Genomic DNA, 135924 nt, shown 5'->3' with positions numbered 1-135924 from the left:
CATGGCAATCAACTAAGTATATCAGTTAACATAGTTCATATTCTTCAAATGAAAAGATTTTCTTTGACTATGAAGACATTAATGGGTAATCCTAACTCTGTTTCTCTCTTTTTGGAGTCTTTTTACTCCCTAATCGTAAAATATTCCTTAATTTTAGTCTCACGAATCCAAGTCGCTCGTCCCATGTTGCTGTAATATGATTAGAAGCCTTATTTGTGTGAAATAAGATGGGGTGTCCTGGATATGGAAAGAAAATTTGATGTTATGGATATTAAATATCTTACTATACGAAAATCATCTCCAAGTACTAAATTACAGATTCGACAAAGAAAGGTTTGTATTCGACTCTGAAGAAATTAATGGTTAATCCCAAATCTTGTTCTCTCTTTTCCATACTCTTTTATACTACTTAGTCGTCAAATGTAGTTCATCTTTGTCAAACGAATCACATTTTCTCATCCTATTTTACAGTAGTTAGCTTAAAATCCTTATTTGTTTTGGGTGGGATATACTGATGGATATGGAAAGAAATCTCGATCTTATGTATATAAAATATGTTATTGGGTGACAATCAACTAAATGTATTAGTTAACGTAGTTAATATTCCTAAAACGAAAATATTTTCTTTGACTACTAGAAATTAATGCCTAATCCCAACTCTGCTTCTCTCTGTTTAGAGTCTTTTTTATAACATAGTCGATAATTGTTCCTTAATTATAGTCTCACGAATCCAAGTCTCTCGTTCCATGTTGTTGTAATATGCTTTAAAGCCTCATTTCTGTTGAATGAGATATGCTCCTGGATATGGATATGGAGGAACGTGATCTTATGGATATTAATTATACTACTGTTAGACAATTATCTCAATGTACTAAATTACAGATCGTAATAAAAAAGATTGTCTTCTATTCTGTATAAACTAATGGCGAATCCTAAATCTGGTTCTCTCTTTTTCAAACTCTTTTATACTCGTTAGTAGTCAAATGTTCGTTAATGTTAGTAAAACAAATCACAATCTCTTGTGCTATTTTATAGTAATTAGTCTGGAAGCCAGAAAATATAAAGAGAAATCTCGAACTTATGGATATTAAATATGTTATCGGGTGGCAATCAACTAAATGTAATAGTTAACGTAGTTCACATTCTTAAAATGGAAAGATTTCCTTGAATAAGAAGAAATTAATGCCTAATCCAACTCTACTTCTTTCTTTTTCGAGTCTTTTCTTCTCCTTTGTCGTTAAATGTTTCTTAATTTTCGTCTCACAATCCAATTGTCTCTTCCTATGTTGTTGTATTATGCTTGGAAGTTTTATTTGTGATGGATGAGATCTGCTCCTGGATATGGAATGAAAACTTGATCTTATAGATTAAATATTTTACTGTACTACAATCTTCTCCACACACAAACTTACATAACATAAAAAGAAAGGATTGTGTTCGATTCTGAATAAATTAATAGCTCATCCAAATCTGGTTTTCTCTTTTTTAAACTCTTTTATACTCCTTAGTTGTCAAATGTTCGTTTATTTTAGTAAAAGATATCACTATCTCTCGTCATATTTTATAATAATACTGCTGGATATGGAGAAAAATCTCGATATTATGGATAATAAATATGTTATTGGGTGACAATCAACTTTATGTATTAGTTAACGTAGTTCATATTCTTAAAATGAAAGAATGATGCAAGCGAGTACCTTATCACCAATGTTACCAGTGATGACTCAGATAAATCCTGTTAATTTTTTTTTTTTCCTCCTATTCATTGTGATGCATCTTCTGAGATATAGCCCAGAATCATTATTGTTAACATAGATGACTACTTTCTTGCTATTATGTCTACGTCCTACAGAATTGGGGGTCAAGTCACCACCCAGGGCCGACACGCGACGTACATAATCCGTGACAAGGATTTTAAATACCTTATTTCATTCAATATTGGAGATATGGTTGCTATTCTTCCTCAAAATGACGATTTTGTTTACTTCAGTGGGAAGTTTAACTTAAATGAATAGCATTTTCAGCTTAACCTCTGTTATGTATTTATAGGTTATATATGTATATTGTATTATTATGATGTAGAGGTTTTGTAGAATCTCTTATGATGAATATTCAGGTATTTATAGTGTATATATATAATGGTATCGGGAAAATTCCAATTTTTACAATTCCCCCCCTCCGGTGAATTCCCATATTATACCTAGATTGATAATCAATTTCAAATAGAAAGACAAAGAATAATTATTAAATACCTCAACGTCATGACACAAAGAAGCTAGCAAAAGTGATAGCCCATAACATACTTGATTGGTTAAAGGAGCTGAACACATTTTCTTTCAACTGTAAAACAGTTAAACGACGGAAGAGTAGAAGTATCATTACCAATAAAACGCAATGATTTACTCTTTGGAAGAGGGAGTAGGGAGCTCTGCATTGATTTAATTATACTGAAATAAAGTTTGGCAAAAAACCAATTTTTGCAGGAAAGTACAAAAATGTTTTTGTAAAAAAATTATGCTCTTGGATTTATTGAAGAAGTACCTGTTGAAGTCAAAAATGAATAATAATTTTATCTACCACACCATGGAGTACAAAAAGAGTTACTACGGAGTTTTTTATTGTTCAACAAAACAAGTACTGGAAGATCTTGGACTGCGTAATATTATAAACAAAAATATCATCTTGCATTAAAAACTATATAGAATATTTGAATGTAGATACTCTTCTTTGAGGAGTTATATCAATAGAAAGTGCAAAGTTAACAGTAGATAACATAATCAGGGTTAGCCCATAAAGTTGAACTCAGGAAGATAACATTTTGCATGGGTGCCTCTTTCAAATGTGGTCCATTTTTTTTTTTTTTTGAGAGTTTGAAAAAGGGGGGCTTAAGGTATATCCTATACACAAAAATCTTTTTTTGAAGCTCAATGGACAACCACACCACACCAGAATGGTTTGGCTGAAGAGGTGGCAAACCGTAAATAACTTTTTGAACAAAAACCGAGATGTAGAAGACGCGTTACTGGCGTACCGGTCGTCTCCATTGCAAAAAGGAACATCCCCTGCTCAGCTCTTCTTCAACAGAGAGGTCAGAACAAAGGTTCCAAGGATTATAAGGAAGCCGGATGATGAGCAACTGAGAAAAATTGAGGAACAGCAACGAAAGGCTAGTGGAAATTATTATAATGAACATCATCAAGTGGTTCGAAAAATAAACTTGAAGAGAGGGGACATCGTAAAGGTACCCTACCTAAGCAATTATAATCATATTTAATGATTATAATTTAAAAAAATGAATACTTATGGTTAGATGGTATAAAATTCAGAGTTTTATTTCGGAATTTTGTGTGGAAAACTATAAACATGCTGAAAACTATTTTAACATCCCACTTTACAATGGGGGTATTTCTATAAATGAAATCACCAACATGCTCTATTAATTAATGATGGTTCCTCGGGAAGGAAATAATTTACCCGTGTATTCCTCCATAATTTTTTTTGAACGTAGGATGATTAGCAATGGATAAGGTTATATTACTTGCAATAAGCATCTTTGTGAGATCGAAATTAAAGCCTGACTTGATGTATTTATCATTAACTTGATTTTATAGATAAATATCTATATATTCCTTGTATTTTTTTTGCCACGTAATCGATTTCAACAACTGATAAGTTTTCTTCACCTAAACAGTAATGACAATATAAAGCATAGAGAAAATAACCAGTAACATAATTTTCCATGGACTCTTCTAACAATCACTTTTTGTAAAATTGAACCGGAAGAACGTAATTTGGTGGACGAAAAGATGATACCCTTCAAGGAATGTAACTAATTGAAGCAAAACATGAGAAATACAGAGATAATTATAATAACGAGATACTTTGGTATTTGGCTCTAATTTGTATGTATATTATATTAATAACTTTTATAAATATTTGTAAATAGATATATAATAAAGAGACTTTGAAGTTTTTTCATGATTTTCACCATGGAAATCAGGTATTACGGAATTTGAAAATTTCAACTAATTTTTATATCAACTCTTCATGTATTATTTGAAATATAGAAGATCCCCATTTCTTACTAGAATTATGTGATATTCTATCCTCCAAAACCATAGCATCATAGGCTGTTGATTTTTAAAATAAACTTTAATCAATACTGTCACGTGTCCCACTCCGACCCTTTCCTTGCACTCGCTCTTATGCCCAGCCCTAAACATTGGCAATATTAGTAGGGTGGCTAAACACTTTTTGAGGGGGCTGGAGTCCTCTTCGCCCTAACAATGAAAGCTAGCATACAACTATCTGGCATTCTGACAAAAATTGTTGGTGTGTTTGTTATCAAGTGAGGAATTTTTCTGACCAATTCTAAACTTCGGAGGACTTGCCGAACGATTTTTTTTTTTTTGAAATTGGTTCTCTAACAACCTATTTAAAAATTTCTTCATAAAAAGGTAAAGTGGATATTATTGTTTACTCAGAAAGCGTGTATTTTAAAGATGACCGGGATCCCGTCAGTTAGACCACCAGGGGATTAAAAAACAAAGGCTTCATCTGACTCATCTCCTCGTATACTATATCCAGACAGAAGATGACGTTATTATAGGCATTTCAATCAGTTCTCTATCGACTATCAGCATCTAATATTATATTAATATTGAATAATAAAGGCGGGAATGATAACTTTCTTGATAGAAGAAGATGTATAATATTTAATCAATGATGCCATAAGTATTTCTTCTCTTCTCCTCGCACACTTTTGTATTCTTACCAAAATTATCAAATTTACGGGTAACTACTATAAAGCCACTGTATGCAAGATAGAACAATTACAACTTAGTAGTTCATCTGATGTCCATAACGGAGTATTTAAATAATAGTACAAATTTTAGTAGGGAAATCTATGTTTTAGGGAAACCTCACATTGTTCACCCCTATTAAGATCTTGCCTCCTACGGTTAAGTTAATGGGTTAATACTTAAGTTTAGTTATGGGAATATTTTTTAAACTAGTTATCAATCTTCATAAATTTTGTTTCATTACTGATTCCTTGTATTTTTTGCCATGTAATCGATTTCAACAACTGATAAGTTTTCTTCACCTAAACAGTAATGACAATATAAAACCCAGAGAAAATAACTAGTAAGATAAACTTTCCATTGACACTTCTAAAAATGACCTTTGTAAAATTGAACCAGAAGAACGTAATTTGGGGGACAAAATTATTATAATCTTCAAGGTTTGTAACTATTGGAAGCAAAACATGAGAAATAAAGAGATAATTTGGTATATGGCTGTAATTTGTATGTATATTATATTAGTAACTTTTATAAATATTTGTAAATAGATATATAATAAAGAAATTTTGAAGTTTTTTCATGATTTTCACCATGTAAATCAGGTATTACGGAATTTGAAAATTTCAACTACTTTTTATATCAACTCTTCATGTATTATTTGAAATATAGAAAATTCCCATTTCTTTACTAGAATCACGTGGTATTTTATCTGCCGAAACCATAACATCAAAGGCTGTTGATTTTTAAAATAAACTTTAATCAAAAGTACCATGTGTCTTGCTCCCACCCTTTCCTTGCACTCGCTCGTATGCCCAGCCCTAAACATTGGCAATATAATTCGCGGCGCTAAAACCTTTTTGAGGGTGATGAAATGCTCCTCCCCGTAACTATGAAAGCTAGCATCGCCTCTGGGTAATATGACAATTTGAAATTTGTAAAACTATTTGTGATTCGTCCACCATTTGCCATTCACTCTATTCTCTCGTCAAAACAAATCATATTGATTGCACTTTTCAATTTTAATGCATGTTGTACCGTCCATAAGGAATACAGAGTTCCATCGTGTCTCCACCCACGAAACTAATTTGTAGTGATCCAATTGTTCTACTTCCAATAATTTTTTCTAATTCAATAGATTTTGATGTACCACTTTTAATGGCAATTACTATTTTCTTTAGTTTTTCCATTGTAAGCTTAATTCAAACCCTGACTCACCACTAAATGAATTAAATGGGTAATGTGCAGTTTATTCATTAATTTGATGGTAAGTTTAAAATAGACTGTATTATCCGAAGCAATAACTTTATCAAAAATTTGATGTTTTCAAAGACCTTCAGAAAACACTAAAATGTAGAAGAATGTATTTCTTTTAAAGAGTGGTCGTCATTTTCTTCGGTGTGATAAAAAAAATTGTTTTTGAGTGAACTAAGTGCTGTTTCTAGGATTTTTTTATATCGGTGTGTTCGTTATCAAGTGAGTAATTTATTTGAAAATTCTAAACTTCGGAGAACTTGACGAAAGTATTTTTTTTTGTTGAAATTGGTTTTCTAACAACCTATTTAAAAATTTCTTCATAAAAAGGTAAAGGGCGTGTCATTGTTTACTCAGAAAGCGTGTATTTTAAAGATAGTCAGTATCCCTGCCAGGCAATGAACGAACAAAGGATTCCTCTGACTCATCTCCTTGAGGGCGGTGAAAGAAGGAAAGGGTATAAGTGTCAATGAAGGGAAGTTTATTGACTGGGATAAGATATATAAATGGGAAACATTTGCTATTTTATAAGAAGACAGTAATGGTAAACCCTTTGTATCGAAGGTCTGAGGCATATTGACGTATATGATACTGCTTGATTTTATGGTGTTAAGGAGCATGAATTAGCAGCAGCAAATCCACACTTTGGTATTAACCAAGCGGTTTTTTCCTCCAAATTTTCAATTGACAACAGCGGACCATTAGAGGACCTCAAAAGGGTACACCCATTTAGGGCTAAAAATGTATATGGAAGTTGTATCAATGTGAACTAAAATTAAAATGCATTGATAAAATTAATCTTAATAAAGAGAAAAAAATTACTGTCACAATGGTTAACACATTCAAACAAATTGATGAGTTCAGCGCTGTTAATTGGTTGAAACAACTTGGGCAAGTAGTATATCATTACCCAAAAAAAAACAAAAAACAATCAATGAATTGGCTGGAAAAAAAAATACCAGAATTACAAAGATGGGTGGAGAGATGAAGATTACATTGTAGAAATATTTGAAGATCCAGCCAAAATTCCACAGAAAAATTGTTTCAGGGATAAGCTCCAATTTAGAGAATGCAGACTGCAATGTCAGCATTTTTTTGAGCTTCGTCACACGAAACATGATTGTAATAATAGTAGAGTTAAGTTTTATGTATGTATATGAAAATGTTTTTAAGCAAGTAATTGCAAGATATTAGTCTACTAAGGCCCATGGATGCATCCAAGATGTCGAAGATATATCTATTGGTCTGGTTATGGCAGGTGAAAAGGTAACGGAAATTACACATGAAGGAGTGGAAGTTCAGAGGAGTTCAGAGGCGAAAGATGAAAGGAAAGAAAAAGATAAAATTGAAAGTGCAACGATGAATTTTTTAACGGTGGAAGAAGTGGATCCGGTCAGGGTCAATTCCAATGAAAGAAATGGTGAAAATGATATAAGTACCTCTGGAATGGTAACTTGTGAAGAGAATACTGAGAAAACTAATACTCAATATGACGTCTATCTGGAATTTATAGTTAGAAGTACAGAAGAAACGCTTGAGGTTGAAAGAGTTCAGATTAGCCTAAGAACGAATATTGAATTTTATCTCAACTCCATGAGAAAAAGATCAGGTGAAGATATTACTGTGGAGACATCAGTATGTAGCAACATTCCTGTTAATGCTATCGGGAAAAGAAAAGGTCATACAAGAGTTGCACTAAAACTACATAAACCTCACGTCACGCCTTAATGAAAAGTTTCGTTCATAATAAACTTGAAATTATATGTCTTCAAGATATAAAGGCTCCTACCTCAGCATCTTGTACATTGAAATGCCTTATTTGTATTCCCCATAATTATCATTACTTTTTTACGAGATTTTTTGAGTTGTCGCCAGGGTTGTCCTTCAGCTTTGCTACTTTTTGCAGCAGGGATTAAAGATCTTGAGGATACTTGGAAAGTTTACTGGGATTACGGTAAAAGTTACGGATCAATTTTGACCCAACTTGGTACAAAGATTATATATGGCCACAGTAAGAGGCCATTAATTTTTGCAAGTTCAAGGATTAGGTAAAAATGTATAAACGGCCATCACTTTGGAACCGCTGTGATGTCCCACATTAATGGAGACTATACCCTTTAAAGGTTTACTCTTGACGAATTAAACAAAGTATCTAAGAGGGTTCTAAGTATAAAGCTTTCGATTTATTATAAGAATTGATAGTTTTGAACTAATTGAGGGATATGTCGAAGTAAACAAGTGCATTAAATACATACACAATGTAAACTAAGAATAAAAGCCCGTCTACCCAACCCGCAAATTTTTTTTTTTTTTTTTGTCTTAACTAAGAAAAAATTATTGATTTGAAAGAAAAAGTTTTATGGGAAAACAGTACGCTCTCAGGATCTATTTTCTAAAAATAAAGATTCTGATCAAATCCTTGGGCAGAGGTAAAATTTTTAAACTATTAAATCATTCCCAAAAAAAAAAAAAAAAAAAAAAATCCAATATATATAAGGATGCCCCAGAGATACATAACTCAATTTGATTTTAGGCAGAGATTTTACGCTCCACCGATTGCCCATTCTATTTGGCAAATGTTATGCAATGGAATTTTGTTTTCAACCAGGACACTTTATGACAAAAGGATATATTGTTAACTTTTTTGAAAATCCTATTATTCTGCCATGAACCATTTTTTTCCCGCAGAGATAACATGTCTATTACTCGTAATAAATAATTAACTTAAATAGATCAAAATCAAATGATAGCATCAATTAATAGTTGATAATTAAAATGACTAATGTTATTATTGAATAAAACGCTATGAGGCGTAAAAAATGTAAATAGGAACAATTTGGACACAACATATTATGAGCTTATTTATTTCATTCTTATAAATAAATCAGCCTACGTTTAGAACAGTCGTTAAAATATATTTGAGTCAAGGACTTAAATATAGTCTTAAGTCCTTTACTGCAATTCAGAACCTTTCAACACCACGAATAACAGACAACAATAGCCCGATCATGTTACAATCAATACCACATCTGATCTAGAATTAATACATACCTTATTCGTGATTTATAATTGCCATCAATTCAGGTCCAATATGCCCACTCTGTAGGACTGAATGAGGAATGTGGAATTTTGAAAATGAAGGATTTATTTATAATTTTTTATCTCCACAAATTACATGGCAAAAAATTCCATTAAGGAACAACAAGGCTTTTTGTGTTCATGTTTTGTTTTCCAAGCTCCAGTAGATCAATTTGTCATGCCTCCAAAACTGGAACTCCAATATTTGGATATAATGATTGTATTGAATAAACGAGTTCAATCTCATATTATTTTTTCACATTTTTTAAAAATAAATTACAAATTGTTAAAATCTACATAGTATTTTATTCGATACTGTATTATGATATTGCTTAGTAATATTTTATTAAAAGAGTAGTTCCTATATTATTTCTATGTAGAAATACCCAAAATTTATCCATAGAAATAATAAAATGGCTAAAATATATATATTATATAAACGACGAGGGATCAACAAGTAATTGTATTCATGTTCTTTTTGAAGCGGAGTATAAGTATAGAATAAATTATTTATTTATGAAAAATAATAAATTATGGAATAACCATGACGTATAAAGGGAGAAGAAAAATTTGGAAAATTAACCTTAATCTTTGCTGAATGCTATTTTTCAACATATTATATGTAAATATATCAAACTGGGTACTGACACTTAGTTTTAAATTTCCTTAGTTTATTTCTTGATTTTAAAGTTGACAAAGTATATTTGTGTCTTTAGTTATATCCGTAAACCTTTTGGTAAGGTTGCTCTTATCATCAAAACCAATTAATTTGATTCTTCTTTTGAAGATTTGGCATGAATTTTCCTGATAAGGACTGATTATAATAATTTTGGTCCATTAGCCGTTTCTTTTCGTTATTTTCATGCTCAATTTGACATGCTCTCCTGCTGGCAGTATCCAAATTCTTTCTGGTAGGAACACAATCAATAGGTCCTAACATCCCCACCCTATTTTTTTTATCGATATATGCCTGCCACTCTTGAAGGGGGGTCTTTCTTTGACATTTGCATGTATCTCTTGGAATTTTATTATCATAGCATTGACGTAAAGCGATATCAAACATTTTCTCACATTCATTAACGAACTTTTTGACCAAAAGATTATCAGTTTTCAACCCATTTTTAGAAATTCTGTCAACTTTTTCTTCTATTTTTTGAATTTTATCAAAAACCAAGTATTTGTTCATTGCATGAATGCTGAATTGCTCCCATATTGACAAATCTAAATCAGCAGTTGTTAAATAAGCCTCTTTTTAAGCCATTTACCAGGACAAGTTTGATTTAAGTCTTGCTTTACAATTAATAGGGATTTATAGACATCCTCTATTCTTAGAATTTCTGGATTTAGATTACTGGGCTGACCAAAAAGGAAATGCAGAATTAAACTTCTTGTAGAAATTGTTGTTTCTGTTTGAATACTGCTTTGTGAAAAATCACTTGCATCGTATTTTTTAATTAATTACTCTTGAACAATTGTTTGATTTGAAGTTGTTTTATAAAAGAAACATGTTAATAAGTCTATTTTTCAAAATACAAAGAGGTAATTTTAATTTTTTTTATACAGAAAAAATATACTAATTATGAACAGAAATAAAATCTGTCTTTTTCCTATCATACGTCAAATTCAATGTGGAATCCTCATTTTTTGTCATCTAATTCATTTGTAAAACTAAGAAAAGAAAAGTAAATTTATATGTTCTGTATTTAAAACAACTTATACTTATTTGAAATAAATTGTACTTCACCAATTTGGAATCCATAGAGCATTACACATTTTTAACCTAAAGAAACTGATGTTAGACAAACTATATGTACGCCATTTAAAGCTAAGACCCCCTTTAACACCATTCATACTGTTATTCTTGACCATATTTTTGTAGTTCTCTAACACCTTATCTCGGAGATCATGAACATTTAGCTATATGCTAATCCTAAATTTGAAAAAGTATTTTTTGAATATTTAAATATATCAATAATAACTTACCCAAGCCTTTACATGAAGAAATTGGTGTTCGACAAACTATTTGTACGCCATTTGAAGCTAAGACCCCCTTTGAGACTATTCATGCTGTTATTCTTGAACATATTACTCTATTTAGAAATAAATGTAATTTATTCTTAAAAAAAGCTATTTGATAAATACTTACTCTTACAAATCTAATATTTCAATATTCAATTTTATAATTAGCTTGTTCATGACACTTTTTACTAAAAAACAGGATCTTATTTTTGTATGAATGGCTCTCAATATGCTGAAATACCTCTCTAAGTCAAAATTTACAATAGGTGTGTTCCTGTAAATTGTCTTCTCAAAATTGACTAGGTCTCGCAAATCGATGTACTCTAGATTTTCATCTAAAAATGTATTTAATTTTGTTTTGAATGGCTCTAGCTTGATATCGACGCGCCAATGTTTGACAATAGTCAAGCTAACATGTGAAGGGAATATTCCTTCTAACACGGTAATGGCCTCAGTAATTTGGTTGAGATTATGATTAATTCTTGACAATTCTTCATAAATAAACTCATCATTTATAATCTCCTTTGCTTTAACGACCGCTTGGTGTTTTTTCATTAAGGTTGTTTAAATATTCACTGATTACTTTTAAGTTATTGAAATAGTAATCAACTGCTTTCAACAAAATTCCCTTGCGTGTGGCAATAGATGCTGGAAGTAAGGGAATTTACCCATGAACTACACAAATAATGTGTTTAAAGTAGTGGTAGCTTCTTTTGAGGTCTTTGCCCGCTTTTTTATAGTAGGACACTCCATCCGTGAGGAAAAGGTTAACCTTATTTTCATTAAAGTCTAAACCATGAGTTAGTTGAATACTCAGAACGAAACAATTTGCAAGATTAACGGCATTAGCAACTTTTAGTTCAATCATGTTGATTAGATAAGGACGACCCAAGAAAAGGATCCAAAGGACCCATCAATATAGCTGTCATTTATCGTTCCGGGATGTCTTTAGTCTCATCAACAGCTATGAAAATATCCTTATCTCCAATTTTTCCTTTAATTTTGGGGATTACATCCTTTAATTTTTTTTAATTACAGGATCAGCTTATTTCTATTTTTGAAAAGGGGGTTCTCCCAGGAAATGTCTAATACAGGAAATTAGCATCTTTAAGAGGTCGGTGTTAAAGTTGTTAGAATCATTATGAGTCAAATGTTGTTCGTATGTATTCATATTCTTGATGTGGGACGACGACATTAAGTATCGTTTTAATCTGGATGGAGGGCTGTAAGAGTACTTAAATCGGCATATTCGACAAAATATTTTGTTGCCGTCCGGTAGGTAACTCCAAATTTCATGGCCATTAATTTCAATCCAAGTGTAGGTTTTGAATTTTTTTCCGCCATTTAACTAATTTTATTGTACAAACTCAAAGGTACTCAGCAAGCAATACATCATTTTTTAGAGGAGATGTGAGCACAATAATTATTCCAAAAAATGGATAAATAAAAAAAAAAGGAAAATCTACCAACTGTTTTCCTTTTCTAACTTGCAAACAGTAATTTATTTGACAAAAACGGCCAGCTTTATCTATAAAACACATGCATTAATTGCAGGTCAATCTTTCACCTTTATTGAGATTGAATGGAAAAAAGAACAATGATCATGTCCTTCCTTTTACCTATAGACTTTCTTGCAACATATATGCATCTAAAAAATTGCCTAGATGAGAAGTCCATTTTTTATTTACTTCAAAAAATTCCCAAATCGAATTCGCCAAGAAAATTGAAAAAAATAATTTTAAAATAGTTTTGCAAAAAATAAAAATAGCATTTATTGGAATTGTAAAAAAACACAAGCCTCCAATATTTTTTCCATACTTGAAAAAAAAAAAGTAATGAAGAATAATGTTGTCGAAAAATAATACTCGATAACTGGTTCATTTTGGTAAATATTGCAAAAATTATGTGATAAAATGTTCCAAAAATTGAAAATACTCCCAGTGAGGTATTGCATTCGCATTTTTTTGTGCAAAAAGCATCGTTTTCTGACATTTTTGCTTAAAAAACTGACAATTGACGTTTGATGAAGAAATGGGGAAATAAAGAAAGAAAAATGAAAAAAATTGAACAATTATTCAGAAAATGGCAGATATTTCAGTTAAAGATCAATTTTTATTTGGCAAATTTATATGCAAACCAATTTCCAGACAATTTTCAACAAACTTTATTCTATTTACTAATCCCATATTCCATTGAGAGTTCATTTTTTTGCACCTGAAATAAACGAAACTTTTTTACCTAGTTCTTTTTTTGCCTATAAATTTTTTGATTTTGAATAAATTTAGAAAACGTAGTCCTTCATATAGTTGTTTTTTTAATCTCTTTTTAACCCTTTCCCCAATTAATTTATAATTGATAAAAAAATAACGAAATCATATAGGAATGGCATCATATGTACACATTTCAAAGTTAAACTTTGAGTTTAAATTACAAAACGAGAATGATTCCATATGCCATCATTGGGAACATATCAAAGGAAACGGTAATTATTCCATATGGCATCATTGGGAAGATGATATGGCATAATTGAAAGCAAAAAAAAAAAAAATAATTTTTTTAGTTCCAAATAATATAGTTCAAATAATTGTTTAGATTCGAATATCACAGCTTCCTCTAGCATCATTATTTAGTATAGCATCACTTTTCAAACTACAGTCGGGTAATCTATTACTTCTTACTGTACCATAAATTTCAATCTCCTTGAGAGCACAGAGTAGAATGTGAAATTGGAACCAATTATCAATTATTAAAGCTTGAAGTTTTGATTCGTTGGAAACAGTTCATAAATATATCAAAAGGTAATCAGTTGTTTCCTTTATACATAGACAGAAGAAGTGAATTCCCGTTCGTTATTAAATTACTTTGCAGCAATCTCGAGTTTCAGTCCAAAAAGGACGGAAGCATGCTCTACTGAACGGATTGTTCCACAAATAGTCGAGTAAAGGACAAAAGCCATTTATTCAAAAGACAATCGGCCAAGTTAATATATCTGAGTTTAGTCTACAAACAACTATTTCAGTAGCACCATCATAAAAAATTTTAATGGGCTTGTAGCACTATAAATACATTTTAAATTTATAAAACTGGATTGCTGAAATTCCACTTGGTATTGCTTGGTAACTTTTTTATTCAATAAAATTCAGAGATTTCCAATCATAAACAAAATTCAAGAACCTGAAGCCCCCGAAATTATGGATATTTTTTTTTCGTAACTAGTTTCAAGTAAGAATTTTCTATAAAAGATATTTCTTTAGCAATACTTTTGTTGAAAGCTGTAACACAGAAGAAGTGCACTACTTTAACAAATAATTTAAATATTCCATGTCCGGATCCTATCTCATTTTTATAAATTGTAAGAAGAGAAGTAAAAAAATGATCTCCTAATAATCTTACAAATCTCTTTCCCATTAATTTCACAACTTCTATTGCTTATCCAGGATCTGAAAAGTTATAACTTTGATTTAAATTTAAAAGGAGGCCAAGCCTTTGCATTTAACCCGTTATATGGACTGATAATTTCAGTTTTCTCTTCATTCAACAAAAGACTAGATAATTTAGAGAAACTTATTTTTTATTGATTTTATTGTCTTTTTCGTACTCCTGCAAAACATCATTGTTTAGTCTGAAAGTATAAAGTTCCATCTTGCTCTTGAGAATGTTCAGAAACTGTTTATTAAGATAGTATGCGGCGATATATCCTATGAGGGGGATTCCACGTCAAGTGTACACACCCTTACGGCATGACAATCACTGATTTAGATGTTTTTTGGTGAGCTGGTTTTTCTATATAAAAAAAGAAAATATGTGAAGTATTAGGATTTTGTGACTCACCGGGGCCGTTCTAGGCCCGCTCAAAGTTGGACCTGTCTCGTTTAAAAGGTCATAATTCCACTTATAGTGGCTCGATTTTAACACAAATTACGTCAAAAGATGCACAAGCACACAAACTTTAACTTATTTTGTCGTAATCTTATTTTAATCCAAAATAAAAGTTCGGCTCTGGTGCAGTCTTCAAAATGACGGCACTGCCAAGCAGCAACCCCGATTTTGTTTTAATTTTCGTAGAACATGTATCAATATATGTTTTTAAACATATCCACAACTCAGAGTGGGATCATAATAGGATTACTTCCAACAAGAGCATTATTTACAGTATATACAGCCGCTTTTATAGCATATTGCAATGATTGTGCTATATTTAAACTCGTATTATATATAATATAGATATTTTCTGTTGATTAATAAAATAAAATTGGATTCTTATTTAAGTGTCATATAATTGAAAATTTATATATTTTATAAAATAACAATATGATGGAGTCAATCATTTTCATTTTAAACTTAAATTATATAACAGATTCAACTTTTGACTCCTCTGATTCACTATACAAGCGAACTGTTAGTGATCGGTCTAATTCGGGAATACATTAATAAAGTTTTTGTGTACCATAAATGGTTTTTGCAAAACCAAACCTTTCTTTTAATATAGTTTTTTTATTTTTCATAATCTTCTTCTGCGGAAAAATATATATTCATATTTTTCATATTGTGCGGTACATATTCAAATAAATCATTCGGTTTAGTAATTTGATTTTAATAAGGATGACAGACGCTCTCTTTCGTAGCTTGTCTTTTAATAATGCCACTTACACCATCTGAAAGTCCCTTGCCGTTACTTGTGGCAAAGAAATGCCACTCAACAAACAATTGAAAGTCATATTGGTGGAACTTGAGGTTCAAGAAAAGCCTTTTATGAAAGTTTTTTGCTAGATGTAGTACAAATGGCATCTATATGACTATGATATGATATGTAGGAAAAGGAATCACCGTGTCTCTTAGTACACAGTTGGGGATAAGTGGAGATATTGTCATAAGGCTGAGTAGTAAACTTCCAACGAATCAAAACTTCAAGCTTTAATAATTGATAATTGGTTCAAATTTCACATTCTACTCTGTGCTCTCAAGGAGATTGAAATTTATGGTACAGTAAGAAGTAATAGATTACCCGACTGTAGTTTGAAAAGTGATGCTATACTAAATAATGATGCTAGAGGAAGCTGTGATATTCGAATCTAAACAAAAAACAACAAAACGACGTCAAATAGTATGACAATAAGCCTGTAAATGTTGCATATTCCCTTTCTACTTTGTAGAAACGGAATTAAAAGGAGTTTACTGTTTATATTTGTATTATTTGAACTATATTATTTGGAACTAAAAAAATTATTGTTTTTTTTTTTGCTTTCAATTATGCAATAGTATCTTCCCAATGATATGGAATAATTACCATATCCTTTGACATGTTCCCAATGATGCCATGTGGAATCATTCCCGTTTTGTACTTTGAGCTCAAAATTTAACTTTGAAATGTGTTTATATGATGCCATTCCATTAAGAGTTCATTGAAGTTTTTATCAATCACTAATTAATTTGGGAAAGAAAGGGTTAAATTGTAAATTGTTGAAAATTGCAATTTCGTTTATTTCAAGTGCAAAAAATGAACTCTCAATGGAATATAAGATAAGTAAATAAAAGAAAGTTTGTTGAAAATTATGTGGAAATTGGTTTGCACATAAATTTGCCAAATAAAAATTGATCTATAACTGAAATATCTTTCATTCTCTGAATATTTGTTCAATTTTTTTCATTCTTCTTTATTTATTACCCCATTTCTTCATCAAACGTCAATTGTCAGTTTTTTAAGCAACAAGGCAAGAAAACGATGCTTTTTGCACAAAACTTGCAAACTCAATATCTAACTGGGAGTATATTCAATTTTTGGAGCAGTTTATAACATCATTTTTGCAATATTTACAAAAAAGAACCAGTAACCGAGTATCATTTTTCGTCAACATTATTCTTCATCACTTTTTTTGTTTTTGCAAGTACGAAAAAAATATTCTAGTGTGTATATGTTAGTGTGTTTTTTTACAATCCAATAAATGTTGTTTCTGTTTTTTACAATTTTCTTGGCGAATTTCGATTTGGGAATTTTTTGAAGTAAATAAAAATGGACTTCTCATCTAGACAATTTTTTAGATGCATATACGTTGCAAGAAAGTTTATAGCTAAGAGGAAGGGGCATGCTCATTTTTCTTTTTTCCATTCAATCTCAATAATGGTGAAAGATTGACCTACTATTAATGCATGTATTTTATATCAAAAATTACTGTTTGGAAATTAGAAAAGGAAAATAATTGGTTGGTTTTCATTTTTTTCTTATTTATACATTCTTTCTTGAATTATTGTTGTGCTCTCATCACCTCTAACAAATGATCTATTGTTCGCCGAGTACCTTTGAGTTTGTACAATAAAATTAGTGAAATGGGGGGAAAAAAATTCAAAACCTACACTTGGATTGAAACTAATAGAAGCATTAAATTTGGTGTTAGCTACCCGACGGCAACAAAATATTTTGTCGAATATACCGATGCAAGTACTTTTACAGCCCCCATCCAGAGTCAAACGACACTTAATATCCTCGTCCTACATAAAGAATAGGAATGCATACGGACAACATTTGACTCATAATGATTCTGATAACTTTAACACCGACCTCTTAAAGATGCTAGTTTCCTGTATTAGACATTTTTTCACCTGGGAGAACCCCATTTTCAAAAGTTTATGTAGAAATAGGCTGATAAGCCGTACTTATTAGAACACTCTACAAAGATTAATGTAGGTTGTCAGCAGGGATGTAATCCCCAAAATTAAAGGGAAAATTAGAGATAAGGATATTTTCATAGCTGTTGATGAGACTAAAGACAACTGGGAACGATAAATGACAGATATATTGATTTGGGTGACCTTTTCTTGGGTAGTCCTTATCTAATCAACATGATATACAATAAAAGTTGCAAATGCTGTTAATGTTGCAAGTTTTGTCGCTCCGAGTATTCAACTAACTCATTGTTTAGACTTTGATGAAAATAAGGTAAACCTTTTCATCTCGGATGGAGTGTCCTACTATAAAAAAGCGGGCAAAGACCTCAAAAGAAGCTACCCCTAATTTAAAATTATTATTTGTGTAGTTCATAGGTAAATTCCCTTACCTCCAGCATCTATTGTCTCACGCAAGGGAATTTTGTTGAAAGCAGTTGAAAATATTTCAATAAGTTCAAAGTAAACAGTGAATATTTAAACAACCTTCATGAAGAAACACCAAACAGTCGTTAAAGCAAAGGAGATTATTAAATGATGAGTGTATGTATGAAAAATTGTCAATAGTTAATCATAATCTCAACCCAATTACCAAGGCCATTACCGTGTAAGAATGAATACTCCCTTCATATGTTAGCTCAACTATTGTCAAATATTTACGCGTCCACATCAAGCTAGAGCCATTCAAGACAAAATTAAATGCATTTTTATATAAAAATCAACCATACACCGACTTGCGAGACCTATTAAATTTTGAGGAGACAATTTCAAGAAACACACCTATTGTAAATTGTGACTTAGAGAGGATTTTCAGCATATTGAGAGGCATTCATACAAAAGCAAGATCCTTTTTTCAAATATCAAATACCTTTTTTAAGAATAATTTACATTTATTCCTAAATACAGTAATAAGTTCAAGAACACCAGCATGAATGGTATCAAATCTCAAATGGCCTACAAATAGTTTGTCTAACATCAGTTTGTTCATGTAAAGGCTTGGGTAAGTTACTATTGATATATTTAAATATTCAAAAATAATTAAAGAAATACTTCTTCAAATTTAGGATTAGTATATAGCTAAATGTTCATAATCTCCGAGATAAGGTGATAGATAACTACAGAAATATTGGCAAGAACAACAGTATGAATGGTGTCAAAGGGGGTTTACCCTTCAAATGGAGTAAATATAATTTGTCTAACATAAGTTTCTTTGGGTTAAGAATGTGGTATGCTCTATGGATTCCAACATGGTGAAGTAAAATTTATTTAAAATAAGTATTAGTCGTTTTAAATACTGAACATATTAATTTACCTTTTCTTTTCTTAGCTTTACTAATGACTTAAATGACGAAAAATGAGGATTCTACATGGAATTTGACGTATGATAAAAAAAAGTAGCAAAGCTGAAGGACAACCCTGGCGACAACTCAAAAAAGCTCGTAAAAAAGTAATGATAATTATGAGGAATACAAATAAGGCATTTCAATGTACAAGATGCTGAGGTAGGAGCCTTTATATCTTGAAGACATATAATTTCAAGTTTATTATGAACTAAACTTTTCATTAAGGCGTGACGTGAGGTTTATGTAGTTTTAGTGCAACTCTTGTATGACCTTTTCTTTTCCCGATAGCATTAACAGGAATGTTGCTACATACTGATATCTCCATAGTAATATCTTCACCTGATCTTTTTTCTCATGGAGTTGAGATTAAATTCAATATTCGTTCTTAGGCTAATCTGAACTCTTTCAACCTCAAGCGTTTCTTCTGTACTTCTAACTATAAATTCCAGATAGACGTCATATTGAGTATTAGTTTTCTCAGTATTCCTTTCACAAGTTACCATTCCAGAGGTACTTATATCATTTTCACCATTTATTTCATTGGAATTGACCCTGACCGGATCCACTTCTTCCACCGTTAAAAAATTCATCGTTGCACTTTCAATTTTATCTTTTTCTTTCCTTTCATCTTTCGCCTCTGAACTCCTCTGAACTTCCACTCCTTCATGTGTAATTTCCGTTACCTTTTCACCTGCCATAACCAGACCAATAGATATATCTTCGACATCTTGGATGCATCCATGGGCCTTAGTAGACTAATATCTTGCAATTACTTGCTTAAAAACATTTTCATATACATACATAAAACTTAACTCTACTATTATTACAATCATGTTTCGTGTGACGAAGCTCAAAAAAATGCTGACATTGCAGTCTGCATTCTCTAAATTGGAGCTTATCCCTGAAACAATTTTTCTGTGGAATTTTGGCTGGATCTTCAAATATTTCTACAATGTAATCTTCATCTCTCCACCCATCTTTGTAATTCTGGTATTTTTTTTTCCAGCCAATTCATTGATTGTTTTTTGTTTTTTTTTGGGTAATGATATACTACTTGCCCAAGTTGTTTCAACCAATTAACAGCGCTGAACTCATCAATTTGTTTGAATGTGTTAACCATTGTAACAGTAATTTTTTTCTCTTTATTAAGATTAATTTTATCAATGCATTTTAATTTTAGTTCACATTGATACAACTTCCATATACATTTTTAGCCCTAAATGGGTGTACCCTTTTGAGGTCCTCTAATGGTCCGCTGTTGTCAATTGAAAATTTGGAGGAAAAAACCGCTTGGTTAATACCAAAGTGTGGATTTGCTGCTGCTAATTCATGCTCCTTAACACCATAAAATCAAGCAGTATCATATACGTCAATATGCCTCAGACCTTCGATACAAAGGGTTTACCATTACTGTCTTCTTATAAAATAGCAAATGTTTCCCATTTATATATCTTATCCCAGTCAATAAACTTCCCTTCATTGACACTTATACCCTTTCCTTCTTTCACCGCCCTCAAGGAGATGAGTCAGAGGAATCCTTTGTTCGTTCATTGCCTGGCAGGGATACTGACTATCTTTAAAATACACGCTTTCTGAGTAAACAATGACACGCCCTTTACCTTTTTATGAAGAAATTTTTAAATAGGTTGTTAGAAAACCAATTTCAACAAAAAAAAAATACTTTCGTCAAGTTCTCCGAAGTTTAGAATTTTCAAATAAATTACTCACTTGATAACGAACACACCGATATAAAAAAATCCTAGAAACAGCACTTAGTTCACTCAGAAACAATTTTTTTTATTTATCACACCGAAGAAAATGACGACCACTCTTTAAAAGAAATACATTCTTCTACATTTTAGTGTTTTCTGAAGGTCTTTGAAAACATCAAATTTTTGATAAAGTTATTGCATCGGATAATACAGTCTATTTTAAACTTACCATCAAATTAATGAATAAACTGCACATTACCCATTTAATTCATTTAGTGGTGAGTCAGGGTTTGAATTAAGCTTACAATGGAAAAACTAAAGAAAATAGTAATTGCCATTAAAAGTGGTACATCAAAATCTATTGAATTAGAAAAAATTATTGGAAGTAGAACAATTGGATCACTACAAATTAGTTTCGTGGGTGGAGACACGATGGAACTCTGTATTCCTTATGGACGGTACAACATGCATTAAAATTGAAAAGTGCAATCAATATAATTTGTTTTGACGAGAGAATAGAGTGAATGGCAAATGGTGGACGAATCACAAATAGTTTTACGAATTTCAAATTGTCATATTACCCAGAGGCGATGCTAGCTTTCATAGTTACGGGGAGGAGCATTTCATCACCCTCAAAAAAGGTTTTAGCGCCGCGACTAATATTGCCAATGTTTAGGGCTGGGCATACGAGCGAGTGCAAGGAAAGGGTGGGAGCAAGACACATGGTACTTTTGATTAAAGTTTATTTTAAAAAATCAACAGCCTTTGATGTTATGGTTTCGGCAGATAAAATACCACGTGATTCTAGTAAAGAAATGGGAATTTTCTATATTTCAAATAATACATGAAGAGTTGATATAAAAAGTAGTTGAAATTTTCAAATTCCGTAATACCTGATTTACATGGTGAAAATCATGAAAAAACTTCAAAATTTCTTTATTATATATCTATTTACAAATATTTATAAAAGTTACTAATATAATATACATACAAATTACAGCCATATACCAAATTATCTCTTTATTTCTCATGTTTTGCTTCCATTAGTTACAAACCTTGAAGATTATAATAATTTTGTCCCCCAAATTACGTTCTTCTGGTTCAATTTTACAAAGGTCATTTTTAGAAGTGTCAATGGAAAGTTTATCTTACTAGTTATTTTCTCTGGGTTTTATATTGTCATTACTGTTTAGGTGAAGAAAACTTATCAGTTGTTGAAATCGATTACATGGTAAAAAATACAAGGAATCAGTAATGAAACAAAATTTATGAAGATTGATAACTAGTTTAAAAAATATTCCCATAACTAAACTTGAGTATTAACCCATTAACTTAACCGTAGGAGGCAAGATCTTAATAGGGGTGAACAATGTGAGGTTTCCCTAAAACATAGATTTCCCTACTAAAATTTGTACTATTATTTAAATACTCCGTTATGGACATCAGATGAACTACTAAGTTGTAATTGTTCTATCTTGCATACAGTGGCTTTATAGTAGTTACACGTAAATTTGATAATTTTGGTAAGAATACAAAAGCGTGCGAGGAGAAGAGAAGAAATACTTATAAATAATATACATCTTCTTCTATCAAGAACGTTATCATTCCCGCCTTTATTATTCAATATTAATATAATATTAGATGCTGATAGTCGATAGAGAACTGATTGAAATGCCTATAATAACGTCACCTTCTGTCTGGATATAGTATACGAGGAGATGAGTCAGATGAAGCCTTTGTTTTTTAATCCCCTGGTGGTCTAACTGACGGGATCCCGGTCATCTTTAAAATACACGCTTTCTGAGTAAACAATAATATCCACTTTACCTTTTTATGAAGAAATTTTTAAATAGGTTGTTAGAGAACCAATTTCAAAAAAAAAAATCGTTCGGCAAGTCCTCCGAAGTTTAGAATTGGTCAGAAAAATTCCTCACTTGATAACAAACACACCAACAATTTTTGTCAGAATGCCAGATAGTTGTATGCTAGCTTTCATTGTTAGGGCGAAGAGGACTCCAGCCCCCTCAAAAAGTGTTTAGCCACCCTACTAATATTGCCAATGTTTAGGGCTGGGCATAAGAGCGAGTGCAAGGAAAGGGTCGGAGCGGGACACGTGACAGTATTGATTAAAGTTTATTTTAAAAATCAACAGCCTATGATGCTATGGTTTTGGAGGATAGAATATCACATAATTCTAGTAAGAAATGGGGATCTTCTATATTTCAAATAATACATGAAGAGTTGATATAAAAATTAGTTGAAATTTTCAAATTCCGTAATACCTGATTTCCATGGTGAAAATCATGAAAAAACTTCAAAGTTTCTTTATTATATATCTATTTACAAATATTTATAAAAGTTATTAATATAATATACATACAAATTAGAGCCAAATACCAAAGTATCTCGTTATTATAATTATCTCTGTATTTCTCATGTTTTGCTTCAATTAGTTACATTCCTTGAAGGGTATCATATTTTCGTCCACCAAATTACGTTCTTCCGGTTCAATTTTACAAAAAGTGATTGTTAGAAGAGTCCATGGAAAATTATGTTACTGGTTATTTTCTCTATGCTTTATATTGTCATTGCTGTTTAGGTGAAGAAAACTTATCAGTTGTTGAAATCGATTACGTGGCAAAAAAAATACAAGGAATCAGTATGAAACAAAATTTATGAAGATTGATAACTTGTTCAAAAAAAAATCTCACAACTAAACTTGAGTATTAACCCATCAACTTAACCGTAGGATGCAAAACTTTAATATGAGTGAACAATGTGAAGTTTCCTTAAAACATATATTTGCGTTCTAAAATTTGTAGTATTATACAAATACTCCCTTATGAACGTCAGATGAACCACCAAGTTGTAGTTGTTCTATATTGCATTCAGTGGCTTTATAGTAGTTATACGTAAGGTTGATATTTTGGTAAGAATACAAAAGCGTGCGAGGAGAAGAGAAGAAATACTTATGGCATCATTGATTAAATAATATACATCTTCTTCTATCAAGAACGTTATCATTCCCGCATTTATTCTTTAATATTAATATAATATAAGATGCTGATAGTCGATAGGGAAGTGAATGAAATTCCTACAAAACGTCGCCTTTTGTTTGGATTTCTGAAAATGGAGGCCTAAGAATTTGGAAAATACTTACTGGATGTGAAAGAGATGGCTTATCGGATTTATCGATATAAATGTGCCTTTAGTCCCCTGTCTAGAATTACACGCCCCTCATTATCCTCATATCATAACACGAGTATAGATATTTATCTATAAAATCAAGTTAATGATAAATACATCAAGTCAGGCTTTAATTTCGATCTCACAAAGATGCTTATTGCAAGTCATATAACCTTATCCATTGCTAATCATCCTACGTTCAAAAAAAATTATTTCCTTCCCGAGGAACCGTCATTAATTAATAGAGCATGTTGGTGATTTCATTTATAGAAATACCCCCATTGTAAAGTGGGATGTTAAGATAGTTTTCAGCATGTATATAGTTTTCCACACAAAATTCCGAAATAAAACTCTGAATTTTATACCATCTAACCGTAAGTATTCATTTTTTTAAATTATAATCATTAAATATGATTATAATTGCTTAGGTAGGGTACCTTTACGATGTCCCCTCTCTCCAAGTTTATTTTTCGAACCACTTGATGATGTTCATTATAATAATTTCCACTAGCCTTTCGTTGCTGTTCCTCAATTTTTCTCAGTTGCTCATCATCCGGCTTCCTTATAATCCTTGGAACCTTTGTTCTGACCTCTCTTTTGAAGAGGAGCTGAGCAGGGGATGTTCCATTTTGCAATGGAGACGACCGGTACGCCAGTAACGCGTCTTCTACATCTCGATTTTTGTTCAAAAAGTTCTTTACGGTTTGCCACCTCTTCAGCCAAACCATTCTGGTGTGGTTGTTTTGGATATGACAACGTCTGATTAAACCCCCACTCCTTTGCAAAATGAGAAAACTCCCAACTCGTAAAACATGGCCCATTGTCTGAAACCAACGTCTCAAGAATACCAGGTCTAGCAAATACTGACTTTAGCACTCCTACTATTGATGTGGACCTTTGACTCTTAATCTCTTCCATTTCCATGTATCTATTCAATAGTCCACTACTATAAGATAGTCTTTGAAACATAAATAAATCACAAGCAACAAGTTTCAACGGTCCTGATGGCCACTCACTACGTACCAAAGGTAGCTTCCTCTTGCTTTGAAACTCCACGCACTTTCCACAAGAATATATCGTCTGTTCTATTTGTTGATTCAACCTCGGCCAGAATCCAGGCTCCTTCACCCTTAACTTTGTTTTACTTATGCCCAAATGTCCTTAATGCAACCAATGTAGTATATCACACCGTAATTCCAAAGGTATAACTATTCTGTCTCCGTAAACTGCTAAATTACCCCAACGAAAAATGATATCACGATTTTGATAAAACGGTCTAATTTCCTCTGGAGTTTGGCTAATCTTTTCAGGCCACCGTTTCTCTACGTATTCAAAAACTTTTCGCAGTACCGTATCCATAGTCAACCTTGCTATTTCCACTATACGCTTGTTAGATGCTGCTGTGCCATTGATTATTCCTATAGTAATATAATTAATATCAGCTTCAATCCTTTTGTCTGACGACGGAAGATTATCCTTTGAAGCATCCCTCCCTCTGTTACTCAAAAAATCCAGTATATGTTGCGTTTCTCCCGCGATATACCTAATATCATAATCGTACCTCTGCATACGTAGCTTAAATCTCTGCATTCTTAGAGGCAAATCAAGTAATGATCTACTTCCCACCAGACCCTCTAATGGCTTATGATCCGTCTCAATTTGGAATTTCTTCCCCCAAATAAATTGGGCAAAATATTTACAGGCCCAAACCCCTACCAGAGCTTCCTTTTCTATAGGAACATACATTTTCTCAGTTTCTATCCTTCTCCTTTCTTTTGGTACAGCACAGCACATAAACCATGTGCAAAGGCATCTGTACTCACACAATGCTCTTCCTTTCTGTCATATCTTCCCAATGTGTCTATTTTCGAAAGTTCTAAGTGAATTTTCTTTAAACATTCTTCATGCAGCTTGTCCCATACATCATGAACATTTTTTTTTAATAAAGTGCGAAGTTGTGTAGTGAATTCTGTTATATTAAGAACAAATTTTGCAATTTGATTTACCATTCCTAAATATGATAGCAACTTTCCCACTTTTGTCGGTGCTCTTGCCTTTTGAATTGCTCTTATTCTTGTAGGATCAACCTTGATTCCCTCTGCTGATATCACATAGCCCAAATCTTTTATTTCAGTAAATCATCGGATACAGTTATCCTCATTCAGCTGGACTCTATTTCTCTTTAGAATATCTTCTACTTTCCTTAGCCTGGTATCGTGGGGCTCCTTATTAATCCCAGTGATCAAAATATCGTCGATATGTAGAGGCACGCCTTGGACAGTATTTAATACCTGGCACAGTTTTGCCTGGAATACCTCTGGCCTACTTGAAATTATGAAGGGCAGACTTCAAATAAAAAATATTAACTACGTTAACTAATCCATTTCGTTGATTTTCACACAATAACATATTTAATGTCCATAAGATCGAGATTTCTTTCCATATCCAGCACTAGAACCTATTCTAAATAAATTAGGCTTCCTGGCAAATAACTATAAAAGAGGACGAGAGATTGTTATTCGTTTTACTAAAATGAACGAACGTTTGATGATTAAGGAGTATAAACGAGTTTTAATAGAGAGAGAACCCGATTTGGGATTAGCCATTAATTTATTTAGATTCTAACACAATTCTTTCTTTTTAGGATTTGTAGTTTAGTAAATGAAGATGATTGCCACCCAATAACATTTTAAATATCCATAGGATCGAGATTTTTTTCAATATCCGATGCACTTGAAAGAGGTTACGAGTCCGTACTATATGTACCACTTTCCCTGCGTAAGATGGTTAATTAAAATCTTCTGGACATGGTACCTATAGGAACATTAAGTTGTGCAGAATCAGCTGCATGGGCATCTCTTATTGTGGCAATACTGAAGTCAGAAGGAAAGGTCAGAATTTGGGGCGACTTTACCCATACAATTTCTTCCGTAATTAATAATAAACTGTAGACCGCTACCGTACCACGAGGAGGTGTTTGCAGATCTTGTAGGAGCAAAGTTCTTCACTAAGTAGGATTCTACGAGTTGCTATGGCACTCAATGTTAGAAAAGAAGATGATTGACTGTGCAGATTTTTTAAATAAAAGGATCATAACATTCTCAACAAAAACAAGGAAAAATAAAATAGCGACATTAACACAGGACATGTGCCTTATTAGGAGCAATGGGGGATGCAAATCATCGATTTTCTTCCAAACTTCCTCTTTGGTCATAGATCAATTCTTATAGAATTTACAACTATAAATGAGAGGAGACTAAATAAAAGATGGATTCTAAATAGTACCATTCTGAAAGACAGTGTATGCCAAAAATACAATATGATGTAATTGTCAACATCAAGATTCGGATTATGGAAGGAATGGAGATTTCAAAGGAGTTAGAAAATCGGAAAATATTTGCCAAGTCCTTTACATGTGACAAAACCACCCAAAAGAAAAACGCAAGAAAAAGTCTACTTGCCACACAAGAATTAAACTCCTGAAATCGGATCTCTGAAATTATTAATAAAAATTATAGAGGCAACATATAAGAGCTAAAATTCAAGGAAATTGACCAAAGTAGGAAGAAGAAATACCCTTTACTCAATACTGTGGCAAGCCCAAAATCCAAGTGGGGGCGCTTAGTTGATAACATTAATGAATTAAAAAAAGTCACAACAGATGTTAAAACTATTATTTCCGACTACTACAACAAATTGGTAACAATATTAGGATAGACTAATTTTAACCTTACCTATGGATCAGGAGAAGTGGAAGATTAAATCAAGGTTGTTACTGAAAATGTTAGAATTTTACTCTTGTGGAACATTTGTAAAAAATTGAAAATATTAACTCAGGCTTACCCTGCAGAATTACATAAACTAGATGTGTATTAATAAGACCTATTCTTGGAGATCAGATAGATAGTAAACAAAATAAGAGACAGGAGATTAGAAAAATTGAAAGAGTATGATAACGATGAATAATGTTATCAAAAACTAGTAGAATATGTTATGATTGGTTTTGGGGAAAATCTTAGAAAGCACCAGAAGAAATGAAGATTTATTGGAATTTAGGAAATGAATTATCTATAATAAAAGAATAGTATTTCCAATGAAGCAAGGAAGAACATTTTATACGTATTCTCATCAAGGAATAGTTAAAAAAAGCAAGGAGGAAGGAGTACCATTCATTAGCCTTATAATTAAATCTTTTTGTATTTATCAAAAAGAATAAATTATTATATACATAGTCATGACGTAACAAAGGAGTAGAGGGAATAATATATTTATAAATATTACGTAGGTTTCGAGGCCTTGGGAAGGAAACACGGAATGCTACTGTTACGTTCCGTTGCAAAGAATCATTAGTATTCATATTCAGTCCATTTCTTTATCAAAATGCCATGAAAAGATATTGAGTCCAATAGAGTTATAGATCAAGATCAATATGGGGACCTGTCCATGAAAGTCTACATGTATTTGTGATTATGATATATTTATATTATATATCAACATACTTCATTAATCTATCAGTTATCAATCATAGATTTTACTGCGCTCGCTTCGACCCTTCACTTGTGTTTCCCCTCCCTGCACCTTAGGAGTAAATTATCTTGCAATCATGTAGCTAAACCTTAGCTGATTCAAATACATAAATATATTTCTAAAACCCCAGTTTAAAAGAATAGAAGTAATTGCTTATTAATAAGAATAATTTTTCTTTGTGAAAAGGACTGCTTGTGCTGCTTTTGAATGTCGAAATAAGCATTTTCCTGGGGCACGGATATATCGGGTTTTTTTTTGTTTTCCAAAAGATTTGAACAAAAATAAGGCATTGTAACGTGTTCTGAGGCGGAAAAACTAGGAACCGAAAGTTACTTCATAGAGTAAGATATTTTATATTCAATAAATCGAAAACGTAGGCATTATAGACCTGGTGCAATCCCCATTCTAAAGAAAAAAAAACAAGAAAACACTTAGTTCCATAAAGTCCCATGATCAATTGCTGTTTAGCTCAGATAAAGCCTCAATATCCATCTAAAATATTTCTCAAGCCGGAGAAGTTGGAGATACTTCATCTGAAAATGACACAGAACCGTGACGTTGTATACTCCTTCAAAACTCCTATGCCATTTCAGTAGGTACTGTATTGACATCATATGATCTTCTAAAATGGATGAATTGCTTATATAATTAATTTGTATACATGTATTACTAACAATGAATTTTATTTTTAATAGTTGAACCAGTCTCTAAAATGACGGCAACTCAAACTATTGAATTCAAGCTTGATGTACGAGAGTGTTCCACAAAAAACGGACGAACTGAAGCCTAATTCAGGGGAGTATGTCACATTGACTGTTCATTCTTAAGTAGAATTAACTTTTTTTTGTAGATAATTATACATATATATTACAGTTAATGATGACTAGCTACGTTGTCTCTGAAATAATACAAAAATGTCGTCGCCTGGTCTCCTTGCACTATAAAAAAAGCTTTGCAGCTACGTGGTACATAGGATACGAGACGCTACTTCGACAAGGATTTCCTCTCCCATCTCTAAGGACATCGAGAAGACAGTTGAAAGTTTTGGACTTCAATCCTGGTACTTTAGAAGACGTAATTACTTTGTTGAAGGTGGTTTTAAATTTAATGTCTAATATATATTTTTATAGTCTTTTTATATTTTAAGGTGAAAGTTCCTTACTGATTTGGAGGATATATCTCAACAGCTTCCTAGAAAAGCGGAAGTTAACTTTAACCAAAAAAAAAGTTTATTTGTTTGACTGTACTCGAATACCTCGAAAAATTGTCTTTTACTCACTTGGGAGCTTATTGTATTCGCAGAACTTTCAAATCGTCATGTCTCCAATGTTTTAAGTATAATACTAAGGACTATAATGATTACTCTTCTTTAAAATTACTTTCTAAAGAAAAGTCTTTTTCGCGTAACTCTTTAATTTATAGTAGCGATTCTTCAATTTCATTGTTTGTTTTCTATGAATATATTTAATTTTGAACCTCAGTTTTACACTATTCATTTTTATTAGCTTATGGGTTTACGTTATCAGTTCATATTTTTATCATTAGATGGCGTGTATGAAGACCAAACTCTCTTTTTCTAAGGCACTAGGTTTCGTGAACTTCTTTTTGGTTTATATATCTGTAGTGAATTTTATAAATTACTTTTTTTTCAAATTATAATAATAAATTCGTAAATGTTATTCTCTGTGGACCATTTATCTGAAACAGTCTGTATATGTACACACCTGCAATATTATCTAATACGACTAAATTGTTACTTCTTATATCTAAAAATGTTAAAGATATAAAAAAATATAAGTGCACTCGGTGACTTGTCGTCATATATTCATTAAGATAGACATAAACACAATCTTTGCATTATTAATATAGAATATTTTCTAACTTCCTACAAAATGTAAAATTTATTTAAACAAATCAAAAAAAAAAAAAAAAATCGACACTCTGTCTTAGCTCTCTCAAGTTGCAAAGTTTTTTTAACTGCCTTATCCGTGCAAAATTAAGTATCATTTACTTTACTCGTAGTTTTCTTATTTAAGAATTCCTTAAGCTTTATTTGATAAGTTTGAATTTGAGGTTTGTTCGCGAAAAAAACAGTTTCCATAACTTTTTTATTACGAAGCTCTTTTTCACTTAGTTTCACAAGTTTACTTCTCTTTGCCACAGAGGAAGCACGAGTGCAACTGTCCAGAATTATATGGACGTCTAAATGAGGCTTCGGTTAGTTTTTTAGGCTTTCTATCTTCTCCATCATTCGTATTGTCTCTTTTGAAAAGAGAAAGTTCGTTTCCTTATCCGAATACTTGGTGCGTACTTGTTCTACATTTTCATTTCCCTGTTCATTGTTTAACCCGGAAGACTTAACTTCATCTTCTTCTTTTTTTGACCATCACTTTTTTTATTCTGCAAAATATTTAGAAAACTATGTTTTTGAGACGCCAATCACTTTTTTAGGTATAACTCAACCCCTATCTAGTCCATTGAGCGCCAAAAACGGTTTGTGTGTTTTGGATATAGCTTAAGCCCCCATATTCAACCTCTTAAAAAAAAAAAAAAAAAACGGACCAACTTTGAAAGAGGCACCCATACAAAATGTTAGCTTCCTGGCTTCAACTTTATGGGCTAACCCTGATTATGTTATCTACTGTTAACTTTGTACTTTCTATTGATTTAACTCCTCAAAGAAGAGTATCTACATGGATATATTCTATCATAGTTTGTTTTACTGAAAGATGATATTTTTGTTTATAATATTCAGCATTCCACGATCTTCCAGTACTTGTCTTTGACGAACAATAAAAAACTCCGTATTAACTCTTTTTGTACTCCATGGTGTGGTAGATAAAATGATTCTTCATTTTTGACTTCAACAGGTACTTCTTCAATAAATCCAAGATCAAATTTTTTTTACAAAAACATTTTTGTACTTTTGCAAAAATTGGATTTTTTCTAAACTTTACTTCAGTATAATTAAATCTATGCAGAGCTTGCTCCCTACTCCCTCTTTCAAAAAGTAAATCATTTCGTTTTATTGGTAATGATACTTCTACTCTTCCGTCGTTTAACCTTTTACAGTTGAAAGAAAATGTCTTTAGCTCCTTTAACCAATCAAATATGTTATGGGCTATCACTTTTGCTAGCTTCTTTGTGCCATGACGTTGAGGTATTTACTAATTATTCTTTTATTTGAAATTGGTTTATCAATATAGATATAATATTGGAATATGGGAATAATATGGGAATTCACCGGAGGGGAATTGTACAGGTGGAATTTTCCCCATACCGGTATATATATACACTATAAATAATTGAATATTTATCATATGAGATTCTACACAACCTCTACATCATATTAGTACAACATATATTTATAATACTAAATATATAACAGAGGTTAAGCTGAAAATGCAATTCATATAAGTTAAAATTGCCAAAGAAGCAAACAAAATCGTCATTGTGAGGAAGAATAGCAACCATATCTCCAATATTGAATGAAATAAGGTATTTAAAATCCTTGTCACGGATTATGTACGTCGCTTGTCGGCCCTGGGTGGTGACCTGACCCCAAATTCTGTAGGACGTAGATATAATAGCAAGAAAGTAGTCATCTATGTTAACGATAATGATTCTGGGCTATGTCTCAGAAGATGCATCACAATGAACAGAAGGAAAACAAAAATTAACAGGATTTATCGGAGTCATCACTGGTAACATTGGTGATAAGGTACTTGCTTGCATCATTCTTTCATTTTAGGAATATGAACTACGTTAACTAATACATTTAGTTGATTGTCACCCAATAACATATTTATTATCCATAAGATCGAGATTTATCTCCATATCCAGCAGTATTATTATAAAATATGACGAGAGATAGTGATATCTTTTTACTAAAATAAACGAACATTTGACAACTAAGGAGTATAAAAGAGTTTAAATGAGAGAAAATCCAGATTTGGGATTACCCATTAATTTATTCAGAGTCGAACACAATCCTTTCTTTTTATGATCTTAAATTTGTTACATAAAGATTGTACGTACATTAACATATTTTATATCAATAAGACCTAGTTTTCCTTCCATATCCAGGAGCAGATCTCATCCAAAAAATAAAACTTCTCAACCATATTACAACAACATAGGAAGAGATAAATGCATTCGTGAGACTAAAATTAAGGAACATCGAACTAGTAAAGGAGTAGAAAAGCCTTCAAAAAAGAAAGAAGCAGAGTTAGGATTAGGCATTAATTTCTTGATAGTCAAAAAATCTTTTCATTTAAAAGTATGAACTACATTAACATATACATTTAGTTTATTTTCACCCGATAACATATTTAATATCCATATGATCAAGATTTTGTTCCATATAGCATAGATCCTATCCAAAACAAGTAAGGCTTTTAGGCTAATTACTATGGAATAGGCGGAAGATTAGATTTGTTTTACTAAAATGAACGAACATTTGACGACTAAGGAGTATAAAAGAGTTTGAAAAAGATAAAACAAGATTTGGGATTACCCATTAATTTATTCAGAATCGAACACAATCTTTTTTCATTACGATATGTAATTTAGTAAATTGAGATATTGTCGTACAGTATATATTTAATATTCATGAGATCAAGTTTTCTTTATCCTATCCAGGAGCAGATCTCATTCCAACATAAATGAGGCTTTCAAGCATATTACAAAACCTGGAACGATTGAATTGGATTCGTGAGACTAAAATTAAGGAACATTTAACGACTATGGAGTTGAAAAGACTCCAAAACAGAGACAATTAGAGTATGTATTAGCATTAATTTCTACATAGTCAAAGAAAATATTTGCATTTTAAGAATATGGACTACGTTAACTAATACATATAGTTGATTGTCCCCAATAACATAATTAATATCTATAAGATCGAGATTTCTTTCCATTTCCAGCAGAAGATGCTATGCAAAACAAAGAGAGCTTTTAGGCTAATTACTATAAAATACGAGAGAAAATGTGATTCGTTTTACTAAAATGAAAGAACATTTGACAACTAAGGAGTATAAAAGAGTTGGAAAAGAGAGAACCAGATTTTTTATTTGCCACTAACATATTCAGAGTTGAATACAAACTTTTCTTTTAAAGATCTGTAATTTAGTACATGGAGATATTTGTAGTGCAGTAAAATATTTAATATCACTAAGATCAAGTTTTCTTTCTCATATCCAGGAGCAGATCTCATCTAACAAAATAAGGCTTCCAATCATATTACAACAGCATGGGACTAGATAATTGTATTCGTGAGGCTAAAATTAAGGAACATTTACCGACTAAGAAGTAAAAAGACTCCAAAAAGAAAGAAGCAGAGTTTTGATTAGGCATTAATTTCTTCATAGTCAAAGAAAATCTTTTCATTTTAGGAATATGAACTACGTTAACTAATACATTTAGTTGATTGTCACCCAATAACATATTTAATATCCATAAGATCGAGATTTCTCTCCATATCCAGCAGTAGATCCTATCCAAAACAAATAAGGCTTCCAGGCAAATTATTATAAAATAGGAGAGATTGTGATTCGTTTAAAATGAACGAACATTTGACAACTAAGGAGTATAAAAGAGTTTGAAAATAGAAAACCAGATTTGGGATTACCCATTAATTTATTCAGAGTCGAACACAATCCTATCTTTTTAGGATCTGTAATTTAGTATATGGAGCTGATTGTCGTACTTGTTGTATATATATGTATATTAGCCCTAGCGAAGTACTTTAGTATTAGAGTACCGAAGATATATATTTATGGATGGGGGAGTGAAGGATAGAACAGGGACATGGGAAGAAGTCCCAAAATAAAGAACTATAAGAATATATTACATGGTGTTAGAAGTATCCTGGATAATGGAGGAGGAAGCAGTGACGTATACCTTGACTCTAAATGGGGCTATGAACCCATTGAACCGTCTCCAGCTCCTCTGATTGTGAGAGGGGATACGGCCTATAATTGGGAACAGTTCAAAATGAAGTTTGATATCTATATGAACTGTTTTCAAGATATTAGAGATTCTGTGAAGGCATTGATATTCCTTTCAACAGTAGGACAGGAGGTGTTGGAGATATACAAAGATTTTGAACTATCAGACGCCGAGAGATTTAAGTACAAGGTGGTCAGGGGAAAGTTCGAGGAATATTTTAGTCCAAAAAAGAATGTGATATTTGAGTCCTATATGTTCTGGTCTCTAGGAAAAGGAGAAGCAGAAACTTGGGAGGATTTCTATTTGCGGATTAGACGAATGTCTGCCAATTGTGAATTTGCGTCTCAGTGGGGGAGAAACTTGAGAGACAAATTGGTGTTCTCTTATACCAGACTCGCAAGAAGATTTAAAAAAACTGCTGTCGAGGGCAGAACTGATCTTAGATCTATGCCTAAAGGAAATGAGACTTTATGAGTAAACAAAAAAACAATTAAGGTCAATGAGGTGCGTGTCCCAGGAGATGGACAGAAAAAAACAGAAAAAAACAGAAGAGTAGAGGAGGTGGTGGATGAAACACCAGATATTCAAGAGATAAACACTTCTCCGCAGTTTTTCTAGATACCATTGAGGAGGAAGAGTGTGGTACAGCATGGTACATTATCATGTTGGTCAATGGGATACCTGTCAAAGTAAAGGTGGATACAGGAGCTAATGTTACGGTGTTTCCGAAATTATATATATATAGACTGAAAGTAAAAACAATGGAAAAGGTGGGACCAGAAGAGGTCCAGATGAGAATCTAATAGAAATGGAAGGCAAATCGTGGATTGAGTTTGAATGTGGAAAAGAAAACTAAAGGGAAGAGTAATTTTTGGAAATGTAAAGAGACCACTACTGGGATATAGCGAAATTATGGGTTTAAAATTAATTAAAAAACTATTTATAATTTGGAATTTCCGAGTATTCCGTGGGGAATATAAAATAGAACTAAGGAAAGAAGCAATCCCATGGGCCGAATCGGTAGCAAGGAAAGGTTCCAATACTTGTGTATGATTTAGTAAAAGAGGAAATAAAAAAATTAGAAAATTATGGTATCATTGAAAAAGTTATTGACCCAATGCATTGGTGTTCACTTATTGTAGTTGTAAAGAAGGCTGTGGGAATACCTTTATGTGTGGATTATCAAAAACTGAATAAATATATTCAGATTCCTAGGTATCCAATAGGTTCGTGTCACAGCATAATAGCTCCAATAAAAGGAGGTTATTTTTCAAAGTTGGATGCAGTCATGGGATTCCATCATATTCGTTTAGAGGAAGAGAGTAGTCTCCTCACTACATTTATCACCCCCATAGGGAGGTATAAATTCAATCGTCTGCCGTTCATAATTTCAAGTGGACCAGAGGTTTCCAGGCAAAACTGTGCCAGTTATTAGATACTGTTGAAGGCGTGCATGTACATATCGATGATATTTTGATCACTGGGATTGATAAGGAGTCCCACGATACCAGGCTAAAGAATGTACAAGATATTCTAAAGAGAAATAGAGTCCAGCTGAATGAGGATAATTGTATCCGATGATTTACTGAAGTAAAATTTTTGGGCTATGTGATATCAGTAGAGGGAATCAAGGTTGATCCTGGAAGAATAAGAGCAATTCAAGAGGCAAGAGCACCGACAAAAGTGGGAGAGTTGAGATCATATTTGGGAATGGTAAATCAAATTGCAAAAATTTCGCGCTTTATTGAAAAAAAAAAAATGTTCATTATGTATGGGACAAGCTGCATGAAGAATGTTTCAAGAAAATTCAAGGTGAACTTTCGAAAATAGACTCGTTGGGAAGATATGACAGAAAGGAAGAGCATCGTGTGAATACAGATGCGTCTGCACATGGTTTAAGTGCTGGGCTGTACCAGAAGAAAGGAGAAGGATAGAAACTGAGAAAAGGTATGCTCCTATAGAAAAGAAAGTCCTCTCACCTTTGGGCTAAAAAGGAAATTTTGCCCAAATTTGGACTCGAGAAGATTCCCCACTAGAGGATCATAAATATGGATTAAAGTGTCTGTTGGTCTAGACCATCACCTGATTTGCCTCTAAGAATGCAGAGATATAAGCTACCTATGCAGACAGTTCTGAAAAATACATATGTCAACAAAATATAATCTCCACATATAGTGGATTTTTGAGTAAAAGAGGGAGAAAGAACTATCAGGAGAGGCTTTATCCATTCTTGATACAAAAGTCTGAAGCTGATATTAATTATATTAAAAAGGAATAATCGGATGGCATAAAGGGAAGTCCAGCATCTAACAAGCATTTAGTTGAAATAGCAAGGTTGACCATGGATACTGGTACTGCGGAAAGTTTTAAACTAAGTAGAGAAACGGTACCTGAAAACATTAGCTGGTATTCCAGAGTGAAATTAGAAATCTTCCTTTTATCAAAATCGAAGGCCAGTAAAGCTCTCGAATCGAAAGAAGAAATTCTCGTCAATTTGACATTAGACGAAATGTCAATTTTTTAAAAAATACAATGGAATGGAAATAGTATTGGAAATATGTATAGAAACTGAAAAATGTCTCTTGAGACTCATAATTCAAGTAGTTCTCAAGACCAAAGCTACTGTGATACAAAACACTATTACCAGTTGTATCCTACAAATATGCAATTATAAATCCTAGATATTTAAGGAACTTGAATCTCATAGTCTTGACAGCTCATCATTAAATAACCATATCCTTAAATTACAAAAACGTATTATCTTGACATATTCCTAAAATTAGGCTTCATCATGAAGCCAGCCTCATTTCTGAGCATTTAAAAAAGATTATTTATACGAAAGTCTCTATCGAAACAGATTTTTTATTATTATAAAAGGAGGTTGTAGCATTCGAATCTGGAGCCAGCTCACCCCCAAATCATAGATTTCTCGCCTTTATATTACAAAAAACAATCGTTAGGAAAAATAAAAGGGAAAAAATTGAAGAGCCGTTTGAGAGCAGGTTTTTTTTAGCAAGCCAAGCTGAAAGAGCCGTTTCTCTAAAATAGAGCCAGAATTCCTATCACTAATTATTTCCACATAGAGATTTTATAGTGTGAGGCGCCCTTCATCTATCTTTAATCTCTTTATTATATCGCAGTCAACGTCAGTAAGAATAATAACAGAGTGACCTCATATCAAAAGCGACGTATTTCTGAGAAATGGTAAAACGCTGCACCATTATATCTCCTCAAGGTAATGTTGCCTTTCGTTATGTTATTTTTGAGATTTAATTCCACTCAGTTGCTGAGTTACTGGGCGAGAAAAAGGAGGAGAAAAAGAAGAAATAAAATAAAATTAATATCTTCTTCTTAACTGGTTCTGAAAAAAGTATTGGTGAATAGCACTCCAGGCTGCCACGAACACCACAGTTAAAAGAAATGATAGACTTATTTTTTCTGAAATCAAAATGTAGCTTAAACTCTTATTCTTATGTTAGACTCTTCCAAAAGCGGGGGAGAAAACTTAGTGGTATGTTAACTGAAAAGCAATCTTGAACACAATTCTAAAAAAAAAGAAAATCCTAATTTGTTTTTATACTTCATATATACATACAACCTAATATTTTTTAAACATATGTGTGTCAATTATGATTAATCACATTTTTGTATTGCAACTTGTACAATACTTTTAATAAATAAATATTCAGGGGGTCTGGGGTCTGACTAAGTTGGAGAAAGTATCTAATTCATCTAAATGGAGTATTTCTCGTTGTTTTTTAGTTTCTGTAAGAGGTCTTCATCAGTTTTTTTCTAAACAAAATTCATTAAAATATCTGGATTTATCTTTTTGTCGACAAATTTTTATGGACTATAATTCATCAGATTCTCTTTATAATATTACATGTTTATATGCTTTAATATCCATCTTTTATCAGGTAACTCAATCCATAATAAAGGTTTTCCTCTTAATATGAAAAATTTAAAATGCGTCAAAACGTTAATTTTACATAAAGTCCATGATATTTAACTCCATAACACAGATTTTAAACAAATTTGTTCAACTTGAACTCAAAATGTGAAATAACTTAGAAATATATAAGCTTAATTTCAAGTATATTCAAGTTGAAAATTCTTAAATTAAGTGTATATCAGATCAAATTGTGTATATTCAAAGTTGTGTGAAAATAATTTTTTTTTACAGTTTAGAAGATTTGTATCTAGATTTTAAGTCAATAGAATCTGTCAAAGTATTGAATTATCTTTGTAGATTTTTAACATGGAAGATTTTGTGCTTAGGAAATGGCAAGTTCTTTTCTGGAATTACTCTAAACTTGTTAATATTTTGTTAACTTCAACAAATAATATGATAAATATCTTAATTCATCTACCAAAATTATTAACTCATATTTTCCAAAACATGCCTCAAATAAATAATGAAGTAATTCAAAGCATTATTATCTCAATAAATATTTAAAGTAAATTCATTTATCCGATTGGAAAATATTGATGGGCATTGTTTAAATCATGTTTTAAAAGGAAATTGCAAAAGATTGAGAATTTTAAACAGAATAAAATCGTTGAAAATATGATGTTATATGAATAAAATCACAAAACTCATATGCTTATTTTTTTAAATGATAAAAATTAATGATTGGACGATTCCAAAAAAATCCCGATACCGATTCTTAAAAAAATTAAATTATAGGTAGAAAATACTATTTGCTATAAGGGGCGTCCACAATATTATATATATATATAAATTTTCCTTTTTGTCTATTGGATTTTTTTTGGCAAAAGTTCAAATACTTAATTTTTGATAAAAAGTTTAACATACAATTTGATTTTTAATTTTTGAGAAAAAGTTTAAATATACAATTTTATATTTAATTTTTTGATAAAAAATTTTAATATCTAATTTGATATTTTAATTTTTGGAAAAAATCCGTTGGTATTTTCAAAAAATTAAATTTTTTGGAATGAAAATCCCAAAACATTAATTTTTGGGGGAAAAAATACACAAAAATAAAAAATTAAATTTCTTATGTATAATTTTAGGAAACAAAATAAATTATTACATTTATTGGAGAAAAATTTGAAAAAATAAATTTTTTAATGAAGAATTTTTATACTACATAGTTTTTCACATAAAATTAAATTTTTTTGGTAAAAAATTTTGAAATTTTAAATTTTCTCTTAAAAAAAAAAAATTCCTTTTTTTTTTGGGGCTAATTTTTTTTTTTATATAACTTAAATAAGTAATAAATATTTAAATACCAGTAATACGTTAATTTGAATCGGAATTCCAAATTAAATTTTATTTTCCCAATGCCGATTCCAGAAAAAAACACCTGATTCTCCGATTCCGATTAATCATCCTATCACTAATAAAAACTTACATATTTTATGTTCAGTTGAAGAATCACCTTAATTAGAGTTTTGATGATATAAAAGTATACTAATTTTAATTGAAAATTATAATTTTAAATAGTATTCATGAGTTATGTTTCCTTTTCAAACAGAATGGAGATATTAGAGAAAGTAAAATGCGAATCGGGAATGAAATATAGAGAACGATTGCTGTCAAGAATATCTACCATTCCATTGTTTAAGAGATGTCCATATTTAGATTATCAAAATAAACATAAGAAGGAACGAATTATGATTGCTATCCGTGGAAGTGGAAATGCAAGGATACTACTTCTTCGACAAATAATAGCAGACTCCCAAAAATGAAGATAATTTTGAAATATTGGTTATGATTAACTCTAAAATGTTAATTCCCTTTCTGTTACCCTCTTCAGATGGTACCCTTTTGATTATTCCAATTAATGACAAACATCGTTACTATCGTATAAGTGGTTTAAAGGATCTTTTGGTATCTTGTTGTAGAATAAAATGCATAATTATCGAGGGACTCGGGGGAAATAAATCCAGAAATAAGGGTATTTACGCCGTCAAAATCAATTCCATCATAGCTAATTCTGTATTCACATCCATTCCAATTATCTATACCACTGAAGAATATGATGACAATTCTCGTAACACAATTCGTATCAATTCTTATTTCTCTGGCAGGGATAATTTAATTTATTTGAAACACCAACAAGAAACTGTGGCTTGAAGGCCAAGATTACATTGATATTATAAAACTATTGACAGTATACAGTTTGCATTGATTAATAATATTATTTTCAATGTTTTCTTTGACAAAAGAATTTTCTTCAGCTGCGCTGCTCATTGAATTTTTTTTCTCAAAATTGTTATAGAAGCTAATATTAATATTAATTTAAGTGTAACACTTTGTCTCCACTTTTATGTATTCATATGATTAATTACTGATTATTATGAATATTTTTTTTGAAATAAACATGAAAATAAATTATAAGCTTTCGTTTATTGATATTGTAACATTATGATATAAAAAGTCACAATTCATAAGTAAGTCATAGCACATAGGTTGCCGTAGTTTTAAGTATGTTGAAATATTTGACAATTTTGATTCTGGGTCGTTCGCAAACGTTAGAGCTCTATGAGTCGGCTCTTTGAAGTAAACGACGGGAGCTGGCTCAGAACGTCCAAAAGGGGGATTACAATTAAGTCATTCAATTGATTAATTATAGAAATTCGAAGTTATATTTCGATTATCATATTTCTATGTTGTCTATAACCTGCGATTTTGTACGAGTTGTAACTTGTACTAACAGATTGTACAAGTTACAATTTGTACACCTCATAACATATAATGAAGCCATTTGACGGAATGTTATCAAGTTGATTGGAAATTTGTCCATTATATATTATATAATAAAAATATCTACTTTTAGTCCTCAAAACGGCATCTCCTTCAATTATGATGTAATTTATAACGTTAGTGAAAACGCTCCCTTGATACTATCATTCCAATTTTCATCTATTAAAATCACTTATTTATATATATATATTTAGTAGTAATTATATATATTCTTGGATCATCTTATGTGCCACTAAGTGTTTATTAGTTAAGGTTTTATGCGGGGCAAATAGTTAAAAATCGACTAAAAGAGAAGTATAATTAAAAATATAAAAAGACCCAAATAATTAAGTGGTCTCCTTTACTAATATTAATATATAGCTCATAGGTATATGATACAATGAAAGGGTGTACATAATTTTATATTTCTAATGTGTGATTACAATTGTCCCTAAAAGTACTGAGCAGATAGAAGGGAGGGTTTTTGAAATTACATTCAAAAATTATAAATTACTTATGAGAAGAGGGGTTAATGAAATGGTATACCAAATACAAGCATCTAAAATCTTAATTTTTGGTTGCAATATGTGTAATTAATAATTATCATCATTTATTAGCAAAGTTGATACTTCTGTAGAGAAAAACGCGTGCAAGGAGAAGGGGGGAAAGATTTATGGTATCATTGTTTATAATACTGATGTGATTATCAGCTGCCTCCATTACTATGATTTTTGAGGGTATAACGGCAGTATTTATTAGCAAAATGTTTAATGAAGATTTACTACGTACAATTTACTAAGACGTTTTTTATCCGTTACAGTAGATTTGAAAGCGTCACACTCCATGAAATTGTAATTGCTAATGAAACGACAAAGTAGTATTTTGAAATATATTTGAAGTTCCAAGTTTCAAAAGAAAGCTTAAATTAAATATAATAATAATACTAAAAAATAAACCATCATACATTTATATTAAATATACAAAATTAAATCATTGTAATCATATAATTGATAATAACAATGAATTATAAATACCGAATATTTAAATAATAGATTGATCCAAATAATATTTTTTGTTCTGATAGGAATTCAGATAAATATGTCATAACTTTAAGTTGCTAAACACAAGCCAGACGTGGTGTTAAATCAAAAAGAGCATCACCGTTTATTCCTAATGTGGAAGTTGCTATATACAATTGTGCACATGATAGATATAAATAAGATCTAAATAATTATTATTAATGAAGTAAGCGTAAAAATCCTAAAATTAGACAATAACTACTTTAAAAAATGTTAGAATTAATTCCATTGTAAAGATTTAGTCCAAAAACTAATTATGTAGTAATGTCCGGCAACATTACTCCTTATTAAGGGCATCAAAAAAGATCTCCCCCCCCCCCGTTATTTATGCTTATATAACAGCATACTATTATCATGAAGGATACACACACTTGCTAATTATAATCCTAAACCCAATGTTACTACCCCCGTTGTTGTGACCATTTAAGTAATTGTTTTTGCATTTTATGAATTTTCGGAACACCTTTTCTGTGAGCTTATCAACCATAGCTAATCCTTATGTGATAAAAAAGTAATATTTATTGACTATGTAATATTGGAAAACCTAATGATCATACCCAAGTCTTTAAGTGAAGAAACTAATGTTAGATAAACTAGTTGCGAACCCTCCAAACCTACTACCACCGTTGTTGTGACCGTTTAAGCACTTCTTTTTTACTATTTATTGAGTTGTGTATCATATTTCTTGATAATTTTAGCCAAAATAGAATCATATTTTATGATTAGATTTTTATAAAAATGAATACTTACTGTTAGATGGTACAAAAATCAGAGTTCCATTTCGTAATTTGGTGTGGATGACTCTAAACATGCTGAAGATGATCTCAACTTCACAATTTACAATGGGGGTATTTCTATAAATGACATCAGTACCAGGATCCTCCATTAATTAATGATGGTTCCTCGGGAAGGGAAGAATTTACCAGTGTATTTCTCCATAAATTTTTTGAACACAGGATAATTAGCAATGGATAAGGTTATATTACATGCAATAAGCATCATTGTGAGATCAAAGTTAAAGCCTTACTTGATGTATTCATCGTTAATTTGATTTTATAGATGAATATACATACTCTCTCGTTATGAAATTAGGATAATGAGTGTCGTGTAATTCTATACAAGGGACTAAAAGCACATTTACACCGATAAATTTTCTCATCCTGTAAGTATTTTCTAAATTCCTGGGCCTCCATTTTCAGAGTTCCAGACAGAAGGCGACGTCATTTTAGGCATTTTATTCAGTTATCTATCGACCATCAGCATCTGATATCATATTAATATTGAATAATAAATGCAGGAATGATAACGTTCTTGATAGAAGAAGATGTATATTATTTAATCAATGATGTCATAAGTATTTCTTCTCTTCTCCTCGCATGCTTTTGTATTCTTACCAAAATTATCACCCTTATTAATTATTAGTCAATAATGTTAGGTATAGCGTCTATATAATAAATGGAAAAACACGTTTCAATAAAAGGAATATTCCCTCTGGTGCAAAAAAATTAAAATATTTGACGGAGTACTTTGGTGCTTAATCTTGGAAAAGACAATAAGAAATTTAATCGTAGGAAACAGTTCACAGATTAATAGCTGGCAGCCATTAGTAAAGAAAGATAGAAAAAGAAAACTCGACTGTATTGCCTAACTGATAAATTTATTTTCATAAATGGATAGAAACTAACTACTTACCACATACATCACACAAATATCACAAAAAACACTATATGAGAAATAATTGAATTTAAGAGGAAGGGAGTACTTAGGGTATTAGAATAATTGAATGTTCCATGGATGATTGACATATTAATGGCGTAATTGTTGATTATTTTAATACAAATTATTAAAATATAAGGATCATGTGGCACATTATAAAGTTTAACAGCCCACAGTTATATTACTTATAATTACATAATAACCGATCCGTGGTCCATTAAATCCAGGATCAAAATTAAATGAAAGTATGAATTTATAGTTGATAATTGACCAATGTTTTAATTAAATAATGAATATTAAGGCTAAGAAATTCCAACTTTAATATTTAGACTTGTGTAATAACAATGAAAATTAGATATGTTTAGTTAAAAAATAAGTGTTTATAATGTAACGATTAAGCATTAAATATATAGACAATTAATAAATCAAAATATGTACACATCTTTTCATTAGTAGTTCAAGAATAAAATAGTTAAAAGGAGTTATAATGGAGAAATCCCTTGGAAAAAAGTAGAGGTCAATCTTCGTTGTGTTTTGACGAGAATGAGGAGACACCAACTATTTAAACCAAGGAATCCAGGATGACCGAGAGAAATGAGGAGAGGAAAGACGTAGAGGAATAAAACAAAGGTTGTCTAATAGGAATAATTATATTCGTATTAACACAAAAACCTACTCTGATACATACATAAAATACACGACTATTTATACTTAAAACGAGGTAAAAGACTGTACTTTACACAGATATATACATACAAGAAAATAAGAGAAGAGAACAAGGGGGAAGGAAACACGAATACATTACAATCTTAGACTCTCAATGAATATGTACCCTTTTTCTCAATACTATTGTCTGCAATACATATTAAATTTTGCTACTATCTGTATAAATGGATTTTGGGAATTGTTGAGTTCAAAGTGACTATGTGATAAAAAAAATTATAAATGACCTCTTAACTCCTTGCAATTTTGAAACTTTTGAAATCATCTTTAAAAAAAACAACTAAATTGCTTATCACCATATTGGAATATTACCCCCATGAAGATTTAGGATCTCCACACTAATAAAGATTATTAATAAATGTTTCCCATAACAGTTCTTATATTTAATTATTTTAAAAATAACTATTAATTACATTAATACCGATAATACAATATTCTAATATAATTAATATAATCATCATTAATATAGACGTTCAAAATTAAAAGCTGACTATTTATATTTTATCCTACTTTTCTTTGATTTATATCTATTTTATTGTGATAATGTATAATTATTTTAAGATGTGAATAAAACAATTTTTTTAGAATAAATAATTCATTTAATGAAACAAAATGAAAGTTAAAAATTTAGAAGATAATTTAGTAAATTTTATCAAAAACTTGCATCGTGAAAATTTGACCTTTTTTTTACCAGAGTGTATGCTACTATTAGCCTCATTTATGAGATTTTTGCGAGATATATTAAAATATTTAAATCCAACATTAGCGATATAATTAGCAAAATGATTTATTACACTTTATCTCAATAGGATGACAGGAATCTCCCGTTTCTAATAAATTGACAAATAGCTTTGTAAAGCATCGTCTTTGATTTGTCGACGTTAATAAAATTTATCGAGTTTGTTCGCTGAGAATATCATATTGTAAAGCTGACTAACATGTAATGTAGTTAAATATAATAATAAATTTGAAGCCCTATTAACACTATTTTGATAAATTTCGATAAGATCTTGATCTTCGCCAAAAAATTCACATACCATGACTTATTGATTGAAATCAAAAAGGTTTCCAATCTTCAATTTTGAAAAATTTAATGATGGAAGAGGCTATGTTTCCGGATATATAAAACTAGATTGCCTTTTGAGATTCTATTCTTCCATAGTAAAATTAAAATTACAAAAACTCAAAATGAATTTAGAATAATTGGATCAATCCTTACAAATTATATGATGTTTTTATTTTCACATTCATTCTAATTATTTGATTTTCATTTAATATTCTTTTGTCTCTAATTTTTTAATTTAACGTATCTACAAGGGGGGTAACCGTTTCTCGGTAATCTGGTTTTCTGTTCTATATTGATAAAAAATATATATTGGAAAAGGTTTAGTCTTCCAATGCCATTTTTGTAACCTCTAGTCATTTGAAAATAACATATTTTTAATAGAAACTATATATTTGTAAAGGGATTGAGAAGTTTCAATTTTAAAGTTATGGTGCTGAATTTTAAAATTTTCATTATGATTCTTTTGTATAATATAATAAATTCTTACATATTTAAAATTAATCACACTTTTAAAAGAATTGTTATTTATCATAAGAAGTTAATTGCTCAATATTAGCAAAAATGTTCAAGGCGAATCCCCCCTGACACGGAATGATTTTATTGATATAATGACAACAACCAGTTTAGCTGTTGAAATAATTGTTTAATTATAAGCATGAAAAACACTCGTATATAAAATATAAAACTCATTATGTCCTTCCACAACGATTTTCCCAGTATAATTGATTTAGTAACTTTTACTTTGCAATTTCGTGACCCTCTTCTCCTAGAAGCACCTACACCTCCTGTTCTTCATGATACTATATGCCTATAGAGTTCACGACTGGGAAGAAAGGATCCATGAGCATATGAAATATATAAATTTATTTAATTTAGAATTTATATTATGTTACTAATTGATTTAATATATATACATAATTCGTAATAATAAAAAGATACTATTTAAAAATCCGAGTCAGGTAAATAAATTAAAAAAAAAAAAGAATCAACTAATTAACAATATCATAGTCAGAAGTCCCCTCGAAGGGGGAAATTCGGGGAACCTTGTAGACATCTGAAGCAGTGTGAAGGCCCTTATGATACAGTTCCAAAGTTTTATTGTCATGATTGTTATGTTTACTATGCAGTTTGACACGAGGGCCTATAAAAGGTAAGAACAAAATGATTTACATCGTATTATATCTACACTAGTTGGTGTGCATTAAAGGAAACTCTGCTTGAAAGCAAACCACAGCAAGTTATCTTCGGATGGAGACGAATTCGAATTGAATATGAGACATAGTATAGAAATTTCCTTGAAGAAAACTTTTTTATGACTTTTTTATTTGATCAGAAAATTACTAATGTGTTCACAACTAATCTATTGGCAATGCATGCTACTCGCATAGGTAGGCAGTAAACATGATCATTCATCCATCCATCCAGGGAACTATTGACGAGTTGATCTCGATCTTGTGATTGCTGAAGTGAAGGAACGAATTAAGTGGGCTTCTCTTCTATCCGTAATCCACCTACGACATGACGACTGCTCCGCTTTCAAAATGGAATCTGTCAAAATCTTTGATCTGAATTGAACAATACGATTTCAAATTATTGTTATTATATTATTATTTTGCTTTTTTTTCTCTTTCTCTCTTCCTGCAGCTAGATTAGCCAATTCTTACTTCTTTTTTTTAAAGTTTCGGTTAGAACTACCAATTTTATGCACATTTTTAGGACCAGTATAAAATGATTTTATTGGTTGTCTCCATATAGTCCACTTTCTCCATAAAGTCCGGCTACCCATTTTTTAACATTGCAGAGATTGATAACAAGGGGAATAAATTAGTTGAGACGTTGTGTGAAAATAAATTTTTCATTCAAAAAAGCCACCCAGTGTTATTTATTTAAAATAGCTAGAAAGAATGTACATAATCGTTTCAAATATTAATGTTGACCTTTTTTCAACCTGACATTCAACCCAGTGATACTTCAAAGTCATTTCTATAAATTGTTAAAATTAAATTTTAATGTATTTTCACAACAGAGCATCAATTTTTATATTGAGCTTTCCTTTAGGATATTTGGCGTCTTAATTTTAATATGGTTCTTAATAGCTTCAACCCCGATTATGTAGACGATATAATTTGAATATATCATAGTTGAAAGATATTTTTTTTCTTACTCCTCATTTTTTTTTTTTGTCTGCAAGTTTAAATATGAAGAAATTGAGATTCCTTTACGACTAAATTGACGGAAGAAACTGAATCACATCTTCCAAGATAATTGAATAAATTCATAACGACGAAATCAACAATTACGACAAGAGTTATAATTTTTCAGATAGTGTTGATGAAATTTATACATGTTTCAAGATGATCGACGTCCATGATATCACTAAACAACTAATCAAAGATGTAATATATTGTGAGACTTTTCAATTATTTGAATACTATATCATTCTGATTGAGATATTCATGAATATTTCAACCAGAACCCCTGGATGTGATGAACATATATATAAGATTTCTTATCAATGAGAGGATGTTAATGCTGTTTTAACAGATTTGGAGATGATTCACTTCCATGATATCTCTAAATGTATAAAATATGATATTTTTACAACAACAATACAGATAGGTGAAGCAAAATCTTTTCGTCCATGATATTTTATTATTAACAAATAAATGCTTCTAAAATGAATAAATAATTGTAAGATATTGTCTTAATGTAGGGAAACGTTAATAAATACTCACGGATTTAGAATGTGACCATTATAAACTGTAACGAGGAAAATCTATTGTATAAAGCAACTTCCACATGAAGAAGAGGGGTGATTATCTTTTTGATTACTTGTGTTTTGCAACCTAAAGTTATGACATATTTAACTGGAATCCTGTGTCAGAACAAGAAAATATTATTTGGATCAATCTATTATTTCAATATTCTGTATATATAATTTATTGTTATTATTTATGTGATTCCAATTGTTTAATTTTGTATATTTAACATAAATGTATGATGGTATATTTTTTATTATGTAGATTATATTTAATTAAAGCCTTCTTTTTGAAACTTGGAACTTCAAATATATTTCGAAATACTCTACTATGTCGTTTCATTAGCTATTATTCTGAGAATAAGGTTCATAATGAATTACAATTTCATGGAGTGTGACGTTATAAAATCTACTGTAACGGATAAAAAACGTTTAAGTCAATTATACGTAGTATATCTTCATTAAACATTTTTCTAATAAATACTTTCGTTATACCCTCAAAAATCATAATAAAGCAGGCAGATGATAATCACATCAGTATTTTAAACAATGATACCATTTGTATATTTTCCTCCCTTCTCCTTGCACGCGTTTTTCTCTACAATATTATCAACTTTATTAATGAGTAAGGATAAGTATATTTATTAACCTTTGTATAGAAGGGATTCTCGCAATAAATATTCCGGTCTTGAAAAATATCATAATTGAATGATTTTTTTTTAAATTTGGATCTTAATGATGATTAATTAATAGTATTTTGAAGAAGTTAATTTTAAATATTCTAATTTTTTTGTATACTTCAATTGTAGATTAAATCCTTCCAACCCTTAATTATTACAGATCAAATGAATAGGAAGTGAAGTTCGTCACTTTCACGCTTTATTTAAGAAATGAAGTTTCATTTTCAAATGTAATTCTACCATACTAGATAAATGCACATAAGAATTTATTGAAAGAGCACATAATTTATACGTCACTTGTTATGGTTCTCATAACTTGGCTTGAGATCGATTGGAGGTATATATTCAAAGTCTTATATACACGACTCTGAGGATTCGAATACCTTGAGTGACTACGTAATGGAGCCTGCTTCCTACTCTCCCTATAAATAGAAGGTTTACGAAGAGATAAAAACAGTTCTTTCTATTTAGATTCTAAATTGATCCAACTGTACTGAGCTTTACAGTTTTCCTCATTTACATATCTCATTTCCACGTTTTCTCCCTACGACCCGATCTTTGATTGCCTCCCCAAATCCTCTCAGTGGTTTGCTTCACCACAGCCAACATCCTATTCTGGATATTCTGGATCATAACAAAGTGGAAATTTGAAATCCCTTCTCTTGTTAACTATGTTTGTCCATTCATGAGTTTTTTTCAAATATAATCTATTATGTCGAATGAGGCAATTGATAATAGATACATTACAGATATTAGCACTTCTTGTATTCAAATCACTTTCGTATTTGTTTATTATTTAATTTATTTAAAGTACTACAAGGAAAAAAGATTCAAAAGAAATGCTACTGTGTTGCATTCATATAATGAATATAATTAAGAAATAAGTATTTTCTGGAATGGAAGACTTATTAATTTAATTATACGACATATACAGCATATGCACAATATCAATCGAGTAATTTATGACACAATCTTTATTAATTGAATTAAAATATGGAATCCCCTATATAATATAGTATTTCTTAAATACCATTTTTCGGCCAAATGTTCCAAATAATCCTTCGCTGAAATGCCTGTTCGGCATATTGTCCGTTTGGAAAAATTTTCTTCGCCAAAAATGTTTTTGGAAACAATTGAACTTTGGATCAGAATGACTGATTATGAAATGAATGTCTATGATTTAATTATAAAGATTCTAATGTATATGATATGTTAATTATTCTTAAATTGAATCTTAGCCTTTAAATTCTTCTGGCTTCACATCGACAAGTGAACGTGTGCTGCAGATTTGACTTGAGGTACCTGCCGCCGACTACTTGATGGTGTTAAAGGAAAATGTTGTGCAATAGATCAACAAGACCATGAAAAAGTCCAAAAAGGCCAGGTACGTATTTCAGCAGGATGGGGCTCTGACCCATGCTCCTTATATTGTAAAAGAGTGGATATGTAGCAACATAAACTTCTGTTCCGAGAACATTTGGCCCCTCAGAGCCCAGATCTGAATCCACACCTGCAAAGTCCGTCACCCGAATATTGATACACCTGAAGTCCACTGTTAACCAGCAGTGGAGGATCATGAAAAAGGACTAAGTTGCTAATGTGTGTAAGGGGTTCCGGAGGCGGTTGGAGACTGTCATTGAGGCTGATAGGGGCAGATTCATAATTAATGTACATTGTTACAGTAAAAAATGTTATAAAATAAAATTTTCCATGTACAACATCATCGTGATCAATTATGAGTATATTATTGACTGCTTAGAGGCAGGTATCAGTACTTTTTCTACACCCAGTGTTATGAATTATATAATATCCCAGTTATTAAAAACACTTTTATCTATTAAGATTAATAATACAGATCGTTTATCAGTGCTGGAAACGCTTCGATGCATATCAAAGGTGTGCTGTGAGATATATATTTCATAGAAAGTAATCAAATTACATAGTAAATAATAACTGTACAAACAAAATCAGATCCATAATTTTTCAATATATATTTATTTTTTACTAGACACCCTCAAAGATAATAATTATACCCATAATGCAGAAAAAAATATTGTAGTAATCTTTAGGAAAAATAGTCATATAAAAGGTTGTGTCCTTATTGGTCTTGTGGTTCAAGCAGTTCCGGTACTTGAACCGCTAGAACCGCAACCGAGACAGCAACATATTGCTTATCAGTCTCGGTTCTGTTCCTTATTTTCTTTTGTAGTACTTTTGGTATATCTATAACCTTTTAAAATTCTATCTACATTATTTAATTTAAATGAAACCTTTATTGTACCACACAACCTTTTCAGGAAACACAACGTGAGATATTTATTGAATCTTAATAAAATGCATGATGATAATTTTGAAATGCAACATTTAATGTACTTAAATAAATTGTCTTTTTAGATGAATTATTTTTTAAAAAGTTTGGTCATATATAAAATATATAAAGAAAATACAATATCTATTATAAAAAATAAATTAGCATTAATCAATAAGCCAATTTTCTGAGTTAGTTTTTTCTTTTTTTTCTGCAATTGCAGCGTTTTTGGATGATTTTTTTACGTTTTTATGCTTTATCTGATTTCCAAATAGCTAGTGCCTCTTTATAGATCTTGGAAAAGGTACCAGACGGTCTAAATAAAAAAGTGAAGAGATGGGATAGATTATGGATCAAGGTCCGGCTCTAAGCTTGTTGGGTCCATATAATATGATAAATATTATATTTCTTATGCCAGGGTTTCCCAAACTTTACTATGCCAATGACATCCTACACATATACATTTATAGGTGAGGCCCCCTTTATACGACACATGTATTCTATTTATGTGTTGACTGAAAGCAATGCATACTTCTCCATCTTCCTGCACCCACCCCTAGCCTTCTCTCAAGGCCCCACTTTTAAAACCATTGTTTTAAGCAACATTAGTTTTGGAGGACCCTACTGGAACTTGGGGCACTACGTATTCTACGTATAATGTGGCTGCAGCCTTGTTTGTAGTTAATATCCTTTCCTGATCCGAATTTTCTAGTGACACCCATTGTTTTAAGTTCATGTTACCAAACTGAGCCTGTATAATCAAGAACTTAGACAAAAAACAGGAACCGAAACGGATAAAGCTGAACCGATACCGAAACCTTTGAATTTAAAGAACTGAGACCGGGACTGATAGAACCGCTGAATATGAACCGGGCACAACCTTAGTCATATAGCTAACTCTTAGAAATAATAAAAAATGAAGAAAAATACACTCCATTCATCCCCTCCGTTCATTCTTCATAAATGAAGGAAAATGATCATTTTTCCGTTCAATCTCCTCGCCGGATATTTTATTTGTACTTATGTCTGTAAAACAAAGTACTTACTTTAAAAAAAGCTTTTAATATCAATTATATTTTACAAAATTTGAATAAATTATGATGGAAATGTACCTGTGAAATATTTCTCAATTATTTAAAAATATTTATATGGTAAGTGAGTATAACATGCAAAATAATCTATACTAATTAAAAAATGATATTTTTTCTTATATTTTATTGATTCATTATTATTAACTGTTGTTTAATCCTTTTCTTTAACTGTTGTTGATTTCTGATCATTTATTTCCATGGATGATTCACTTTTTTGTTCAGTACTTGTAAGTTTTTCAAGATCATTTTCAACCGTTGTCGTTGTATCAAGATAATTAGTTGTTGTTGCCTTATGTTTTTCTATATTTTTTACTCCAACTTCTTTTTTTTTTGTAGCTTTATTCAAGCTTATAGTAGAAATATCCGGAGTAGCTATTGATGTTGTTGTGGAATTATCAACCCTAATATGAGTTTGATTCTTTTTTAAGGAAGAATTAGCTATTGTTGACAAATGTTTCGTATATATATTTTTTTAAAACGTTATTAATAGTTGTATTTAATTTTGTATCTTTCATTTTAGATTTTCCCATACTCTCTAAAATATATGTATCATTCATTACTGGATCCAAATTTCCATCCACCATTTGTCCAAATTTTAACTTTGATGAACCAGGATTATAAACGATCAAAATAAGTCCATTAGGTGATTTTTCAAGATCTATTTCATTATCAAATATATCATCAATTTCACCATTCACTTTGTTTGTAGTTATTGTAATATTATCTAATGATATCGTAGAAGATGTAGTAACACGATTTTTTTCTTTTTCCGATATTTTTTCTTCAGTTTTTGAGTCTAATTTTTCGTCATTTTCTGATGAGTGATTTTTGAAATTATGTTTTTTTTTTTTGTGATTCACTAATTTACTAGATTTTTTATCTTTTGACTTATTTAATGATCGTTTGTTGCGAATTTTTATACTTGGTACTATATTCTGATGTGATTTTTCCAATTTATTGTGAGGTATATCAAAAGAACCATTATTTGTTCTATTATTTTTGTTGAATGACTTTATCTTATTCATGGTCTTCTCAACTCTATCAATCAAATTTTTGAATTGTAATTCGTTATTAAAAATAACATTTTCCTCATTTTTAATTTTTGAAGTTCTTTCATATCTGTTAGGATTCGAACTAAAGTCAACACTTTCTGAATTTCTCTTTTTACGAGAAAGTTTAATTTTACCAACTTCAGGAAAAAATTGGTCCATATTTTTAACTTTTTTATCCATATTCCGTGAATTGTATGTATAATTTACGGATTTTTTATTATTTCTCTGCATTGGTAAATTGTTTATCCCACTTGATTTAATTGCCATATTTACTGAAATTATCATTCAGTTATTAAAAGTAGTCGTACAAAAATTAAATGGTCTTACCCTTTATTCTAGCCATTTTTCCATGTAAAACTTCTGGCTTTGAATATTTTGATCCTTTTAAATCTGGTTTTATAGCTTCATCTACATTTTTTTTACTGTCACTTCTTTCATTGACTATTTCCTCAATATTATTTAGTTTATCTTCAATTGATATCAAAATGTTTTTATTTCTTAACATATTATTCTCTTTCTTCCAATGATTTTCAAAATTTAATATATCACCTATAATTAAGCATAAACTTTGTTGAATAACAGAAGTTAACAAAAAGCATTAAAAATATCTTAAAATTGAATTCATATTAAATAGTATCACTAAACTAGGTCATACAAATCTGTAATAAATAGTGACATAACGATACCAAATATTTAGCAGATATCATCTTTATAGAAAGTTTCGATTTTATTAATTACAGATGAGAAAAAAAAGGATAAATTTGTCAATCATAATTATTTGTTACTAAATTTAAATTTTAAAAGTTAATTACTCTCTGTACTGAGAATCCAATTAATTTCTAGTGCTTGCCCGAAGAATTCAAAAATTTATAAACGAGTGTTCGATTCTGGATTCGTGTTTTCTTTAATCGGAAAGATACTGATGACTCATAATTGACTGAGAAAATATGAACTAGATTTAATTTTCTTATTAACAATATTATTCAACAAAAATACAAAAAAAAATGTTTAGGGAATAAGGTATTTAATGGTTTCAGTGTACATTGTTCAACACAACTCCTACCGTTATGGAATTTTTGAACGACTCATGATACAATTCAAATTAATGGGGTGGTAAAAAATTAGTTATTTCTAGTAGGTTACTTTCAAGTAAAAAGCTGCAAATTTGTATAGTCTCTTTTTCTCCCACATGTTTTAAAATTTTCATACACGACGTTGTCTCAGCTTGCTATTTTATTAATTTGTAACAGTAATTATAAGTCCAAAAATGAGGTCAAATAAGTCCTATTATCCATACAAATAATTATGCATAGGTATCTGTGGAATCGGCAGTATTGACCCGATTCTAGCTGATTACCATACCGATTCCAATATATTGGTACACCTTTAGTAATTAGCCTTTTCACATTGTTATGTATTTATATTATGTATGTATACCAGGGCTGTTTAAAAATTCTGTGCAAATTCCGAAAGATGGCATTACTGGCGCATATTGAGGTTTTTTAGTAAGTGGCATCTCTTGGAAGAACACTAGCCAAATTTAAGACTGATTAGTTTATGTCTTTCTGTTTAGCATACGTTTGAATTGAGGAATCGGATGGAAACATTATGGGGACTGTCTTTTGGATAGGCTTGGCATGGAATAATCCTCAACGACTATCTGGAAAAGGATAGAAATTTTCAGGTGCATATTATTTATGGGACTGTATTAAAACAGTGCTGCAAAAAAAATATCATCATTGACCAACAAAAAAGTTATTTTCCATGACAAAAATGCACAAGGTCACATTTCAGCAGTTGTGGCCGCAAAATTAATGGAAATAGGATTCCAACTCGAGAATTACAAAGCACTAGCAATCTCACGCACCTTCACTTTTCTGTCATCCATCACCATGTCATGGATTTTATCAAGGATTTCTGGAGTAGTTTTCTCCACATAGCGTCCAGCAAGTTCAGCGTCACTTGTGCGTCTTTGAATAAAGACAGTGAGGAATTGCACAAGCTAATAGAGAGAAAATGTAGTATAATGGGAGGTAAAGAAAGCGTTACAAGAGATATAGCAAATTCTGGTATAATTCCTTTTAAACAGCCTGAAATATTACAGGGAGATATGAATTATTAATGGAGGATGTGTTTCGAAGACTGTAGGAAATTTGCAAATTTTAAGTCATTGTATGATATGGATATCAAGGAAAACGTAAAATTGTCAATGGGAATACTGGATAACTCTAAGATAGAAGTATTTGATGTTTTGTATAAAATTCAAAAGTTTTTTGGATCCAAATATAATATAATTTTAGACAAGATCAAGTTTTACTCTACATGTCAAACGAAAGGACATACGTTTGATGATTTTTTGTAGTAGTAGAAAAAAATGCTAGTTGTTCCGAAATGATTGGTAAATTTGATAATAAGGAGTGTGTAGAAGAAAATATTAAGGTAAAATTGATTGTAGGACATCGGGAAGAAGTAACAAGAATGTAGTTTATGCCATTCAAGAGATCGAAATCACATTTCAAAAAATCATAAATGTATGAAGAGCTAAAGAAACAGGAAAAGGATAATCGAACATTAAGCAAAATAGCCGTTAAAAAGATACTCAAAGACAAGTGTGAGATTTGGTAATTTAGCCAAAGGACAAGAGTTAAATATTGAAAAATATAACAAAAGAAAAATGAATATAGTATGGAGATGAAAGAAATAATAGAATGCAGATTTTGTTCAGAAAATTATCTAAGAATAAAAGATAAGTATTACTCAAAAGATCTTGAAGGAATCTAAAGTTAATTGTATTAGAGGAGCAACCGGAAGTTTGTTTCTCGATATTAGGAAAGATTAATCTTACTATAGCTTAACTAAACTATTGATCGAAAGAAGTTGAAGAAGAAATCATGGTTGTTACTCAAAATGTTGGAATGTGTCCAAACTAACAAGCTGATTAAAACATAGCATTTTTAGCGAAGTGGGAAACAAAATTTTGTTATATCAACGTTAATGACAAGTGTGTGTGTGTGTGTGTGATCTGTGGGGGTGGTGTGTCGGTTGGAAAAAGCTGTAATTTTTGGCACAATTTTACCAAAGTCCTGGAAAACTTTTCATGGGACTTTCCTGTAGGTAGCAGTCTACGAAAAGACAAGATCGCAGAGCTGAAGACAACGCTACAACGGCAACAGTCTCTGTTGACCAACCTGGTGAAGAAGGCCAAATCAGCAATACAGGGTTAGTTTAAAGTGGAGCACATTTTAACGAAGCAGAATAAGCCATTCATCGATGGTGGGATCGTAAAAGGAGGTCATGACTGTGGTGGCTGAAACGCTGTTCAAGGAACTAAAAAATAAGGACGAAATCTTGTCTGCTATTGATGATGTACAGCTTAGTGCCCATACCATGGGAGGGAGAGTGTCTACAGATGTGGTAAAAGAGGTGGACTCGGACATGATTAGGTGTAAGTAGTTCTCTATTCAGTAGGATTAGTCTGGGGACTTCAGTGATACAGCCAAGCATACTGTTTTCATCAGCATGTTGTTTGACGACTTTACATGTTTGTGTGTTATCGGAATCTTCAATTTCATTCGAGCAAAGGCAAAGCAACCACGGAGCTTCAAACTGTTCATGGAGGAATACTCCGCAGAACAACGGGATCTCCCCTCCACATCGAGTTTGGATGGCTAAGTGGGAAAACAATACTACAGCGCATTCTTTCCTTGCTGGGTGTAATCAAGGCATTCAAAGAAACGAGGGAGAAGGACACAAAGAAAAGAAGTAGGAGGACACCAGGCTATTACCGGATGTGGAGTGGCTGTAATATAAAATGTTATAGTAAGTGATCCATGATATCATTTCATTTTCAGATGTTATGGTGCATGTATATAGTTTTGTGAAGTGTGAGCAGTGACATGGATACATATATATATGAGATCTGTAGAACCTGTTTATATTTACAAGTTTTATCTATGTAAGAAATTTATAATATATACATAAGTCTAGTCTAAATAATAAAAATGTTAACTTCCTTCATTGGTGACCCCGTCAATACCCGCTCGAACGAATCCTAATCCAATAATTTCCCCATCGAAAAACCGAATCACTCCAGATGTGCCAACGTGTGCCTTCCTCAGTTTGACCAGAAGGATCCTGAAACATGGTTCATGCGAGTGAAGTAAATTTTTCAAATTGTTGTCTCCGTACTCCATAATTATATTATTAGAAACTTGTCACATGAGTGTTTATCAAGGAAGTTCGATATCCTACAAGAATGTAAAAACTCGGAAGTCCTCAGCTGTGAAGAGTGGGGATAAATAATTCTAAAAATTACTTATTTTATATTGAAGATAAAATATTTAAAATCTGTTATCTTATCTATTCCGGAGAACAAGTTTATATTCTCCCCGCTAATCTTACTCCCTACATCATAAAGGAGTCGGGTCTACCTCTCCCGTGGCTTTTTTTAGGCCAGGAATAATCCCCAAGGGACCTGCTTCAATTAGTTTTATACTTAATGTTACCCCCCCCGAAAATGAACATGGTAACCCCCAACAATTTGAAGCAAGTTTTGGAGGAGAGAAGGAATAATGATGTTGTAAGAATCAAGAGCCGTAAAGTTAGTAAAATAACTTCCACAGTAGTTTTACTTTCTGAATTAAAAGAAATCGATATGCACTTCTGAATTGTCTGCATGTACCTTTTTAGACCCCGGTGCCTTCATTGAGCAACTGCTGAGAAGATCAATCACTTTATCATGAAGAAGAATAATCTCACCTGCAGCAAGTGTATCATCTCTTTGAAATTCCGAATTTCCTTGACTGTGACACCATTTTAGGGTAGGACCAACACTTTGGCTTGCTATAGGCAATGCCAGAACAACTTTCATTTTATTGTGATAAAATTTGATTTTCTTCTATTCACCATCTTTGCTAGAGTCTACCATGGCTCCAAATCATCGAAATCTGTTGGATAAATTTCAAAACAACAGGCATACACCTCCTCAAATGGTCCCAGATTCCCTTTATAGAATGCTGTTTGAATTGGATACCCTCAAACGAGCAACGTATGTGTTTGTTAAAAACAATCCAATTAAACCAACCTATGCTGCGGTGTACAATGTTCCTTTCAAGATTTTATCTAAATCCGTAGGTACTTTTAAAGTGAATCCAGGACACCATTGATATTTTGTTTCGGTAGATCGACTGAAACCAGTGTTTGGAATAAAAAAATTCTTTTCAAAACAAGCATGGAAGTTAATCAAGTGTCTACATCTCAGTTTGAATTCAGATAATTAATTTTTATAATTTCAATTTCAAATTCCAAATACTTGTGCTTTTACCATTTTTATTTTGCATACTTGCATTCTCACAATAAGGATTTCATTTTATGTAACCTCGAAACATATTCTAGGGGGGTATTGTGGGATCTGTAGAAGCCATTTATATTTACATGTTTTATCTAGTGTCAGAACTTTATAATATATACATTATTCTAGTGTAAATACTAAAGGTAGTCACTTCCTTCATATATAACATTGATAAGTGAATCAGTAGTATGTCTTAATACCTAATTTGAGATATGTTTAGTAATATATTGTAAATTTTCCGGAAAGAAAGCTCATTTTGTTTGTTTGTTCGAAATCAGCGATGAGAGTGAATGTTACAAAATATCTTGCCCATTTTTCATTTTGTAAAAGTAGCTATTTGTAGGAAAAAATGTTTGGGACCCCTAATCTAGAGCAACAACCACTTGTTAATATGCTTATGAAAAGAATGAATATTAATGACGGTGTCAGGAAAGTTTGCATACGGAAAATTTGTACAGGGAAACAATGTACTGGGATTACTCCCACTGGGAAAATTCGTATAGGACAAGGATAATAGAAATACAAGGTTAGACCATCATGTAATCGGCCTTAATAGAATATTCAATTTGATGTATAGTATTTACTTCTGGGCATGCCAGGCGGATAAAACATGGAACCCCTCATAGTCTATGATGTTGCTATTGCTAGAATTTTCAATTTAATATATCGTACCGACTGCTGGGAAAGAAAAACAGATTTTGACAAAACATGCAACTACTCATTTACTATGGCGTCAATATTAAAACTGTGGTGGAAGTCAAACATCAGTCGTACATGCATTATGGTATAACCTTGTATTTTTATTAACCTTGTTATAGGATAGAGCTCGCCCGGCGGAAGACTTGCCTTCTTTTATTTAATGTAAATAATAATCACTCTTACGTAATGACTAATGTGTTCGAACCAGAGACAAAATAAGTAATATTCATAATGAATAAATATATGATTAAAGAAAAGTAAACAAACAGGACAGCAATTCGGATGGAGGAATTGCTATTCGCTTAATTATCAATTATCATTAGACTTTAGAGATGATGGATTATTCATATTGGAAAAAAATCATGGTTGGACGAACAAGCGTAAGATCAGATTAGGCAAGAGCCATGGTTTACTCTTCGATATGAACTAGGATGTATCAATACAAGAGGTGGTTGGATGTGGCGAGACAAATTACCGTAAGGATTCGAGGAGGCACTCAAGGGTGCACTTACGATCCCACAGTGTGGGATCGTAAGAAAGCACAAGGAAATGAGAGATATAAGGGAAGAAAAATGTACAGATCAGTATATTTGGAGCAACCTCGTCTGAAATAGAGAGATGAAAACGATGTTCTTCGTCTCTTCATTAATCTTCTTTCTTATTTACCGAAAGCTACCGTTGTCACTCAAGGGACTTGAATTACCAGAGTTATATTTTTAGAAGTAGAAATTCATACCTCCAATCGATCTCAAGCCAAGTTATGAGAACCTTAACAAGTGCCTTATAGACTTTTTCAACGAATTTTTGAGTGCATTCTATAATATGATACAATGACATTTGAATATGCAACTTCATTTGTAATAATGGACTTCAGTGACATTTATCAAACAATACGTATAATACAACTTTATATATTCATTCATTCAAATTCTGAATGAGAATCCGCTCCCACTTTATTAATGTGTATAAATAATATTGACTCCATTCCTTTGTCAATGTTTAATTCCATTAATTAATTTATTTGTTTTAATAAATGTTAATATATATTTAAACACTTTTGAAACTCTCGATATTTCTTTACCATTTAGTACTTACAATCTATATATAAACTGTAAAAATGGTTTATTTAATAAAAAGTTAAAGAAACGGAAAGGAATTAGTGGATTATTATAATTATATCAACAGAGTTAACCGAAAATACGACCAAATAACATACTTGTGTTTCCAAAATAATAGGAGAACACGACCATCGGAGCAGTCGATCCAAACCCTAAATGTACGCAAAAAAAGCAAATATTAAATCCCAAGCCCTGACTTCACAATTATCCTTGCGCATTGTTAATTGGACCAATGTCATTCAAGTTAGACGAAAACACTGTATCATTTTAGTCCAATTAATTGAATTTGGCTCGTAGCATTCGAGACTGGAGACAGCAAGTAAATCAAGCTCCTCCAATCCCTATTGGAAGATGTGGATATTGACTACAGATTCTTGAGAAACGGTGAACAATTTTGATAATAAGATAGTGGTGAAAGCGATCCTAAAAGAATATTGTTTTTTGGATTTGAGGGTGCATTAGAGAATTTTGCTTCATGTAAAGATTGGGTCTCTGACGGAACATTAAAATGCTGCCCAGAAAATTATTACTAACTTTTTACATTGCACATAATTCTTGGATATGTATCGATGGCAAGATGATTTATCTTACTCCCAAATAAGTACAAAGCTACATAAAGTTGACTATTTGCTACTTTGAAGCAACTAAAAACATAATTATGTCCTCAAACATTAATTATGAATTTTGAAAAGGCAATTTTGAATACCTTTGGAAATGTGTTTCCTGTAACAAACATTACGGGATTTTTATTCCATATACCTAAAAAATATCTACAGAGACAATGAAAACATAGGTTTAAAATTGAGATATTCCAATGAAGCCGATTTTAATTTAAAAATGAAATGTTTCTCCGCGTTAGCATTTTTGCAATTGCAGATATTATTGATGGATTTGTTGGGATTGTCGATGACCGTGATTTAGACCAAGAGATGGTTTCTTATTTTGAGACACATTACATGCGAGGCCATGGAGAATGGAGAAGTAAAGTGGCACCAACATTCCTTCTTGAACTGTGGAATGTTTGCTCGAGAACAATTAATAACAAAAGAAGAACTCATAACAGTGCAGAAGGATTCCAAAATAGCCTTCAACGCTCTATTACTAATGAACATCCAAATCTTTGGAAATTGATAGATTATTTAAAAATAGAAGTAAGTTTGGCATAAAAAAAAAGTGATATTGAACGTGGCAATATTGTACCCATAAAACGTATTAACAAAACTTGTAATCTAAGATTGCAAGAAGTAATAGCACAATATAATCCCAATTAAAATTTCTGAATATCTTGGAGTTTACATTATTTGAAATATATAATATTATCTTATAGATATATGTATGTAAATAATTAAATATTAAATAAAACAAAATGCTAGTACAAATAATTTCGATCAAATCTAATTTAAATGTGTCTTCAATTACATGTCTTAATTATTAATGGATGCATGTTATAATATCATGTGATATTATACACAAATATTTATAAAATAGTTTTTTTTCAAAATTATCAAGATTTATGGGAATTATTTCTTAAAAGTTGTAGGGATAGAATTAGGACAATTAAAAATCCAATGGCATTAAGATAAATATAAGGCGCCTAATATGTTGAAGGGGTTGGAACATTCGCCAACCATTTGTACCATAATTAACCATATTAGATCATTACATGAAGTGTTGAATAAAAATAAATTATAGCCGTTTCATTAGTGTTCAAATATATATTTACATTTAATAAAAAACAAATAAATTAATTAATGGAATTAAACATTGACAAAGGAATGGATATTAATATTAGTTATAAATATTAATGAAATGGAACCGGATTCTTGTTCTGAATTGGAATGAATGAATATATAAAGTTGTATTATACATATTTTTTGATAAATATCACTGAAGTTTTATGTTACAAATGAAGTTACATATTCAAATGTCACTGTACCATATTATGAAAATATACTCAAAAATTCGTTCAATGAGTGAATAAGTCAATTGTTAAGGTCCATAACTTGGCTTGAGATCCATTAGAGGTATGAATTCCAAGTTCTAGGTATAAAACATTGAGTGTCTCCTCGAATCCTCTTAGTTATTTATCTCACTACATTATACCGCCTCCTCTACTGATAGATCCTGACCCATAACGAAGAGAAAATCACTGCTCCAGCATAATCTGATGTTATGCTTGTTCGTCCCACAATGAGTTTTTTCCAATATGAATAATACATCATGTCTATTGATAATTACCTATTAAGTGAATATCACTTCTTCCATTCGAATTACTGTCGTATTTTTTTATTTTTCTTTAATCATATATCTATTAATATTACTTATTTTGTCTCTAGTTTGAAACCATTAGTCATTCATTAAATCAAATAAGTAAAATTATTATTTATATTTAATAAAAGAAGGCGAGTCTTCAGACGGACAAGCTTTATCCTATACAAATTTTCCTAATGCAAGTAATCCTGGTACAAACTTTCCCTACACAAATTTTCTATAGGCGAGCTTTCTTAGATCCATTAATAACATATGGAAGTATAATAGATTTTATAAGTCATACTTATATAATATGGTTTAAATTGTTTTGTTTCTTGTATATTTGTCATACCTTTTTTAGAAGAATTATTTTATTGTCTGGACATTTGTAAAATTGATTAATACAATGAATTGCGAGAATATATTGACAACTGTTAGAATCTGAGTCTTTTGCATTTGTGGCCATACAATCACCTATTGGAAACCCTAATAATTTAATAAAGCTAATGATATAAACAAAATACCATCAAATCTCCAAAAAATGAATTAAGATAAACATTCTATATTAATAACGGTTGACGATTCCAACCCCTAGAAATTAATCCAAGAATCTACTCTCATTACTTCAACTATGGAGGAAGAAGCTGCTATCAATAAAGAACTCAAAATTTAACTTAAACATAGATAATTATATAATAAGTTGTTTGATTTGCAGATTGCATTATCTCCACAGAACTAATAAATATCCCAGAGCTCCCAAAATGACTGCAAAATAATTTAAGTTTGTTTGTTGAAGAAAAGGGATATATTTTAAATATCTCAAGACACATGAAATAGGTCATTACAGTATTAGAAACTGTCATCCTTGTTATTGCTAAAAAGCACCGCGAGATCATTCTATTTCTTATGTGTTCTAAAAAATCATACTACAAAAATATTAAAAATTACTATGATTTAGATTTTAGATAAAAATAATTCGATGTATAATGATCAACATATAGAAAAGAATATTTAATGTATAAAATAATTCCACAAAGAATGTAAAAACAGCTCATTCTAATTCACAATTTAATTCTTTAATTAATGTTAAAAACAATTATTTTCCTACAAATCACTTCAATGTTATTAAATACATAGGTATTTGAGGGACTCTTATGTATTATTTAGTGAGCCCATTTGAGTAGAAAGTTATCAAGATAGGAGCACTACTTGAATTTATTTCTAATATATCTCTTATAAAACAAGAAACTGTCTCTTGTCATCTTAACGTTCTGAGAATAAACGTTGCTGATGATCTCACTTTTACAAGAGAAATGTATGTTATTTTTCGTTTATTGAGTTAAGACAACAAATATGGCACTAAACTTATGAAGGTTAAACAATTAATTAAATCAGAGAGCCACTTCAACCAATACTTATAATTATCCGAATTATTTAAAAGATGCTACTTTTAGAGAAAGTTACCTGATTATATTCAAAAGACCGTTTCAAATCCTGATTACTGTGTCTTATTATTCTCAACTCATGAAAGAAGAGCAAAGAATCTCACCAGAAATATCAATATATTTGACAGTGTAACAAAAGCAAGAATATAATTCTTGAAGATGTTGATCATATAAATTATGAAATAACATCCATCTATAATGTTATATTTGAAAAATTTGACTAACAATCTTTGGGCAAGAGAGAAAAGTGGGGATAAGTCCACATAAACTTAAAGATAAATTACTGACAGATATGGACTTCTAAGGAAAACAACATATGAAAGATTCATCAGTCTATGATTTCACACAAAAACGCTGGTTTGTTGAAATACCACAGAAATATCTTAATGCTAAAGTTCCCCAAATGAGTAATGATTATAACAGAGCATTAACTATTTAGAAAAAGGTTACGCCTAAAATGAAATCAGAGCATCTATCATACGTGGATGATACTTATAAAGACCTTATTAATAGCAGAATTGAGGAAATAATTTCAACAAAGTAAAACAATAATTCAATATAAATCTAAAAAATAACAATATAGTAAAACTGTCGTAGGGGTCGGACAGTATTACAGTTACGAATACAGGAGAAACATAGGATAATTTTTTTTTTTTTTTATTATTATTTTCTTTTTCACTAAAGAAACGAATGATCTTATGAAAAGAAAATAACTTAGGCAATCCATAAATTATAAGGTTATCTGGGACATAGGTTGGGAATACAATGTAGATGTTACAGAGGTTAACGTATTGTTTCTCTGAAGTTACAATTCGCTCAATTAGAGATACTTCCTGGAAAGATACAAAGCTTTACAACCTGAGTGTCTATCAATACCAGTAGAAATTGAGTTGGATATGCAAAGATTTCCTTATAAATTTTGAAATAATCAGTAATATATATTAAATTGTTGTTTTCTCACTTTCAATTATATTCAAACCTGATCACTCAACTTTCGTCTAAAGAAAAGACGGAGTTTGTTGCGGAGTTATAATTGTCAGTACTTGTCGGACTCCGAGTGGAATTGGGGATCAACATCAGAGTAATATCCTTGTTATTTCATTCTCTCGTTCCTCTCTTGTAACATATGATTATAGCTGATCCAATGAAACATCATCAGTATTATTCTTTCTCTCCTCCAAAATATTCTTCAAATGGTAAGGGTTACCATGTTGATATTCGTTGTTTTTTTACATGTCCATTGTATACAAGATTTTCATCACTACTCATGATTAAAGCATTAAACCAAGTAGCGCATGGAGATCCAACGTTATCGATAGCTGAAATATGCCTGTCAAAATTTACTTTTTTTTTTGTCTACTAGAGGAAGCATTTTGATATTACTTTTACCTACAATAGAATAACAAGTGTAACTACTAGCTAGAAACTAGAATCTATTCGTGTATTGTTAAATATAAAGCTCGAGTTTAATTATTTTAGTGATAAAAGTAAAAAAATCAACCTAGTCGTTTAGTGATAAATTATTTCCCTAACTATATGTTCAACCTAACTAGAAGTACACACAGTCGCAAACCATCTTTATATAAGTAATAGAGTTTATCGCAGACGAAGGTTTTTGTATATATTCTTTTATAAATTAAAAGAAATAATGTTTATAAATTATGCTTGAGCTTGTGTTCCTTGTTTCAAACTTGTTTGAAGAAAATACCTTATTTTCTCTTTATGTTTAGATTCATTTATGGGAAAATACAGACTTCATACATGTATTGCCACAGGAGATGATCGACTCATGAAGAATATGCCTATATACAAGACGTAAAACTTATCAGTCTCCAATAATTTTAAAAAAATAAGGGAAACAATATAATGACAGTTGTCTATTTAAATTTTTTTCTAATGTCGTTTGCTATTAATACCATATTTCTAAAGTTTTTAGATATTTCAATCATCAATATTAACTGTATTTATTTAGAATTTATTTTAAAATGTTATGCGGTCACATTATGCATTTCGAGCTCTTGGTATAATAGCCAATTAAAGGTCGTTTTTTCGAGGAGAAATTCTTTATATGTGCCTTAAAAAGGAAACTTCATGCAAACCACCATTGAAATTCCAGGATATTTTTTTTTACCAAAAACAAAGATCCAGGAGATACATTGGAAGACAATGGGATCAAGTGATCACACTTATCTAAGGAGTTACGAAGGAATTGGAGACTTAATAACATAAATGATCTGCAATAAAACTACTTCCCCCTCACAAGAGCGATGCTGAAGCGGTGCCTTCAGCTCTTTTCATTTTTCTCTGTAGGTATAAAATTCTAATCTTCAAAGATGGTAGAGGCAAATGCGAATAATTTGAGAAAAACTTATGCGTTTAGGAATATGGATATGTAATCCTATCTCCATGCTCCTACCTCCCCTCCGAAAAAAAGATGCTAAGCCTAAACGTTGACTGCATCAGTATGAATTTCTAAATATGGATCAAATTTCCGTAGAATATGAGGGTCCGGTCTATTAAATTTCACCATCATTTTAAGTCACTCAGACTGTTAGATATCAATAAGATTGACATGAAAGTAGCCTCCACCGCTTGGAGGGTTCGGCTTCAATTTTTGATCTTCGTTTCTTTGCTGCGGCTTATTTTTTAAGAAGTCGTTTATTCCCTTAGATGTTTATAGGGCATCAAGTAACTTCCCACTTGTATCCAAAGAATCTCTTTTGGAGGTGAGGTCAGCCTTGCAGTACTTCTCCAGCTTTGCTATCAGGACTCGTCTTCTGCTACCAGTTCCTAACCATGGACAGCATCCTTCGTTTTGATCCAACAACCCTCCATCCTCCTTTCAAGCATGGATTGCCCTTTGCTTTCATGACATAACAATTTTTAGGTTCCAGTTTAAACTCAGAGGATATGCTTGGAATTGGATCGGGCTTTAGATACTTTTTGGGCTTTGATCATGTTCTTGGAAAAAACATTTCTTGATCAAAATATTCAAAACGTAAGATAATTAATTTTTAAATAAAAAGATTCTTAGAAAAAGAAATATACTATATTTATGTGGATTTCACTAAAAGGTTCCTAGGTTAGATGTAGTAATTGTAATACCACAATGTTTACATATACTTAATCAGTGCAACTCCATCAACCCATTTAATAAGGTTAATAATTTTGTTATAGTAAATATAAGTAAAGAAATACTTATTCTATCATTGACTATTGACTAAAATAATACACATCTTCCTTTATCAAGAACGTTATCAATTCCCGCCTTTATTATTCAATATTAATATAATATTAGATACTGATAGTCGAAAGAGAACTAAATAAAATGCCTAAAATAACGTCTGCTCCTGTCTGGATTTCTGGAAATTGAGAACCAGGAATTTGGTAATACTTACTGGAAGAAAAACAGATGGTGTGTTGAGTTTGTCGATGTAAATTTGCCTTTAGTCCCCCGTCTAAAATTAAACGCCACTCATCATCCTCATCTCATATCAAGAGCATGTATATTCATCTAAAAAATCAGGTTAATGAGAATACATCAAGTGAGACTTTAACTCTTATCTCACAAAGATGCTTATTGCATGTAATATACCCTTATCCATTGCTTATCATCCTACGTTTAAAAAATTTATGGAGAAATACATGGGTAAATTCTTCCCTTCCCGAGAAAACATCATTAATAAATGGAGGATGTTTGTAATGATGTCATTTATAGAAATACCCCCATTGTAAATTGTGAAGTTAAGATAATTTTCAGCATGTTTAGAGTCATCCACACAAAATGACGAAATGGAACTCTGAATTTTGTACTATCTAACAGTAAGTATTATTTTTTTTTTTAAATGTAACCATAAAATATGATTCTATTTTAGCTATAATTATCAAGAATTATGATACACAACTCATTCAATGGCAAAAACAACTCCTTAATTGGTAACAACAACGGGGGTTCGCAACTAGTTTGTCTAACACTAGTTTCTTCACTTAAAGACTTGGGTATGATCGTTAGGTTTTCCAATATTACATAGTCAATAAATAATTTTTTTTTGTCACATAAGGATTAGCTATGGACGTTTTCAAAGCTACTGTAACGGATAAAAAACGTATATACCAATTATACGAAGTATATTTCCATTAAACATTTTACTAATATATACTTTCGTTATACCCTCAAAAATCATAATAATGGAGGCAGCTGATAATCACATCAGTATTATAAGCAATGATACCATAAATCTTTCTCTTCCTTCTCCTTACACGAGTTTTTCTCTACAGGATTATCAACATTGGCAATTAAAGGAACATTAAAAAAAAAAAAGTAAATAAATAAATAGAAGCTGCCAATGCAGAGTTCAATTAGAAATTCAAGGCGAAAATAATTAAAAGATCAGAAAGCCCCTATCCACATGGTAAAAAAGGGTGACGGATCATCGAAAATATTCGGGGATTATATACTTTTAAATAATCAAAAAATCCACAACAACTATACGCCCCCCCAAATTCATGATCTCGCAAACTTTCTGCTGAGTGTGAACTTTTTTCTAACCTGGACCTCACAAAAGCATACCACCAAATTCCCATGCTTCGTAAGGATAGACACAAACTTCAGTTTAGACCCCTTTCGGTTCATTTTTATACATTATAATGTCATTTGGACTAAAAAATTCAGGAGTATCGTTTTAAAGATATATTTATTCAATAATGCAAGGGTTAGACGGAGTTTATGTAAATATGGACGATTTATTAACATCTGGTAAAGCAGTGAATCATCAACAGTTCCTTCGACAGGTATGCATGCGCCTAAAACAAAACAATCCAATACTTTACGTGAACAAGCGTGACATTGGAAAATAGGAGGCATAGGAGTGGTTATGAAACAAGAAATTGATAATTAAAGGTAGTAAGCTTGACGTACTAATATATTACAAGCCGATAATCGATGCATATAGAGAAAAAAATCCAAATTGCACAATCTAATTTCAGAATACAGCTACAACTTGGGTTACAAAAAAAGGTATAACATTTTTATAGCCTACCTTTTATCACGTCCAATTACGTCTATTGAAGTTAATAATCCAATTTTATTGGTAATGGATAAAGAAAAAACCAAATCAATACATAAAGCCACTGAACATTGAGTAATAACAATGATTAAAAGAATCACCAAAGAGTGTAATCAATGTCAAAAGAGCAAAATCAATATGTTCCCTTTAGCCTTCTAGTTACTCTATCTGCTAGATTTAAGAACATTTCGGTCGATATTGTTGGGCCATTTCAAGGATCTAGTAAAAAAATCAAACAAATACAAGCTCAGTTGCATTGACTATTAAAGCAAATTAGTATGTGTTGAACCAAACTTCACAAAAAGTGTTTAAAGCTTTGATGAAGTGTTGGCCTTAAAATCTTGGTGTACCTGACACTATTCATTCGGATAGAGGTGGATAATTCGTAGATGCGATATGGTCCAATGTCATCAAACATTTTGGGATCAAACACATAGCTAAACCGTCCTACAGACAATACGCTAATGGATTACTAGAGAGAAGGTATAGAAAACTAAAGAAATTAATTAGAAAAACGATGGTAAATGGGATAAAAATCTTTCATTATGCTTGTTACAGGTTAAAAGCAATCAAATGACTGATAGTCAGTTTACCCCAGCAAAAATGGTATCAGTGGAAAATGGCGAAGCTATTGAAGAACCTTGTATAGATTCAACATCAAAATGAGTTCGAGAAATTTTTCGAGCTATACCTTATCCTGGAAGTTATCATCAAAACCAGAACAAAGTTTGGACTTCGAAATATGAATTTAAATGTAAGAGAGTTTTGGTAAGGAATGATAGAAAATAGAATGTTATTTGGGTTCATATTCCGTTTAGGTTAGAAATAACTCAACTTTCGAAGCATAAATAAAAGGATCTCCAGATATAATCCGAGCTCATCCGACTGAAACCTGGGTTGAGCTCATCAGAATTTAAAAAAAATATATTTTCTGTGTGTCGTATGGTTATGCTTAATCTATAATCTTGCGCATTTTTTTGTTTTTGTCGTTTATTGTTGCGTGTTGTTGGATTTTTTTTTTTTTTTCACAAAGAGAGAAATTAAGTAACCATGGTTAGACATGAAGGTGGCACCCCTGATCCGAGGAGGGACCAAAGGGAGTGAAGTAGTTAATAAAGGAAGATATATAATAACTAAGTGTACTCACCTTAATTTAATATACCAAGTCTCGTAAAGGCCCGAGCACATAAATGTGGTGAGCCTCAGGATTCAGGGAATAAGAGCTCTAAGTCTTTTAAGAAATAGCCGCAAAAACAATATTATGCAGGTCGTGGGGTACGTGTTTGGCGTACCGAGAGAAAAGAGAGCAATGCACGGTGTGTTTAAGGCAGGATTAGGTTTTTAAAAAATCTCCACAAAATCTGTTTGTATTTATTAAATCTACATAGTCTTGCGGTTCTAGATATAAACAAAATTAAAATCGTAACCCTATATCCTAAGAAGTTAGCCAAAAATAATGAATTTAGATTTTATTCATATAAATTAGTCAAATCTATGTATTATATATAATAATGAAATACGTAAATGCATTTGTTTTCTGTTTAAATATAATCTTCACGAATATATTAATCGTTTAACAAGTTAATATAGACATTACTACGCAATTAACTTTACTTTCATAAGCTGCAGAGTACTTTAACAGATTGCTAAACACAATTACTTATTAATGATTGACAATCACAAACGAAATCTTATTTTTATAGTTCATATAGAAGATTTATGCCATATTATAAAGATTCTCATGTTGAAAACCTCTGTAAGCTCTGCTTGGCATGTGTTAGAAAATATGATAGACCAGCATCTGCGACACAAAAAGATGTTGTCCAAAATCAATTATTCAATTTCTATACAGAATTTGCCAATATACTACCAACTGGAATTTGTTCAGGATATCGATTGAAATTTGCAACTTCACAAAAAATGGTAACGTTGTCCACTCTACTATTGATGAAAAAACACTTGTTGATCATTTTCAAAGAAATTTGGAGTTGCCAAAGAATTTCAAGCAAGTGGAGTAACAAAATGTATGATTATTGTTATTGTCCAAGACATACATTAAACCTATAAGACCATCAAAAAATGCTGGAACTCATAGGCACAGAAAAAATTGAATTTACTTGTGCAAATTTGTTACAAAATGAAAAGAAAAAGAGCAAAATATTTTTTAATTGTATTCACCCTCCTCTTCTACATGGAGACTTTGATATACAGCTTCTGAAACTCATTCCTCCTCCAGAGCTGCATTTCTTGTTGGGAGCGGTTAATCAAGTCTTTGATGGACTGAATCTTGCTTGGGGTAACAATGAAGCATATAAATGGGGTACAAATCACAATATAATTAGGATTGGCTATCGAGGGGTAGTATGGTAGGGAACCAATGTAGGAAACTCTTGAACTGATGGATAAACTACAGGACTTTACTTTGCACTCTTTTATCAAGCTCTTTATGTCTTTAATAAAATAAGATAAGGTTGTTTTAGTTAAGATTTCTCGTCTAGTACTGAGTCTGATATTGTGGAAATTCAAGAAATATTTTCAAAATTGGGACTAAAATTTACTCAAAAATTGCATTGTATTTTCAAACATATTGCTATGTTTTGTAAGAATGAAGGTTGTGGACTTGGTCCATATTCAGAACAAGCAAGTGAGAGTATACATGCCGATTGTTGGAATAGTTTTAAAATAGAAGACACAAACGAAAAATTTGGAGATTTTTTGTTGGCTAGTACAGTTAAATATAACTCACTTCATCTTTAAAAATTTAGAAATATTTTACATATAAAATACATACATTATAAGTATACAGCTTTTTATTGAATGTGTGAATATTATTGAAATGAGAATACAATCTACCTGAAATAAATACACTTTGAAACTATATATGCTTCTAACGTTGATGTTTTAATGACTTATGAAGCAAAAAATTGGTTTAATTATAAAAATGCTTGTAATTCCATTGGATATAGGGTTACAATTTTAATTTTTATATATATCTGGAACCCTAAGACTATGTAAACTCAATAAATACAAACAGATATTATGGAACTTTTTTATCAACCAAATCCTACTTTAAACAAACTGTGAATGATTAATAATAATGGACTTATTTCTAAAGAAGTGGTTTCATAAGTTTGTATCTTTTCTTTATGAGTGTCTCATTTATAAGTAGAGAAAAATGATTTGACGTGATATTTCTCTCGAGTCTGGAAGATTCTTGTAAATTAGGAGTTTAATTTGCGTCAAAAGAAATTATTTTAACTGTTTTAGGTTAAACATCCCTTACTAATTTGATTTACGACATTTCCAAGGGGATTTTTTAACTCTTATTACAGTGCGTCAACATTCTATGTATATATTTTTGTAAATATACCAAACACATATTTATATTACATAATATATCCAAAATATTTAATAAATGTATTAAAAGGATTAAAAATAAATAAATTAAACCTTTAATCATGATTCAATAAATTAATTAACTAAATAAATGTACTTTTCCATATTTAAAAAAAAAAAAAAAAAAAAAAACTTACTCTGTTTACCATTTGTATTTCCTGAGATAAAAAGTATGAAATATAAATTAATTAATACTTTTACATACATCTCTCTTATAGAATTAAATTCACAAAACTATTAAAGTTTCACTTTTTCTTGTTCAAACTGTCAAATGAAATTGAATTGAATTTGTATTCTTTTTAAAATTTTCCTCATCAAAAATCATTTTTCTTTGTATAATGTAACAAGATTCTCCATCATAAATAATTCCAATCAAGTCTACTAAATTAAAAAGGTTATTAAGGTTTTTTTTTTGTGAAAAATTCATTAATTTATTATACAAGAAATAATAAAGTTGAACTGTAGTAAAATATAGACATTTATATCATATGTTATCTAATCTATAATATATGGTAACATAAATTTGGAAATGACATAAAAATGCCAATAAGTTTCTATCAGAGGTTTTCTAATACTTCTTATTTGTGCCTCACACAAATGATAACAAATAAATCTCTTAATAAATCATTTATCGCCTATGTTTGCCTCTTATTTATACATTTATAGAATAATAATTTATTTTAATTAAATTAGGAAAGTGAACTTTTATGAGTCCATAGATGGTTATAATATTTTTTATTTTCAAGCCAATTGAGGCGAAACATGACTAAAAAGCTGTTTCTTCAGAATTGTAAGATATATTAATTATGTTCATTAATAATAATTAATGTAAATGATAATATATTAAATTAAAAATTAAAGAATCTTTGAACACAATGTCGGAGAAGTTTCCACTTTGGGAAAATTAGAACAATCCCCGTAATATATATTTCTAATTGTCGTTTAAAAATCAGTCCTGTTACAGTGGAAGGAAAATGAGTCAGTGTTTCAGTCTTCGAACTAGTGTTGTGTAGGTCCTTATTTAGGACTGTGGTCCAATGTAGTCCAATCCCACTTGTCCGATGGTAAAATCGATCCCTTGTGACGTCAATGAGTGTGTTTTTCATTCCGTTATATAATTTAATAAATTATATAACTAAGTATTATAATATATGTTCGTAATATATTGTGTTATAATGAAGAAAAAAATATTTTGCAAGATATGTGCAATAATCTTAATACATAAGTAATATATCATATTTGGCTTAATAAACCATCGATATTTTTTTATAAAAAATTCCAAGCACTGATAGTTCAGGACCAGTCCGAAGGACTGATGGTCCTAAGGATCGATAGGAACTCAGACTGGACTGGACCGAATAAATAAGGACCGACCCAATACTACTTCAATCCAGAAATGACGATATACCATCAATAGAAACACTAATAATAATAAAAGAAAAATATTTTTGTTGAAAAACAAATAGGGAGAGATGGGCATGGGACTAATATAAGGGGGGACTGATCGTTTATTTTGATAATCTACAATTGGAGCCGAAAGATGAAAGAGGAACAGCTGCATCTATTTTCCCTACATTTAGTCTCTACGTCATTAAAACAATTAATAGCTATTTCAGAATTAGGCAAATCCATGATAAAATCACAATCACAACTAAAAATTATGACAATTTTTATGACTGATTTGGTACTAGAGTTGAAGCAAAGTGAAAGAAATGCTCACTTCGTGTTGTGCTCCGGGATGTGGATCAGGCTATTCTAATGAGGGCAAATATAATCATATTGTTTTTCACCGGTTTCACTTTAAAAATGAAGAACTTCTTCATAGTTGGGTTCGTGCTATACCAAGAAAAAACTAGGAAGCGAACAAAAATTCAAGATGATGTGGCAAACATTTAAAAAAATAGTACCATAATGAGGGAAGGACTGATTCCAATCCTCATAGGAAGGATGAAACGACTCTCCGTCGTGGTTACCTTAAGCCTCATACTATTCCATCTGTGTTTGAGAACATTCCTTCCTTATTAATAAAATCCCGTCCAGCTCCGAGAAATACAACCTCAACTGCATATTGGAGGTCAAATTATTTGTTTCTTTTATTTCTCAAGTCCTTTGAAATGGGTTATTTACAACTCAAGAACTCTTGGAATTGATATCTCCCTCTTTCTAGTTAATTTTTATGGTTTCTGTGTATCTTTCAAATCCATGGTAGGACTCTTATTTAATATTCAATTATTATTTTCCAAATATAAAAGAAGTTTGGAGCGTCAAAAAGAATTGGAAATTGGTTATTTTAAAGAAAACAAAGTTTTGTCATTACCTCAGCTAAAAAACAAGTTAGACTTGTCTTATTTCCTATCTAACATCCATCATATAGAATGCATAAACAACTTACTTTTTTGTGCTATTCATGGACTACCCTCTCAAATTCAATATTCACTCCAAATTTTTGACGATCTCACCTTTAAATTATGCTATCGTGATCCCATTGTCGCTCATAATAAATTTCAGCATAACTTTCCTTCTAATAAAATTCAAACTCATTCTCAAGTCGGAAATTTGCTTGCTTTTGTGAAAGCACTTCCATCTAAAGATGTTCTACAAGCAACAATAGAATACTGCATCACGATTCTTAACAGTCTTGGATATGAAGAAGAGGAGGATCAGAAGAAAGTGAATTTTATTTCTGAGCACCTAAAATTATTAACAAGTTTAATGAAAGGGAGAAGTTACTCAATGAAGTTGCTTGCTATGTGCATGCTGTGTGAAATATGTAGTACTTCTCTTTATAGAACCATTGTAAAAGATGTCTTAATGAATTCTTCAAGTCCTAGAAGGCTATTTGTGGATACATTTGTCAACATATTAAAATGTGGAGAATGGATAATTCCTACTGAATTAAAGTGCGATAAAGGATATCATTTTATGGAGTATGTTGCACAAGTTGCTTTTCAATTTTGTAATTTTTTAGTAAAAATTTAATAAAGGAAAAAAGTAACTACATATTCCAATCTAAAAAATGTTTTCTGCCAAATTGTTCTGCAGTTAGAAAAATTACTAAGTTGACTTCAAAATCTTGAATTTTTGATTTGCCCCTTTTAATAAATAAGGTATTTGTGTTTTATGTCATTACTAACTATATTTTTAAAAACATAAGATCAAATTGCTTCTTAAATTATTGTGTTCATTTGTTCTACTGGAATGCATAACATGATATTGAATATTGATTCATTGTACCTGAGGAATTTCATTAACTTAATAATTGATTGTGCTATCCTTATGATCGAATATATATTAAAGAAGCCGGAACATTGAACAGGACAGAAGTCATGCAAGTAATGTTCCTGGAATAGGAACTTAAGTAATGTAATATGCCTACTAGTGCCATTCCATCTTATCGGCTCTAACTGTAGAGAAGCTTAAAAGATTGAAAATGAGCGATTAGTCCCCCTTTTATTAGTCCCTATTTGATCTTTGGTTCATACTGATTTCATAATGAGATTTCGATAGTATGTATTTATTAAAATTTTGAGGCATAATTTCATCATTTAAATATTAAGGCAAAATATACTTCTGGCAAAATGGATGAAAGACGAAATGTTTTAAGGCAAATTGGGTTATGGCAAAATGTCCTCAGACAAAATCTTTTAATGTCTAAGTACCTAACACCTAAAATCTCACTTTAAACAAAGATATTAAAATTTTGGGAAAAGTGTACTCTTAGAAATGAGAAATTTAATTAGTTCCTAAAAGTTACATAATAAATTTCTACATTTAATGGTTTCTATTTTTTATAATACCCATATATTAATGCAAATCTTCTAATTGCTTAGCATAAATTGCCTAATTACTGAGGTGTGGAATAATCACATTTTTTTAAAATTAATATTACCAATGCTTTAGTTGAATCATTGGTTTTTGGTCCGGGATAATTTATACCTAAATCATTAATGACAACAAATATTAAATTTAAAAAGGTTTATAATAAATAATTTGAAGATTGAATGTACTTTATAACGATTATGAGAGCTTTAAGTTTTTCACATAGAATATTTCGTAAAGGAGTAATGCCTATATAACATCGTCAATCTTCAAATTATACGACCTGAATTATTTAGTTAGAATAGTAGCTTTGTTTAATTTTTTATGGGTTGGAAGCCATTGTTGCAGCCAATGGTTTAACTAAACCATTGGTCTTGGCTGAAATATGGATTCCAATAATAACTATGTATGATTGTAAATATTACACCTGTATTGATTTATAATCACAAAATGTACTTAATTTTAAAAGCAGTAAACTTGTAAACAACATTAAATTTGGAATTTTATTACATAATTTTAAATATATTGGTCATTCTATGATACATTTTCACTAGTAAACGGATATTAATAAAATTTGGAATGTGGATTTTGTGACAGTAGACTAGCTTAGGAATTAGTATAATAATATTCAAAATATTATAAATGATTATGCAACGACATCTTCTTATCAAGTTAAACTTACTGTACATTCTATATATATAATAAAGTTAACATGAAATAATAATACGTAAGTTTATCTTGAATGGGATTTAAATGTAGGTTCATTCAATATGTTTATTTACAAGTATTACATATGTCAATTTACAAAAATTTAGCTCACCCAACCTGTGTTTATTATTGTAGTATCTATAGGTCTATACAAACATATAAACCTACTACAACCCCTGATAAGGTCAATGTTTCTCCTGATCACATCGACCATACTTGTGGAGAGGGTTCGACCTTTACACCTTGCTGCGTACATCATGAAGTTGGGTTTGGTGCAAATGGAGTCCGATTTTAAGGAGTGGAGACCTCCAGGTGTTATAGCAAACATCCAGTATGCCTTCGTTAGAGTTAGACAAACTCCTTTGGTATAAATTCCTCGACTTTGCTTCTCAATGAAGTTATCTTATAACACTAATAAAATATTTGTAGGAGGTCTCCCAATTTTACCTCAAAAGGAGCATGTTCTCTTTTCTTGGTTCTTTTGGACTTGTTTGTATAGAGGCTAGAAGGAGCAAGTCTGTATCTGAGTAATTTTGGACTCGATTTGGAATAGGGGTTTTTCATTATGGTATACCTGCAGTCTAAAAAATGTTTATTTTTCTCTTCTCCACGGCGTTCGATTCTTCTTATTACTATCATATACAAGAGGCTATAATTAAAATGCGTATTAATTTCTTTGTTAATTGATTTGCAGGGAAGAGACTCAAGATCTTGGAAAAATGGTGTAAACGGTCCCTGTTCAACCGATATTTTATTTTGGATCTATAATATTCAAGTGAATTTCCCGTACCCAAATTCAGATACGAAACCAAAATTGTACAGATGCTTGTCTCGAAGGCATATCCCGAAGGCCTGCAGTGTCCTTCATCCAATTACTGAGGCCTTTAAGCCTACTGCTGGCACAGCACTGGGACACCATGACAGAGGACTGCATCTGCAACGGGTCCCAGTCCTTCTTCTACCACCTGGAAGCCTTCATTGCCACAAAGGGAGGCTACACTAATGATTAAGATAGCTCAGATAGTATTAAGTTTGTTAAAATTATATTTTTAATTAATTTATTATATCTTGTTGAAGTTTAAACTTCAAAGTGTTCAGATTTTAATGTACCACGCGGTAGATGTAGCTAATAGTACTAATAAAGATATATAGAGATTCTACATTTGATATAGATAATATATATATTTTAAACTAGGATTAAGAATTCAGCAACTCTATTAGATTTTTAATATCTGAAATTTCTCTCAGATCTTTTTTAACGATTCCTAAAGTTTGAGTTACCAAAACCTGTTCGGGTATAGAATTTTACTTATACAGTACCAGATGCTTCAGATCCCAATCCAAGACCCATCCTATCTGTAGCTGCAATCAGCCTTGACAGAAAGGAAATAAACACAAATTCCATATCGATCCTCAAATTTTACTCGAGTCCAACCAGGACTTACACATATACGAAGGTGGTCTAAAAAGTTTCCAATCTCATGCGTAAAGAAAACAGCACTCGTCAATTAAAGCTAGTCACATCGATCTAGCATCTGTTGACACTTACTCACCAAAGTTTCAGCCATTTTGTATGCGAGGTTGTTGTTTAACAGTTGTTTTAGTGAGTTGATGTTAGTGGGGTTTTTTTCAACCTCAGCGGTTGCAATGGCGAAAATCCACAAATTACTGGTTGAGGTTTACCATCTGCCTTACTCACCAAATCTAGTGGCAAACGACTTCATTTCGTTCCCTCATCAAAAATTGTCAGCGAAAGACAAAGTTTGTCGTCAAATGAAGAGGCAATCACTTTCGTGAACAATTGTTTTGCAGACAAAAACGCCGATTACTATTTGGACGGGTTAGACAAAAGGGAGCATCGCTGACACAAGTATCTCTTATTTATTTCTTTAGGTAGGAAAATTTTCAGACTACCTTGTAACTGTTCAATCAATCCCGATTGTTATTCTCCATTACTAGAAATAATCATTCAAGAACGATCTGGAAAAAAATTCGTTTTTGGACCGAGTCTCAACATTATAGTATTCATATCTACTTCTTTTTTTGGGGAAAAAGTCTTGCTTTATGATGACGAGACAAATAGATACAAAACATTATTAATGAATAACCAATGTAACTCAGAGAGATTACCTATGTATATTAAGAGAGGCAAATAAATATGTCTTAAGACTGGGTAGGTTTGGCAATCTGAGCAGTGCTTTATTATTTTCCAAATCTGTAATCATTATTTTAATTATGATTGAAAGAACATCTACGTATAAAGTAACGAAGTGTGAGTCAGTATGATCATAAATGACAGAGAGTATCCCTGATTATTGGTTGGATAGTTATAAGTAAGGGTGATAATTTTGGTAAGAATAGAAAAGCGTGCGAGGAGAAGAGAAGAAATACTTATGGCATCATTGATTAAATAATATACATCTTCTTCTATCAATCAAGAACGTTATCATTCCCGCCTTTATTATTCAATAATAATATAATATTAGATGGTGATAGTCGATAGAGAACTGAATAAAATGCCTAAAATAACGTGGCCTTCTGTCTGGATTTCTGGAAATTGAGGACCAGGAATTTGGAAATACTTACCAGACGAGAAACAGATGGCGTGTTGGGTTTGTCGATGTAAATGTGCCTATAGTCCCCCCGTCTAGAATAAAACGCCACTCATTAACCTCATCTCATATCAAGAACATGTATATTCATCTAAAAAATCAGGTTAATGAGAATACATCAAGTGAGACTTTAACTCTTATCTCACAAAGATGCTTATTGCATGTAATATACCCTTATCCATTGATAATCATCCTACGTTTAAAAAATTTATGGAGAAATACAAAGGTAAACCTATCCCTTCCCGAGGAACCATCATTAAATTAATGGAGGATGTTGGTACACATCAGTATTTTAAACAATGATGCCATATCCCCCCCCCCCTTCTCCTTGCACGCGCTTTTCTCTACAATATTACCAACTTTAGTTATAAGCATTAGTCCTTGATGAACTCGGAATACAATTGAGATCCACATGGGTGTAATTACTGTCTTTGTTTTCGTAAAAAAACAAACAATAATTTTTTTTTAATTTCCTTATCTGGACCACGACCGCATAGAAAATCTTTATCAGATGGAAAAACTACATAATCAGCGGTGGATCTAGCATTTATTTCCTCTAGGGTACATACTCATAAAATCGTGTACAGAAAATTGTTCTAGAGAAAATTGCTATTTAGAAAATTCCCGTTGTGGAAAAATTAATCCTTTAGCGTAAAAACAATTGAAAAACTAAGGCGTTATTCATTTTCAAACAAAACCTTTAAATTATGATGGCCAGTAAAAGCTAATTTTCATATGGATTATTTCATATACCAAAAGTTGCTTCAAACTTGTAAAAAAAGAATATAAGTAATTTACAAAATTAATTTGAAAAAAACTCGAGAACCAAATTTGATACGAAAAAACGGATTATATATTAGTTAACAACATATCAATCACTGTTAAGATTGAATATAAATTTAATTGATTATTTTGACTTGTTTCATTGATTTATTTTACAATAATCTGCAGTTATATGACAATTTTGTAATATAATTTTTGAGGCTATAGCTTTTTTGATGTTCTAGAAAACGGATCTGTTGCAACTTACGAAGTCGCCTGGGCGAGTAGAAAATGACTTAAAATAACTTAATCTAACTTCGTACATATTTAGTGAAAATGTTATAATCCAGACGATTGAAAATTTCTTGAAAAATAGTTGCGTTTATATTAGAGCTATTAAAATATAACAATGAGACCAATCACTATATTACTCAAATTCTAAATTCATTTGGTTTTGAGTCCGAGTCAATTTCAAATTGAAGTTCACATAATGACGAGTTGAAATAGGTCCTATTCAATTTAAAAAAATGACTCGAGTAGGAAATAGGACGATGGATGCTATATTTTGAATGAAAAAATGCCACCACTATTTTATTTAAATATATTGTTATTAAAAGTTGCTGAATAATTTTAATTATTATGTTAGTCGTACAGAGTTATTTTGATCAAATATCTAATGCTATACACTAAATATAATACTAAAAAATTACATAATTATAAATTTATTACATATTCATAAATTAAAGGAATACAGTATTGATTAATTATTACCATTTCAATTATTATGTTATTTGAGTAAATACATAACTCCAAGTTAAAATATATTATTATTGCTTATTTAGCTAAATTTGAAAATGACGCTATGTCAACAGCAAAATGATAAAGTCCTAAAAAAATTATAAAATGGTGACTATAAGCGAAATTTCAATGAATTTATTATCTGTAAAATTCAAAGAGTGGAATAAAAAACATGAAAAGGGCTCTTTCTGAGTAAATAACTTCATTCAAGTTTAACGTTAGCTAAATTAGCACCATATATGGTTATCAGACTCTTGAAACTTTTATTTCACGAACTTTAATCATTTATAATAACTTAGTAAAGAAATAAAGTTTTTAAAGATAATAAAAGACCAAAAAAAATATATTTATCTTGAATCATTATCAATATTTTCCCCATATTTTAACTTTCATTTCAGACACATATCTTTTAGAGTTTCAGTCTAAAAAAATGATAGTATTGGAGGTAAAGAAGATAAACTTTCTTTTTTATAACTTTTTTGTGCTGATTTAACTAAAACAATAATTGATTAAATTTAAAGTCAAGTTAACCATTCATTAGATAATAACTCATTTTTTTATGATTTGTAAAAATAATTAACAATTTGTTTCATCTCTACCGATCCATCAAAATTTTGATTCTAGGTTGTGTTATTTGGAGTATCTCAACAAAGCATAAAATATTTAATTTTTATCATATCATATTATATTTTTGATTGTGCTATAATAACCAAAATATTAATTATAATGAAAATGAATTAATGACAATGGAAAATATAAGTGCGTTGAATAGAACACACAAAGGTTGGACAAAATTGTGAAATAAATGATTTATTAATTATTAAGTGTTTATGCTTATATTTCATATTGAACTTAAATCTTTGATTCTAAAGATTATATGACTAATTCTATTGATTTACATATATTTGTGCTTATTGATTTCCACTTAAAATATCTATTAATCATTAAATCGAAACAAAAAATTACATTTTATCTAGTGTTAATTTCTAAATTAGTTTTAAATACTTAATTTCTATAATTATTTTGAATACATTTTTTTTCATTTAATACTGATTTTATATTACAACATATTATAAAATAGTTGTAAAATTTATATTCTCGAAATTCTGAACCCTTTAAACCCATCTCGACGTTGTTTTTTTTTTGAGCAGATTATTATTCTTTTTTGTCCTTATTTTCTTATTCCATTGATGTGACCATTTTTCTGATGGTCACAAGATGGTGATGGAAGTCAAGTTTCGCCAATATCTCGACTACGATAGCCTAACTTTTTGGCTAATTCATGAAGAACGTCCTTAAAAATTACTGAATCTATGTTTTGACCCAAAAGGTATATAAGAAACCAATCACCTAAAATATAATAAATATTTTTTTAACTTGTTGAACATAACAAATAATTAATTTTTTTATACAGATTGATTAATTGTAATATAATATTACTTATACTTAATTATGACCAATTAGAGTAAGATTAAAAATATATTTTTAGTTTTAAAAGGTCTTTGAACAAATTTCAAATAAACGTAATAAGAATCAGCCATAATTAAACTTCATTTAAAACTTAATAGTAAAATCTTTAGCAACGTTTAAATTATTTAAATGATTAAATATTTTTTTGTCACTGACTAATATGTGTTCATTGAATAACAATTGTAAATTGTAAGAATTTCCAATATATAAAAAATAAGAAGCCTAAAATTAACATGCTTACCCTTAGCATGTTTGCAGAATATTTATAAGGAGAGCAGCTAAGCTATCCTCGCGAGTAGCTATTTGAGGAAGGAAATAAACAAAATCCCACTTGCATCTAACATTAACATAAATACTACATCTGATGCGTATAATATAATAATATTAGTCGGTACCCTGCTTATTCTAAATAAATGTTATTACTTGCTATTTCGTATTTGATGTTCCAGTTATATCATTGCTCAATTTAAAACCAATAAGAAAAACAAAATATCTTTATGGACTAAACCGGGAGAGCTCTTAAATATTACCCATTATGTTTGTGAGTTGTAAAAAATATGCAGTGCCAGTATGTAAGACAAAAAAAAGGAAGTTATTCTACGTAATAGTCCCAGGCACGAAACACAATACATTTCATGGGTAGAGGATCCCATTCGAGGAGGACCCTCTTATCTCCATACTGCAGGATTATAGGAAAGACTCTTCATTGTATCAAATATATCCCTTATTCAGTTATTTATTTTGTAGAGACATCGACAGGATTCAGGATCCCCATCTAAGTTTTCATACGATTAGATTAACATACAAAGTGGATTCACATAACAAATATAGAGTTATTTTTGAGCAATATCTACACTGATGCCGTCGGAATTACACCGTCGAAGTGGAATAGATCTCATCCTCTAACCACACCATTAGTTTCACGTTTAGAAGGACTCGACTCCTACTCCACTTCATATTGGGAACTCATATCCATGAATCCTTAACAGTAAGATATCCGAAAGTGTTTTGTACCTTAAATGACCAAGGAGTCAAAAATGATACTTAGCTGAAAGTCTGATGTTTTTTTTATTTATTTTATTAGATAATCTCTAAATATATAACAATAAAAGTAATAATGTATAATTATAATTATTTACATATAAGCATATTTATTGATACTTGTTGCAAACGACATAATATGTAACTTTTCATCCTAGTGAACACTTACCAAAAGTACCTATTCCATATTTTTTACATCTAGTTACTTAACAACTTCGCCTTCTTTAAATTTTACCTGTTGCAGTTTCTTGATATATTAGTATATTTGTATTATTCGAAATCTCCATATCCAAGACTGCTAATTCTTTTACTTACTTGAAAATAAATAATTTATGCGAACATTCTTTCCCTCTAATTTAAAATAAAATAATCCTAGCATTGATGGCTGCATATCCAAACTGTTGCTCCACACAATCAACGAACAAAGTTCCGTTTCTTGTATCAGTGACTAATACAAGAAAAGGATTAGAGACAGAAAAACATCAGCTGCCAGATGCAGTGACCAGTTTTATTTATACAGTTTGAATGTATTAATGAATTAATAAATTCAATTCATTTTTTTTTATATAAGATACTGTTAAGGATTAGGATGGTCCATAAATGTGTGGTTGTTGGTTGCAGAAGCGGCTACTGCACAAAAAAGAAATATCCGCTGGTCGATAAACCAATTTCATTCCAGATGTTCCCAAAAAATCCGACTCCTAGAAATAAATGGATAAGAAGTGTTCATCCCCAAAATTAGAACCCATCATCACTTTGCTCTGCAGCAAGCATTTTAACTTAAATGATTATGAAAATCTCCCAATAATAGCTGGAAAGAAATGCTTCAATAAATTTAACAAAAGTGCCATTCTTTCAAAGATTAATCACCAAAAAGAAATAAAATTTAGATCTGAAAGAGCCACTAGGTCAGCCAGGCATCATAATCAAATCAAGTAAATGGATCATAAAATTCCAGAATTCTTTGAACATGACAAGACTATTGGTTAGCTTATCTACAAAAAAAAAAAAAAAAAAAAAAAAAAATAGAAACAACACTGCCAAGTCAAGTATTTATTATCCAACAACAATGTAGGTTTTTTTTCTCATCGGGATAAAAACTTCTACCTTGGGTGTTCCGGAAGTTAATGAGGATCTATCCTTTACTGCATGGTAAAGCTTAAATATATTTTTGAGATTTTGAATTACTTTAAGATTGTATTAACGTTAACATCCTTTTAGCGCCAATGGTGAAACAGTGAATGGTAATGAATTCGGTCATATTTTCAAGAAGGAAACATTTGAAACACTTTCAGAAGTTTTATTCGAAAAACATTTAACAAAAGTGTTAAAAGTTTTGGATAGAGTACAAATTGATGTCATAGTGGTTTCGGCCGATGGTCACAGTGCAAATCATAATTTTTTTGAAAAAAATTGGGAAAAATTCTTCAATGGGTCCGAAATCCAATAAACAAGGAACAAAAGATTGTTTTAGTTTTTGATCCAATTCATATTTTTAAATTTTTTTACAATAATTTCCTATCAGAGAGGACTTCCTTTGTCCTCCATTTAAAGGGATGACAGTTGCAGCAAATTTGGAGCATTTGCGAATGCTCTATCAACAAGAAGTGGGCAAAGGACTCAAGTATACCCATAAACTTTCAATGAACATTCTCAATCCTAAGCCTATTGAGCAACGCAATGTCATGTTATCAGAAAGATTTTTTCATGATAGCACTGTGGCTACTTTGGAGCACTTCCCTAATAAGGATAACTTTGAAAAGTGTCGAAAACCCTTACAGCTTATCAAAATAATAACGAGATGGTGGAATATTGTAAATGTTAGACCACCTTACGTGAGGATTAAAAAGTAAGATTCTTCAAAAGTTTCGGCTATAAGTTTTCATGATGAAAATATGACCTTTTTGTATGATTTTTCAAATTGGTCAAATGAATGGGAAGACATGGATAAAAGTAAATGTTTATCTAGAGAAACAATAATTTCGGTAGGAAAACTACAGATTGTTTGCCTAAAATCGTAGAATACTTAATCAAAGAAAAAGGATTTAAAAATGTTTTCCTCGGAAAGATTGGTTATTAGACTAAAGTCATTGATAAAGTTATCAGAAATGAATTTTAAGGACATAAACGAATGCTTTGGACGACATACTATATTTAGCAAAGTCAATTCGAGATGGTCCTTGAAGTCATTGCTGAAGATTCATTAGAATCAATTGATGGAGACGACGCTTTGCTTTACTTTGTGGATGGATATATTGTCAGAAATGTATCACGAAGCCTCAAATGCGAATATTCCCTTAATTTCCTCATTAAGTCAACAAGTGTTCCTAAAGTTAATATATAAATTGATGATAATAATCCGAACCATGTTAAAATGAGAGGTGCATTTATCAATCAAATAAATTGAGGTGGTCTTGTGCGTCCATCCGATTTTACATTTATTATATGTCTGTTGGCTCATAACCTAGGTATTATTATCAATCGAAACGAAGAGGCCAATGTATTATTAACAAAATCAAACGATGCAAGGTCATGATTTTCGCAACTTTTAACAGGGAAAAAATTAGAAAACGCAAACCTAAATAATGTTTTGGAATAAAATTGTAGAAGTTAACATAATGTGAGGGACAAAAAATTTCCTCGAGTTTCACGCGTTTACAGCAATTATTTTTTTTTTTTTAGAATTTCGTGTCACAAATGAACAATGACATTCGTCTTAAACGATTTGGAAGTACACAGGAAAGTGGTAGTCGTAGAAAAATTAGAAAATTAAATTCAGTTTAGTTGAATTTGATAATAGGGTTAAATTAATATGAAAAAAAAATATTTTCTTTGTCAATAAATTATTTTATTTTTAATTTAAATATTATAATGTTCAAAAGCTAAAACCCAATTTTAATATCTGTGAAGTTAGATTGTCCGAAGGGAGGAGAGAAGTTGAGAATATCAAAAAACAATCTTACATAATCCAAACTGAGTATGCTAAGTTAAGAGAGACTCATGCTCATATTAAGGGATTAATTCATGGATATGAGTTCCCTATGTGCAATGGAGTAGAAGTCGAGTCCTTCTATACGTGATATTTTTTTCATGGTGGGGTTAGAGGTTGAGATCTATTCCTCTTCTACGGTATAATTCCAACGGCATCATAGTAGATATTACTCAAAAATAACTCGATACTTGTTGTGTGAATCCACTTTGGATGTTAATCAAGTCGTATGAAAACTTAGATAGGGATCCTGAATCCTGTCGATGTATTTACAAAATAAATGATTGAATGAGGGATATATTTCATAAAATGAAGAGTCTTTCATATAATCCCGCTGCATGTAGATAAGAAGGCCCTCCCTCTTGAATGGGATCCTCTACCCATGAAATGAATTGTGTTTCATGCCTGGGACTTGGGCATTAAATTTGACTTATTGAATCCCGCCTTTGTATGAGGGCTCTGAAGAAGAATCCCATCCTAATTTCTAGGTGAACTTACGATAAAGGAATGGACTAATCTTTTCAGTCTTCGTACATATAATTTTCTCCGGCAATTTAGGCAAAGAACAACAATATACGAGTTTCCAATGTAAAAAAAACAAATAACACAATTCTATCAGTAAAATATAACTTCACATGAATAGCACGTGAAAATGGGACTGCAGCTTTCTGCTGACTTTTTCTGTCTCTAATCTTTTTCTTCTAGTAGACCTTGATTTACTTTATAGACTCCAGGGGAAGGGAGGACACACAAAACACCCCAACAACATAAATAAAAGGGGAAATAATAGGTTTTTAATATACCTTTTCAGGGAGCACTGCGTAAGGGGGTCATTTGAAAAGTCCGCATTAAGTCCGAGAAATGGTATTACTGGCAAAATATGAAAGTTATATTTACTTAGTAGCATCTCTTGGAAGAACACACACCAAATTTCAGCCTGATCATTCTATTTCTTTCTGTTTGACATTCGTTTAAATCGAGGAGGTGGAGGGATTTTCAGAAAATTGACAAAAAATAATTTCGTGTGTTGATTAAACATTACTTTATGAAAAGTAAAACCCCTCAAATGAATAAAAATAAGGTTCATAAATATTTTAAGGCTCTGCACTTCCGATTAGAACAGTTTATAAGTGGTTTCAAAATTTTGGATTGGCCATATGGGCACAAGTGACACTGAACAATGCGAAACCCTTTTGAGGTTATTACTCCCGGAAACATTGATAAAATCCATGATGTAGTGATGGATAACAGAAGAGTGAAGGTGCGTGATAGTGCTAGTGCTTTGAGATTTTCTAGTTGGAATCATATTTCCATTAATTTTGCAACCACAACTGCTGAGGAGTGAGCTTCTGCATTGTCGTGATGGAAAATGACACTTTTGTGGGCCAATCGTGGGTGTTTTTCTTGCAGTTGGGTTTCCAAACTTTTCCAAGGATTATTCCTTGCAAATCCAAAAGACAGTTGCCATAATCTTCTGGCCGTTTCCTTGATTCAAACAAATACTAAACTGAAATTAATGGATCGATCTGGCTGAAATTTTGTTTGTGTTCTTCCAAGAGATGCTACTTTCTAAACATAACCCCAATACACTTCACTTTCACAGATTTTTCAAACGACCCTAGTACAAGGAGAGTGCATAATTTTCAGAAAGATAAAATAAGAATGAGCACTAAGTTGTATTTTTTAGCAAGGAAAATGATAATGGGAATTATTTAAAGATTGTTATCATTTAGATTCTCATTGCCGCTCTCAATCTTAGGTTCAAAAATGATATATCTATTTCTAATCAAATATTTGAAGAATGGTTGCAATCTTCATAATCCTTTTGCTGATGGACTTCATCTTCCTAACTAATGAAATTGTTAGGCATAGTGTGGAAATCAAAAATAACAAAAAAAGCATTTTTGCTAATCTTTGCTTACAAAATAATATTCAAACAAGTGATCAAATAAACATAAATCGACTAATTGCAAATTAATTACAACCCATGAATTCTAAAACAGATCATTCCAATTTTAACTTAATGAAAAAAAATATAGGGTAAATTAATAAATTAAAATGATTTTTTTATAAACAGAAATAAATTTTTTTAAAAACATCATCATATATGAATTAAATATTACACCCTATGAAGGAAAAAATCATAGTCAAATTGATACAATGTATGAGTCAAGAGTATATAATTCAAAAATGCTCAGATTTACAACAAATTATTAAAATTTTGATATTTTCTTCCATTGTTCAGGAAATCAGAGGGTTCCGATAAACATTGTGTATAGATTTCTATAAACTCTATTTGGAAAAAGTCTTGGTAGATGTTCGTTTGTTGTCGTTACCTTTATTTAGGAGCCAGAAAGTAAACATTACTCAATAAAAAATATCTTGACTTTTGTGAGAAGAAATGTTGGTGAATTTTGTGAGAAGGAATGTTGGTAACTTTATTCAGAGCTTAATTAAATAATCAGGAAAATGCAATGATCACCTTCTTAAATACGAAAAAGAGTAATACTTTCTCTATATTCATTTAGGAATGGTTTTGAGAATACTGGATGTGTAATTGTCCGTAAGGGCTGTATAACACAAATTCGCCCTTATAAATTGAGGTGATACCACTACTAGTGAGTTAGAGATAGATAATTTATTTATTATATATATTAAGGACACTGAAAGACTCAATAAAATATGAAGTAAAGTTGAATTTAGGAGGAATAGATTAAGGGTTTCTAATGAAGTAGAGGTCGATAAAGGATGATAATTCTCTTTTTCTTATTGGGTATTTAATTTTATTATTCTTTCTCTATATCGAATTCATCACTACTCAGTTCTCATATGAGTTTGCGACGATTTCATAAAATATCTGGAGCAATTAATGTATTTTTTAAACGACAATCTATGAGTTTAAAAGTCAATATTACGAGATTATATGTTAAAATGTATCTCCAAAATGAATTATCCTTGTGCTCCAGGATAATCAAGTGAAAAGATATGAATTCATCGGAACAATGCATGGATGCAGATTCATATATTTGAATGTTAAGTCGGGAAGAGGCATCTAAATTATTAAATTCATTAATTCAAATTTTAACATTCACAATTTATTTCCAATAAAACTGGAACTTTACAAATAAAAACAAAGGTATAGGATATCAGAAATAACATGTCCAGGAATAAGAGGACGGTTAACCACCCTAATCTAGAACTCCTGACACTCTAATTCTATAAATCCGTTCTCTGTTATAAACTTTTACAAACATAGAGGATGTCACATAAAAAATATCACTCATTCGTAACAGAGGTTTCTCTTGTTTATTCTTAAACAAATTTAGGTTTAAATTGTCTAATTTTTCTACGGTTATTACTCGACTAGTTTAAATATTTTTTATTGTTTTTGGTTGACTTTTCTTCTCAAAAAAATTGACATTTTAACAATAACCTGTTGAGACAGATGAAGTTCTTGCAAAAATTTCTTCCACAGAGTAGTTTGTACGACCAACCTTATTCCCCAAAAGAGCAGTCCATTTCCCATAGATACAAAGCTGCGCTTTCTGAGAAAAGCAATGTCAGTAACCTTCGACCAGTCACCTGATATGGCTGCTTCAATGGCTAAAGAGAGAATTATCCTTTTCCATGTGGCATTAAAAAGCTTATCTTCCTTTACACTTGATGCATCGATAACCATACATATTAACATATCCGTGGAATCATTCTCCAGAATAGGGTAACTTAGAGGACCACGTGAGAGAGAATCGGCATGAGAGTTATTTGAGCCTCTAATATGCTTGATGGTGTAATTAAACATTGACAATTTATTTACTCCATATACAATATCTGTGGCCTCTTTTACGATTTGAGAGTAATTCGTTCCACTTGAGGCAGCTTTCTTGATACAAATGCAACAGACTCTCGCCTTCTTTATCAACTTGCGATAGAATGTTACCCAAGCCCAACAGTGATGCATCCCTAGCCAATATCAAGAGAAGATTTGGATCATAAAACATTACACATGGAGAATGAGAATTATTTTTTATTGTTTTAAAGCAAACCTCTTCCTTTTTAGACCATGAAAATTTCACTGAAGCTTTCGTTAGCTCATAAAGAGAGCAACAGTAGAAGATAGATTTTTAATAAATTGACCATAATATTAGACAAGTCCTAGGAAGGACTTAACTTCATGAGCTGACTTTGGAGTAGGAAAGTCAACGACAAGACGTATTAAATAATGATAGAATGATCTACCTTTAGAAGAGACCTTGTATCCTAAGTAGTTACGTTCACACAGAAGAAGAATAAACTTGCTCTGCTTCAAGTGAGCACCTACTCTGAGAAGATGCCTAAATAAACGCCTTAGAAGTGACTTGTGTTCTTGCTCTGTCTCAGTGTAAAGAAGCAGGTCATCCATTTAAACCTTCACTCCCGGTATGCCTTCAATAAGTTCCTCTTGAGTGCATTGAACTATGACCGGAGCAGAAGAAGTGAATTATATCGCAGTAATCCTAGGGGTGTATTGATAGTCAATAATTTTTTAGACTCATCGTCCAACTTATAACATCTTTGAAAATTAAGTTTCGAGAAAATTTTTGCTCCAGCAAGACCAGAAAATAACTCATCTGGATGTGGTAAGGGATACAATTGCTTATTTTTTACCATAGAGATAGTTTGAGTGTAATCCACACAAATTCTGACTTTACCATCTGGCTTTAATACGGTGACAATAGGTCATTCTGAGTTAACAACTTTTTCTAAGTGCCAGAGGTACTGGTCGTGATCTGATGAACTTAGGTCTAACATCATCTTTGATATGGGCTATAACTTTAGCGTGAGAAACAGTTTGCCCTTCAGAGTCCTCAAAAAGAGTAAGAAACTCAGCCATTAAAGAATTTGTCTACGTTTCTCGTAAAGTTGTGGACTTGCAATGAAAACGAGAACTACCATTATTTATGGATACTAACTCGAGGTTGATGCAAGATTTAAAACCTAGAATTGGTTGTCCAGCGTCTGTTACTAAAAATTGTAACCTGTCTTTAGAAGATCCATTATACTTAATATGAAGGGTTACTGATCCTTTCGTAGGGACTACTCCACCTCCAAAAACTTTAATAGATCCAGTATTCCTACGATTCACAGACTTGCGTACCAAAAAACTTGGAAGAACGTTCACATTGGCACTTAGATCAAATAAGAACTTGATCCTCCTTCCACCGACACTGAGTTTAGCTAACACCCGTTCATCCCTCGTGCTTGTTATTACTGTAGAGACATAACCCTGAATTGCATTACTAACGTAGGATTTAAAAAACTGAGCAAAGTGATTCATACGATTACATTTTGTACATCTTTTATACATATGTTTTTTAGAAATACAACAACATTACCAGAAAATATGAATTTCCCTTTTTAAGAGTAGACTTTTGTTCATTAAAAGGTTTAATCTTTCTACTAACTTTTGACTTTGGCCTCGAAATACCTATAGATCCCATGTATTCTGCTGAGAAAATAGTTTTACTTTTCCCCATTTCTCTCCAGTGATCATCAGCGGACTACATGCCTCTACCTGTCTTAACCACATTATCTAATTTGAAAAACACAACTTGTCTTAATTTACTAGAGTAAGTGTTTCTTTCAATTGTGCCAATAATTGTTTCGTCCTCATAGGACCCTTTACAACCCCCACAATGAATTATTCCAAACCGAACCCGTGCCCTAAATCAAGCTCATCAAAAGGCACACTCTGCATTAGATTAAGATCTGACAAGCGAAATCTCTCAAGATGTAACAAGTCAGATGATGAGAAATCCTGAGTCATTGCTCTACACATTTTCTTTTGAAGTAGGATTTAGGGTTTTCCTCCATTATTGAACATCAGAGCCGGTGCAGTGGAGTAGCAGTGCTGCCTTCTTGTCTGGATCCATTCAACCGAACAAAAAAACATAATTTTCGAACTTGTCGGACCAAGTCGCCCAACGATGACCTCTACGCGCACCAGACAGCTCAAACAGAGATGGTTGGCTCACACCAAGATTACCTGTTACAGTCGAATCCATAGGCAGAACTTCATCTTGAGTTTCAAAATCGTAGGTCTTTTTATCTACTTCACAGTTTTTCAGGTGATCTTTCACTAACGAGATCAGTTCTGTTTTCTTTAATCTACTCAATTCTTCTGCCGATTCTACAAGCTGCATACGAGTGCATTCCGTTCTTAATTCACAAAGTGTTAACCGTGGGAGTAACTTTACCATCCTCGCTGCAAAAGTGTGGTGGTGTTTAATAAACTCGTCACTAGGCCAGGGAAGATACGAACGTCAGGAAGAAATAATGAGGCTTGATTGAGATTTAACAAAAGAGATAATATATTCTATATAAAGACATAATAAACACGATGACTGGCAACATCCTCGTGGAGATTCACACACTGAAAGTATGTAAAATAAGATAAAAGTAAGATAAGGTACACATAATCAAATAAATAAAAGAGTAGATTTACAATTATATTTATTTCATTATGCATTTTTAAAATTATTTACAACAAAGATGGGGGAAAATGTTTACTTCATCTTGGTGAAATAAACACCATGACGACATTTAAGTAGTAAATAATAAAAAAAATAGGAAAGAGTAATAACCGTTTTTACGCTACTATTCGCCAAACTTTTTTGTCTACAGAGAACCCTTTTTTATTTTGAAATATCTTTGTGTCTCTATTTTATCGTTCTAACTTCAGTCCATTGCTAATGTGGAAACTTAAATAACACATCAGTAATGCTAAAAAAATATATAAACTCAAAATAATATAGCTGTTTATTTTTTATTTTAGAATATTCATAGAAGTAGTTAAAGAAAATGTATTTAATTTTTTAAATAATTAAGTTATCTAATAAAATGTAATTAAATAAATCAAGTTTCAGTCTCCGCAGGAATTTGAATTTTTAATCAAGGAAATAATTACTAATTATATTAACATTAATTATTGTACTAGTTCTTATTTTAATTATTATAAAAACTGTTATATTCTATGTTTTCAAATTAAAAAAATGGGTTTAAACTTGTCAACAAGTATAAATACTAAATTTCTTTTTCCTTATATAAATATTTTACAGAAATGTGTGAAAATTTTTCTTACCTACGTACGATTTTCCAATTACCATATCTATACATTCTCTCTTGACTCTTCTATATCTCATCCTCAGTACAAGTGCTCTTACATAGGGGCTGAAAACTATCACAACACGGTAAATCAGAATGAGGAAAGAAAGTGCCCCAAGGAATAAAAGCCAAAACCAAACAAATATGTAAATTTTTTCATTTACAATATTCAGTGGCAAAATGCATAAAGCATCATGTTTTTCAATGTTACCAGAAGTACCTGCAAATAAGGAAATAATGTATAATCCAAAATATTACAACATTAGTAGATGCTTGAACAAAACTAATTAAATAATAACTATTTAGGGTAATTTATAATTTTTTTTTTGTGACAAATTAGTTTTGTAGGAGAAACTATAATGAAGTTGTATTTGTATTGGTTTTTATCCTACTTTTAATTAATTTAACGGAGATTAAAGGAACTGTGATAATTTTGTTGATTCTCTAATGTTTTATAAGCTCATGGCGGTATATCTTTCAGGATTTTTGTTTTCTACTTCAATGAAAGATGATTCTAATGGTTCATTTTTATGAAAGATGAGCTTCTTAAAGTGATTGTGTTGAGACACTGCCGGTAAGAATATTGTGACACATAATTTAGTGACATGAGATCTTCAGATGGAAATTAATCTTCTTTAAATGATCTTCAAGCATCAAATAAGGACTTACGTTCAAATAAAATTAAAAATATAATTACTACAGACCTTATGTGATTATTAAATAAATAATTTCCCGGCAGGTCTATGGTTATTGACGTTGAAATAGCTATTTTTGACAAGCTTAAGTTAGATTATAGTAATTATTAAAAGAGTTCGTGTTTGCCAGGTTACAAAAATATAACAGTTATTGATCTGAAGAAGGAATTAGATATAGGAGTTAGGTTTCCAGATGTTACAGATGAATTTATTAACTGGAAGTCTGATGGTCACCTCAAAGATTGGAAAGGCTTAAGGCTCCAACAAAAGATTTGTATGAAAAACAAAATATGTATGCAAAAAGCATAATAATTTATCCAAAATCATAAGACATTAATGTTGAGATAAAGAAGTAAAGAGCCATTGTGGAGCCTTTCAAAGAGTGATGTTTTTAAGATGGGAAGCATAAGGGCTTCATGAATGGAAATTTTGTTGTTAAGGCTACTTTAATAAACGATATTCCTAGATGTATATCGATAAAAGGTTTTAAAACTAGAATAACCTACTTAGGACAGGAAAGTATGGTTCGTAATCAATTGCAACATGATATTTTGCAAAATAATGTTCTAATAAATATTTCAAATTGCCAGATTAAGTAAAACGAATAAAGAATAAGAAAAAGTTGATGATGGAAAAAAGTCTTCAACTCTTGTTTCCAATAATCCTCCTTCCCCTTACAGGGAAGAACATTAGGAGCTGCGGATAAATATGCTCTAAAATAATACTTTAAAAGCGATAATGAATAAATATCAGACATTGCAATATGAGAGCAATTTTGGATTTGAAGCCTTACATAATTTGTGTACAAGATATTTGATCATGAGTCTCGACTACCTACAACAACTCGTGCGTTTTTGACTACCTCCTAATTATAAATGATATTACATCGGTCCAAGTAGCATGGATGAGTTATGACTTTTGTATTGAAGTCTAAAGGAGTCTCGATATATGTCAATGGATATTCCTACAAAAGCGGCTGCACAAATTAAAACTATCTACGAAGTCATGGGGATCCATAGAGAATTGTATGCCACCAACACGTATAGACCTAACATTAAGTCATTTTCTTTCTTTCAAGCAATTATTATTAATAATAGAAAAGATTCACTTCCTCTTATCTTAGTCGGTGACCTAAACATAGATTTTGAGAATAAATAGTATTACTTACCCAAACACTATCATTTCGAAATTACTGTACGAAATAGAGTTAGTCAAGGAGTACAAAAGCAAAGGGGAGCGAGAGCGAATATCGATCATACAAACTCAGGCCTCCATTCTTAAAAAAAGAAGATTGAGAATAAATGAAGAAGTGTAGTAATTTACTAAAGATAAACTATGAATACAATGGTAACACTAGCAATTTGAAGAATGTTTTTGAGCAAATAAAGCATAATGCTTATGACGTTTGATAACATAACCTACAATCAGTTGTGATAAGTGAGGAAGGAAAAAAGGATATAAATAAGGGCGTTTGCTAGAATACCTCGATGTTGATTCCCAATTTTATTCTGAGTCCATCAAGGGCATAAAATTATATCTCCTCAACAAATCCTCAGGGTGACACTTCGTCTTTTATGAGTACACACAAACGTTCAAACCGGTTTTGAATAAAAATTAATTTATATAGGAAAGGATGTTGATTACTAAGGAATGAAATAACAATTACAACTGCTAAGGAAAATAAAATTTGTTTTTTATACCACCAATTAAAAATTAACGGTCTATGTAAAAAACACACCAGATTTACATGTATGTATATATATATCTATCATTTTTTATAAAATACTTTTAAATTAAAACAATTTCATATATATTCACATCAATTTAAGATTGGTTGGCCAAAGTAAATTAATATGACAGTATACAGTAAATCATCAGGCAATTTTCATTTGAATAGATATTTGTAAAACAGCTTGTAGCCGACAAAGAATTCAAACTCTGTTTGTACTAAATTTATATAACCACATATTGATATTAAATGATTAAATCACGTGTCTTCCAGAAAAGTGCACTAATTTCAATGTTTAAACTAATAGATATATTATAATTGGAAGTATTATGACATGTATCTCTACGAAGAAATATCTTTTTTCCGAGTAACGACTCTTAAGTAAGTTCCTATCGGCCAAGCAGAAGAATGAAATATGTTGATTCATGAACAAATGTTTTTTGGTCCTCTTATGTACAATCCCAAAGCTAATTCGTAGAAATCGGTGGAATATGATTCTTCTTTGATCTTCCAGAGTGGATCTATCTCCCAATTTTGTTCCACATAATGATAACCCTGCACTTCTTAATACACCAAATCAAAAATTATAATAAATATATATACTAAACAGCCTGAGTTAATAGAAATGAAAAGCAAAATGGAAAAGCACTGTTCTCCTTTTTGATTTTCTGAAGTTAGTTGATGTTATTAAAACGTCAAGTCCAGAGGGCGATTTAGTTTCATGGAGGAGGAATCTCCGTTTTTCTAAGGTAGATCATGCTTTAATATATTTTTTAACTTGATGAGACCTTGCTACAGATTCGAACCTTCTTAAGGTAACATAAACGTGGAATTAGAATTTTTAGCTGCACTATCCTGGAAGTTTTTTAAAGTTCCAAAATGGATAGGAGAATTGTAAAAATATAAAACATAAATTAAGAATGCATTCGATTCATTTTCCTTTTGCAATAAACTTGAATAAATATTCGCACAAACTATTTCCCGTCTTTTATTCCTTTTAAAGATAAGAGGGAGAAACGGTTCCAAGAAAATGTAAAAAGATAATACAGCTCTTTGTTTTTACGAAATATTATCAAATGTACTTTTAACTTCGAGAAGATATAAAAATTTGCAATCTATATATAATTTTTCAACCCAAAAAAATTTAAAAAAAATCATTATCGGACAAAAAAGAACTCATAGATTTAAATCGATACTAATTATATTTCATGATCATGTACAAAAAGTTTTTAGTGGCTTAGAAACTAATTTCGAAGGGCAAGAAAAGCAAAAGATTGTTCTGTGTTTTCTAATAAAAACATTTCAAATTATATGAACAGAAAAAGAGAGCCTCCTTCATTCCTTACAAGGAAAGAATAGCCCTAATTTCGAAAAAAAGAATGAAACAAAACTCAGCCATTGGATACCGTCAACTATTTTGAACGAGTTTTTTAAACGAGAACATCCTATAATATTAGCTATTTCCTAAGGAGAAGGGTTTTCTTGAAAAAAAAAAAAAAAAATCACCGTTGCAGATGTTTGTTGAAATGTTTAAGCATCTATGGATTCGTTGACCTACATCGGAAATATGATTCACTCATTGTTATTAATTTTAACAAGGCGTTAGACACAATTTCTCATTTATTATCAACAGAGCTGTGAAAAAATACCCTTTTTCGACATTTTTTCAGCCTTAAACGTACTTTTCTTTCTATTGGAATATCAACCATCCCCATTAATTGAATAAAGAGTAAACCGGTTGAGTTGGAAAGAGATTTTGGCCGGACTACCCAGTATCTCCTCTCTTTTTAATTTCGGCTATGGAATTAATAACTGAAAATGTATTACATAAGTAAGAAGGTTATGGTATATTCTTCAGTGATATATGTCATTTAGTGGATTTGTATACAGATGACGGATGCCAACAATTTCCAAGAAGAAAATATAGTTTTAAAATATAATTGAATTAATAATTATTTTGGATTTTTTGTTGAAGATATAATTTTGCTGAATATAGACCTTTTATTTTTTTATCTGAAAATATTGCATAAGAAAATGTACACGGAAAGAAAGTTGAGCACAAAAATGGCTTTTTTAGACTTCGATGCCTTGTAACCACTATGACGCTGGAATGGAACTATTATTCGCAATGTAGATGGATTCCAATGCAAGGCACTTATGAATAACCTTAGACTAATCAGATAAGGCGTCCAATAAAATTCTACAAAAAACTCAAGTTTTTACTATATAGTTAGATATAGAACTCGGAGTAAATTATCAAATATATTATCAGCCTAAACAATTAAAAAAAGAAAAAGAAATTGAAACTTAAATCAATGAAGCATATAAATGAATACATAAGATAAATCCTCTTATGGTTATGGCCGATTTAGGTTCAGCGAATCTACCGGTTCTTACATTTTAACAATTTTGGTATTGGCCCAGATTTATCAGTCTCAGTTCTTTTGTATACAGACTCTGTTTGGTAACAAGCAGGGCCGTACGTCAGTATTGCACTTTGTCCGCTTCAGCGGGGCAAAAAAAAAAAACCTTACTCAACCGTCCACCAATCATACAGGTATGTAAATATAGATGAATTAAGTCATAATTAATTATTAAAATCTATTATATATATGTAACTTATGACCAACTCATAATAGTACTGAGTCATTATAATAAAATTACATATTTGTAGCACGTCCACCCAAAAGGAAGCTAGATAATTTTTCTCAAAATTGAACATGGAATACATTTTTCAACAAATTATAGTTCATTTAAATGAAAAAATGATTCTGTTTAATCCTTTGGAGGCACCACAAATTGTACTTAAAGCAACCAAAATTCACCAGCACATTTATAGAATTAGTAAATTAATAAATTATATCTCTAAGACAATATTGGGGCCAAATTAAGTCAGATACATAAAACGGAGGTTTTAAACTACAGTTAACACTCTCGGGTATCTCAATTCATCGCAGAAATTTGAATTCAAATCCTGTAATTTACCGTAATATCTCTTTCAAATATTGCCTGTCATTTTTAAATATAAATGATTGAACCTTTGAATATAAAACGCGTTTTCCGCTTCCCGTGATACATTTCTGATAATTAGTAAATTACTGCAACTATTTTAAGAGTACTTTACAGCCAAAAATAAAAAACACAGACGCACACAACATTTTTCTTATGGATTTAAAGTACTTCACATTGAGTGAATATTTGAGTTAGATATTACGTTTAACGTTACTGGGTGCAAATGTGAAGTACTTTACAGCAAAAAAAAAAATAAGACGCACACAACATTTTTCGTATGGAGTACTCTTGAAATATTTAAGAGCGTGAGAATTTGTTTCATTGAATACAAGATAAATTAAATTATTACTGCTTAAAAGGGACATAAATAATAGTTATGTAATTTTTAGAGTGGATTGTTGCAGTAATTTATTAATTATCAGAAATTTATCATGGCAAGCGGAAAACGCATTTTAACAGAGAGTTGGTGATTTGTTCTATCTGTCTGAAGAAAATACAGAAGGGCAACTTTAATGATCACAAAGATAAACTCCATAAGAATGACCCCAGCTGCAAGTATCAAGTGAAAATTGATCATAAGAAGCAGAAAACATTGAACTTTACTGTTAAGAAAACTTCCTCTGCTACATCCTCATCCTCAGTCACTGCCTCCTCCTGTCCCGATGACCCTGCTCCAGTTGAGGCCTTACTGCCTGAACCAAGATCTGAAAAGTCCGTTTCTGCTGAAGAGAAAGTTACTGCAGACACAGAAAATAATGGCGACTCATCAAATTACCCCAGCGGATGGATTTCTCATGGAATAAGCTTCCTAATCCCGATATCGGACCAATCTTCTCTCTGGAGCAGCTCTCTGTAGTCAACAACAACAATATTCCCTCTGCAGAGGACTCTGAGACTAGCGACAATGTCCAGGGAGGTGAGAAGAGCAAGACTGAGGAGATGGAGTTTGTGGACGGAGGCCCAGAGTACCCTGTCGTCTTCACGAGCCAGCTGGGTGACCCGATACTTACCGGGCGGGAGCCAAAGCAGAAGGACATCCAGGCCAGAACCAGAGTGGAGACTGAGCGGGAAACTGTGCTTAAAGTCGAGAACGATCATCCTCTACAGCCCAAGTTACAAACATACAGTCCTCAGATAGATGACAAATACTCCAAGGACTTTCAATATGATTGGTTCCGTAAGTTCCCGTGGCTAGAATATGACGAGGTTGAAAAGTCAGCCAAGTGTTTCATCTGTTCCAAATTTTCCATTTCCAACCTTGGGAAATTTGAGTTCAAAACATGGAAAAACAGTTCCTCGTTGAAAGTTCATTCTAACAACAAAAAACACAAACTGTCGATGGAAAAGTGGATCAATTTCCTCACATCAAAGAGAAAGAATACCTCAGTTCTTGGCCATGTTCAGTCTCAACATGCTGAGGAAGTCGTGAAGTGGCGAGCTTATTTGAGGTATCTTTTCCAAACTGTTGGGTTCCTCGCAAAGCAAGGATTGGCTTTTAGGGGCGATTCCGAAACAAAAGAAAAGTTGACGGAATCTAATGAAAACAATCGAGGAAACTTCTTGGAGCTTTTGTCCCTGCGTTCACACGACAATCATATTCTCAAAGATAAACTGGAGGCCGAAGTCAAAAAATTTGGTTCAGCTGGGGCAGGTTTTGCCAAATGGACTTCACCTGACATCCAAAATGAGCTGATAGAGATTATAGCATCCAAAGTGATGGAAAATATAATTGAAGATGTCAAGACTTGTGCCGGTGATGATGACTACTGGTTCTCTGTGATTGTTGATGTTCAGTCTGTCACTGGGATATCTGACGAGTGAAGGCATCAAGAAAGAGAGCTTCCTCAAGTTTGTAAAAGTTACCTAGACTGACGACAAATATTTGTTTGAGAAGCTTCACGAGGCTGTCAAGGATCTCGGCCTTAACCCCGCTCGCACTGTCTTCCTGGCTGCGGACGGTGCCTTCAACATATCTGGCATCAAGAAGTGTCTTGCCGCCAGGTGGAAGGAAGCAGCCCCACTGTGTGTCTACATCCACTGCTACGCCCATGTCCTCAATCTTGTAGTCAAGGATCTTCTCTCAGATATAACCCTGTTGAGAAATACAATGGGGACAGTACAAATTTTATACAACTTCATTGAAGGGTCACCAAAGAGGTCAGTAATCTACAAGTCGGTGAAGATAACAAGTAAAGATGAGGAGCATGCCAAGGTGATGACCCTGAAGAACCAGTCTGCTTATTGCTGGAGTCTCCGCTACGATGCTGTACACGCTGTATCTCTAGGGATGGTCAGAATCATGAATACCCTCATAATAATGAGAAAAGATAAAGATACATTGTCGAGTTCAACAGCAACTTCTCTGCTCAACAGCATCTTTAGTCACGAATTTGTTTTCGGCATTGAACTGTTGAAAACACTCCTCAGACACACATCTAGCTTGTCAGATGAACTTCAAGGCAGAAAGGTTGACCTAACAAAGGCCCGGAAACAAGATCTTAAGAATGAGAAAATCTTTCAATCAATGTGGGGAAACTTGCTGAGTTGAAGTCGTCTGAGATGAAATCAGTATATGACCAGGAGGACTCAATTGATTTGGAATTCAAGGAGGCGAAGATTCTAAGGAGAATAAAGTGGAAAGGAACAACTGAATCCTACTTCCGTAAAACACATTTCGATGTTGCAATCAATTAGATTGTATTAAACCTTGAGAGCAGATTTGCCACCGACGATACAACCATCACAATGGATCTCATTGCAATCCTCAATGACAGTGAAGTGGAGACCTGTGTCATTGAGCGTGTCGCCAACCACTACAGACTTGAACTCGAGCAGTTCCAGTCAGACCATGCAATCTTCCAGCAATTCAAGGTTAATATTATAATGTTTCATTTTGCATTAAATGTTTAAAATTTATATTTCTCTAGGCAGATATTGACACAAAAGACATGGTTTCGTCACAAATTGCTGCGGACTTAATAAGGTTGGGAGTGTTCCGCCTGATGCCGGAGCTATACAAGGTGATTGTTATCCTGGCCTCAATGCCCATCAGCAGCTGTGAGGCGGAGCGGTCATTCTCCTGTCTCAGAAGGCTCAAGAACCACATGAGGACCACCATGGACCAGGAGAGGCTCTCCTCCCTCACCCTCTTGAACATGGACAGGGTGATGGTGGACAAGGTGCTCCATGAAGACATGGACAGTTTGATTGACACCTTTGCGTCAAGGAAAGAGAGGAAAAACTTTTTCTTCTAATCATGATAAAGAACACATGCATTTTTTTCTTCATTTTTTTCAAACACATCACCACGTATACATGCGAGTTAAGAACATCAAGACTTGTGAGCATAATTTATTTTCTGTCGATTTAACCGTTTTATAGTATATTATAATCTAGTTCATTATCTTCATCCGTTAATATTTAAAAAATATTTAAGGAGGTTTAAATTGTTTGACTTAATTGTATAGTTCAAAAATTTTCTCTCATTCTTGCACCGTGCATTTTATACTCCGTTATACTCCTTCCTTTATGAATAGGTCGTCATTGACTTTCCGTCTAGAGTTTTTCCTTTTCATTTTATTTTTCCCAATGTTTGGCTGAAGAAAATAATGGTCAGACAGTCCATTGGACGATATTCTTGCAAGATTTAATCTATGCTGTAGCATTTGCCCTGTTTAAATATCCCACGTTCGCCACTGAAAATCAACCGTTCACCCTTGTAAAGTGGACCGAAAAATCTTCCTGACATACGGCACTGGTAACAAGCACTTAAGACATATGAAAATTCGGACCCAGAAAATGATATAAGATACAAACAGGACCGCATCTACCTAATATGCACAGTGTGTTGTGCCCCAAGTTCCATCAGGGGTCCCAAACTAAGGTTGCTTAAGACAATGGTTTTCAAAGTGGAAGCTGTGAGGTGAGGCCTTGGGGGGGGGAGGAGGTTTTTTTTAATTTTATGAATATATATTTATATTTGATTCTGAATGCATTTGAAAAATTGTGCAGAAATCATATGACAATAATAGGCTTGTAGTACATAAGAGAAAAGTAGCAATTGGTATGGTTGACTTATTTTGTTAACTACCGGATGATTTCGGGTCTTTTTTGTTTCTTTTTGGAGGAAAGCTTGCGTGATGCAATAAACGTAACGACGTGTTCATTAACATAAGATTATGTAGATGAAATACTAAACGATTATTAATATCCCAAAAAATTTATCAAACGAAAATAAGGACAAGAACCCCGACCAATAAGTAATCTATTGCGGTCTCTGTTCGACTTTGTCGGTTCAAGTTCCAGCGGTTCAAGAACCGAAACCATTTGAACCTTTAGAACTGCTAGGATGATATTGAATATTAAATATATATTAAATTGAAAAGTCTAGCAATAGTGACATCATAGGCTATGAGTGCTGGCGTGTTTTGTGAAAATATGCCTGTCTTGCCCAACAGTCGGTACAATACATTGGATTGAAAATTCTAGCAAGCCCGATTACATGATGGTCTAATCTTGTATTTATATTAACCTTGCCTCTATACTCTATAGAAAAATTAAATATGTTAAAATCTGCCCTAAGTGGCAGGGCATTTATAAACTCAATTTTGTAAAAGTATATGTTATATGCATGGTCTTTTCGTAAAAAAAGAATAACAAACATAATAATCATAAATACACAAAAAATGTATTATTTTTACCCACTGGTAGGAAATATTTATTTAAGTCTCAATAAGTAACAGTAATAATAATAGATTGAAAAGTTTTATATAGGTTAAATAGATTTATGTTTAATTGATATCAAATATTTTTTTTACAAATATCATCCTCCTTTTTTTTATGATAATAACAAGCCAATAGTGACTGATTATAATTCAAATATGATATGACCAATTAATAGTTGAAAAAAACTTAATAATAATAACTCATTTGTCTAGCTTCCGTCTGTGTACCTTTTCATAGGGGGAACTCCACTTGAATTTGTTAATTGAACCATTAGAACCCCAGCATCTCCCAGTTTAGTTCATATTATTTTGAACTCTCAAAGATTTTCGTGATTTCTTACATTTAGGAATGTCGATAACCTTCTTACATTTAATAATTCCATCTTGCACTATCAAAAACCTCCGGATTTTCTTCAATATCTTCTATTCGGACGCGATCGGTTGTTTTAAATCACTTTTCCATGACGTCACCTATATCTGACCATCCCCGATTTCTATTAATTTTGCCTAATACATTAGTTTTCACCTCTATCTCAGGTAAGTATCTAGTGTTCAGATTGTAATAATGTCCTCCTTCTACTTTACTTGTAAAGAACTCAATGTTCTTTGGAATACATGATACTATATCCCAAGGTACTCACATAGGATGGATTGGTCTCTCAATTTGGTAACACATTTTCTTTATATTCACACTTTTCTACTAGTTTGGGTGCAACTACTAATGGCTTATCCTAATCTACTGCTTTATCACCGGGTTTACTTATAATTTTCATTCTATTCATTTTTTTTCCACCACATCTCTATAGGTAATTTGTATGTTTCTCAGAGTATGAATTGCGTATGACTGGTAATCCTCTTTAAGAATTATCATTATTGGTTTCTCTTCCATACTTTTACATTCTTCTCCATATCAAAAACATCGCAAAATTCTTCCATTAATTTATTTTTTTAATTTATATTTTTCTTTCTTCACAAATTGCACCACAGCTACACTCATTTGTTTCGTGAAATCCTTTAATATGATTTGCAATTCTCAACATATTCGTCTAGACAAAAATATTTCGACATGTGATTAAATTTTCTTCACACTTCATTGAATTTAAGTATAAATTTATTCATAATTTTGCAATAATTTATATTTGTGTCTCATAAACGCATGATATCTTTTATTTTTCGTTATTTTCACCATTGTCCTGAACATTATTTATCATGATTTCAATTTCATGATACATACGTCATACCCAATCATAAGTAATAATAATTAATATAATAATAATACCACCCTTCGTAAAAATTCAAAATTATAATAATAATTACTTTATTTGAGTTTGTACGAAGCGCAGTATAATTATGACATTAATTATTATTACTTATTACGTGGTATGAAGACATTATCATGCTATTGAAATTGGAAACAATATTAAAATTATGCTTTCTGTTTGTTAGTATACCACCATAAAAAATGATATTTTTAAACTTAAAATTTGAATATTTTGAATGACATAAGCTTTGATATATCTTATCGCTATGCATAATTAATTTTACTGATTAAGATCTAAGTAAGAGTGTCGTTTTTCATCATTTTTCACCCTAAAAATAGAAATATGTGAAGAAGAGTAAGCTGAGGAAACTTGCACCAATTTTAGCATTTTTTTTGTACTTTTAGTATTTGGCAGAAGTAGTTTGGAGTTTTATACAAGATGACCTTGACACGTGCGAGATTTTTTTTGTAGTTGGTAATAAGAATATTGTTTTTTTTAAAGATGTTATTATTATATTATATTCTGTAAATCAATCAAGAGAGAACATCTAAGTATAAAGCAATCACTTATACTCATTAATGACGGCACATAACACTAAAGATTTGTTAGGAAGTTATAAAGGTTGTTGGTCTCAGAGTATAATTAATGATCTCCATCGGAGTATTTCTTGTCTGTCTTTGAAAGATAGAGAGTGGGATTTTGTTTATTTCTTTGGTATCATAGCTGCTCACAACTAATCTTATAAAAGGTCACGACAGTTACGCTGTTCAACTTCAAAACATTCTTCAAATTGTCAAGGTTACCATTCAAGTTTTCTCAATTATTGTTTTTTTCATACCGCCATTTCATATCTTATTCAACTCTAGTTATGGATCCTAATGGTAAAAGTTCAAAAGTTTTGTAATGGTATAACAAAATTTATATTGAATCACAAAAATCCCTTCCGCCTTTTTTATAAATGTAGTTGAGTGACGTCTAGCGTATTGATGTACAAATGAAGGAGATTTGCGTTATTTGTGACGTCATTGTCAAACATAGATAACGGAAAGCTTTAATTTGATTTAGAGAGAAGCTACAAAAAATGGCTTTTTAAAGCAAACTTGTTACTGAGATGGAGAGGATGGTTAGTGTATGTAAAAAAAATGAAATTGATATTTACCAAACTTGTGAAATGTACACTTTGTCATCCGAGGAAACACATATATCATCGGATCAATCCTGTCTTCTTGATCTCGATCAGCAAATGACATCACCTAAATAAATATGTTTGGTTAATATTACAAATACCAAATTTATATATATATACTTTTTAATCAAAATAAAAGAAGTTTTATTCGGTCTAGATAGCTCATTCAGTTGCACAATTTTTTAATATACAAAAAGGTAATATAGTTTTAGTCAAATAATACTAAAAATTATTTAAATGGTTATGTAATCAATTTTTACCACTTTGTGTGTAAGTACTCGCTGATTGTGTCTTAAGATGTGTCAAAGAATTGAACAATAACAAAATATAGTAAACAAATCTAACAAATTAAATTTTAAGGGATCAAAAAATATTTAAATAAAACTTTGTAGAATTCTTAGAGATTTTTGGAAGTTTATCTAATTAATTTGGCAAATGCTAATATATTCCTTAAAACAAAAATTAGATAGCTGAATTTATTATGACTAATATTATTACACATATATATATAATATTATATACATGAAAAATTATATTATAATAGAAAGAAAAGATGATCAAGTAATATTAATAGTAATGTAAATTTTCTTTCTTATGGTATAAAAAAACATTTCTGCACTAAACGATACTGCTCCTATAAGCCTTAAGAAAAGAGATTTTGGATCAAAATGAGATTTATGTTTCGTATTAATACAAGACTCCCTGACAGTATGTTAAAAATTTCAAATGATACCATTTGGTCCTTTTTAAATCTCAACATTTTGAGTTTTAAACTTCAACAAGATATAATTCATTAGCTAACATTAGAATTTCAACAAAATGAATACTTAAAAAGACGTGTGTCTGAACTCTCTTAATCATTCATGTAGCCGCCCTTAACGCCAATGATGGCTTCCAGGGGGAAGTGGAAGTCCTGGTTTCCGAGGTGGATTTAGTCCGCTATCATGACGTCCCAGAGCTAAATGACAGTAGCTTGAAGGGCCTCGGTGTTTGTATGATGGACCATGTAGGTCTTCTCCTCGACATGCAACCAAAAGTTGTAGTCAAGGGGGCTAAAATTAGGGGTGTAGGTGGCCAAAAGTGTCAAAAAAGAGTTCAAAAGACTCATTCTTTTGAGATTGGGGCATGTATTTTATGATGTGCCAAAAAATTATGAATGTTGGCATATCGGAATATAATACACCCCGATAAAAATTCATCTTAGGACTTCTTTATCAGTGGTCTTTGAGACAAGAAGGTGGCTCAACAAACTCTCATCCACTTTGTAGACAAACCGAATCTAACTGCAAACAAAATAATAAAAATATTAACTACTATTTATAACAGAATTTAGACATACTAAGCTGGAATACAAAAAGAAGATGGTAGTAGCGAATCGAGATCTGGCTCAAAGTATACCCGGGCCAGGAACTAGAACCAACTGTCATAATGGTAAGAGGATCAGGTAACAACTAGATAATGGTTATAGGGCAGCCTCATAGAGACGAAAATCCGTACTTTGATGTTCTATCAACGCCATAGTCAATATTGCCCATACTATTGAAACACTTAGGTGACCTTACATTTTATTACGTAAGTCTTTCAGGGAAATTAGAAAGGAAATTTCCCTAGGAAGATAAATAAAGATGTGTCCCTGCAGAAAGAATTTAAAAAACACTACACCTATTGATTTAGAAGCGTTTGGAACCGTCTATGACATCATAATCAGTACACAATGTAACAACATTTGTAATCCACCGGCTAAAAACCACATTTATATTGTTATTGAAGACAAAGATCATGAAAATGTCCATTAAAATCTTCAACGGCAGTAGGCTCGGCCTTTAAATCTTATTTTAAAAATAATGTAATTTCGATTTAGAACCTTACTTTGGCGTGAAATCACTGTAAAGATATAAGTTTAAGGAAATAAAAATTAACAAAAAAATTCCAGTACCAGAAAGATAAATTATTTATTAAGTTCTCTATAATGCATATCCATTTTTTCATTGGTATTTATAATAGATTAAGTCATCCAATCAACTTATTTATCTATAATTTTGGAACCTTTCACGTAACCTTACACTTCTCAAGATAAATAGTTTTTGGATTTACTCAGTTTTAAACCCATGAAAGTGAGAATGCTCTGGAGATACAGTTAGGACAAGATGAAGATCACCAATGTAGTGAATTATCCTAAACTTAATAATATAATAATTAAGAAAGCTTAATATGAGGATGAAACTAAAAAAATACGATTCAAATGGGGGAAGAAGAATCTTCTACCAGATGATACCTGTAAAATATTTAATAAGACATTAACAGCTGAATTTAGGACATTATAGTTATTTGATAAATTATATATTTCTATAATAATCTATATACAAAAGAAGATTAAGGTACAGATATGCATACCAAAACTTGCTAGAAGCAATTCATAAACATCCATTATCAGCACATCCTTCAATAACGAAAGCAAAAATTAACGATAATCAATATTTAAATTGGCCCCGTACGGGCAATTAAATATAGACAGCCATTGGTAGATGTGAAGTGTTTTTTAAAGCAAAATTGAAAAGCAGGAAAAGATGAGTCAAACGTTAAGTGGAATTGGCCATAAGCGTTGTTTACTTATATTGGTTTGTAAACCAGGTGCCAAAGAGTGTCGCTGTATTGCAGAAAAATAATAAAACTATAAGAACGCTTATCGCCTATAGCAAAAGCTTTATAAACTTAATTGTAGCTTGACAACCACCCCTTTAACACTTTAACATTCATATATCAATAATCTCCCCCCAATATGTTAGAAAAATAAATTAGAAAGAGAAACATCCCTTTTATGATGGGAACACAAAGGATTAATATCCATTATCTATAGTACCAACTCCGCCTTGAGAAGAAATACATTGCATCCAGTGTCATGATCAGATATGCTAAGCATCGTATTATAAAAGAGGGTCTTAATATGATAGACTACTGTTACTATTAGTTACCTATTAACTTTGAATAACTGCACCTAATCATTGATGAATATTTTTCAATTTCGTTTAGATAAGGGATATACACCATTATTTTAATATTAGGTATATTTTTATAATAAAAAAACCATCAGTATAGTGAAGAATTCAATAATATATTAAGAATAAGTGAATATTAGGTAATAGACATGAAATGCTCATCTGAAAAAAATAAAGATACAATAAGATCTTAATTTATGTTGATATTGAGTTCAATGTAATTATCTTGCTAACAGAACAAAGATGATGCATTGAATCTGTTGCCTCGTTATTTTTTGTATTCTCCCCAGAAAGATATATATATATATTAGTAACTATTTGAATAATACTCAAGAAATCAAATTTTCTAAAGCGTCTCCACTTTCATATTGCTTGCAATAGTTTGTAATACAGACCAATACTATTTCTACAACTTATAATACGAAGGATTTTGAAATTTCTAATCGCCTGACAACAATCACAATAACAAAATAACATTTGCATCTCCAAATTAAAACCGGATTAATCAATAAGATAAAAAAATAAAATAACGGACAACTCATAAATAAGAATATAAATTTTGAAGAATATCGTTGATACTTTATTATTTTTTGAATCAATATTAAAACAATCGTAATATTATTTTGCTACATTTTAACTATTGTTTCCGGTAAAACAACTTATAATTATCTAGTATAGAAAACATTTAATAATTTATTTATTCGTGTTGAGATCCTAGATCTTTGCAAGAGTAATATTCCAATATGGTGAAAGTCAATTTGACTGTTTAGAGAAGGATTCCCTACTCAATAAATTTGTGAATTTCAATGACATTAAGATATTTCAACATAAGTCTACAGAAGTTAAGAAGTTTATTATATATTTGTTAAAACAAATAATCACTTAACAGCTCCGAATTACTATTTATATGTAATAGCAGAGTAGAATATATTTTGCAGACCAAAATATCGAGAAAAGAGAAGCACATTATCTTCAAGAGTATAGAATCATCTTCTTCCACTTGTTTTCCAATGACATAAGTGACTCATTAGTAAGGGTGATAATTTTGGTAAGAATAGAAAAGCGTGTGAGGAGAAGAGAAGAAATACTTATGGCATCATTGATTAAATAATATACATCTTCTATCAATCATGAACGTTATCATTCCCGCCTTTATTATTCAATATTAATATAATAATATTAGATGGGTATAGTCGATAGAGAACTGAATAAAATGCAAAAAATAACGTCGCCTTCTGTCTGGATTTCTGAAAATGGAGGCCTAGGAATTTGGAAAATACTTGCCGGATGAGAAAAAGATGGTTTGTCGGATTTGCCTTTAGTCCCCTGTGTAGAATTAAACGCCACTCATTATCCTCATCTCATAATAAGAGTATCGATATTCATCTATAAAATCAATTTAACGATGAATACATCAAGTCAGACTTTAACTCTGATCTCATAACGATGCTTATTGCATGTAATATAACCTTATCCATTGCTAATCATCTACGTTCAAAAAATTTATGGAGAAATACAAGGGTAAACATATCCCTTCCCGAGGAACCATCATTAAATTAATGGAGGACGTTGGTACTGATGTCATATATAGAAATACATATAAAAATGTTTTGAGTCATCCACACCAAATGACGATCAAGTTATCAGTAAAAAGTATTTACGAATATCGAAATAGAACTCTGAATTTTGTACTATCTCACAGTAAGTATTCAATTTTTTTTTAAATCTAACCATAAAATATGATTCTATTTTAGGTAAACAAATCAAGAATTATGATACACAACTCAGTAAAGGGCAAAAACAACTGCTTAAATGGTCACAACAACGGGGGTAGTAGCTTTGGATGGTTGGCAACTAGTTTGTCTGAGACTACTTACTTCTCTTTAAGATTTGGGTATGATAATTAGGTTTTCCAATATTACATAGTTAATAAATATTACTTTTTTATCACTTATTGCTTAGCTATGGTTGATGGGCTCCAAGAAGTGGTGTTCAGAAAACTCATAAAAGACAAAACAACTGTTTAAATGGTCACAACAACGAGGGTAGTTACATTGGGTGTTGCATTATAATTAACAATTGTGTATATCCTTCATGATAATAGTATGTTGTTATATAAGCATACCTAAATAACGGGGGAAAATCTTTTTTGATGCTCTTAATAGGGAGTAATATCGCCGGACATTACTACATAATTAGCTTTTGCTCTAAATCTTTACGATGAATTTATTTCTAACATTTTTTTTATTAATATATTTATTGTCTAATTTTATGATTTTGACATTTACTTTATTATTAATAATTAGTTAGATCTCATCGGTAGAGATATATCTATCCTGTGCACAATTGTATATAGCAACTTCCACATGAAGAAAAAGGGGTGATGATCTTTTTGATTAAACTTCAAGTTTGGCTTGTGTTTTGCAACTGAATTCCGATGTCAGAACAAGAAAATTGTATTTGGATCAATCTATTATTTCAATATTCTGTATTTATAATTTATTATTATTAATAGTTATATGATTTTAATTGTTTAATTATGTATATTTAACTTAAATATTTAATGGTTTACTTTTTAGTATGTAGATTATATTTAATTAAAGCCTTCTTTTTTAAACTTTGAGCTTCAAATATATTTCAAATACTCTACTTTGTCGTTTCATTAGCTATTATTCTGAGAATAAGGTTCATAATGAATTACAATTTCATGGAGTGTGACGTTTTCAAATCTACTGTAACGGATAAAAAACGTCAAAGTCAATTATACGTAGTATATCTTCATTAAACATTTTGCTAAATAAATACATTCCTTATACCCTCAAAAATCATACTAAAGCAGGCAGATGATAATCACATCAGTATTTTAAACAATGATACCATATGTCTTTTTCCCCCCTCCTCCTTGCACACGTTTTTCTCTACAATATTATCAACTATAATTATGATACACAACTCAGTAAAGGGCAAAAACAACTGCTTAAATGGTCACAACAACGGGGGGAGTAGCTTTGGATGGTTTGCAACTAGTTTGTCTGAGACTACTTACTTCTCTTTAAGATTTGGGTATGATAATTAGGTTTTCCAATATTACATAGTCAATAAATATTACTTTTTTATCACTTAAGGCTTAGCTATGGTTGATGGGCTCCAAGAAATGGTGTTATCATAAAAGGCAAAAACAACTGTTTAAATGGTTACAACAACGAGGGTAGTTACATTGGGTGTTGCATTATAATTAACAATTGTGTATATCCTTCATGATAATAGTATGTTGTTATATAAGCATACCTAAATAACGGGGGAAAATCTTTTTTGATGCTCTTAATAGGGAGTAATATCGCCGGACATTACTACATAATTAGTTTTTGCTCTAAATCTTGACGAGGAATTTATTTCTAACATTTTTTTTATTAATATATTTATTGTCTAATTTTATGATTTTGACATTTACTTTATTATTAATAATTAGTTAGATATCATCGGTAGAGATATATCTATCCTGTGTACAATTGTATATAGCAACTTCCACATGAAGAAGAGGGGTGATTATCTTTTTGATTAAACTCCACGTCTCACTTGTGTATTGCAACCTAAAGTTATGACATATTTAACTGAATTCCGATGTTAGAACAAGAAAAAATTATCTGGATCAATCTATTATTTCAATATTCTGTATTTATAATTTATTATTATTAATAGTTATATGATTTTAATTGTTTAATTTTGTATATTTAACTTAAATGTTTAATGGTTTATTTTTTAGTATGTAGATTATATTTAATTAAAGCCTTCTTTTTTAAACTCATACAAAAATACAGGTCCTGATTTTCACAGTTATAAGTTAAGTTGTATCAGCATTTGCGAAGAACAACTGCCTGAATGGTCCCCAATGGGGTGTTACCTTCAAATGGTATGCAAGGTGTTTGTCTAGTATCCGTTTCTCCGCGTAAACTCTTGGGTACAGGGCCGTACGTCAGTATTGCGCTTTGTCCGCTTCAGCGGACCAAAAAAAAAAAAAAAACCTTACTCAACCGTCCACCAATCATATAGGTATGTAAATATAGATGAATTAAGTCATAATTAATTATTAAAATCTGTTATATATATGTGACTTATGACCAACTCATAATAGTACTGAGTCATTATAATGAAGTTACATATTTGTAGCACGTCCACCCAAAAGGAAGCTAGATAATTTTTCTCATTGAACATGGAATACATTTTCCAACAAATTATAGTTCATTTAAATGAAAAAATGATTCTGATTAATCCTTTGGAGGCACCACAAATTGTACTTAAAGTAGCCAAAATTCACCGGCACATTTATAGAATTAGTAAATTAATAAATTATATCTCTAAGACAATATTGGGGCCAAATTAAGTCACATAGATAAAACGGAGGTTTTGAATTACAGTTAACACTCTCGGGTATCTCAATTCATCCCAGAAATTTGAATTCAAATCCTGTAATTTACCGTAATATCTCTTTCAAATATTGCCTGTCATTTTATAAATATAACTGATTGAACCTTTGAATATAAAACGCGTTTTCCGCTTCCCGTGATACATTTCTGATAATTAATAAATTACTGCAACTATTTTAAGAGTACTTTACAGCCAAAAATAAAAAACAAAGACGCACACAACATTTTTCGTATGGATTTAAAGTACTTCACATTGAGTGGATATTTGAGTTAGATGTTACGTTTAACGTTACTGGTTGCAAATGTTAAGTACTTTACAGCCAAAAAAAAAAAAGATGCACACAACATTTTTCGTATGGAGTACTCTTGAAATATTTAAGAGCGCAAGAATTTGTTTCATTGAATACAAGATAAATTAAATTATCCCTGCTTAAAAGGGACATAAATAATAGTTATGTACTTTTTAGAGTGGATTGTTGCAGTAATTTATTAATTATCAGAAATGTATCACGGGAAGCGGGAAACGCATTTTAACAGAGAGTTGTTGATTTGTTCTATCTGTAAGAAGGAAATACAAAAGGACAACTTTAATGATCACAAAGTTAAACTCCATAAGATTGACCCCAGCTGCAAGTATCAAGTGAAAATTGATCATAAGAATCAGAAAACACTGAACTTTGCTGTTAAGAAAACTTCCTCTGCTGCATCCTCATCCTCAGTCACTGCCTCCTCCTGTCTCGATGACCCTGCTCCAGTTGAGGCCTTACTGCCTGAACCAAGATCTGAAAAGTCTGTTTCTGCTGAAGAGAAAGTTACTGCAGACACAGAAAATAATGGCGACTCATCAAATTACCCCAGCGGACGGATTTCTCATGGAATAAGACTTCCTAATCTCGATATCGGACCAATCTTCTCTCTGGAGCAGCTCTCTGTAGTCAACAACAACAATATTCCCTCTGCAGAGGACTCTGAGACTAGCGACAATGTCCAGGGAGGTGAGAAGAGCAAGACTGAGGAGATGGAGTTTGTGGACGGAGGCCCAGAGTACCCTTTCGTCTTCACGAGCCAGTTTCGTGACCCGATACTTACCGGGTGGGAGTCAAAGCGGAAGGACATCCAGACCAGAACCAGAGTGGAGACTGAGCGGGAAACTGTGCCTAAGGTCGAGAGAGATCATCCTCTACAACACAAGTTACAAACATACAGTCCTCAGATAGATGACAAATACTCCAGAGACTTTCTATATGATTGGTTCTGTAAGTTCCCGTGGCTAGAATATGACGAGGTTGAAAAGTCAGCCAAGTGTTTCATCTGTTCCAAATTTTCCATTTCCAACCTTGGGAAATTTGAGTTCAAGACATGGAAAAACAGTTCCTCGTTGAAAGTTCAGTCTAACAACAAAAAACACAAACTGTCGATCGAAAAGTGGATCAATTTCCTCACATCAAAGAGAAAGAATACCTCGGTTCTCGGCCATGTTCAGTCTCAACATGCTGAGGGAGTCGTGAAGTGGCGAACTTATTTGAGGTATCTTTTCCAAACTGTTGGGTTCATCGCAAAGCAAGGATTGGCTTTTAGGGGCGATTCGGGAAACAAGAGAAAAGTTGACGGAATCTAATAAAAACAATCGAGGAAACTTCTTGGAGCTTTTGTAACTGCGTTCAAACGACAATCATATTCTCAAAGATAAACTGGAAGCCGAAGTCAAAAAAATTTGTTCAGCTGGGGCAGGTTTTGCCAAATGGACTTCACCTGACATCCAAAATGAGCTGATAGAGATTATAGCATCCAAAGTGACGGAAAATATAATTGAAGATGTCAAGACTTGTGCCGGTGATGATGACTACTGGTTCTCTGTGATTGTTGATGAGACATCAGATATGTCAAACACGGAGCAGTTCAGTCTGTCACTGGGATATCTGAAGAGTGAAGGCATCAAGAAAGAGAGCTTCCTCAAGTTTGTAAAAGTTACCCAGACTGACGGCAAATATTTGTTTGAGAAGCTTCACGAGGCTGTCAAGGATCTCGGCCTTAACCCCGCCCGCACCGTCTCCCTGGCCGCGGACGGTGCCTCCAACATATCCAGCATCAAGAAGTGTCTTGCCGCCAGGTGGAAGGAAGCAGCCCCACTGTGTGTCTACATCCACTGCTACGCCCATGTCCTCAATCTTGTAGTCAAGGATCTTCTCTCAGATATAACCCTGTTGAGAAATACAATGGGGACAGTACAAATTTTATACAACTTCATTGAAGGGTGGCCAAAGAGGTCAGCAATCTCCAAGTAGATGAAGATAACAAGTAAAGATGAGGAGCATGCCAAGGTGATGACCCTGAAGAACCAGTCTGCTACCTGCTGGAGTATCCGCTACGATGCTGTACACGCTGTATCTCTAGGGATGGTCAGAACCATGAAGACCCTCATAATAATGAGAAAAGATAAAGATACATTGTCGAGTTCAACAGCAACTTCTCTGCTCAACAGCATCTTTAGTCACGAATTTGTTTTCGGCATTGAACTGTTGAAAACACTCCTCAGACACACATCTAGCTTGTCAGATGAACTTCAAGGCAGAAAGATTGACTTAACAAAGGCACAGAAACACGTCAACCTATTGATTAGGACTCTTAAAGATCTTAAGAATGAGAAAATCTTTGAATTAATCTGGAAACTTGCTGAGTTGAAGTCGTCTGAGATGAAATCAGTATTTGACCAGGAGGCCCCAATTGATTTGGAATTCAAGGAGGCAAGATTCCAAGGAGAATAAAGTGGAAAGGAACAACTGAATCCTACTTCCGTGAAACACATTTCGATGTTGCAATCAATAAGATTGTACTAGAGCTTGAGCGCAGATTTGCCACCGATGATACAAACATCACAATGGATCTCATTGCAATCGTCAATGACAGTGAAGTGGAGACCTGTGTCATTGAGCGTGTCGCCAAGCACTATAGACTTGAACTCGAGCAGCTCCAGTCAGACCATGCAATCTTTCAGCAATTCAAGGTTAATATTATAATGTTTCATTTTGCATTATATGTTTAAAATTAATGTTTCTCTAGGCAGATATTGACACAGAAGACATGGTTTCGTCACAAATTGCTGCGGAGTTAATAAGCTCGGGAGCGTTCCGCCTGATGCCGGAGCTATACAAGGTGATCGTTATCCTGGCCTCAATGCCCATCAGCAGCTGTGAGGCGGAGCGGTCATTCTCCTGTCTCAGAAGGCTCAAGAACCACATGAGGACCACCATGGACCAGGAGAGGCTCTCCTCCCTCACCCTCTTGAACATGGACAGGATGATGGTGGACAAGGTGCTCCATGAAGACATGGACAGTTTGATTGACACCTTTGCGTCAAGGAAAGAGAGAAAAAACTTCTTCTTCTAATCATGATAAAGAACACATGCATTTTTTCTTCATTTTTTTCAAACACATCACCACGTATACATGCGAGTTAAGAACATCAAGACTTGTGAACATAATTTATTTTCTGTCGATGTAACCGTTTCATGGTATATTATAATCTTGTTCATTATCTTCATCCGTTATTATTTAAAAAATATTTAAGGATGTTTAAATTGTTTGACTTAATTGTATAGTTCAAAAATTTTCTCATTCTTGCACCGTGCATTTTATACTCCATTATACTCCTTCCTTTGTGAATAGGTCGGCATTGACTTTCCGTCTAGAGTTTTTCCTTTTCATTTTATTTTTCCCAATGTTTGCCTGAAGAAAATAATGGTCAGACAGTCCATTGGACGATATTCTTGCAAGATTTAATCTATGCTGTAGCATTTGCCCTGTTTAAATATCCCACGTTCACCACTGAAAATCAACCGTTCACCCTTGTAAAGCGGACCGAAAAATCTTCCTGACATACGGCACTGCTTGGGTATGCTCCATGAATTCGAAAATGTAGATTTGTAATTCGTTTAATATAATTATAAGTATTTTTAGTGTATATGAAGTATGATAGGATGAAGATTGATTTTATTTCTTCTCATGATTAGTATATTTATTTATTTATGAAAATGTTCGATTATATTTTATATATATATATAATTTACATTTGTCACCAATAACTTTTTGAATCCATTTTTAATATTTAATGTTTATAACTTCAATTTCCTATCATTCATCATTATTATTTTGTTTGATTTTCATTGAATAACTTCTATTAAAATTTATGTTTTCAGTCTTTTTTATTTTGCACATAGTATTTTTTAATTAATATAGGTATGTTACAAAATCTGAAAAAAGTCAAAATATAAGTTTGAAAAGGGACTCCTACGCTGTGTATGCAGTGTTTCTTCCCATATATATCTAAAGTTCATTGGCTATTCCCTGAGAAATCCGGAGATTCGTGGTCAAAATTTTAATCCGGCTTCTGCTTGAATTGCACGTACTAAGAACTGGTTTCTTAAGACTAGCGTATTAAATATGACACACGGAATTTGTCATTATTATCTCATAAGTCATTATCTTATAAGTCTTTCTCCCCCCTTCTCCTTGCACGCGTTTTTCTCTACAAAATTATCAACTTTATTTATAACGCGTGTACGACTGATGTTTGACTTCCACCACGCTTTTAATATTGAGTTCATAGTAGATGAGTGGTTGTTTGCTCTGTCAAAATCTGTTTTTCTTTCCCAACAGTCGTTATGATACTTTAAATTGAAAAGTGTAGCAATATTGAAGTCATAAACTATGAGTGGTTGTATGTTTTGTGAAAATATGTCTATCTTGCCCAGCAGTCGCTACAATACATTGGATTGAAAATTCTAGCAAGCCCGATCACATGATGGTCTAATCTTGTTTTTATATTAACCTTCCCTCTATACTATATAGTAATACTTAAGGATGTCAATATCGACTCAATTGCGATAAGCATAAATAGAAAAATAAAGTATATGTTGGTAAGAGCAAAATATAAATATTCTTATGAATTATTTCTCCCAATATTGAAAGTGTTTACTTATCAGCGAGCAAGGAGGATCATAGTTTGTAATGATCTCTGTCAGCACATATGTCGTCCCTCAAAGTTACCAAATTTTATGACATTCTCTCAGGCACTTTAACATTAATTGCAATTTAAACAATATTCCCATCCCTAATTAATACTACATAGTATAGATGCACGTATTAATAATAACATTAATACTGAATACGTACCTATGCAAAGACTACTTGAGAGAAAAACTGGAGACATGATTAACTCAGTAGCTGACTGTAGTCCTTCAAGTTTATTTCTTCATAATTATTTGCAATTTAGACAATATTCCCATCCCTAGTAATAATACTAAATTTATCTTTCCAGTTAAAATGAATCATCGCTAACTTAAAGTACATTGTGAATTTCCTTAAAATAATAATATCAGATGAGAGCTTGCAGATGAGATCAATGCAACTGATTAAAACTTCCTAGGACTGAGGTGTTATATCTGGATGTTGAACTTGAGCACTTTGATGAGTGGAGATAGAAATTCGAAGATTATATAATTTTTATGAAGGGTAGTTTTCAAACAATGAAACGACAAGTAAGTAACGGTTTTGTGGAGTCTTTAGATGACATTTTAGATATCATTAAAGAGAAATTACGCGAAAAACGCTAAATTATTTTTCACAGAGATTGGTTTGAAAATATATATCAATATCTGGATGAATCCTATAATAATTTTTTAACCTAATAAAAAGGATTATTTGAAAGGGCTTAATTATGTATTATTAATTATTTGTATTAATAAAAAAATTGTTTCCAGGATTGTATGCGGATTAAGAAATGAAGATGCTAGGCGAAATCATCGAAAATATCTTGATGATATTTCTTAGTACAGTAGTTACCAATAGTAAACAAGAGTTATAAATTACTTAGATATAATTTAAACCTTTCTATTTTGAGGGAACGTCTGGACAGAGACGTCCAGTTGTGGGAGACTAAGTCACTTTTCATGATGTAGGAGTAGAAATTGAAAACGTTTTTGACTTGTAATGACTAACAAAAAATAATAATTCTAATGTAATTTCAAATGTTGTAGGTATCACAAAACACTAAGCTATGATAGACATAGCTGTTCAACTAATAGAGAGGATCAAGACGAGAAAAATTTAAAACAATCCCAGGTACTGAATGTGATGTATTTATTTGTGGATAAGATGACGTTAATTACCCTGAAGTTGAAGGCTATTTGGGAGAGGTTTTATCAACCTCGATAACTGAAGCAAAGGATAATCATATCAGGCGTATTAGTAAATTAAATGCAAAGTTTGGGTTCAATGGTCGATGTTTCAATCATATATGTTTGTATGTCCAGGCGTGACTGGTATTTTAATGTATTGATATGCAGCGAAAGAATTAGGATTTATGTCTAAGAATTATCCAATGCCTGATTATTGTTATAAAATTGAATCAAATTAGACCTGTGTACAAGATTTATTTAAAGAGCTCTCGGATGTGTTTGATAAAGGTGAGAAGTTGCAAACATTTGCGAAGAAGACAGGTAAATTAAGTGGGGAAAATTTATGATGGCATTGCCCAAGTAGAGAAATGCCCTAAAAGATCATGGGAAGAGTCCAGCTGAAAGAATATTAAACCCCCAAATTAGATCTACGGTTCGTACAATAATTAAAAATTTACAAAGTCAGCTTTTAACATCATGGAAGGAGAGAAGGGATTTTTAATATGCAGAAGGAATGAATATCATGATTGAAAAACCCAGAATCTTAAGGAGATTGAAAAAAATGCCCAAGTCAAAATACAAAGTAGAATGTCAATGTTTTGGGATATGAATAAAGCTGTAATTGGGAAAGTTAATCCAAGAACTTATAAATTAAGGTTAGGAACTGGAAAAGTTATGCTAAGGAATCGGAAATTTATAAACCCTTGTAAATTGTTTAGGTTTGAGGAGCTTGTTGGGGTCTGACAGAGTTAGTTATACAATTAATGTCCCAAAATGAATGTAATGTACTTTAAGTTGGCAGCACCATGCCCCTTTGCAATGGTCAGCAACTAGATATAAGTATCTCCCTTCTTGAGTATATCAATATATATAATAGAATATCCTAGTCCTCTCGTGTACATATGTCTCTGTTAATAAACTAATACCTAATAAATTCCATTGTTATACCTGGGTCAAGGTCAATAGAAATACAAGGTTATACCTTCATGTAATCGGCTTACTATAATTTTCAATTTGATGCATCTTACCGACTACTCGGCAAGACGGACAGATTTCGACGAAACATGCAACCAATCATATTATATGACGTCACTATGAAAAAGCGTGGTGGAAAACAAACATCAGCCGTAAACACGTTATGTCATAACCTTGTATTTCTATTAACCTTAGCTTGAATGTAGTAAAAGTATGGACTACTGGTATGCAGAATAAAAAATGGAACCTAAAGTAAGTCATAAAAACAAACTTTATTTTACATAGTTATGATGGGTTTTTTTTCCTTTTTTTGTTATTTACCGACAGCGCTAATGAGTTATGTCGAATGCCAAATTAAAATTTTTATTATTATTTTACACGCACAGAGAAAAAGTTTTTATTTACGTCTCTAGTTGTTAGTTATTTCCTAGATGAAGTAGTCATGCAATTCTAAGATATTTAAAATGAACTCAAAAAATGAGTTGTCGACAAACATCCATACAGTTTACTTGATTAATTTAGAAGTTATTTTACCTAATATCTACCAACAAGAAATCTCATGGAACTGGTGAATTCCTTTCATAGGTAAGTTGTGTGGCAAATTTACAAGTTGATGACTTCTATTTTAAAAAATGAAATTTTATTTCAACAATCAGTTCAATGAAAATGAACAAATCAGTGTTATTTTGAAAAAATAATCACTTATGAAAAACTATTGTAAAGATAACTGTCGATGTAATTTATATTCAAATAACTTACTTCAATACCATAAGTAAAAAATGTCCCATCAAAAAATCGATCAAGCAAAAACATTTGACCTACATTCAAAATAAATATTAGAAAATATATTAAAAATGTCTATAAACTAATTTTACCTCCTATATTGACTAAAGCTAAGAGTTCGCAAAAAAAGTATCTATATGCCCAAAAATTATGATGTTTTAGGTTGGAATACATATAATCTATTAGCAACTTTTTTTTCAACTTTTTTTCCACTTCAGATATTATTCCTATGAAAATTAAAGGAAGTATAATTTTTTAATTATAATATTATTATAATTGTGTTACCTAAATTTAAATCCATTCTTAATGCTGATATTTTTCCTGCTTCCCAATTTTTCCATAACCACCTCGGTATATAAAATAGTAAAGCCTTTATAAAAATTTCAAAAAGTGTATATGTATAGTTACTTTTAAACCTGTTTTGGGATTGTAATATCTTTGATATAACTTACCTGAAAGAAAAGGCAGAAACAAACCCACTGATAATATTTATGATATCTTCTTTCTTCTGGATCAAGTGTTTTATCCACTCCTGGATGTGCTACGTCAAACCCAATTCTTTTCCAGAAGGCACTCGGAATTGTGTACGTAGAATGTATCCAGCAGTAGGTATTGAGCACATCTTCAGGAATGTCTTTCGAATGTATACAGTCTATTGGATTACCAACGTATTGTTTAGCTGATACAATCAGACTAAAAGCGAACATTACAGTGGTGGTCACAGAATAGTGAAGTCTAAACACCCATGAATCAATATGAACATGTGAGACACGTAGCAGTCCTCTCAGTTCTCGAAATATCTCCAACATGTTTCAATATATTTTCAATATTTTTTAGAAGAAATATAGATGTATTCCTTGTGTCTGCATTTTGTAGATTACAATACATACAATTATATAGTCATGGCATTTTTCAAAGTGACTTTTCTGATAAGTATGTAAGTATGTGTATCAACCGTCTAATAAAAGTTTGTACTTTAACACTCATGGCTTAAAAACAGCGAACACGCTTAAAAACAAAGTGTTTATTTGTATAAACTGAAATTTAAGGAATATTTACTATACATTTGTTAAAACATCAACTTCTCAATGACAAATTTTCTATTTTTTGTTGTTGGATCGAAAAAAAAGTTTGAACTGAATTAAGTCGACATCAACACAACATTTGAGAAAAGCTTATAAATATTAAATTTGTAGTGATGTATATTTACGAAATTATGATATAACTTTATTTAGAATCCGTTATAGTTAAAATTTATGAAGTTGTTTTTTTAATGTAAAAAAAAGGACACACGTCCATTCTAGCTATAGTTAATGTATTGTCAAAGATTAATTTTCTATAAATACAATGAAGCAAAATGAACTTGCTGAATAAATAGTCATTGTACAATTATATATTTTTTCCCCGAAATATTATCTATATCACCCTTCAAAAAGGTATTTTTTCTTTTAAAGAAAAATATAAGAATTACATACTTATAAAATGTATAGCGTGAACGGGTCTAAAGACTTATTAAATACAACAATACCCTTTTCAAATAAAACAAAATAACAATAAAAATTATTGTTCGAGGTAAAAAATTAAAAATCCTTTCCGAAAAAGTTATTGATTTTTTTATGGAAAAAAAACTATCTGAATAAAAATGCGTGTTCCTTTTCGGAAATGGATTGATTAATTTCAAAAGGTATTATTTATCAAAAATTCAATCAGCACGAATCTTTAAAAAGATCTTGGGGGCTATGTATAAAATACGTACATAGGTAGCGGAGGAGAGGATTTTTATAAAAGCTATAATAAATTTCTCAATTTATGTATACCAAATGAGAATCTGGGAGAGGGACAAAAAAATGTCACAAGCTTGCGTACATACTTTGTACATTGTCTTTTATGCTACATGGTTGATTTTCATTTTTCTGAATTAAATTTTAATGTTTCAAAAGCCTTAAATACATACTTATATTATTTTAAGTAAAAAAAACCGGAATTTGCTTGAGAAAACCAACGATTACCATACAATATCATTAAAAAAATCGTTTAAAAAACCGATATGGATCCATTTATATCCTTAAATGCACTTGAATTTTTTTAGTACGATTTTAAAACGTATTTCAATGTTTTTACATAATTCTTCCAATCTCTTAATTATAAAAATTAAGTGATTCAATGGAATATTTTAAAGTTTTTTATTTTACTTATCTGGAAATGTGCATGTATTATGAGAGCTGAGACACATACATTATCTGTTCTGAAGAGTCAAATATTTTTAAATTCATATCGTAAATGTTTATAACATAAAAAATTATAGCACCATAAATATTACATATTGATACAGCAGTATATGTAAACCCAATTTATTCAGAAGAACATCCTTTTTTGTTCCAGTTTGAAAACATGAGATTAACTTTTGAAGATCTGTTTAAAGTCTTTGGTTATTAAAAATCTGCCCATATGGATTCATTGAAATTTCATAGTAGAAATAAAATCAGTGACGACTACCTAGAATAAAGGGTGAATTATTTTAATGAGAAAAATTATTATGTAATTTTAAGAAATAAATTTCTTAAATTTTATAATGAGAAAAATAAATTTTTGATTACTGATATAGTTGTAAAAATATAACCGGTCGGTATGCTAAAAAAAAAAAGAAACCAATAAGTGGTATGGCAACTTTGACCATTCAAATAATATTTGAAAGGAGTTATCATTACGTTTAATTGTATTAGCTGCGAGCAGCCATGAGATGAAGGAAATAAACACAAATCTCCCCCCTTATCAAGCAAGAACATAGGCAAGAATTCCTCCGATTTTGACTTTCAATTCAACTCTGACTCCAACAAGGATGTACAGTGCACACTTATGACCAGGGCTTGACGTTCGTAAAAATTAGACACAACCCAACATAACTAACCGAAAAATTTTACAAGTCCAGAATACCACAGATATTGGATCATTTTAAACTTTACATGGCTAGTATTGAGGTACATTTGGAAGTAGGTAGGTTTTGGAAGTACAAAAAGAAAGTAATATATTTTCGGTGAAATACAAACTATACCTAGTTAATAAAAAGTACGACTAAAAATTGCACATCAATTATTATTCATGTTCTATAGAAGTAAGTCTTGCGTTAAACTAGCATAAGCTCTAAGTTCTTCATTGCAATGTAAGTAGGCTACTTTTTTGCCTCATTTTTATTATAATTGTAATTCGAATTCTCTGAAAGTGGTTTCGGTAGTACTATTACTTAATAAAATATATTTTACTTAGAAATCACCCATAATAATTGTTGTCAATGTCTATTCGACGAATGACACATCGACACAGCTGTTGTTTAAACCCCTTATCTACTCTAATAGGTGAAGGTAATTCATTATTTAAGCAAACAAACTAGACCCAGACCACTTTGCACTAGCCCGACTGTTTTTTGTTTTTTTACTAAACACGGGCTAGTGTGGATATCGAGCCCTGCTTATAACGTCCCAAGAAATCCTCAGTATTAATCTCCGTCTTTCATAGACTGGCACACTAGTAGTTACATTCTTCTTAGTTGTTCGCAAGAATTATAGAATGATGATAAAAGGTTTGAAAAATGAGAAACACTGCTCTGTTTGCAACAAGGAAAGGTTTGCATTCGTTATAAGTCATATTTTTTATTACTTTAATAATATCAGTTGACAACCTCTCTATTCTACATTAATATTATTATTTTATTTCTTTATTTGCAGTTCTTGTCATACATTGTTCAACTTACAACGAATAAGAAAACGGAACTATTTTTAAATACAAGGCAGGGAGCGTTTTAAGGCTAAGTGTTAAGTTTTTTTAAACTTGCAAGTTTTTTAAATTGATGACAATCTAAACAGGGTTTTTTATACATGTATATATTTTCCATTTTCATTATTTTTTAACATTTGTAGAAAAAACAGTTAAGTTTAAAGTGATTACGAGTTAGAGAGCTCATGTAACCTTGATGATTTGTAGTGTTGTTATAAGTGTAAGTCCTTGTTGGACTACTAGCATAATTGAAGTTCACCATTAGGGTCGTTTCTGCCTTTGGTCTTTGTATATATACTACCTCTCCCCCAACCACCATAATTACTTCTTATAGTTGATCTAATGAACGTCATGATAACTAAGCTGCTCTCTCTCTTCCAAATATTCTATAAATTCTAAGAGTCCACATACAATTTACAATTTTTTAGTTTTTTTTTTTTTTTTTACATCCCAATATACTTTGGATTTACAAGTCTAGTTATGCTTGTGAATAGTAAAAACATATGCTCTGCCGTTAAAAGGAATCGTTTGATATTTTTAGATGGATTGAGTTTTATTATTTACAAGTATGAGATTATAAGTACATACTATAACAGGTGCGCCGGTAAGATTATACTTTAGGAAGGGCTTGGTTTCTGTAATTTTTTAGAAAAAATTTGAGATATATAAACCTATTAACAAAAAATTATTTTTTTAGAAAAAATTTTCCAAAATTATATTTCAAATATAAAGTTTTTGAAAAAAAAAATTCAAAAAATTCACAAAAAATTAAATCTTTTCCAAAAAGTTTCAAAAACCCATAACTTTTCACAAAAAAATAAATTTTTGGAAAAAATATTCCAAAATTATATTAAAAATATAAAAGTTTTGAAAAAAAATAATCAAAAAACCCTATTTTGTGAAGGGATTAAAAAGGAAATGAAATCTTTAAAGTGATGAATCATTGTTTGAATAATTTTATCATTGTTTATTTCTATACAAGAAACAATTTTAAGCCTGAGTTAATAATTTCTTAGGAATAAAATGTTAAACCTTTTAATAGTTCAATTCTACTAAAATTCATATATGGCTAATCTTATTAAGTATTAATTTTATTCGACTAGTCTAAAATAATAGAGACAAAATGTAATTCTCGATTTATTTATTAATCCTTTTGGAAAATAATTGTACGTAATTTAGTTCCTCAACTTAAAATGTACTCTTCTATGTATTAGGATTCCCATGTCTTCCTAATTGGAACAAGATAACAAAGCCTCTCATTTGGATTCATACCAACTTACAATTAATGGAATATATTTCGATAAATTGTAGAAATCTTATCATTGTTAAAATGTTAATACAGAGGCAGATTTTTTTCAATATCTTTTTAATTTACTTTTCATTAGAAGAAAATGAAAACTTAATATTCAATTTTAATAGCAATCTAATCAATTTCATGGAGGTGGAATTCTTTTGAGCCCCAAGTATTTCAGAATCTTCATTTTGAGTCCATCATCACCAAGATAAATATATCCTAAAGAGTTAACTCAGATCATCTCCATCCACTATAGACTCATATTTCGATTTCAATGCATTTAGAAAGAATGAATTCATACATATTATAGAAGTACACGGATATTCTTTCCCACATTCACGGGAAATCCTCGGAGCAGATTCTCCATCTCTCCAATTCATCATAGTAGAACGAGGCAGTTGATTGGGTGATTAAATCCCTCATAGTACACGAGGGGTTAAACATTCATTCGCAAAATCCTCTATCGATGAACACCAATCTCGAATTTGGAATTTCCCTCCTGCAAAGGATTTATTCTGGTTTTTATTTAGTTACACCAACTCTTGACTATCTCTCTCTCACGATTTTACCTCACTGACACAAAAATAAGCAAATTTTTTTTTGTAGGCTGTCAATGTTTCTACTTCTTTCACCTAATCATTGTTCTAACAGTTGATTGGTTCAATCAGAATTAGCTTTTATTAATCTGTGAACAATTTTCAAATATTACACCAGTCAACAAAATTACACCTTGGATTTAGATTATGTGTTCCTCATGCCTTTACCTCAAGAAACATGAAGGCACTGCTTCAGGATCACTATTACAGGATAAGTAGTTTCCTTACATTCAAAACATCATTTATATTATTAAGGCCCGAACTTCTTTGTATCTCTTTAGATAGATGAATTTTGACCTCATAAATGAACACCACATTAGTATTGATTAATAATTATAATCACAAATCAGTAAGCAGTAAATAATCCTTAAAGATTATCAAAAAAAAATACGTTTTGTTACGTTTAATATATATATAAGAATAAGTTTGTATTAATTTACTTATATATAATACAAGCTAAGTACTATGAATACATAAATAATAATACGAAAAATTACATATAATCTCCCCTTATAAGGAGACTTAAACAACAAATAACTATTTCAATATATTAAAAGGAGGAGATTGTCTCAGCTTGGTCAGAGATTTAGGTAGATCTGAAGTGGGTTCTATTATTGTAGAATATAGCAAACATACTTTCTCCCCCTTTTTGAAATTCATTAGCTGTTTAGGTTTATTATTGAGATTTATTTTTTCCATATATTGACATTTGATCGTTTTATTATGATCTGTCAGATTTGGTTGACTGGATTTAATTTCCATACATTTTGTCCATGATTCTATACTTGTCTGAGTTGAACTGTTGAAGTAGGCCATAACTATCTATCTCTGGCTAACTTTCGGGTTCGAGCTATACTGGGATAAGATATATGCAATTTCTTCAAAATAAAACTAATGGCACTATTTCGTAAAATAATTTTTCCATTTATGATTATTATTTTGTTTTCCAATTAAGTATTCTTTCAAATTCACTTATATAAACGTATTGGACGAGTCTTTGATACATCATTAATTTGTTTGCCTTCCAAAAACGCTTCTATAATTTCTTGATCATTTATAGCTTCGCTTGAAATTTCTCAAGTTTTTTAGTTTAGGATCAGAATTGATCAAAAATCGTTGTAAATTGTAAAGGGGAGCTCGTTGAATGCATCTGTTATAATCTTATTTTTCCTGAAATACACTTAACTTTGAAGTTACAAGGTATAGTACCCTCTAAAAATCTTATTTCTCCTACATTTAATGTATTAGCTAGGTTGAAATATACCTTCCAATGGCTTATGATCAGTTTCGACATAGAAATTAGCACATTTTAAATAATGTAAACATTTTTCCATGATCCAGGTAATTGCTAAACATTCACGTTATATTATTGAATATCTTGTTTCGGCTGGAGTTAATGTTCGAGAACCACATTTAATTAAATATTTTCGCATTCGCTGAGTGAGAGCAAAATCAATACCATTAACATTACTTGTGTAAGTAACGATCTTCGTAATTTTGCTAACATCGAAATGAGTTCAAACTGATGGTGAGCTCATAATCCTTTTTTGACTCATCGAAAACTTTTTGTTGTTCTTTTTGACATTGATATTCAACATTCTTCTTTAATAGTTTTCTGATGGTGCCGTAACTTTTGTGTAGTCTGAATGAAATTTGGCTAATTCATTGGTTAAGCTGATCTCAAATAAGTAAAAAAAAATTGGTTCTGGTAACTTAACAAGTCCATTTTTTTGGGATCTGGATCAATATTTTCGCTCGATATGAGCATACGTGTAAATTTCACTTTCGTTCCATATTGAATTATGTCTTTTGATATGGTAATACTTTTTTTTCTCACAACGTTTGAGTACTTCTTCCACCTTTTGTAAGACTTCATCTTCATTTTTACCAGATATCAGAATATCATCCACAATCCCTTTTACTTTCTTGATTCTACATTAAACAGTATCTGTCTTTGCACAAAATTCATTGTTAGAGCTACAAAGGCCAATCGGAGATAGAAAATATCAGAATTTCCCTCGGGGCGTGTTGAAGGTTGTTGAAGTTCTACTTTCATAATCCAAAGGAAACTGAAAGTAACCCATTTTACAATATAATGTACAGAACACTTTACTTTTATTAGGAAATAAGTGAGCAATATCTTTAAGAGATGAAAAGGGGGAATGGAACCCCTGGGATATCGGTTTCAAAGTCTAAAATACGCCACGAGTCTCATTCCTCTACAATTCGGTTTTGGAACCATCATTGAAGTGGAACACTATTCCGTAACTCCTGGTTTTGGCTCAATAATTCCTAGGTTCTGTATAATTTTCAGAATTCCGATCGATTACAATTTTCATTGAAGGACGAGATATGGGCTTTAATTTCTCACAATTAATAACTCCGTTATACTTCTTGATTGAGTGTAGATTTTGATGGTGTCATTATTCGAAGTTTTTACAAGTCTTCTAACTTAGAAGCAATTTAGCTTTTCTCTCTAGACTTTTAAGAATTGTAACTTTAATGATGTTATCATTAAATTTTATAGTTAATTCACAATATAGGACAAATTTCATAAAATTCCCATTTACATTGTAGATTTTGGATGATAAAATTGATTCCATCGGATACTATATTTATCGACAATATTCTTAGAAACAATGTTGACTGTTGATCCAGAATCAGTAAAGCATTATATTTAAATTGTTTGTTATGACTATGATTCACAATTACATTGGCTTTTGGAGTATCTTTGTCGTATTCATTAAACACATTCGCAATAACAGTTGAACTAATTCTTTTTTCCATTCTAGGTTTACTAAAAACTTACATACTATGCATCTTGTTCTTACAATTCGAACAAATAACATTGAAACTATAATAATAATCCTCAATGATATTGTCTAACACCTACAAAGAGAACAACCTTTTGTCATAGACGGTTGTTCCTTTTAATGTTCCGGTGGTCGGTATATCATCAATCTCCTTAAAAAAATCCCCAAATCTATCTATGTTAACATATTTTTTTTTAGCATTGTTAAAAATAATAATCTTATATATTTATTATTAAGATAAGAACAAAACATCACTTTTTGAATCCAATCGAATAAAGAAAAGGGGTGGCTGCTTCGGTACAAGGGATAGTCAAAGGTCTTTGTAACTCTCTGCTCGATAATTCATAATTTTGGAAAAATATATAAATTAGTTACCACACCTTGTCTTGGGAAATAATTTGTTTTCTGTAAGTCATCAAGGTAAACGGCTAGGTATTTTTTATTTGAATGTGAGCATATAGCAAATGTCTGGGATCTGTTAAAGTGTTGTTTTTTTTATTCGAATTTAAAAATATTATTAAATTCTTAAGATTTTTACACATTGTTATATTGATTTAATCAAAAATAAATTAAATTTATTACCAAACATTTCAGAGAATTTTATACAATTTCAGATCCACTAGAACTCTATTTTCTGCTAATTATGTCCAAATTATTGATAGATTTATAAAAAAATTTTTAAAGGAAAGTGAATTCCCTTTTTTTTGTTAAGTTTTTGGTAAGATTTTCTTAATTTGTAGTTTTATGTATATTCTAATCGTACAATTTTTGTTAATTAATTTTTTTTTCTATGTATTTTTGGGTTTACAAAAATGAATAATATTAAGTATGGATGAGTCAAGTATTGAATAACTGTCTTTATTCTTGAAGTGGTACTTCTAATGATTGTTTAGAATGTAAGTTATTAAACCAAAATATTTCACGTATTATCAGAAAAAATTGAATAAAGCTGGTATTAACCATCTATACGATATTTCATCATTTTAGTAATGTTAAAAATTACAAAGTAAAAAAAAATAACTAAAAAGACTCAATTCCTACTAAAACTATTTCCCCCAAAACAGCTGATTTGATTTTAAACTGCGAAAGGTCATCAAGTATAACTTTGACACTCCATATATTCTCTATTTAGTCTTTTTGTATTCTTGTTTTGCTTTCTTCGTTAAATGTTATTACCAATTACACAAGGCAACAAAAATGAATCTTTTAAATGCCATATTCAATACGAGTAGTACTTCGTGTGTTGATTAAGAATATATTATTAGTTTTTCCGTATCAAAACTGGTGTTCAATAGTTTTTGATTTTTTTATGTTTTTACTATACTTCTTGATTTAAGCAAATTTTTAAATAAGAAAAAATAAGTAATTCACATAAAATTTAACTTATTCGTTTGGGAAATTTATTGTTAATTACAAATATATGCTTAAATTATATATGTGATCATCCAATCTTGAGAAAATTTAAGCTAAAGGTTAAAACACTACCATGTTTCAATTGATTTTACACCAAAATAATTTATTTGAAGTATAAATAATAAGGGGTTCATTTACAAAATAATATTTTTTCTAAATGGTCTAATTTAGTAGGAATATATTTTTTTAAAGCACAAATCCAAGTACAAGTAGCAATAACTTTTAATGACGTACGTTATTCTAAAGTCATCAAGATTATTGGAGAAATTTTTTTGGAGCAGAAGCTGATGACACTCCTTCAAGGACGATCATAATTACAAAGACTACGCTGTCCTAGCTACATATAAATTTTTCAATTTCAGTGGAAAAAACTTAATCAATTGAGTCAACAACATCAACAACAAAGATAAAGAACATTATTGCATGGTCCAATTGATAAATTAAATTCAGAATCTTAAATTTTTTGTAGGTTTTACTTCCATAAAGTATTATTTTTAAGATACTTGAGTTTAATTAAATCATTAAACAACAATACATAGATTGGAAGTTTTCAACTACATTTAATACTAAAAGTTGTTTTTGTTAATTAATTCTTGTACATAGTCGTTATTTCGCTTAAAGTTATATTTTTTCCCTCATATATTTATAATAATAAATAAGATATTATTGTTCCAAAATTGCATCCCTTATATTTCATTAAATTTTTCAAGAATTTACTTGATTATGAATAATTTCTTTAAACTTCAGTTGTTGTTGTTTTTTTTGTTTTTTTTTAGTTAAATAAATATAAAAAGATTTTATTCATTTATTGATGAAATAATATTTATTGATTGTGAAAGGGTTTAATTTGTAAATTTATGATGAATACCAATTTAATTTTTTGAAAGTTTTATAAATTTTTTTATAACGTTACATTGTTCTACATTAAAGGTGTTAGTAAATTATATTAAAGATTATGTGGTAGTATATTAAAGTTTAAAAATAATAGAATAACAAAAATGTATACGTTTAAACATAAGCTACAATGATAGTAAAATCCCAAAGAAATAAATAAGGACATTTGCTAGAATTACTCCGATGTTGATCCCAATTCTACTCTGAGTCCAACAAGGACTTACAATTATATCTCCGCAACAAATCCTCAGGGTTACGTGCTGTCTTTTATGAGCCCAGACGAACGTCCAAACAAGTTTTGAATATAATTGAATCTATTCAAGAAAAGATGTTCACCAGTCAGGAATTAAATAATAATGACAACTGCTAAGGAAGAGAAAATTTCTTCTTTAAATTACCAATTATAAATTAACGAGCCAGCTAAAAAACACATCAGATTTACATCATTGTGTATTACTTGCATGCTCTTCACGTACTATTGAAGCGATATTTTATTTTTCATTATGTGCAATTATAATTTTTTTGAGATCATGCAATTTGTTACAAAACCCTGTATATGTCTAGTCTGTCTCCTAAGGGATGAGAAAAACCCCATTAGTATAGATATGAATATTGGCTAAATACCAGTGAGGCTAAGTTTTAAAAAAAACACACAAAAAAAAACCAGTATATATCTGTAAGAGCAAAATATGAATGCTTACAATAATTATTGTTCCCTATTTTGAAAATTTTACAGTATCAGTATTGAATGACCACTATAGTTTAGTGAGCTCTGTCAGCAAATATGTCGTTCCTAGTGGGGTAGACAAAATTTGTCCATTATAAAGGACATTTGTCTTATTGAATTAATTATAACTAATTAGGGTATTTAAAAAAGCCCAAAATAAATGTATATGTGTATTAAGTCTATCCGCCTTAAGTGGCTTTAACTCAGAGATGTCATTCCAAAGGATTTATCCCAAGATCTTAGAGAGGCGTCCGCAGGATTATGTATATATATATATTTTTTTTTTTTTTTTTTTTTTTTGGGGAGGTAGAGGTTGGTTCTTGGAAGTAAAAAACATCCAAGAATCATTGTTATTCATAAAAAAATTAATTTTTTTCGAACAAAATTTGAGAAAATAAATTTTTTCAAAAAATTTTTTAAAATTAGTTATCGAATATTTAATTTTTTGCTAAAAAATTTCAAAAATGAAATTTTAATTAATAAATTTTGTGGAAATAAAATCAAAAATCCACAGCTTTTCCCCAAAAACGTTCTAGTAAAGGCATAATTTTTTTTTTGAGGGGGGGGAGGGCTACAGCCCCTCCTGCCCACCTCCTGTGGACGCACCTGTCTTGGTATATTGATCTTGCGTAAGGGATGATTTTTATCAAAATGTAGAAATCTTGGGGTTTTATATGTACAAAAATAATTGATTACTTTCGTTTGATTATATTAATTTTATCTTCAAACTTTTTTGATCTAAAGAGTTAAAGAGTTTCCTTCTCGTTTAGTTGTTTTCTACTCCTTCATTTTTTGTCTGATTTTATGGGCAGCTAGAGAGTATATTAAAAAGAACAGCGGAACATGTTTAAATTGGCATCCTTAATGACTAAACAGAACAGGATAGTGTTCATCAAAGATATAAAGAATAGCCTTACAACACATTCAGACAATGATTTTATACATTTATTAGTAGATATTATTGAAGGGGAAGAAGAATAAAAAATATAACTGATTCAAAATGACTGTGAAAATGTATTGTTGTAAACTTTTATCACTTTCATGGGATTTCAGTGTTGATATTTGGGATTTTTAGGGGTAAATCGAGGGATATTATAAGATTCTGAGTTGCATTACTAGATTAACTCTATTAATTTTTATCATGTGTTATCACATTGATCCAATGTTATTAATATTTCCCTAATAATAAAACAATAAATATTCCATAAACCGAGTTATATTAATAATAATATACTATTGTATAATCTCAAGTATGAAAAAGATGGTTAAATTTGATAACTCTAAAAAAACCATAAGGAATGTAAGGCAATATTTTTTCATTTCATCAAATAAAGTTGAACTACTATGAATGGTTAGATGTTTAAACAAAATATACAATTCGTTATGTATATCTTCAATTGTATTTGATCTCAATTTCAATCGATTATATTGTCATGGAAGTAGAAATAGAGTGATTTTGTAGCTATTTTACTATATAAACTTGTAATTTCTTTAAAGATTAATAATACGTACCTTCATTAGGAAAATTATATAATTATCTAATAATTAATAAACAATTTATTTCACTTTCAAGAAATTATCTTAAATATATATTTAATAATCTTGTAATTATATTCTCTCAACGTTAACAACACAAAAAATAATTCGAATATGAGACATACTTAAGTTTTTTTTTTAAATATTTTTTATTCTTAAGAAATATAAGTGTATACTAAAAGTCCTTAATAACAGAAACATTATATATACTTAACGGAAGAGACGGAGAAGTGTGCTTTCTAATTCTTCCTTTTGGTTTAGGCACCAACTTTTGGAGAAAGCTAATACACAAAGAATGTTTTTTTCCTCTTAGAAAAATCTTAAAACCAATATATATATCATTTTATATTTTTATTCTTTTTAGTACATCAGGAAGAATAACCATATTTGCAATCTTTTTTTTTATATTATTATTATGTTAATACGATTCAATGCAAATTGAAAAAATAAAGTCATCATTAAAAAAGCTAAGGAAAAAAAATAATAACTTTAGCCCCTTTTCATATAATATTTTACTTAGTCAAATGTTGTTATTGGCTGTCA

At 31.1% G+C, this 135924-nt stretch overlaps 2 protein-coding genes and 1 long non-coding RNA gene across 12 annotated transcripts; all 3 read right to left on the bottom strand.

The window, feature by feature from the left end:
- Window positions 1-41904: 41904 nt before the first annotated feature.
- LOC139906811 (uncharacterized) lies at window positions 41905-48727 on the bottom strand. 2 transcript variants are annotated; one of them, XR_011782760.1, is made up of 3 exons: window positions 48559-48727; window positions 42876-48495; window positions 41905-42813 (listed from the first exon to the last, which is right to left on the bottom strand). It is a non-coding gene; the product is annotated as an uncharacterized lncRNA (long non-coding RNA). The 2 variants fall into 2 exon arrangements; XR_011782761.1 differs by having other exon boundaries at window positions 41905-43002; window positions 43069-48495; window positions 48559-48726.
- A 3896-nt stretch (window positions 48728-52623) lies between these two features.
- LOC121126905 (uncharacterized) lies at window positions 52624-73332 on the bottom strand. The gene is made up of 3 exons (XM_040722265.2): window positions 73174-73332; window positions 54040-54261; window positions 52624-53984 (listed from the first exon to the last, which is right to left on the bottom strand). The coding sequence occupies exons 1-3, from the start codon at window positions 73241-73243 to the stop codon at window positions 53095-53097; spliced, it is 1182 nt and encodes a 393-aa protein (XP_040578199.1). The 5' UTR covers window positions 73244-73332; the 3' UTR covers window positions 52624-53094.
- Window positions 73333-82555: 9223 nt separating this feature from the next.
- Window positions 82556-135650, bottom strand: LOC121126775 (innexin shaking-B). 9 transcript variants are annotated; one of them, XM_071892110.1, is made up of 9 exons: window positions 135592-135650; window positions 124573-124833; window positions 122790-123263; window positions 122623-122707; window positions 122430-122564; window positions 122314-122372; window positions 106957-107050; window positions 94353-94595; window positions 82556-83085 (listed from the first exon to the last, which is right to left on the bottom strand). In XM_071892110.1, exons 3-9 carry the CDS (start codon window positions 123144-123146, stop codon window positions 82967-82969), a joined length of 1092 nt encoding a protein of 363 aa, XP_071748211.1. In that variant the 5' UTR covers window positions 123147-123263; window positions 124573-124833; window positions 135592-135650; the 3' UTR covers window positions 82556-82966. The 9 variants fall into 9 exon arrangements, with proteins under 9 accessions (XP_071748211.1, XP_040578043.1, XP_071748210.1 ...); XM_040722109.2 differs by having other exon boundaries at window positions 135358-135605; XM_071892109.1 differs by lacking the exon at window positions 135592-135650 and adding an exon at window positions 135507-135585.
- Between the last annotated feature and the right edge of the window lie 274 nt (window positions 135651-135924).

The sequence above is a fragment of the Lepeophtheirus salmonis genome, chromosome 12 (assembly GCF_016086655.4).
Source record: "Lepeophtheirus salmonis chromosome 12, UVic_Lsal_1.4, whole genome shotgun sequence".
In the NCBI taxonomy this organism is placed as follows: Eukaryota; Metazoa; Arthropoda; class Copepoda; order Siphonostomatoida; family Caligidae; genus Lepeophtheirus; species Lepeophtheirus salmonis.
The sequence above is the reverse complement of the archived record's forward strand: the minus strand, read 5'-3'. Positions and strand labels throughout refer to the sequence as shown.

Bases quoted from the DNA above. Each gene is read 5' to 3' on its own strand.
- LOC121126905 (XM_040722265.2), bottom strand. From the start codon at position 73,243: ATGTATGTAAAAGTATTAATTAATTTATATTTCATACTTTTTATCTCA. The intron at 54,262-73,173 runs GTAAGTTTTTTT...GCTTAATTATAG, and splicing joins AAATACAAATGGTAAACAGA to GTGATATATTAAATTTTGAA. The intron at 53,985-54,039 runs GTAAGACCATTT...TGATAATTTCAG, and splicing joins AAAAATGGCTAGAATAAAGG to TAAATATGGCAATTAAATCA.
- LOC121126775 (XM_071892110.1), bottom strand. From the start codon at position 123,146: ATGTTGGAGATATTTCGAGAACTGAGAGGACTGCTACGTGTCTCACAT. The intron at 122,708-122,789 runs GTAAGTTATATC...ATTTTTATAAAG, and splicing joins GTTTCTGCCTTTTCTTTCAG to GCTTTACTATTTTATATACC. The intron at 83,086-94,352 runs GTAAGAAAAATT...ATTATATTTTAG, and splicing joins AATTGGAAAATCGTACGTAG to GTGATTGGTTTCTTATATAC.